The sequence below is a fragment of the Argopecten irradians genome, chromosome 8, assembly GCF_041381155.1.
Source record: "Argopecten irradians isolate NY chromosome 8, Ai_NY, whole genome shotgun sequence".
Taxonomy (NCBI): domain Eukaryota; kingdom Metazoa; phylum Mollusca; class Bivalvia; order Pectinida; family Pectinidae; genus Argopecten; species Argopecten irradians.
The window spans coordinates 24,713,813-24,857,991 of record NC_091141.1 but is presented as its reverse complement, the minus strand read 5'-3'; the positions used below and the strand labels follow the sequence as shown (position 1 = coordinate 24,857,991).

General features: G+C 36.5%; 2 protein-coding genes and 1 pseudogene across 10 annotated transcripts; all 3 read left to right on the top strand.

The window, feature by feature from the left end:
- Positions 1-52,482: 52,482 nt before the first annotated feature.
- Positions 52,483-56,158, top strand: LOC138328842 (neuropeptide S receptor-like). Its single transcript, XM_069275567.1, has one exon. The coding sequence runs from the start codon at positions 52,617-52,619 to the stop codon at positions 53,970-53,972; it is 1,356 nt and encodes a 451-aa protein (XP_069131668.1). The 5' UTR covers positions 52,483-52,616; the 3' UTR covers positions 53,973-56,158.
- Positions 56,159-67,877: 11,719 nt separating this feature from the next.
- On the top strand, positions 67,878-138,374 carry LOC138329952 (uncharacterized). Of its 9 annotated transcripts, none has more exons than XM_069277257.1 (4): positions 67,881-68,126; positions 70,577-71,184; positions 124,335-124,480; positions 129,859-132,355. In XM_069277257.1, the coding sequence occupies exons 1-3, from the start codon at positions 68,114-68,116 to the stop codon at positions 124,434-124,436; spliced, it is 723 nt and encodes a 240-aa protein (XP_069133358.1). In that variant the 5' UTR covers positions 67,881-68,113; the 3' UTR covers positions 124,437-124,480; positions 129,859-132,355. The 9 variants fall into 9 exon arrangements, 8 of the variants coding, with proteins under 8 accessions (XP_069133350.1, XP_069133352.1, XP_069133358.1 ...); XR_011209495.1 differs by lacking the exons at positions 124,335-124,480; positions 129,859-132,355 and adding exons at positions 101,678-101,871; positions 111,697-114,698 and having other exon boundaries at positions 67,886-68,126; XM_069277249.1 differs by lacking the exons at positions 124,335-124,480; positions 129,859-132,355 and adding an exon at positions 137,936-138,374 and having other exon boundaries at positions 67,878-68,126.
- LOC138329954 (uncharacterized) lies at positions 132,658-137,921 on the top strand (annotated as a pseudogene).
- Positions 138,375-144,179: the final 5,805 nt, after the last annotated feature.

The following is a 144,179-nucleotide window of genomic DNA, read 5'->3' as shown; positions in this document are numbered from 1 at the left end:
ACTTTCCACTATTGCAAAGATACAGAACACGCATCCTCGAAAACACAGATATTCAAACTTACACATTACATACAAGACACGTTTTTAAAATTACCCTGGCTATTGAAAGGACGTAAACAAAATAACCAACCAACAACTTTATTATTGAGAAACATTCAATTTCTCACTTCCACTAGCATTGTCTGCCGGGTAATGTAATATTCTAGTTCTGGTAATCCCACACAATGGTCTCGACGTCATAATGCTGCTCAATGTCTTCACATCAATCTTATTTTGTGCATGACTGAACATCACGAATAAAATCTCTATAGCAAATGCCCTATGTTTTGAACTAAAGGTTGCGTTTCAGACAATTTAGATGGAATTACGTCACAAATGCATCCATCTGATATTAAATGATTTGTCTGTTTTCGCGTTCACAACGTTTGCCGGAAGTATTGTATTTCCGCCCTCTTAGATAGGATTCTTGTTTTTTACACACAACATATACTGAACTGATATGATAGTTTCAGTGAACGCGATCAAGCGTTTAGTCTCACCACTTTAAACGGAAGGCAGTCAGTTTGTGATTTTGCCAATCGGTAAACGAATGTTTACGTCATGGAATGTTGAAGTCCAATTATTTTTGAAATGAAAAGCATTTTAAAGTGCTTTTTAACACTAAATTTTGCAAAGCGGTTGATAGAAATACCAAATATATTTAATGCATATTACAGTAAACATTGTTACATGTATAACTCTTATGTTCTTTCCTGACAGTTCATAAGACATATAGATATAATAAACCAAAGCAAACCAATCATATGTCCTTTACCTAGGACTTGTTACTACTTTAGTTGAGCGTTCGCCCCTGTGAGGAGGGCTCTGGGTTCTGTTCCCTGGTCGAGACACACCAAAGTCTATAAAAGTGGTAGTTTCTGCTCCTGCTTAGCGCTTAGCATAACGGGAGTGGGACGAGTGGTTCGCCCATTTTCTGTATAATGTGACCGGGTGGGGTGTGTTGCTTGATGTCTTCGGCGGCATGCTTCTGTGATATAACACTATAAAAAGGGCAATAGTTCCAATATAAAAGAAGACACAACATTAATATACCGCAGTCTCCCAGAACACGCACCTCGCACAACATACACACAAAGCACTGCATACATGGGAGACCGTCCTTACATGACCATAGCTGTTAATAGGACGTCTATTAATCAAACAAAGAAACAAAAATACTAGCAATATTAGCAATGGTAAAGACCAAAGGTTGTATGAGAAAAGGTAAATATTAAAATTAGAACTGTAATATTGATTAAGCATGTAAAAAATACAATATATTATCAAACACACAATGCATCTACTTACTGAAGCATCTGAATATAATGTCAAGGTAGTGTTAAAGCTAGTGATATAATTCACGTAGTAAATTTGAACGGCCCATGCACTGGAATGTATATCGATAGTGCTACTAGTTGTCCTCCGATAGTGACACTCCTTTTTAAATTTTATGATTTTAAAAAAGGCCAAATGGGCCAGAATTTTTTCATCTTAATTTTTCATTAAAATTACCTTGAAAAACATGTTAAAATGGGACAAATTTACTAAATGAAATTTGTTTTCGATTTTAGTAGATCATGTACTTTACATCTAAGCCATTTCCTTTAGATTTTTAACCGAAAAAATGTCTTTAAACACGAAAACGTAACATTTTTCTTTGTCATCTCATTTCATTATGTTCAAAAGTGTGTCCACAGTTTTACCATGCATTGAAATACATTTCTTCCCTTGGATAAGTTAGTTTCGAACAGAAATTCCGTGAAAACAGTTTTTGGGTGACTTGAGCATAGGGAGTGCAGGTAGAGGCGGATTAATATAACTATTCACTTAGCTATCCATTTTCAGACTCGATATAACATATATGTGACTGACAATTAGTGTATAACACAATGTTGAAGCTCTGAATTAAATAGTAACACTTTCAAAAATACCGATTGAAGGCTCATGACTGGTTGAAAATCAGATATTGTCAGATTTCAGTGAAAATTGATATATAGGGGTTATGAAGTATGCTGAATAACATGGGAACACTTTCAAAATGCTTGTGTGTCTATGGTAACAAAATGGCTGCTAATTGGCTTTAATTAAGACTTTTTTTAAATAAAAGTGAGAATTAGTGCATATGGGCTTTGGGGTAAGCTACATCAGATAGAAACATTTATATTGTGTAATGGTAACGAAATTAAGGCCCCTGGTTTGTGAAAATTAAGATTGTGACCATGTGCTGGTGTAATTATGTTTGGCTCTTTCATCGTTTTTAAGCCCAATTTCGTATTTACATTATAGGGAAAGAAAATCTTAATTTCATATCTTTTGAATCTGAGTTGCTGACGGAAATGTATTTCTTTTAGCCCTGGAAAAGAGATAGAGACGACACGAATATCTTGCAGAGAAAACATCGATGTCTTGCAGATACAACACGAATATGGCACAGCCGTAGCTCTAAATATATACAAATATTCACACAACACGTGGCTTACAGGGAACGCCGTCATTAAATGACCTTGGCTGCTCAAAGAACGTTACACCAACCAAGATATTTAGTCAAAATTCTTTACGGCTTCCTGTTTACATCCCACTGAAAAAATCTGTAACAAACAAAAAAAAAAAAAAAACCCGCAATCTCTACATCCAGAATCCAAAAGGATCATGAAATATGTATAAAGATCAATACTCGATATACGCAACGACTTAAACCGGTTCAATAAGTTAATGTCTGCAAAATGTACCGAAACGGCATGTTTGTGGTATACGCTAGACAATGTCAACATGATACCGTACAGAGAGGGGTTCTAGTGTAATATACCTAGCATATTGTGGGATTAGGCGTTTGATCAAATAACGCGGCCATGGAAGTTTGGCTTCCTTGGCCATTGATCACTGTCCAGTCTAAACCCTAACATAATGAACACAGGAAGATGTCTATATTGGTCGCCGTCTGGGCCCGATTTCCCCGAATCACCTGCTTTATTGATGTTTAAAGAGTAGGCAATGTCAGCCACTGCATCATACATATAGAATCGAGGAAACCTATTTTTTCATAAAGATGATATGTTATCATTTTACATTACAAGATACCTTATGTCGGATTGTTTACGACCCTGCATGTAGAAATAGCTTGAGCGCATGTACCAAATGTTTTCCACGCTTCTGCTTTACCCTCTGCATGTGCATTTGTAAATACAAAATAAAAAATTGTCATTTGTCAACTTAAGTTTATTATCAAAGGGTCCACCTTACAGATAATTGTAATAAATGTCCTCATTTTTTAAGGATGATTCAATGCTAAAATCTAAAAACGCACACGATGTGCATTAATAAAGAGTTACGAACATATACGATGATTAACTATGTTTTCTGTTGGTATTTTTATCAATACCCTTGTACAAATGGGTAGAAACGTGTCAATGTTTGTATTCGCTGCGTTGTAAAGTCATTACATAACGATTCATTGCTGATATTTCACCAGGGGATCATTAACATTGGTCTTTTCAGTTAATTGAAATGCCATGTACTTCGTATCGAAGGTTAAACCCATGAATCTCCCTAGGACATACTTCATTTTCGGTGACCTTTGAACCCCCTCAAGGTTGATGATCCAATTTTGAACCAAGTCCATTTAGCCAAATGTACTATCGATTTTCGTAACCTAGTTAGGTTTTGCATCATGAACTTTTCATGGTTCGAAAATATGTTTGCAAAAAACCTTCGGTGATGACCGGTTGTGTGACAAACACATAGGGCAGAGTCCATAAGCACACAGGAAAATTCGTTTGTTCAATTGCTATTTTCAAATAACACAGATGTGGTTACACTTAGTTTATATATAAAGTCGCCCATGGTCATTTATCGTAATTGAAAGTCAGCATGGACTGATTAAAGCATTTATTGTTAGGATGTGAGAGTCTCCTTGAAAAGTGTTGGAATACAGTAAGCAAGGTAATGAATACTTTACCAAGGACGAAGTACAGTGTAAGTATCCTTCTGTTTCACGCCCGACATACAATAAAGGTATTTTATCTCTCGTCAGTTTATGTGTAATCGATGCTTTTTTATATCTTCATCAAGGTTGTTTTACTTATCATTCTAGTGTTGTGACGATATAAGATATTAACAAATCCATGATTCCTAAACGTTTCGCACTCCGCAAGTTTTTATGTGATTGTGTGTTTTGCGGAAAAAGCTTTTTATTATATGTCTGTGTATGCAATGGGTATCAGACCGGAGCAGGCAAAGATACATTTGACAAAATATGAATCTTCATTAAGTTACTAGGCCTAATTTTTAAAAGATTATAACCATCTCTTTATAAAATCAAAATTCACAATCTGTTTTTTTGGTATTACTTGTATATGTATTATCATAATCTTTTAGATGCAATCATTATTTATTTTCTATCTGGATCTATAAAAGTAATGTTTGTAGTTTGGCCCTAAATGACCTTAGCTGTCGATGGGCCGTAAAACGCAAACAAAAACAACTTCATTTGGCCACATTTAACTTGTGGATTTTCTAATTTTCTAAAGCCTTCTAGTCTACTGCGACGTAATTGTGTTACATTTTAATTAATAACTATTAAAATTTAAGTATAATCGATAAAGATGATCTTACTGTATTTTATATACAGAAGTTCTTCCAGCTAATGAAATAACTATATTTTGTTTAATACACGATTATAAGTTATACATCTTATTAATTTAATAAATATTATAGACGCTAAAATTATTTGGTTTTATTAAATACGATATGTAACACTAAATTGTATTATAGAATAGTATTGAATTGATTCCTAACTTTAAAAGGTTTTAATGTGAAATAAGCTGCTATGTAATACAAAAACAGTAAAATCAAATAATAATTTCCTACCCTTGTGTGTCTCATGTTTCTAAATATTTTAGGGTAGAAAGCATTGTGTATGTGACTCATACACATTTTGATATTCATATTTCAAACAGTATTAAAATCATAATTGGACTAGCTATCCTTAGCAATAGTGAGATTTTTACCAGTGGATTGATCTATCCATAAAAAATTAAACAAAGATATCTTAATAAATCAATTGATCTTGATATGCATGATCACTATATCTTTTGTAAAATAAAAAAGTACGTTAAATATTGTTTTCTACTTCGTGATTTTTTTGTTGTCAAAATCAACAAATCACATCAATTGTTTACAGATTTAACCTTTTGTCATTATTTGACCGGATGGGGTGTATTGTTGCGAGATAACAATATTAAAGGGGCCAGCGTGTCACTATTGAATAAAACAGACACAATATCAACATACCGCAGCCTTCCAAAATCACACATATATATCTCAATTTAGCAACATGTTGCGTACTCGGGAGGACGTCCTTAAATGACCCTGGATGTTTATATAATTTACCCACCATAATCATTCATTAATTTTCTGTTAATCTATTTAAAGCTGACAATGCAAGTTAAAAAATATACATTTGAGTATAAAAAAAAACAATAAAGTTTTTTTTCAATATTTTTTTTTTAAATTCGGTTCTGAGACAACCCCTTGCGTTTCTAAGGACGGGCAGTCGCCATTTTGTTTTAACTCTGCTTGTATACAACACCGGGTACCGACCCCTATATAAAGCGCGTGAACCACACATACGTGCTATCAGTCGAACGCTTGCTGTTCAATGTGTAACAACTAACACCTGACCGGCTCTAGATCTACTGCACTTTATACCAAAGACGTAATGATAATAAAATGGTTACTACTTTCAATGTTTTCTCAAATAAAGTTTCTAAGAACCATATAAAGATATATACAGTTAAATTAAAAGTAATGCATGAATTCATACTTTCTTTCCACGTGCGAGATCCATTTTGACTATAACGTAAACAGACACGGAAATTCTAATAGGAGATAACATTGTCAAACTAAATATAAATACTGCACTCACCTGACAAGGTTTCATTGAGGTAATAATGTCAGCTAGATCCCAAAATATGTCAAATACGAGCAAATAAAACACTTCAACATATTAGATATTACACGCACATGTACACGTGTGTGCCTTTGGTAGTTTATATATGTAAGCGTCACTTGTTCGGGGCAGGTGGTCACGTGCAAGTGGCCAATCGAGTACATCGAGTACGATAGCATACATGGAGATATGTGGACGGATTATTATGAGGATTTTTATTCATTTGTATGGGAAGTTAAATTTGTGAAACCTCTAAATACAGCTTAGAAGAGTTGACATGTTTGCTTGCTAAAACCAGCCCTACAAATATTTACAGGTAAGGTGTTTTGTTTATGTATCAGTAGGTGATACACAGTGGACAACTGCTAGGTGTATATGTACATGACTGAGCGCACGTGTGTGATTCACGCGCTTTATATAGGGGTCGGCAGGCTCTCGTATCGAAGCTGAGTTCAAACAAAATGGCGTCTGCCCGTCCTTAGAAACGCAATGGGCTGTCTCAGAAACAAATTTTGAAAAAAGAAATTTCAATATTTTTTTTAAATCTCAAATGTACATTTTTTAACTTGCATTGTCAGCTTTAAGAAAGACGTAGTGACTTGCCATGCAGGTATTGCGTTAAAATTGTACCTGCTACCCTTATCGTATGATACTTTTTACAAGAAGACTAAACGGATCTTCTCTTTTCTAGTAAATGATCACTGGTAAATTATTGGTTACATTATCACAAGGAGACACGCATATACCATGGCCTCCCAAAACATAGACATTCACACACCGCAACATATAACACACGTAAGAGGTCGTCATTGACCCTGACTGATAATATGACGTTGATATAACAAATCAAACTATATGCATCTTTTCACAACGTCACCATCATTACTATCCAGCATAACCCACCCAAACATTAACATGAACAGCAGCGAGAAAACAATGTGATTACAAAAATATAAAAAAAAATATGGTTCCTGGTCAAACAACATATTGATTTGATCCCTATGCGCTGCACAGCGTACTAATATGTTACACACCGAGTGCCGCCTAAGGACTGCTACCAGTATTTCACTGTAGCAGTATATGTCTACGGAACAGCAACAGCAACGGTATCATAGGGATCAAACCATCTCTATAATAAAAACAAATACCAGGCATACCTATTAACACATGATCTAATAAAAGCATAATCTTTCTGGGATATCTTAAACATGTTCATGAATGTTTAAGGATGCTTTGATATAATGTAAAGTTAGGTCAGTGGCTATGGTAGCACCTGTGTGTGGCATTCTGGTTCAGTTCCTTACGAATCGTGTACATTGCAAGGCGCTGGTATAATATCTTCGTTATGTGACGGAGTATCTGATCTGATATACCTGTGCATTTTTCCAGTCTAATTTATGGAGATTAGAACGCGATTTCTGTAGCATGGAATGAATGGGATAATAACCATTTCTTGGTGTTTCGAGATGGTTGGAAACATTAATATGGATTCACAATTCTATGGAACATTTATCATTCTTTATTTAAACGTCAAGTAAAATGTGAGTATTTTAATTAACATTATGCTATAGAAAAACCATAAAAATTATGCCACAGCTATTATTCTTCTGCAATCCACAATGCTGATCATAACGCTAGAACTTAATGTGGAAACATGCAATAAGGTAATTTGACTCATTTCTGTGCTTTTAAGATGAATAAGTTAAATATCACATTTTAAAAGGACCGGTTCTAGTGTCATTCAGTTATCAATTTATTTGTTTTGTTTGATTCATTTTCATGTTATATCATCTTGCATTTTTTTTAGAATAATTTTGTTTGGAAAATATATGATTTATAATATATTCTTCAGTTTCAAAATGGAAGATATTTGTTAAGAACCTCAGCTCGGGTTTATCTAGCAACTATCAAAATTTATCTACATATTAAAAAATACATTTGTTCAAAGTATGTTGGTTGGTGAAAAATATTACATTATGAGGTCCTGGTGTGTTTTGTTTCCCTTTTTCATATACCATCTAGCGATTAAACGATTTTTAATATTATGTCAAAATTGTCAATGCATGCCGGGCACCAAATCTTATTTCGCCTTTTAAAGATGCTCCACCGCTGACAAATGGTATTTTTTCACTATCAAAAACAGAAGCAGACGATATAGTATTTTTCTTCAGTTACAAAAGTTACTTACTTTACACTATTACCACCTTTGAAAAGTTTGAGCTTCTAATTTTACTTCAAGGTAAAAATATCAAAAATAATTAATTGCATCCCGAAAAAAATCAGTGACACTATATCCTATATGGAATGAAGTACTGATTACGCATGCACCAAATGCAAAACAAATTATTTTATATTATTTTTTTGCGTTAACTAGACATATTTATACACGATTAAACACCAATTATTGTTCAAATGATGAATACCCTTTATACTCTGTCGGCGGTGGAGCATCTTTAAGTTTTTCTTCCTTTATAATTATCGACAAAGTCTTCTCAAACTCTCGTCATGGCTTTGCTGAACGAACCACCATCAGCAAAGTTTGAACTGTAGTTTTATTTCCTGTTCAGATTGACTGATTGTATCAAAAGCTTAACTGGATGACAAAATCAAACAATTATCTGTTTTTGTGCGTGGACGTTTCTGAGAATACTTCAGTTCTTTTTCGGACTGATTCTAAATACATGTTGATGCTATAATGCAGAAATACTTAAAACACAAACGAACCCATAATGAATTACTCTCTAATTGCTGTATACAAATGTAACTATACCAGGTTAGTGTCATCCAGCGTGACAATTCCCGGATATTATAACTATACCAGGTAAGTGTCATTGTACTGTTCTTTGTTAATATTAATACATACTGCTATAGACAAGACAAAGAGGATAGTCAGAGATGTGCCAAATTTGGAAGTATAATATCGCTATAACACCTAAGCTATGTCCACAGATCTGCAAACTAATACTATAATTGTAAAAGATATACGTTTTGTTTGTAGCGCCAGAAGTTCACAATATCGCTGTAATTAGGAAATTATGTGCGGAATGCATAAATGAAAGCGGTTGCTTGGATTCGCTGATCTGCGATGGCCATCATTAACTTTAACACGTCCTTTAGTTTCCACGTCAAAGATAAAAGTAGAATGGAAAACAATGACGTGGTTACAGAGAAAAAAATTAAGCAGTTATCACGGAAAATTGGAGTTATTTACCTTGATATCACAATATCCCATTTTAAAAACACTTTCCAATTATTGATGAGTATTTAGTGTAAAAAACAATCCAATGGATGTACAATATGGTTTTGATGAATTAAAGCATATCTTCATCATGTAGATATATATATATATCTTTGGTCATTTTCCTAACTTTTCACAAATGATATATAAGTGCTACGATCAGAAACGTTACCGTACTCCATATCATTGTTATTAAATTAAAAATTGACGAAATTCCATAAATTGCTAGATACAGAGTTCCTGAAGAGAAATTTATTCTCTATATTATCGGCCACGCCTGTCAGTTTTACCATGTACAATTGAATGGCATTCCACTATAGAAGACACAACACGGACTATACCGCAGTCTCCCACACACCCGCACTTTACATACACAGCACACCGCTTACAGACCGTCCTGATAATGACATGGTTCTGGATGTTAATGGGACGTTCATTAATCACACAATTGTAATCCCTTCTGTTGTGTCTGAATGCCGATGTAGGGATTTCACTCAGACCTTCTAGTCACACAGCCAAGTGAAACACACTGTTTTCCAGTGGCGGTATGTGAATGTAGCCTGACGTAACATTATTTATGCAGATTTTGCAAGTTTAAGAAGAGGGCTGAATTGAAATCGCTAAAAACGTGTTGTTATATGCTGTTATAATACATTCCATTAATCACCATTACATTTTCTTTTTCAAACTAAACCACAGACTATTGTATTATTAAGTAGAGAGGAGAGCATGTTACTTATTAATAAAATAATTATGCATCTACATAACGAGTGTTTGTGAGCGTAAACTATGTCTGTAATATACCAAAACGTCAAACAACACAATGAAGAATTATGCGATAAGTATCCAAGTCTAGTGTAGACGAGACAGGCCCCTTCGTTGATCATTTTAAGCTACATTTCTCTTAACAATCTGCAGGTAGGGCATAAGAATTGTACCTGCTGCCCCTATTGCATGATCGTAAAAGGCGACTAAATTTAGGATCTTATATTTTCTCTTCTTCCTAACTAACTTTATCCTTCCTAATGCCTCCCTTGGCACCGCCTCACTTTTGGCCTTGAGTTGAGCGTTCGCCCCTGTGAGGAAGGCTCTGGGTTCTGTCCCCTGGCCGAGACACACCAAAGTCTATAAAAGTGGTAGTTTCTGCTCCTGCTTAGCGCTCAGCATACAGGGAGTGGGACGACTGGTTCGCCCGTTGTCAGTATAATGTGACCGGGTGGGGTATGTTGCTTGGTGTCTTCGGCGGCATGCTTCAGTGATATAGCACTATAAAAAGGGCAACAGTTCCACTATACAAGAAGACACAACATGAATATACCGCAGTCTCCCAAAACACGCACCTCGCACAACATACACGCTACACACCGCATACATGGGAGGCCGTCCTTACATGACCATAGCTGTTAATAGAACGTTAATTAATCAAACAAACATCTGCAGATGTGGCATCAATGATATATTACATATAAGATCAATTGTTTGAATTATGATGACTTCAATTGATGTTGTACCACCTATTATGATTTTCTACTGGTACTAAAACATCAGATTTCTTTAACACGACTAAGCATCATACCATTAGTATCGTGTCCATCATTTTTGATACTTTTTTTTCATTTCAACCAATTTTATTGAAATAATCAATAGGATTTGGAAATAGGCTAGGCTTATATAAGCCCTTTCCTAGACAGATATTAAACAAATTTAATTATATACATATATCCAGTTGATTCAACATATTAATTAAACAAATATTGAAAGTATCAAAAAGAACATTATTAATTTGTCATGTATTAAATTCCTATAGTCATATTAATTTTTTGTAAATAATTTTGCAAGGGAGATAATTTATTATATACAAAATAATAGTATAGTAGTAAGACAGTAATGTAATAAAACAGACAAGTAAACCACTAACATTTTTTTGAGGTTTTCTCGGTTTAATTCTTTAATACGTATGTTGATGAAATGCCTAAATTTTAAATTCCTAAGCGATAGAAATCAAATAAATCCCATCCCAAATCTATCAGTCTATGACTATGGCGTCGACCTTGAGTCTGATATATCGTCAATCTTATCACATGATGATATTGCATTATAGGACGGACCCCAATGGTCAGGATGATGGCCCAACTTCCCATCAACATCTATCGGTCATACGCTTGTCATCATATCGTTCTATGCATTGCTCCCTCCGGTAACCGATTTGATAACACATTGGCCGATAACCTGAACAGCCGCCGGACGTATCGTTCCGTTTGTTTTGAAACAATATATAACCTCTAAATTTATATGCGTTTGGCACGTTATCTGTCTGCAAATCAATGACAACCTTGGTTTCCTGGAGGGCCAAGTTTCATGGCCATTCGTTCGTATCTTATCCAACTTGATTGGTATGTTTTAATGGTTCTTTTCATTTTTCTAAAATACTGTGTTAAGCAAAATATAAAATCAACATCAAATATCATTAGATGCGTTTGTTGCATGTTCAGAATTCTATAAAAAATGCAATATAATCATCACATTGATTGTCTGAAAACAAAATCGTGTGCGTTATTTCCGAAATCATAGTTGCGCAAATGTCATAGTAATAAAACGGGATCAATAAGGACTTGGCCCGATCTTCTGAATCAATCGTGATTTGTCCTCTCTCACGAGAAAAGAAATTTCTTGTAATCGAATTGTAGGAATCCTACATCCTTCGAATGATTTGCAACTTAATGATCGATGAGGTATAAATTGATTCAAGGTCAAAGGAAACGAGTCTAAACCGCAACTACATTTTTCCGGAGACGCATTAAATATTACCTTAGAAAATTAAAAGGGTATCAAATAATACGTCGAGTCCTTCGATATATAAGGTCAGGTGAAGTCTTTCGGCGGGATGTTTTCATAATTATTTTATTAATATTTCACTGGGTATCTCTTACTGATTGAATGAACCGGTCATATAATCATTGAATATTTATATTTCAAGTTAATCAGTTAATAGCTAACTAATCAAGGAAACCCCAACTAATTAGCTGACCTCGTCTAATTTGTTACAATATTCTAAATGTATTTTCTGTCGTTAGTTTTAAAACAGTTAGATAACCAATTTGGTAAATCAGTATTTTTCTCTCTCTCTTCAAAGCCTGTTTTGAAACACTGAAACAAGGAAACAAATTTAATTGACAAGTTTAAATATTGATTTTACAACAAATGAGAATAAAGAGACCAAGGAGATAAAAGAATACAAACGAACCGAACATTATGCTGTTGAGTAATACATATAACCAATACCAAACATATCCTATTGTATATTTAAGTAGTCTCAGGTGTATGCTCAAAATTGGATAGTATATTTTCATCTTTCTCAAACGTTTTGATATATGTAATTCAAATTAGCTCACTTTAGGTTTAATTTGTTGTGGAGCTAGGGCGACTCATTGCTCGGTGTCAGTATAATGTGACCGGCTGAGGAGAGCTTGTTCCGTGTCATAGACGGCATGATTCAGTGAGATAGCGCTATAAAATGGCAAACGTTCTTCTATGACATAGAAACACGACACGAATATACCACAGTCTACCAAAACATACAGACATTCATACACCACAACACATTAAACACATGAGAGGCCGTCCTTGAATGAATTTGGCCGTTGATCAATTAACAAAACCATACGCATCTCTTTACTTGTTTGTTTGTTTGATTATTTTAACGTCCTGTTAACAGCCAGGGTCATGTAAGGATGGCCTCCCAGTGTGCAGCCTGTGTGAAGTGCGAGGTGCTTGTTTTGGGAGACTGCGGTATGTTCATGTTGTGTCTGCGGTATCTGACAGAGCGCTTAATGCTTTTTAACATAGCTTATGTCAACAAATTGCTAAAGGGAGGCGTAACCTGTTCTGTATATTTGTCTATATATTTCAGTGAAGTACAACTGTAAAGTCGGCATACAGTCTTGTTTTTAAAATGAGACAAATCACTCATTCCCTAATCTGTACATATTGTCTATTCTATATGCCATTGTGTCTCACTGACCCACCCATTAATATCTTTTGGTTCCAGTATGCCAATATAACAGCCAGCGCAAAGAGATAAAGCTACGAGCGAGTTCTCTTCCCTAGCTTAGACACACCATAGACTATAAAAGTGGTAATTTCTGTTTTTGCTTAGCGCGCGAATTACCGGAGTGGGACGACTGGTTCAACCGTTGTCAGTATAATTTGACCGAATGAGGTGTACTTGTGTGATGTATTCGGCAATCTGATTAAAATACAGATCCTTATAACCACTCCGTTCAATATAGGATCTGACAATATCCTATATGGGGTCACGTTCGGATGACCTTTTACCACGTGTACTCCAGATCAATACATTTTCTACACATTTCTACGTCAATTGATAACGCTATTTCGTCCCAGTAAGCATATACATTTAGCATTGTTATGCATTTTGGGCGAGATGACTATGTGCACGAAAATAATTCGGACAGCTTTTTCAAACTAGTTTCCCAGTCAAGATTCTGGCAGTTCCAATTTGATTGGCCATTTCAAAAGGTCATCCTTACGTGACCCTTAATGGGATGTTGTCAGATCCTCATATCAAACGTAGTGATAATAAGGATCTGTATTTTAATCAGATTGATGTATTCGGCTGCATGCTTCTCTTAGATAGCACTATAACAAGTGCAAGACTTCCTCTATTACAAGAAGATACAACACAATTATACCACAGTCTCCCATAACTCGCACCTCGCACTTCACAAATGCCATACACACACACACACCGCATACATAGGAAGCCGTCCTTTAATGACACTGGCTGTCATTAAGGCGTAAAGTTAATCAACCAACAAAATGATTAATGCTACGAACTGAGATTCAAGTCAGTTTGAGAGTTTCTATGTATCCCTTGCGTGTTCCGCTCATTATTATTTAACGGCAAAGGTCGATCACAATATGCTATTATTGTTTTATTAAGTAGCTAGAGTCACTAATAATGATCAATTATGTATTGATTAAATTAATCTTTGACTGTTTTGGTGTAGCACATTTAAGTTCCCCGTTGATGTAATGTTTCAAGAAAACTTAAAGAGTTGCACCTTTCTAATTACAGAACCAGTGACGGATCAATATAATCCGGAATGGATGCCGCGAGAACAGACCTACTCCGTCAGTATGTAGAATGTGAAGTATTGGTGTAGGAGAATGCCAGTAACAATAACGAATGATTTGGAAACTTGTTTCTAATCCGGGTTTGCAGTTCACTCTGCAATCTCTTCCTCGATAATAGGCATTAAGTGGCTTATGTACTAAAATGACACGATAAAGAGACCGAAGTAGAAGATATACGAGGAATTATAATAAAATGTAATCTTTGACAAAAATAAAAAGGGAGCTGTTTTCATTAACGATATGAGAATCGTGTTGTTCAGACCAAATATTAATAACCGAGTGCTATTAGAGAAATTTGTAATAAATAGACAATATTATATGTCTTCATGTAGGATGGCATTGGACATGGAGCGAAAGATTATTGCTGACAGATAATACTTGGAGTACTTAAACAACTCTGCCTGGAATATACCAAAGGATTTGGACGTGGAATTGTACTTTTTGTCCGGTAAGTATTTTTGTCTTTGTTTTTTTGTTTTTTTGTTGTTTTTTTTTTAATCTATGATAAAAAAGTACACGCAATATAATTGAATATTCACAACAAACGTTATCGGTAGACATAACAATTTTACTTTTAAAGATTCACTTCAATGAAGATAGAACTAGTATACCTACGAATTCTGAGGCATTTTGTAACTATATTAGATTTATTCCTCATAGGAAAACATTCTGATAACAGTTAATGAATATCCCTATAACAGATACCAGGTTTTTCCGGTAATAAACCTAAGCTTCGATGATAATCTTTGAATTACAATGTTAATACGCGTACGTTTATAATTATGCTGTCAAACTATTATTTTCGGTCTTTTGCTAGCAGTAAAATTCTAGCATCCATCATGAATAATACAATGTAAAAGTTTATTCCTATAGACTTATTTATTCTTTGATTTTGACCCCCACCCCCATCTCTCTCACTCTCTGTACTGCAACCTAATTACAGCGCGAACCTTTATAGTGCATGTCAGCAGAACATTGCAAAAAATATGATCCTGCGTCCATTAACACTGAGTTAAAGCTGTACTGGGGTCTTTTTTTGTTAAATGATATTAAAATTATAATTGAGATGTCCGAGTCACTATTTTTTTTCAAAACGGCATAATGAAATTTGAAACAGATTGTCATAATCATCATTTCTTGTTTTTATCATGTAACTCAGACCCGATAATGCAATCATCAGACATTATTAATTAGAAAAAGGAAAGAAGCACAAATATGTTACTGTTAAAGATGCTCCACCGCCGACAGAGCATAAACAATTCTCATTATTTGAACAATAAGTGATGTTTAATCGTGTACATATATGTCTTATTAACACAAAAAATAATATGAAATAATTTATTTTGCTTTTGGTGCATGCGCAATCAGTACTTCATTCCAAATAGGACATAGTGGCACGGATTCTTTTCGGAATGCCATTAATTATTTTTAATGTTTTTATCTTGAAGTAAAATCAAAAGCTCAGACTTTTCAATGGTGGTAATGGTATAAAGTAGCTAAGTTTTCTAACTGAAAAAATACTAAATCGTCCGCTCCTGTTTTTGATAGAGAAAAATACAATTTGTCAGCGGCAGAGTATTTTAGGGCACTACGTCATTCTGATAATAATCCACCAGATTTATTGAGACGACAACGATAACATTATTTCATTTTGAATAGTGACATCCCTGTTTTCCCCTAAAAAGTGCAAGAGTGGGTATTATTCGAGGAGTTGTTCTTTTAACTTGGGTTTGGTTTATTTAGTTTAACAACACCCAGGGTAATTTAATAACGACTGTGTGTAATGTGTTATGGTGTGTGGATGTGGATATTTTGTGAGGCTGCGGAACATTCTTGTTGTGTCTCCACGTAATAGTTTGTTTGATTATTTTAACGTCCTATTAACATTCATGGTCATGTAAAACGGCCTCCCATGTATGCAGTGTGTAGTGTGTATGAAGCGCGATCAATCTTATTAAAATTAGACTGGTAATTCCGCTCCCACTACGATACTCTACGTTACGCTTCAATACAAGCTTTGAAGCGTAACGTAGAGTATCGTAGTGGGAGCGGAATTACAAGTCTAATTTTAATTAGATTGGAAGCGCGAGGTGCGTGTTTTGGGAGACTGCGGTATATTTGTGTCGTGTCTTGTATAGTGGAACTGTTGCCCTTTTTAGGTCATCTGACCCGAAGGGTCAGGATGACCTATAGTCATCATGTTTCGTCCGTCGTCGTCCGTCGTCCGCCGTCCGCCGTCCGCCGTGCGCCGTGCGTTAACTTTTCACATTTTGAACTTCTTCTCAAGTTCTACCAGTGCGATTTGGCTGAAACTTGCATGAAATGATCCTGACATGGTCCCGACAAAGTGTTGTTATTTTTCGGGTTGATCCGAAATCCAAGATGGCCGCCAAAGCCGCCATCTTGAAAAAACATTTTGAACTTCTTCTCAAGTTCTACCGGTGCGATTTGGCTGAAACTTGCATGAAATGATCCTGACATGGTCCCGACAAAGTGTTGTTATTTTTCGGGTCGATCCGAAAACCAAGATGGCCGCCACAGCCGCCATCTTTAAAACACATTTTGAACTTCTTCTCAAGTTCTACCGGGTTGATTTGGCTGAAACTTGTATGAAATGATCCTGACATGGTCCCGACAAAGTGTTGTTATTTTTCGGGTCGATTGGAAATCCAAGATGGCCGCCACAGCCGCCATCTTGAAAACACATTTTGAACTTCTTCTCAAGTTCTACCGGTGCGATTTGGCTGAAACTTGCATGAAATGATCCTGACATGGTCCCGACAAAGTGTTGTTATTTTTCGGGTCGATGCGAAATCCAAGATGGCCGCCAAAGCCGCCATCTTGAAAACACATTTTGAACTTCTTCTCAAGTTCTACCGGTGCGATTTGGCTGAAACTTGCATGAAATGATCCTGACATGGTCCCGACAAAGTGTTGTTATTTTTCGGGTCGATCCGAAAACCAAGATGGCCGCCACAGCCGCCATCTTTAAAACACATTTTGAACTTCTTCTCAAGTTCTACCGGGTCGATTTGGCTGAAACTTGTATGAAATGATCCTGACATGGTCCCGACAAAGTGTTGTTATTTTTCGGGTCGATTGAAAATCCAAGATGGCCGCCACAGCCGCCATCTTTAAAACACATTTTGAACTTCTTCTCAAGTTCTACCGGTGCGATTTGGCTGAAACTTGCATGAAATGATCCTGACATGGTCCCGACAAAGTGTTGTTATTTTTCGGGTCGATCCGAAAACCAAGATGGCCGCCACAGCCGCCATCTTTAAAACACATTTTGAACTTCTTCTCAAGTTCTACCGGTGCGATTTGGCTGAAACTTGCATGAAATGATCCTGACATGGTCCCGACAAAGTGTTGTTATTTTTCGGGTCGATCCGAAAACCAAGATGGCCGCCACAGCCGCCATCTTTAAAACACATTTTGAACTTCTTCTCAAGTTCTACCGGGTTGATTTGGCTGAAACTTGCATGAAATGATCCTGACATGGTCCCGACAAAGTGTTGTTATTTTTCGGGTTGATCCGAAATCCAAGATGGCCGCCAAAGCCGCCATCTTGAAAAAACATTTTGAACTTCTTCTCAAGTTCTACCGGTGCGATTTGGCTGAAACTTGCATGAAATGATCCTGACATGGTCCCGACAAAGTGTTGTTATTTTTCGGGTCGATCCGAAAACCAAGATGGCCGCCACAGCCGCCATCTTTAAAACACATTTTGAACTTCTTCTCAAGTTCTACCGGGTTGATTTGGCTGAAACTTGTATGAAATGATCCTGACATGGTCCCGACAAAGTGTTGTTATTTTTCGGGTCGATTGGAAATCCAAGATGGCCGCCACAGCCGCCATCTTGAAAACACATTTTGAACTTCTTCTCAAGTTCTACCGGTGCGATTTGGCTGAAACTTGCATGAAATGATCCTGACATGGTCCCGACAAAGTGTTGTTATTTTTCGGGTCGATCCGAAATCCAAGATGGCCGCCAAAGCCGCCATCTTGAAAACACATTTTGAACTTCTTCTCAAGTTCTACCGGTGCGATTTGGCTGAAACTTGCATGAAATGATCCTGACATGGTCCCGACAAAGTGTTGTTATTTTTCGGGTCGATCCGAAAACCAAGATGGCCGCCACAGCCGCCATCTTTAAAACACATTTTGAACTTCTTCTCAAGTTCTACCGGTGCGATTTGGCTGAAACTTGCATGAAATGATCCTGACATGGTCCCGACAAAGTGTTGTTTTTTTTCGGGTCGATCCGAAAACCAAGATGGCCGCCACAGCCGCCATCTTTAAAACACATTTTGAACTTCTTCTCAAGTTCTACCGGGTTGATTTGGCTGAAACTTGTATGAAATGATCCTGACATGGTCCCGACAAAGTGTTGTTATTTTTCGGGTCGATCCGAAATCCAAGATGGCCGCCACAGCCGCCATCTTGAAAACACATTTTGAACTTCTTCTCAAGTTCTACCGGTGCGATTTGGCTGAAACTTGCATGAAATGATCCTGACATGGTCCCGACAAAGTGTTGTTTTTTTTTCGGGTCGATCCGAAAACCAAGATGGCCGCCACAGCCGCCATCTTTAAAACACATTTTGAACTTCTTCTCAAGTTCTACCGGGTTGATTTGGCTGAAACTTGTATGAAATGATCCTGACATGGTCCCGACAAAGTGTTGTTATTTTTCGGGTCGATTGGAAATCCAAGATGGCCGCCACAGCCGCCATCTTGAAAACACATTTTGAACTCCTTCTCAAGTTCTACCGGTGCGATTTGGCTGAAACTTGCATGAAATGATCCTGACATGGTCCCGACAAAGTGTTGTTATTTTTCGGGTCGATCCGAAAACCAAGATGGCCGCCACAGCCGCCATCTTTAAAACACATTTTGAACTTCTTCTCAAGTTCTACCGGTGCGATTTGGCTGAAACTTGCATGAAATGATCCTGACATGGTCCCGACAAAGTGTTGTTATTTTTCGGGTCGATCCGAAAACCAAGATGGCCGCCACAGCCGCCATCTTTAAAACACATTTTGAACTTCTTCTCAAGTTCTACCGGTTGGATTTGGCTGAAACTTGTATGAAATGATCCTGACATGGTCCTGACAAAGTGTTGCTATTTTTCGGGTCGATGCGAAATCCAAGATGGCCGCCACAGCCGCCATCTTGAAAACACATTTTGAACTTCTTCTCAAGTTCTACCGGTGCGATTTGGCTGAAACTTGCATGAAATGATCCTGACATGGTCCCGACAAAGTATTGTTACATCTCTGGTTGATCCCAAATCGAAGATGGCTACCATGACACTATATCTAATTAATTTCCTACATGTTAAGGCCCTTTGAAATAAAATTTCTTGAAAGAAATTGAAAATGATCCTGACATGGTCCTGACAAAGTGACACCATATATAATTAATTTTACTATTGCCAAGGTAGTCAGATGACCGTTAAGGCCCTTTGGGCCTCTTGTTGCTTTTTATAGTGCTATATCACTGAAGCATGCCGCTGAAGACACCAAGCAATACGCCCGATCCGGTCACATTATACTGATAACGGGCGAACCAGTCATCCTACTCCCTGTATGCTGAACGCTAAGCAGGGGTAGAAACTACCACTTTTATAGACTTTGGTGTGTCTCGGCCAGGAGGGGACAGAACCCAGTGCTTACCTCACATGGCTGAGCGCTCAACAACAGGCCAAAAGTGAGTTGGTGTCAAGGGAGACGTTAGGAAGAACAAAGTCAGTTAGGAAGAAGAGAAAAGATAAGATCCTTACTTAATTGAATCGCCTTTTACGATCATGCAATAGGATCAGCTGGTACAATTCTAACGCCCTACCTGCTGGGTCCACGTAATAGTGGTTTACTGTTTCTCTTTTTAAAGTGCTATCTCAAGGAAGTATGACATCGAAGGCAAATAACAAACACACTCCATCCAGTCATATTATACTGACAAGTAGTCGTCCCACTTCGTTTATGCAGTAGCGTTATCACAAATAGAAATATATGTCGACGATTAACTAAAACATGTCTTCACTAGAAAACAAAAAAAAAACATTTAAATTAAACACTCAATAGAAAAAATATATATATATTTTGACTCATTTAGGATTCTGAATACATTGAGACATGCTATGCACCGCATAGATAGGAGGCCGTCCTTACATGACACTGCCTGTTAATATGACGTTGATTAATCAAACAAACAAATATTGGGAAAACATATGTTGCTGATGATGATGATGCAATAAACGTTTATTACGATACAAATATGTTGTTTTCCCGCTTTTATGTTGTTATAGTTTTACTACATTCGTGTTCATTATTTTTATAACAAAAGTTTAAAATCCAAGTTATCGAGCCTTTCGATAAAATTCATCGTTTTATTTGAAGAGGCATTGCCTTACATAAACGGCGCCAAGATCTAGCGACTGGTTACAAATTTAGTATATATGATGACCTATGACCTATGACTCACGTCTCATGAGCCTGACATTGCGTCTGTTTCAGTAGTTGCAGTTGATGACAATGCATGTGATACTTTCTGACAAGCACATTAAATGTACTTAAATAACGTATTAGTTTCATATTCCTGGAAAACCGAATCCTTGACAACAGTTTGACCTCACAGACGGAGTTTTTTGTCGAACTTGCTGCACTTGGATTTTACTGTACAATTCGTAGAAAGGAAACATTGTATATGAAAGCAAATAATGCACTTAAAGCATGAAAGGACAAAAGATTCTCATGATGGTCCATGTTAAATAGAACTTTGATTTGTTTGTTTGTTTGATTATTTCAACGTCCTATTAACAGCCAGGGTCATATAAGGACGGCCTCCCATGTATGCGGTTTGTTGCGTCTATGAAGTGCGTGGGGCGTGTCTTTTGGAGACTGCTGTGTATTATTGTATAGTGAAACTCTTGCCTTTTTATATTGCTATATCATAATAAACGTATCCTTCATTATTCGGCAGCCAAATTAATTGATGCACTGGTTTTTTTATTATTTCGACCACACTTTTCATTTTGCCAGATCTACAAATCAAGGTCTTAATTATTAAGAACGTGTGGTCCTGGATGATAACCGTCCTCTAATTCATATTATTGCCTTTAGTGACTCCGTGACTTGTAACTACTGTGATTTATTATCCGCATAAGATTAGCCTTCATACTTAAACCAATGTCTGACGCTAAAAAGTGTAAGATGTGAATTTAAACTCGATTTACACAACTTCATCTTATTTATTTTTGACGTCTTTTAAATTTTAGTAACACGTCGGACTTCGATTTAACCATGTACTGTTTAAAATCAAAATACTATTAAGTGCCCTGTTATTTTTTTTCATTTTTTAATTTGAAATTAATGCGAGTCTTAATAATACCCGCGTTGTAAATGTGTCACGAAGATAGTTTTAACGGCTGATGTGAACAAAATATTGCACGTGTTTATTATATGCACCAGTTCATGTGTATACTGTAGAACACGTTTTTAACGAACAAACTTACAAAAAAATCGTGTTTATAACTTATTACCTTTCATTCCCGGCAAAGGTTCCTGTATAAAGACTGAAATGTATATATAACGAACTATGCATATAACGAAGTGATTTTGTTGGTCTCCAGATATTCTGTATAATCGTGTCTTACTGTAATTGTATTCATAGGAAAACATGCACGTAGGTTAAGAGAATATCCTCGTCTGAAACAATTATAGTTGTTTCTCCACTTCGATACTAAATATATTTACAGAGTTTTACATTACTATCTCTTGTCTAACACTTTTTACTGTACAGCGTAAAAAAACGATGTTTTCGTAAAATTAAAATTAAATCAACTTGTTATATAAAAAAAGAGTCGGAAAACAACTAGTTGAATAAATATCTTATGCATTATTCCCTGGCTCCAGATATACTTATTGAATTATATTTTAGTTGTTCTTACATTAACCCCTTTTGTTTATATTGATACTGTAACGCTTAAACTGTATTCATCATCATCTTTATTAGAAATCGAAACCGTCGTCTGTCACATTTGGTTGTGATTACGCTTTCATTGTGGTCAATAAAATGTTTGTTTCAAATTGCCAGGATAATAAATAGCGTTTGGTTACGTAAACGATAACGTTATCTTAAAATAGCCATGCTATATATAATTTCCATCAAATATATTCTGCTGTTTTTGGAATAATTAGTTGGTTTTGTTTTTGATTGATTAATACATGGCATTTTGACCAAAAAAACATAATATTACATCTACGATATTTTTTTTAATTGATTGATATAACTATGTATCAATATCATCAAAATGTTACATTTGTATAGTAGATCTTTCTGAACAAAATACTCTAAAAACAATTGATAATATGTTTAAGATATTGTTAATCAGTTTCTATAATATCCAACTGAAATATGTATAGCTTAACGCAGACCAAAATTGGCCTTGTACATGTAGTCAGTCTGTGAAAAAAAACATACCTTTAAATACAAAATACCGCTAGACTACTCTGAATACCGAATATAATTTTCGACCGAAACTCCCTACAGTATGCAAATATGCGATATAAAACATACATACAATGGGTGATCTAAACTAAGATGGAGATGGAGGCGCCATTCAGAAAATCTGCTTTTATCGTTGTCTACACCTTTCATCTGCCTAATAGAAAATGATGGAGAAATGCGCACGCAACTATCTTATGATATGTTACTTTCATCTCTCACATCTATTTGATCGAAATACTTGTACGCTTTCAAAACGAAACTGTCTGGTATCGGTAGTTTTCATTTGTTAAACCGGAAGTCATATCCACTTGTGTCACGTGACTTATTTGAAGGTATGGAGACGTCTGCATGAAGCTGTCTTGTATAAGCGAGCTTACTTAGTCTTCATCCGGAAATTATGACTACCATATACGACTGCTGTGAAACAACAGCTTCCCTTTGATGTATTTTTCCAACCTTCAAACGAAGCTTGGTAGAATTGCATTCGTCCATGCAGGATCTGTTTTATTCAAAGCTTTGGAAAAAGGTCCATGTCACGTGACCTTCATGTAAATCACATTCACCAACATTGACTTTAATAAAAGTCTGCAACTATCTAACTTATGGAGGTTTTCACGTCAAAACGAATTTGTATATTTACATTAATTTGTTACATTATTCCATAGTCATAAAATAAGACCCTATTTTATGTTTCCATTCATTGGTTAATTTCATCTACAGATGGTAGCTATTACTTGTGTCTCGAGTTGTCTGAGCTTTAGAATGTTTGTGTAATGGAGACTACTTATGTTTTATAGTTGTCATATTGTGAAAGTGCTGACGCATTGAGGTATATTGTTAACGATAAGGAGTAGAATACCTAAACTGGAAACATTATACTAACAATAGTGGACTATTGATTGGCCCAAGAGGAATAAAATCAAAAGGGTCCAGAGACGTTTTACTGCAAGCTTGAAGCACAGTGATATCACCACGGAGCTTTCAGCCGGGCCATCAAAAGTTGTTTTTATAAGTTGTATAACTTTCGCAATCGATGTTAAATAAATGAAGTTTACATATTAAGTTATCGGTCCTTGTTGTTAGAAATTGATTGTTAGGTCATATTTTTTGAGCGCAATGTCTAATTTTGCAGTGAAAACAACATAAATTTTACTCACAAAATAATGACGTCATAATGCGATAGCTACCCTCATGGAATGACATCTGTATAATCTGCAGACGGTGAAGACAATATGCATTTATCGACATATTCAAATCAGAGCTGAATTATGCTAGTGTTCAAAGGATCTGGGTTCGAACTGGTCGCTATATTATCCCTCTTTTTTACATTAACTGATACATGACAGAAAAAGGCTGAAATACTTTTTATTGTATAGTTTATTTAAATGGTCATGTAGTCAATTCAAAGTATTTTGTACATCTGCAATGAAATCAGTGAAAAGTGTAAGAGGTAATCGACCGTTGCTACGATACAGCACTGGCTTTTTTCCAATGGGATCAATGTTCGATTGTTAAGGATTGCCAATCCTGCATCCCTAAACTACTTATTATTTGTTCTGTAGATATTTAGTGTTTCCTCAATCGTGTTCTTAATTGACATAACTCACTAATGCCGACATGACACTGTTACAGATCGCGTAAACATGACCGACCAGATCTAAATAAGGAACTAAAATTGTCTGCGCACAAGGTTTGTATCCTCTTGATTGGTCTGGAAGCAGCATGGTACTACCGAGTGTTTGATGCTCGAATTTCACCGTTAGACAGCATTAATTAAGGGAGTATATTATTCAGTATGACTCTACTACAATAAAATAACAAACAACGTTCGTTATATACATATTTCAGATACAAAATGTACCTTATACCATCATTGCCGGGGACTGAAAATTAATACGTTATAACCATGAATCCAATGTAAGCATGTTATAATGTAATTGGAAGGTAGATAATTCGTTGAGTTTTGTATATGTTCATATTTCTCACAAAACAACAGCCAACAATACCTATAACTTACAGTTATCCTACATTAGACCCCAATCTCACATCTTAGAGGCACGTGACTAGAAGATAATGCCAGATTATTATACAGCTGACCAACACTTTTGACATGTAGCATTGACTAGGCATCGAACAGAACGCCCGTTGTCGTCCCATAATCAAGAGAGCAAGGCTATTGTGGTTTGATTGTATGACTGTTTACCACAGACTGATGCCGTTTAGGTCACGAATTCAAAACAAACGTCGTTAAAGAGCGTTCGTTGAATCCATCTAAACATGACACGTACTTACATGTGTATGTCGCCATTGCATGATATGCGACAGGGAAAACAAAAGATCTGCATATTTTGATAAGGTTATTTTTTAGTTAACATTACCACACCTTAATTTTTCCTTTCAGTAAGGACACTAACCTCAAATGGATTTTCGTAATCACACAGGAGGGGTTCTATTGCCTTATTGATTTTTGATGATATAGAATCGGTGATCTGTGATCAAGTTCATGTTACCCTAAGGGTGGCTTTATGGATGGTGCACAAACATGTTTACGTCGAGAGAAACATTCCTATGTCTAGGTTATTGTATGACAAAACAAAATTGATTTATCAATCCTGGCGTCTGAAAACTTCTGTAACTGTCCGGTTTAATATGCATCTGGAGTTGTCGTTTTTTGATATTACTTTCACAATCGCTAACGTTGTTGGATCAGTCAATATCTAACAATCAGTCTATACATGTATCTAACAAAAGGCGCTATATGGGATTTTGGAATGGTAGTGATGTCTGGCTGATCGTGTCGAACATTTTTTTAAATTTATTATTACTTTTAAGCATTTTGTACAACATAACATAAGCAATAACTAAATGAGAACGATACACATCATATTATTACACAATACAATCACATATATATATGGCTCATCAGACCATTGAAGTTAGCCAGTGATTTAATAAATTTGATTTTTTAATATTATTCTTATTTTAGTTTTAGCCGTTTTGACCCCTTTTTTGGTCCCGCCCCTTTGCACTTAGGATTCAGCCGGAACCAATATGGTTATGATGTCAAAATGCTATCTCAGGCTAATATTTCTATCCAAGTTTGACGTATTCCCTATGAAAATTGAGCAAATAATGCTCATAAGTCTGTTTTTCCTCTATAAACTATAATAAACTAGACCCCTCTTCAGGAGGAAACGTGAGACCCCAGGGTTATATGATTCACAATTTTTGTAAAGGACCTTAAGGCCTTTCTATCTATGATGAGCTTTGATATTTCCATTTACAGAATTTCAGATGATTTATTGAAATTTTAGATTATTTGACCCTTTTGGCTCCGCCCCTAAGGCCCCGGGGGTCAGTGATGGAAAAGTCGTTAATAGGATTTAATGGATATTTCATACTCATAATTCTGTCAACATTTGACTCATTTCTTATTTCAACTGACCAATTAATGCTCAAATATGTTTTCCCTTTATAATCTATATTAAACTTAACCCTCTCCCCAGGAGATAACGTGAGACCCCAGGGCAATATAATTCACAATTTTTGAAACGGACCTTAAGACGTTTCCATCTATGAATAGTATTTGATTGTACCATTTTCAGAATTACAGCAGAAGATTTTTTTAAACTTAAACCATTTTGACCCCCTTTAGCACCTCCCCTTTGGCCCCTGGGGTTCGATCATGACCATAATGGATATGATATTAAAATGTTCTTTCAGGCTAATAAAGTTTGTCGTAATTCCTATGCAGGAACGTAAGACCTTTCTATCTAAGAAGAGTATTTGGTTCTACCACATCTGTGAGTAAGTTTTTTTTTAAATTTAAGTCAATTTTACCCCATTGGCCCCTCCCACAGCCTCCTGGTGGCTGAGAACCAGATATAATTCACAATATTGGTTCAGAATGTTGTGCAAAGTTTCATTGAAATTGCTTCAGCAGTTTCGAAAAAGTAAATTGTTTACCGACATATCGCGGACAACGGACGACGACAGACAAAAGACGATTAGAAAATGTTGCTTGAGACTTCGTCTCAGGTGACCAAAAACATAAAGGTTGAAGACCATGCAGTATTGATGCAGTAATGAGTCATGAAAAAATGCAGCAAAGAATCCGAAACGTGAAGCAATGCGTCGTCTGTGATGTTTACAAAAAAAATGGGTATCACAAATTCAATCCCTTAGGGAACAAAGCAATGTAATATCATCAAAATCACATGTCATTGCCACCTTATCTTTTTGACATTTAATTAAATATCATTATTTCATTTTACGGCATGTAATTACTTCCCGTTCTATATTATCAAAAGGTTGGGATGCTATATTCGACATGCTTTAATCAATTCATATTTCAGAGACTGCTTTGCCGTAATTCCTGTTCGATAGCTTCTATAATGAGCAACTAACTTAATAATTTTACACAGACCACAGTGTTAAACTTTGTTGAAGTTTTGTACTGTATTATTAAAACAAAGGAATATTAGTTTGCTATTGTGTTCTATGATTAAAGTCTAGGTTCTCATATAACACTAAATAGAAAAAAAAAATTGGGTCCATCTGCTCAAACTCCAACCAGGGTAGCTTTTTTGAAATCAGGCGCATTTTGCACCAAAAAATCCTGAAATTCTAATGCTTTTACCTCATCATTATCGAAGTTGATGTTTTGAACCTAAATCTCAATATGAATTTCCAAATTCATATCATGGTTATCTAGGAATAATTACCTGTCAGAAAACATTTTTACTTTTGAAATTCATAATTAGCCAGCCAATCAGCGGCCGGGTTAAAATTCTATCCTGGGCTCAATCTTGTATACACAGGGGCCATTTCGAAGGTATTTTTTTATTTAGTTGATTGATCCCTCTATAGCTGTATTTGTAATGCCTTTTAAGAGAATGAAAACAACGTTCTGAATATTCTATGTTAGCAATCCATATAGATTTCTACAGTTATTTCTTAAAGACACTCTCCGCCGACAGAGCATAAATGATATTTTTTCATTTGAGCAATAATTGGGATTTATTGTGTGTATATATGCCTAATAAACAAAAAAAATAATATATGATCATTTCTTTTGCTTTTTGTGCATGTGCAATAAGTTCTTCATTCCATATAGGAAATTGCTCCACGAATGAAATTAATTTTATTCATTTTGTTTTCATCTTGAAGTAAATCGTGAAGCTCAAATTTTCAGTAGTGGCAATGTTGTAAGGTAAGTACCTTTTGCAATTAGATAAAAATACTAATTCGTCTGCTCGTGTTTTTGACAGAGAAAAAATACCATTCATCAGCGGTAGAGCATCTTGAAGCAAGTATGGACTGAAAGTTTTCCACCATTAAGTATCCAAACTCTACCCAGAGCATTTTCCAGATACATGTTTGTTTGTTTTAATTAATTAATGCCTTAGTAATAGTCCAGTTAGGAAAGTGGGTTGTGTGTGTGAAGTTGCAATTGTCTCTGCCTTTAAGCTGAGAGCTTAGCAGAAGTAGAAACTCTATAGTGTGCTTCAGCTAGGAAATAGAAACAAGAGCTATATAAATTGGAAATTCGATGGCAATTAAAATCGTTGGAAATACCTTTATGGATAGTTTTTATTCATTTTTTTTAATTTCCATAAGAAACGTAAAACACATTTTTGCTTTGTGCTAAAAAACGTTTAATTATATAATTTATAGACAGTAATTTTAATAAATAAATTTAATGCATGACATACTATTTCATAAATGTTATGAGAAATTTAAAACACGAATTTTAATTCTCTCCATATATATTGTTATTTATTTGGCGCCAAATCCCGTGATGTAATGAAATGACGCCTGCCCGATAACTCCTCATAAATGTATCCCCATCAGTAAGTAAATGTATATCATACTTGAACAAGACAAGCAGTGTTCATTACAAAACCGCGTTTTTAACAAAATGGCAAGCCATCATGAGTTTACGGAATAGATAATGAATATCCAATTTTTAAATTAGTTTTTCAATCGCATGGTACCATTTTTTTCATGTTACGTATTCAAGTGGTGATGGTATTCAGTCTATGGTCGTCTCATCTTGACGTCATTGGACCTAGCCAGTTATATAGTTAGGCGTCATCTTTCGTTTCATCATCGCATTTGCATTCACTGTGCAGTAGAATGGATTACGATTTATTGAAGGGAGAAAGAGAAATGTTTATAGTTTCTCACTCATAAAGTGTACAAAGTTACGAGTTTATACAATGTCAATGAGCCCTTTGACCCTATGTCCTGTTCTTTTTATGTAACTCTGAAAGGAGGCGCTCTGTCTCTGCGTATATTCAAATAGCACCGAGTGTCATCTTAAACTCGTGATATTGTAGAATTTGGCGGGCACCATGTGTGGAGAGAAATACCATTTTGTCTTGAACGACTTTAAAATTTTCTCTGTCGCCTTGTTTTATTTTGTTGTATTGAAATTACAGTCTTGCACACTGACAATTATATTTTATTCGTCGTTCATCTGGATTCTACGCAGGTGCTCTGACTCTCCCTTGAGAGGAGCCTAGGGTGAAAAGTGGTTTATGATTGCGCTTTTTCCTTTGTTGTAATACGCTTTGTTCAGAAATTTAAGACATCGCATGATGAATGGGAATGATGACGTTATAAATGTTGCTTTGTTCAGTGGAGTATCGAATAAAGAGAATAAAACACAGAAAAGTCCCTTGTATCTAAATAACTAAAATACAAAGTATTGAAATAAACGGGTTTGTGGTTTATTAGTTTAACTTCCTATTACCAGACAGGTTTATGGTAGAGGAAAGCCGGAGTACCCGGAAAATATCGGTCAGCACCTGACAACTGCCTCACATGGAATTGAAACTCGCGATCCAGAGGTGGAAGGTTTATGGTAATATTTCAAGGCTATTAACCTGAAACAAACTTGTACTCAGGTAATATTTAGTCATAACATTGAAAAAAATAGTAAAATGTGACCGGGTGAGGTGTGTAGTTTTGTGTCTTCGGCAGCATGCTACAGTGAAATAGCAATATAAAAAGGTCAGGAGTTCTACTATACAAGAAAACACAAAAATACGAATATACCGCCGTCTCTCAAAATAAGCACTCCGCACTACATACACGCTGTGCACCGCTTATATGGGTGGCCGTTTTTTTAAATGACCATGGCTGTTATTAGGACGTTAATCAATCAAACAAATAAACGATAATTGGCATTTCAGTAAGCACCACGAGTGCATGTTCTGATATTGAGATTTTTTTTTAGATAACAAAATAAGTTGTTTTAGTCTTTCGCATATTGCCGCGTTGATAGATTTTTTCCAGCCTTATAAGATGGGATTTTAAATTAACCCGGATCGACTTTCTTCAGACCGAGTAATTGGTACACACATAGCATGTTTTTGACAGAGGCGCCTGGAATAGATAACCATAGAATTTTCACCAATTAAGTCTACGACCGCCAAGGGAAATCTGAGACCTTCGATTTGGAAATTACAAGTAAAGCATTACCCTCTCTCACAATGTCTATCCAATCAGATTGACTTGGAAGTCGTCCGCAAACAAGCTTTTTCAGTCCTCGGGAATTGTATAAGGTTTTATCTGCGGCCATGGATCCGTACAAATTGTACTAAATTGACATAGACAGCACCTTCGAATTTGGAGCACGTCCATAATGGCGTCACCAATGTGAATGTCACGCTTTGAATATAAAATGATATGAAACAATATAAAAAACATACATAAGTTATACATGCCGTAATTTTCATACTCAAGAATCCTTATGAACTTTTAATATGTTATTCGTCGTTAAAAATATCAATATTTTGAGAATTACAGTACTTAAATGACAAAGGCTTTAATTTTGTAGAGACAAAATGCGAGTTCAAAATGAGTTTTTGCAGTACAAGTTTTTTGTCCTAAAGGTCGTTCTGGTTACTGTTCATGCAGAACTGTCTGACTAGTAGTGATTTAAAGGATTTATTACTGTTTGCCCATATAGCATCCCGCATCACCTACCCCAAGGGGGTCAGAAGCACGATTTATATCGCCTCTGTTGTTTTTACCGTTCCTGCCCAAATTTGGTTACAATCCATGCGTAACTCTATGACTAGTAGCGATTTAAAGGAAAGCCGCGCTATGACAAAAGCTCATCGGTCCCTTAGGCTAGTTATAGTTATCTTTAAAACGATTAAGTTGCAAACAAGACAAAATTTAAAGTGACTTCACAACCAAATTCGAAATAACCGAAGACGTGTAAAAATTGGATTATCAACTGGTTCATAAAGTCACAGCTCCAGGCGGAGCTATGCACTAAATAAAGACATATTTCTCTGTGGTAGCTATAATAACCTTTCATTGGAGATAATTGGAGATAATGCAATCATCTTTCCGCTAGCTAAAGCTATAAGGCAAAATGATTTCCCTCATACACTTCCGGTTTTGTAAACAACATTTTCTCCCCTGTATATAGCGACGCATTGGTACAGCGTGATACATGATCTTACTAACAAAGATAATTGAATGAAAAAAAATATCAAAGTCAGACCATTTAGTGATGCTGCCTTAATTAGTGTGCCGATCTTTAGGACTAATTGTTGTTGTCGTGAATCATGCCTATGTATCGCATTCACAGATACGTCGACGCTGCATTCATCATTACCATTCTACATTTTACCTATTGTCGCTAATGAAGGAAAGGCATCAATGACACGAGCCATATTTGAATTGCTTATTGAGTGTATAGATGCTCCACAGCCGAGTCTAAACAATATTTGTCATTTGGACAATCATTGATGTGTTAAACCGAACATATGTATGTCTAAATGATAAAAATAATAAAATCATTAGTTTTGATATCTATGCTATCAATACATTATTCCAAAAATGACATATTGTCATGGATACATTTTGGGATACAATTGATTATTTTAAATATCCTTAGAAAAATAATAGTAGTCTCAAGTGTAAAGTAAGTAAGTTTTGTTACTGAAAAGAAAATAATGAATATTCTGCTCATGTTTTACCATTCGTTGGCGTTGTACTACCTTTTATTCAATTTAATTAAAAGAAAAAAACTTTTAAGATTAAAGTTTTCACTAATCAGAAAATGTCGGGCTTGTAAGACCCTCAAAATATAGAAGACATTTCTTGTTTCTTGATGAATACCAGTTATATTTTATTGAGTAAGGTGGAAACTTTGATATTGGTATAAAAATATCAAATTTACCACCCTACGAATATCACTTGTATCCATCATGAAACAAGAAATATTATATTTATGACATTTATTTTCTTGCTTCCATTTACAAAAGACCATCACTACTAGTTCCGACAAAGGTTTTTTTTTTGACATTGTATTGAACAGAGCTATTTGTTCTTGCAATTTTAACGTCGAGTTTTTGTAAGTATAGCGAGATATTTCTATATAAAACACGACGTCGTTTTTGCGCAAATTCGCGTTACAATAAAATGTTCACTGTCAATGCTGCATTCCAATTAGTAAAAGGCAAGTGAATTACATATTTTAGTAACGATACAGAATTTATGAAATGTAAAATTAATGTGCTTATTGCTTCTATATGTTTAGACCTGATCAGCTGCTTAAGTCGTTTTACAGTTATTAATTAAATTAAATAATACTATACAAATGTGAACCACAACTTGGCTTTATGGTCTGACCGTATGTATACCAAAGCACTCAGCATACAGGGAGTAGGACGACTGGTTCGCCCGTTATCAGTATAATGTGACCGGATGAGGTGTGTTGCTTTGTTTATCGGCAGCATGCTTCAGTGATATATCACTATAAAAGGGCAAGAGTTCCATTATACAAAAGACACAACATTAATATAACAAAGTCTCCCGAAACACGTATCTCGCACTACACACACGCTACACACCGCATACATGGGAGGCTGTATTTCAATGCAATGTATATGCAATTGTTATTATTTTCAATGTGTACTTGTTAATGTAACTGTCAAAATATTGAGAACTTTTGGTGGTGAATTGAGTCATACCTTTCGAAAAATACGGCACATATAACTTCATTTGTAGTATTTGTTTTATCAAAGCTGTTGTATTTCAGTGGCTAACTATTTTCTTTCGTAGTAAATTCCTTGAAGAATTGCACCGGCCCTAAGATACTTTTTTACTCTTTACAAATAATAACAATATTCAATACACATGCGTACAATCTTGTTCAGGTTAATTCCATGAGGTGAATTGAGTTGCTCTTGTACAAAATTCAACATGATATGCTTCTGCGTTGCGGTTCATTCAATTTGTTTCAAGAGCAACTCGCGTCATACCGACAAAGGGCAAAGCCGTTGCCTAGTATACATATGTTAAGGGGTAAACGGGTGTAGAAACTACCACTTTTATAAAATATAGCGTGTCTCCGTGTCAGTAGAAACTACCACTTTTATAAAATATAGCGTGTCTCAGTGTCAGTAGAAACTACCACTTTTATAAAATATAGCGTGTCTCAGTGTCAGTAGAAACTACCAATTTTATAAAATATAGCGTGTCTCCGTGTCAGTAGAAACTACCACTTTTATAAAATATAGCGTGTCTCAGTGTCAGTAGAAACTACCACTTTTATAAAATATAGCGTGTCTCCGTGTCAGTAGAAACTATCACTTTTATAAAATATAGCGTGTCTCAGTGTCAGTAAAAACTACCACTTTTATAAAATATAGCGTGTCTCAGTGTCAGTAAAAACTACCACTTTTATAAAATATAGCGTGTCTCAATGTCAGTAGAAACTACCAATTTTATAAAATATAGCGTGTCTCCGTGTCAGTAGAAACTACCATTTTTATAAAATATAGCGTGTCTCAGTGTCAGTAGAGACTACCACTTTTATAAAATACAGCGTGTCTCAGTGTCAGTAGAAACTACCACTTTTATAAACTATGGCGTATCTCAGTGTCAGTAGAAACTACCACTTTTATAAAATATAGCGTGTCTCAGTGTCAGTAAAAACTACCACTTTTATAAAATATAGCGTGCCTCGGTGTCAGTAAAAACTACCACTTTTATAAAATATAGCGTGTCTCAGTGTCAGTAGAAACTACCACTTTTATAAAATATAGCGTGTCTCAATGTCAGTAGAGACTACCACCTTTATAAAATATAGCGTGTCTCAGTGTCAGTAGAAACTACCACTTTTATAAAATATAGCGTGTCTCAGTGTCAGTAGAAACTACCACTTTTATAAAATATAGCGTGTCTCAGTGTCAGTAGAAACTACCACTTTTATAAAATATAGCGTGTCTCCGTCTCAGAAATAACTACCATAATAACCAGAGCCTTCCGTAGAGCCGTCTCGGTCACAAACGAGGGTTCAACTGAAAGCAAAAAGCGTGCGGTGTCAACTAAACGGGGTTCAGAAAAAAATTTGATACAAAATTAAGTCATATTTTACGATCATCTTTGACGCTCTACCTGCATAATATTGACAGAAATGTATTGAAACAGAACATCGGATGACAAATGGATTTTAAAGTCTGGCATTGCTGGTTCCTGTTCTCCTACTTTCACCTCAGACTTCATTTACCTTCAACATTTAGATCCGTTTCATGTATTGTAATTGTGAAATAGAAATATGTTCTCCTAAGTGTATTGAAGAAATACATTGAATGAACAAATGTATGTGATGCTATTCTTTCTCACTGAAACGTTAGGTTTTCAGGAAATTGGACAACCTGCATGGGCTTACGCACCTAAGTCATGAATAATGCATAAAATCTACATAAAGTAACTTTTAGTGACATAAATTCTTCCAAGCTAATCCTTACATATATATAATCGAACCGAATTTTGATCATCTATTTTCTTTAAAAAAGTTTTATTGGTTTATTTTTCCACCAATCGCATTAGGTGTCCAGAATTAAGAATTTTTTTACATTTTCTTTTTTGCGACGTACGCTCTTAAATGTCATTGCTGTATCGGTTTTTAATTAAAATTCCGTTTTTAAAGGCTGCTTTCACTGTACATTTTTCAAATAATACTACCATTCTGGTTGTAACACAACACATTAGTAGTCCGCAGTTACCCATGGGACATCCTGAACAAAGACATACTGTGACGTATTTCTCTCCCAGCAGCATGTCAGCAATTCATACAGTATAGTATTGTCCATTCTACATACTTTTTAGAAATTAAAACATACACCCAGTGGAAGTTCTGCACAGCTAGCAAAATTGTATATCGATTTTCACGGCAATGGAACTTGGTAACGGACTTAAAAATTGTGACAATGTTCGACACTTCAAGCACAGAAATGTCGACATTTTGATTACAATATTGGTGATTTAATTTTTGCAACTTAAGCTTAATCATATTATAAAACCACTCGTTAGGTATCGGAAATGAAACTGTATTTTATTGGTAGCTCTCACAAAAATGATACTGACAATTAATTGTAGATTTTACACGTACTGGCACACTGCAAAGGATAGGGATATTGAAGTCGTGAATCTAACAGTGTGCACTGAAGAAGGGGATGTGAGGTAGATTACATTCGGATTATTATTTCTAAATAACTGAACGGAAAACTGCTACTTTTTAAAGTATTCTACGATGTGTTCACGATGTACAGATATATGTACGATATGCGGTTTGTGCGGTAGGAACGGTGTGTGGCCGATATTTATCGTGGTTGATATAAATTTAAGAATTTAATTTTATTGAGTAAACATGCGAAACGATGATGGGGTTTTATTGCTACTGTATTGAAGTATTGTAAACCTAAACGTAAAATATAAAGGTAACCAATTAAATAATAATAAGTATTTTGTTTTGTTTTGTTCACTTGACAATTTACGTACTTGAGGCTGCCAAATAGTCTACTGTACCGCTAATTAGACTTTTACGATGTTTTTTAACGTATTTAATAAAAAATAAATATCCAAGCTTTGTTTTTTTCTATCGTTAACTTGAACAATATTTCAGTTGTAAAATTTAATTGTATATAAATAACTAAAACTAATCATATGAATATTTCAAAGTAAGACAGCTTTACTAATTAAAACTATTTTCATGTGATCCCATTAAGAAATTACAATTAGATATTCAAACTTCACTATACGCAAAATCGTTTGAAAGATACAGTTTACATGTGCATATAGCTACATTTATTCCAGCTAGATATAGGTTAATACCTGGTTTACGTACCTTTATTCAAGTATTCACACCTTTTCTATACTAGATATGTTGGTCTAGTATGTATACCTGAGACAGGATGGTAGTTAATTTGAAGGTATAACAATTCATGACCAGAGGGCAGAATTAGTGTCAGAGCGGCTAAATACACTAACAATAGTTAAATATATATACTGTAGGTAGGTTTGCGTGGGGTATAAGGGGTATTGTCTCGAAGCATGTTTTGAATACACATATATACATGTACATGCTCATGTAGTATAAATTAACTATTAATAACCCCTCTCCCTCTCCTCGAAAAAGATAAAATACAAGAAGAGACGCTCTCACGAGAATTTACTTACGATCAAACCCCAGATTATCTTACTTCCTTCTACTGTTCAAGATAATGTTGGATATCAATTGAGAAATGTAAATGATTATAGAATTCCATATTATAGATTATCGTCAACTTCATCTTCATTTTTACGTCAACACTTCGTTGTTGGAACTTCCTAGTCAATTTTGTCAGATTGTCAGCTTCTATTAGCATTTTCAAAAATTCTCTGAAACCTATTAACCATATCTCTCCCCCTCCTTTCTTTGGCGTCGGCGACCGCAAATTTAATAGTATTCATACTGAGCTCAGGCACCATTGTAATGATGATTAATTTCGAGTGAACCTTGCAATAACTCCGAGCTGTTTGTGTGGACATTTGATGTGAGAAAGCTTCTTATATATATTTTTTTTTTATGCGTGCGTCCGTTTTGATATCGAAAGAAACATTTTAGTTCAGAAATCAAATAATTTAAATTTGAAAATTCCCTTATATATAGACTTACTGCTATTGGTAAGTAAGAACTATCTTCAAATACTATGCAACAGTTTTGAGAAATCAATATTGTCCCTATTGTGACTTGAAATAGAATATTTACCTAGCTCATTACTTGTTTGTATACCATTGTTGCTTTTATCATTTAGCAAATTATATATATCTATTTCATCCCATCCATAATGAAAATGTAATGCTCTCTCTCTCCCTCTCCTCTCACTCATTTAAAAAAATGTATGTATATATTCATAATATAACTTTTATATGTATTTAAAACAATTTGTAATTATTTATTATCCCCCGCCCAACGAAGTTGGCGGGGATATACAAATGGGTTCCGTCTGTCCGTCCGTACGAATGGTTTCCGGAGAATAACTCTAAAACCAGTAGAGATATTTCCACGAAACTTCATACACACATTGGTCTTATGGTCTAGTAGTGCCTTTTGCTATTTTTAGGTTTTCATTTTTTGCATTTTTTCCGTAACCATGGAAACATTGCTGAATATATCATATGTTTGTACCAGGTTCGTTACCGGAGCATAACTCTAAAACCAGAAGAGATATTTCCACGAAACTTCATAGACACATTGGTCTTATGGTCTAGTAGTGCCTTTTGCTATTTTCAGGTTTTCATTTTTGGTACTTTTTTCTGTAACCATCTTTCCTAATGCCTTCCTTGGCACCGCCTCACTTTTGGCCTAGCGTTGAGCGTTCGCCCCTGTGAGGAAGGCTCTGGGTTCTGTCCCCTGGCCGAGACACACCAAAGTCTATAAAAGTGGTAGTTTCTGCTCCTGCTTAGCGCTCGGCAAACGGGGAGTGGGACGACTGGTTCGCCCGTTGTCAGTATAATGTGACCGGGTGAGGTGTGTTGCTTGGTGTCTTCGGCGGCATGCTTCAGTGATATAGCACTATAAAAAGGGCAATAGTTCCACTATACAAGAAGACATAACATGAATTTACCGCAGCCTCCCAAAACACGCACCTCGCACAACATACACGCAACACACCGCATACATGGGAGGCCGTCCTTACATGACCATAGCTGTTAATAGGACGTTAATTAATCAAACAAACTAACAAACAAACAAACATCTGTAACCATGGAAACATTGCTGAAAATGGCAGATTTTTGTGTAAGAATCGTTTCCGGAGCACAACTCTAAAACCAGCAGAGATATTTCCATGAAACTTCATAGACACATTGTTCTTATGGTCTAGTAGTGCCTTTTGCTATTTTTAGGTTTTCATTTTTTGCACTTTTTCCGTAACCATGGAAACATTGCTGAAAATATCATATTTTTGTACCAGGTTCGTTTCTGCAGCATAACTGGAAAACCGGTTGAGATACATACACGGAACTCCATAGGCACATTTGTCTTATGGTCTAGTAGTGCCTTTCGCTATTTTAAGGTTTTCACTTTTTGTAATATTTCTGTAACCATGGAAACATTGCTGAAAATGGCAGATTATTGTGTAAGAATCGTTTCCGGAGCACAACTCTAAAACCAGCAGAGATATTTCCATGACACTTCATAGACACATTGTTCTTATGGTCTAGTAGTGCCTTTTGCTATTTTTAGGTTTTCACTTTTTGTGCTTTTTTCTGTAACCATAGAAACATTGCTGAAAATATCATATTTTTGTAGCAGGTTCATTTCCGGAGCATAACTCTAAAACCAGCAGAGATATTTCCACTTCATAGACACATTCATTTTATGGTCTAGTAGTACCTTTTGCTATTTTTTGCACTTTTTCCTGTTTTTTTTCATACACATAAGTCTCCACAATCACACTTACTTCAGCTTTGATATCTCCATTGGCGGGGGATCTGAATGACTATGTCCTTGTATGTTATTGTTGTTGGGAGAGGACTTCAATAAGTTTTGATGACTTGTGCCCAATCCTTTTGAAATTGTTTTTTTTTTTTTTGCAATAAAAGACATTTGAACTCAATATATAAGTATATATTACACTGTATAACACTATTTGCATACAGAACATTCCGCTTTTTTTATTATGTGAACCGTTGGAGGGCGTCAAACAAAATAGCAATCAAAGTAAAGCTAAATTATTGCAGACAGAAATTTGACCTACAATCTAGAAGTAATGAATTTTCCTCTTTGTTCGATAACTATAAAGCCAATCTGTGTACATAAACGACTTTCAAAGTAGGTGGGGAATAGATTGGATTTAGTGGCAACACCATCCTTTTTATCATGTGATTTCGATACTTGACAATGGTAACACGAAGTTTGATCATGGCGTGACGAATCCTTGGGCTCCTATTAGATTACTCTTTGTTAAACGTTCCATGGGAGAATATATCATAGGAATGATTTGACACAAATTGGAATTAGTAACTGTCTGATTGATTGATAAGAGTATGTTACAAGATTACCCTCAAATATCCAATGAATGTACAATGTACTGTCTTCATGACCTTATGACCCTGGCTGTTACCACGGTGTTTAGCCTAATACAACAAACCTCTCCTCAATATTAATTTTGGAGATTGAATATAATTGGCATCATAAAATGAAACAAGAATTCGAAGCAGTCAAATCAAATTACATAAAGACACAAAAAGCATAAAGTAATATGTGCCGGAATTTTCATACTGACGATTAGAAAGAGTTTTTATAATCTCATATTCGTTTATACAATGCAGTGAAATGAAAACACAGGTCAACTCAAGAAGAGTGCTCTACAATTTCATATTCATTACTAAATGTTATCAACATTTTAAGAATTACAATGCTTGCAAAGCACAGGTTTTAATTTCCAAAGTCAAATAAAAGCGGGAAATGAATTTCTAATAACAATTACAACATCAGAATATATACATGTATATATACGTGTGTTAATAATGAAGGTTCGCTTCGCTTTTTCCCCCGAGTCAACAACTGCACGGTGTGTATAAAGTGAAGCCGGGGAATTTAAGACATTAATGGGATTTAGCAGGTTATGAATTTCTTTGATAATGTCGATGAAATGATGATAACTAAAATATCATAAGTAAACTAACAACTTTTTTTACTTCTACAAAATAATAAAACTCGTTTATATTAACATTTTTAACAAAACAAAACGATTCAGGTATGTAAATTGAATTTTGTGTGCACTTTCCCTTTTTATTACGGTAATTTGTATTTTATACTATTATAAAAAGGTAAAAAAAACAACATGCAAAGTATAACATAAAAGAACCAAATTAATGATTAAAAAGCGTTTTAAAACATTAATTTGTTAGAATATACACTTTGTGATCAAATCAAAAGATATTTGCACGAAGCCAAATTTGTCTAGACAACATTTGCGTGACAATGGTACAGATGAGGGGCATTAACTCTGAGTGGTAATAGTTCTGGGCCTTGACTTGCCCAGCCTGATAATCGCGATACATTTAACAGATATCTGCGTTTCTCCGCAAGTGTCTAGACAATAAAATCAGAAGTTGACACAATGGCAACATAGCCCTAATAGTGAATAACTGACACTAACCTAATTTAGTTGTTACGCCACTGTTTTTCATTACCTTGATTCTTTGTGGTCTGTATACCGGAGATATTAAACGCTCAGAAGGTATTAGACCAAACAAGTAATTAGCGACAGGATCTGTTTTTATAGGTCACGGTCTGTGTCACGTGGCTGTCGACAGGTAATTAGTTCTGCAGACACAATGTCTGACTATTAAAACAGAATAAATTGATCTGGATATATATGAAAGTTATCAAAGTAATGGAAAGGAATCTTATCCTCGGTACACGTTCACTACATGACCGTTCCTGTTAACAAAGAGATGCTTTGTAAGAACCAAATACAATGTATCATCTTTGTAGCAATCAAAATTAATTAACATCGTCATTTTGTTGACAATTATTTTGTAAGAACCTGATACAATGCATCATCATTTCTGAAATTAAAGATAATTATAATTAATATTGTCATTTTATGGTCAACTATTAATCTGTAAAAAACAAATACATTGTATTATTATTTGTGCTATAAAGACTATTGACAGTACTTCCAAACACAAAATCATGTTGTAAGAACCAAATACATTATTTATTTTTATTTTTATTGCTGCAATTAAAGATAATTTAAAATCACATTCCACAATATAAGCCATCGGGTAGAAAAGTTCACACGTATTTCTGACATGAATATGTGGTAATAACCACACCATTTGAATTGTGAAAAAGTAATTTATAAACTTATATATACAAACACCATACGCAATCTTTGTTCAAAGTGCAAATACAGCTATAAACAAAATGAATATTACTTTAGTACGAAACTTAAAATTCAGGACATCTCGTGGCTATTTAATGAGAATCATATAAAACTACTAGATGACGTATCGTGTATATATCTTTGTTCGTGGACTGTATTAGGAATATCTCTACTATTCGATTAAATGATGTCGTCGACCTTGAAACACCTTCACATTCTTCTTGCACCTGCATATATTGGAACCTGTCTATTCAATTACAAAATCATGATCATTAAGCTAGCTCTGGACTTTTAAATTTAAGTGAATTCGCAGCATCTGTAATCACTAAGTCAACTGTCATTTCAAAACTTAACGAGCTCATTTAATATATCTAGTGATTCCTGATAGTGAGGCTAGATGAAGTAAATAAGTTAACCGGAAAGTCAGTCTAAAGCGAAGTTCGGATGTCTGCATTATTTATTGTTTTATATACATGAGATAAATACATGTTACAAGTTAAGAGACTGATTTCAGTATACCAGAGGAACTGTAGCGTGCTACCTACGTTCAACACTATCTGAGTCATATATGTTTGCATCATTGTCTGCTTGCGTGATGCTGGTCCTAGAAAACACAACTGATCATTATCCTGAAGACAAAGATCATTGAGGCGAGATTCCGAGTCTATTTTGTGATGATACAATGATAAAAAATGGTGTTTTCTATGTAGATTTGTTTGGGTGTTTTCGTTGTCCCATTGAACCTTAATTTGCTAACGAGGTCAACGGTTCAGAGGAGATTAAGCGAACAGGAAATAGGACTCCAGTTGACGAGGAGAAAAACAATTTTGTTAAATGGAGCGCAGATTCCCATCTGCTTCTTTGGTTAGATTAGATTAGGGATTTATCACTCAGTGCAGTACTGAAAACATATATCTTGTGATTATGATACTATCAGAAATATATAGCGAAGTGGCGAACTCACCAGTTTGGTTAGGATTATTAGATTAACGGCGTGGGAAAAACATGAAAGCGATGAGTGTCCCTATGAAAGGACAATTGATGTCAAAAGTTAACATATTAAATGATTTATTAAATAAACATTTTATGTGTCAGAACCGTCTATCACCTATCTAACAACCAAGAAATGTGCTGTTCTATATTCGTAGTGTGTCTCCTTGTGATACTGGAAATTTTGTCCATTTTATACTTCTACCCACTTAAGCATACCGCCGAAAAAAAACAGCCAAGCCTTCTCACATCATACTGACAACGATTTTATAAACTGACGTGTCTCGGACAGGGCACAGAGCACAGAGGAAAAAATAAGACTCTAAATTAATTTGCCGTTTACGGTTAACAAATTTACATCTTGAACATGTGTAAGAACTTTTTAGGTCATCTGACCTGAAGAGTCAGGATGACCTATTGTCATCATGCATCGTCCGTCGTCGTGCGCCGTCCGCCGTGCGCCGTCCGCCGTGCGTAAACTTTTCATTCAAACGACTTCTTCTCAATAACCGGAAGGCCCAGGGTACTCATATTTGGCCTGTAGGTTGTTGGGAAGGAGGGCTACCAATTTTGTTCAAATGAATGACCTTGACCTTCATTCAAGGTCACAGGGTCAAAAAGGCTAAAATCTTTAAACAACTTCTTCTCAAGAACCAGAAGGCCCAGGGTACTGATTTTGGGCCTGTGACATGCTGGGATGAAGGGCTACCAAACTTGTTCAAATAAATGACCTTAACCTTCATTCAAGGTCACAGGGGTCAAATAGGCCAAAATCCTTTAAACAACTTCTTGTGAATAACTAAGAGTCCTAGAGACCTGATATTAGGCCTGTGGTATGCTTGGATAAAGGGCTACCAAGTTTGTTCAAATAAATGACCTTGACCTTCATTCAAGGTCACGAGGGTCAAATAGGCTAAATATTTAAACGACTTCTTCACAAGAACCAGAAGGCCCAGGGTACTGATTTTGGGCCTGTGACATGCTGGGATGAAGGGCTACCAAACTTGTTCAAATAAATGACCTTAACCTTCATTCAAGGTCACAGGGGTCAAATAGGCCAAAATCCTTTAAACAACTTCTTGTGAATAACTATGAGGCCTAGAGACCTGATATTAGACCTGTGGCATGCTGGGATGAAGGGCTACCAAGTTTATTCAAATGAATGTCCTTGATCTTCATTCAAGGTCACATGGGTCAAATAGGCTAAAATCTTTAAATGACTTCTTCTCTAGAACCAGAAGGCCCAGGGTACTGATATTGGGCATGTAGCATGCTGGTATGAAGGGCTACCAAGTTTGTTCAAATGAATGACCTTGACCTTTATTCAAGGTCACATGGGTCAAAAAGGCTAAATTCTTTAAACAACTTCTTCTCAAGAACCAGAAGGCCCAGGGTACTGATATTTGGCCTGTAGGATGCTGGGATGAAGGGCTACCAAGTTTGTTCAAATAAATGACCTTGACCTTCATTCAAGGTCACAGGGGTCAAATAGGCCAAAATCCTTTAAACAACTTCTTGTGAATAACTAAGAGGCCTAGAGACCTGATATTAGGCCTGTGGTATGCTTGGATAAAGGGCTACCAAGTTTGTTCAAATAAATGACCTTGACCTTCATTCAAGGTCACGAGGGTCAAATAGGCTAAAATATTTAAACGACTTCTTCACAAGAACCAGAAGGCCCAGGGTACTGATTTTGGGCCTGTGACATGCTGGGATGAAGGGCTACCAAGTTTGTTCAAATGAATGACCTTGACCTTTATTTAAGGTCACATGGGTCAAAAAGGCTAAATTCTTTAAACAACTTCTTCTCAAGAACCAGAAGGCCCAGTGTACTGATATTTGGCCTGTAGGATGCTGGGATGAAGGGCTACCAAGTTTGTTCAAATAAATGACCTTGACCTTCATTCAAGGTCACAGGGGTCAAATAGGCTAAAATCCTTTAAACAACTTCTTGTGAATAACTAAAAGGCCTAGAGACCTGATATTAGACCTGTGGCATGCTGGGATGAAGGGCTACCAAGTTTATTCAAATGAATGTCCTTGATCTTCATTCAAGGTCACATGGGTCAAATAGGCTAAAATCTTTAAATGACTTCTTCTCTAGAACCAGAAGGCCCAGGGTACTGATATTGGGCATGTAGCATGCTGGTATGAAGGGCTACCAAGTTTGTTCAAATGAATGACCTTGACCTTTATTCAAGGTCACATGGGTCAAAAAGGCTAAATTCTTTAAACAACTTCTTCTCAAGAACCAGAAGGCCCAGGGTACTGATATTTGGCCTGTAGGATGCTGGGATGAAGGGCTACCAAGTTTGTTCAAATAAATGACATTGACCTTCATTCAAGGTCACAGGGGTCAAATAGGCTAAAATCCTTTAAACAACTTATTGTGAATAACTAAAAGGCCTAGAGACCTGATATTAGACCTGTGGCATGCTGGGATAATGTCCTTGATCTTCATTCAAGGTCACATGGGTCAAATAGGCTAAAATCTTTAAATGACTTCTTCTCTAGAACCAGAAGGCCCAGGGTACTGATATTGGGCATGTAGCATGTTGGGATGAAGGGCTACCAAGTTTGTTCAAATGAATGACCTTGACCTTTATTCAAGGTCACATGGGTCAAAAAGGCTAAATTCTTTAAATGACTTCTTCTCAAGAACCAGAAGGCCCAGGGTACTGATATTGGGCATGTAGCATGCTGGTATGAAGGGCTACCAAGTTTGTTCAAATGAATGACCTTAACCTTCATTTAAGGTCACAGGGGTCAAAAAGGCTAAAATCTTTAAATGACTTTCTCTCAAGAACCAGATGGCCTAGGGTACTGATATTGGGCCCATAGGATGCTGAGATGAAAGGCTACCAAGTTTGTTTAAATAAATAACATTGACCTTCATTCAAGGTCACAGGGACAAATAGGCTTTAACCATTTAAACAACATCTTGTGAATAATGAAGAGGTTTAGAGACCTGATATTGGGCCTGTGGCATGTTGGGATAAAGGGCTACCAAGTTTGTTCCAATGAATGACCTTGATCTTCATTCAAGGTCGCATGGGTCAAAAAGGCTAAATTCTTTAAACAACTTCTTCTCAAGAACCAGAAGGCCCAGGGTACTGATATTTGGCCTGTAGGATGCTGGGATGAAGGGCTACCAAGTTTGTTCAAATAAATGACCTTGACCTTCATTCAAGGTCACAGGGACAAATAGGCTTTAACCATTTAAACAACATCTTGTGAATAATGAAGAGGTTTAGAGACCTGATATTGGGCCTGTGGCATGTTGGGATGAAGGGCTACCAAGTTTGTTCCAATGAATGACCTTGATCTTCATTCAAGGTCGCATGGGTCAAAAAGGCTAAATTCTTTAAACAACTTCTTCTCAAGAACCAGAAGGCCCAGGGTACTGATATTTGGCCTGTAGGATGCTGGGATGAAGGGCTACCAAGTTTGTTCAAATAAATGACCTTGACCTTCATTCAAGGTCACGAGGGTCAAATAGGCTAAAATATTTAAACGACTTCTTCTCAAGAACCAGAAGGCCCAGGGTACTGATATTGAGCATGTAGCATGCTGGGATGAATGGCTACCAAGTTTGTTCAAATGAATTACTTTGACCTTCAATCAAGGTCACAGAGGTCAAATAGGCTAAAATCTTTAAACGACTATGTTGTATTGTACTAATAGTCAGATGACCGTGGGCCTCTTGTTTTCATATATTGAGTCAAAACGTTTTTATTATCTCTCAGTATTTGGGACATAACCTTACGCGATACTATACATTATACATGAACATATGGATACAATTTTGACACAAAAAATGCTACAGAATACCATAAATAAATCATCTGTTCACTTTTTTGTAGAAATAAGGTATGGAATCAGAACAAAAAAGCCGGAAAAGCAACGCTCGCTCATGTGTGAAAGTCCATTCACATTTTTCAAAGTTAAAATCACCGGTTCATTGGTTAGTGTATGCACGTCATATGACCTAACACAAGTGTTTGGTACGCATGGTACTGTCTACTTCCTGTATGGCGTTGCAGTGTTTTACTAATTAACCCGTAGTGCAAATGTAGTAGTGCACTACGATGTAATGGTTAGCTTACACTCAACTGTAGATTGTGTGTTTTCTAAAATTAAATGTGTAAAGAGTAGCCCCGATGGCTTCAATCTCGACGCATATCACAGAATATGTGAGCTATGAAAATAAAACATTCACTTAATCATTGTCGGTGGATTAATTCATTTGCGTCCTAAACACAGCATCATTGAACAAATTACAAACAAGTGTGAATGTATATCAATTAGTATTTATGTGCGTAGTTTTCATGATTTCAACAAATCTCTATCTCTCTTTGACCTGCCATCGGAAATCTTATACATCATGTGATTGGCGTTTGTCTTGCTCTGACAACCTGTCGCGATGTGATACGTCGATGGTAGGATAATTATAGACGCCTTATCCTTTTTGCACTAAATCCTTTAAATGATGGAAAGCTACCCCATCACGTTGGTCGATATTGTGATGAGGTCAAGATTGAATGACCCAGATATCTATTGCCCTACGTTTGATTCAAAAGCGTAACATTGACTTTCTGCCACATTTTCGGTCAAATATAGAGTAGCGTGGAATGAAACATTTTTTTATTTGTTGTTTACTCTCACGTGAGTTCTTTGTGGTAAATGAAGCCCTTCAAAATCCGAGTTTTAAAAATATGAATAGTAATAGCGACGACCTATTTTAAGTGGTGAAAAACTGCTACAAGCGTGTTATTTAAGCAATACTATTAACCCGTGTAGCCACATTATAGTAACATCCTTTAAACGATATTTTTAATGCATAAATACTAGCAAAGATGCTCCACCGCCGACAGACCAAAAATTGTACTCATCATTAGAACAACTATTGGTGTTTAATCGTGTATATATATGTCAAATTAACACAAAAATAATATAAGGTAATTCCTTTGCTTTTTGGTACATTCACAGTCAGAACTTTATATAGAACATAGTGCCACGGATTTTTTCGGGATGCAATAAATTATTTCTAATATTTTTATATTGAAGTAAAATTAGAAGCTCAAACTTTTCAATGGTTGTAACGGTGTAAAGTAAGTAACTTTTGTTATACTAAATCGCCTGATCCTGTTTTTGATAGTGAAAAAATACCATTTGTCAGCGGTGGAGCATCTTACCTATCAAGGTACTTTTAAGGCGTTCACCTATGTGTGAAAATTGTTGCTGTGTTTGAATATCTGTATAGTTTGAGAGGCTGCATTATATTCATGTTGTGTCTCCTGTTAACATATGTAGCATAATAGAACATTTCGGTATCGTGTAAAATTTTTCTTTCAGTCCAATAGTTCCCCGTATGAAAGGTTATTAACAAACAGTAGCAAACGAATCCTGTCGAAAGCCTTTGAAATAGTGATAAAAGGATTGCAAAACTATATCAATTGTCATTGTTTCACAGTGTGTCAGAATTTCAGTGTTTACTAATCAAATAACTGCGTAGACTAATTAAAATAGTTCAATTCTTGATACCACGTGACATCGTTTTAACCAATTGAAGATTTATCTTGCCTTTAACAGAACAAGAGGCCCAGAGGGCCTGTTTCGCTCACCTGGTTTGTAATGCAAAGTAATGTTCTAAATCCAGTTTCATTGTTTCTTTTCTGAAGGAATTGGAATATTTACCTCATATTCCCCTATTGGGCCCCGCCCATCCAGCCCCCAGGGGGTCAGAGCCAAAATTTATACAAGTTCTGTTCCCCTTCCCCATGGATGTTTGTGGCCAAATTTGGTTGCAATCAATGCAGAACTCTAGGACAAGTAGCGATTTATAGGATTTGCCTTAAATTCCCCTATTGGGCCCCGCCCCTCCTGCCCCCGGGGGACCAGAGCCAAAATTTACACAAATTTTGTTCCTCTTCCCCTAAGGTTGTTTTTTGCCAAATTTGGTTATAATCCATGCATAATTCTAGGACAAGTAACGATTTATAGAATTTACCTCAAATTCCTCTATTGGGCCCTGCCCCTCCTGCCCCTGGGGGTCAGAGCCAAAATTGATACAAGTTCTGTTCCTCTTCCCCAATGGATGTTTGTGGCCAAATTTGGTTACAATCCATGCAGAACTCTATGACTAGTAGCGATTTAAAGTAAATGTTGACGGACGGACGGACGGACGACGGACGCCGCGCCATGACATAAGCTCAGAAGTTTAGAAGTGTTATTGCAATTCCTAACCCGATATCAAAGAAATAAAGTGATTGATAGTTTGATTCTATGATCTGATTTGAAAGCACGAGTAGAAAATAAATCGAATTTAAAAAGCAATCTTAGGGAAACAGTAAATGAAATGCTTCTTACTCTAAGTAAACAACGAACCAACGAATGGCATTATGTAACATGACTGTATTTTACTAAGCAACTGTAGAAATGTCATGCCTGAAAGTTAAAAATGCAAAAGTCAAATATCTTCTTCTCTATCAGAAATCCACTGTAAGGATTCTATATCATGCATCCTTAGCATCGCATGATCTGCGCATAAAAGTTACAAATTGATTTTTGTTTCCTAATGCCCTATTTTGAGAAATATCAATCTGAAGACTTCAAATGCGGAAGTAAATACAGTGATGTTTGGAGTTGTTGATTGAACTGTGATTTAAGTTTCACAGTGCTAAAAATTGGGCATGACAACGAAATTTGAAAACACAAATTTAATTTCTGTGATACTGTGTGCACTAATGAAAATCAGCATGCAAAAGTGTGTTTAAAAGGAATTGAACGAATTCTCACTTCTGTAACCAGGAAGCACCATTGATTTCTAAATATTTTTGTTCACAAGCATAGATTATATTATAAGCAGTAGCACAAAGTAATAAGATAACAACAAAATATCTAATAAAGATCAGCCTTTTTATTTTTATCCTTAAAATCTTGCTAGGTATAGATGTCCAATAGTTATAGTTACCTAACAATTTGCACATACGTGGAGACGACATTTTGTGGTCGCTAATACGATGCCAACACGGCGAAATAGTCAGGAAGTGTCCGTAGGTCTGTGATTTGTTCACGGAACCTCATACTTTCCTCCATTACAAATCAAAGTACTCAAGGTACTAAAAGGTGCAATCTGATTAAAATACAGATCCTTATTATCACTACGTTACTATGCTGAACGGAGTGGTTATAAGGATCTGTATTTTAATCAGATTGTAAAAGGTGGAGACTTCATTAAAAGTTTTGGTGAAATTAAAGGGATGTGGATCAAAGATGTTTAAAACGTAAACCGAAGAAGTTTTCGAAAAAAGGACACATGATGTAGAATAAATGAAGCAATATATATTATATAGCATTCCATAGGAACATGAAAAACATAATTCAATATTTTTCAAGCATATACACATTATACCAATCTACCTATATCTCTTGTTGACTGGTAGGACATATATATTATCTTATGTCCATCCAAGCTATTCTGTATTGCAGCTATCAATGTCAGTTACTTAAACTTTGCATTTCAAGTGTAAAAACTCAGATTTTACACTTCAGTTGTATTAGTACATAATGGAAGTAGGCTTTCATTGGAGTGGCTCAATATAAGGTAAACGAAAATTAGGGATTTGATACGAATTGTTACTCATCTTCAATAATATCAGGTCTTATATGTAAATTTTGGTTTCCCTACATAAAGGGCAGTACATAGTTTGTGAGTTTATATACTTAATCCTGTTATAACTAGGTATAGATCCCATTTATGTTTATATCCAATAAACCGTAAATTGTATTGACTTTTTAGCCTCTGTCATTTATTTCCTGTATAAAGCTGACTTAGTAAATCAACCCTAACAGAAAGTTTACTACAGTAAAGCTAGAAATTAGAATGTATTCATACTTGCCACACATGTTTCTGACCAATTAATCTCAATACTGAGGTAAATATTCCATCACAATTTATGTGTACAAAGGCACTTCATAAAAACAATTTCATACCTGCTTTGTATTTTGACATATCATTTCCGGTATTTTTTAGCTTAGAAACACGCAGGACTACATTCTGTCGAGCATGTTCACATTTCGGGAGTAGATGCTATCCCAAGAGGTGGAGGCTAGAGACATAGTCTCCACCAAAAACGATAGGTCTTTATTTCATCTTCAATGATCTCACTACGCGTCATAAAGCTTTTGACGATATCATATTAATAGTCACGTGCTCATCACTCTTCAAAATATTTATCACGTTTCACTTTTCCTACCTAAGGAAAAATCAACTATATTTCATTGAAGTAATGATTAAAATCTTCTCATATTTCATAAAAAAGATATTTCTATCATTTTCTTCTGTTAAATCTTTAGTCGCCATCTATCTCAATTGGTGATTGAGCTGCGGATTTATCGGAGGTACGACTTGTTCGAACGTTGTCAATTTAATGTTAAATGTTCCCATTTATATATATACATTTAGCTGTTAATAGGAAGTTATTCTAATCAACTGTAGTAATTTCGTGTTTTGTCAACTTACCATAAAATACGATGGCTGAGTACGTTTTTGTTTCAGTGTATTAAGTGTATATTGACAAGGCGTATATAGGCCATCGTAATAAAGGCTATATATTATTTAAAGAAAGTTTGACTGAAAAGCGCCGCCACAAATGTGGTAAATTAATAAAAATCGATTTAAAAATATGATACTTTAACAATATGTGATAAATGCAGTTTGCTCATTTATATTATATAGAAAATACTGTGTAAATGATAGCATTTCTTTAATATTTAGACGTATTTCATATGAATCAACACATAACAAACAAACACATTTGTATTGATCAATATATTAACGCTTGTGTGCCCGGAAATGAGGAACAAGTCATTTTCGCATGAATGGCTCTTTGACAGTTCGCTGTTGGAATACTATTTTTTAATTTTCCGTGTTCAGATGTGGAACGGCTTTACCCAATGTGACGACAAAAAATCAGCAATTAGGTGTCAAATCACCATTCCAACTAGGACTGCCTTAATGATAAAAGCAAATGGGCAGAACGCAATAGTGGTGTTTGTTTAGTGTCTTCGTTAGTATGCTTCAGTGAAATGGCACTATGAAATGGGCAAGAGTTGCACTATTGCATTACAAGGTGACACAACGCGAATGTGTCACAGCCTCCCATTATACATACAGACATTCAAACACCGCAACACGTTGTCCACATTGGAGGCTGTCCTTATTATGACCCTGGATGATAATAAGTTGTTAATATATCAAATCAATCCAACATAAAACCAATTATTGGATCGATTCAAAAATGTTCTATTTAGGCAATACGAGTTTAATACCACATGCTTATTTCCATCAGTGTTAACATGCAATTAGCACTTCGAGTTTCTTTTGTAAAATAAAATTCATGCACTGGTTTTAAATCGATCATGGAAACAGAATAAACATGCACGGCAAAAACAATAACGGGAATGTTAGAAAATTTTAGTATTGTTATGCTCACGTCAAACATTAATAATCTTTTTGCTTCTTTATTTATTTTCGGGTGTGTAGACCATAAGAAACATTATAGTTAGACATTGAAGACGCCAATCTCAGACCAGTCACATTATCGTATTAGTTATGACGTTATTCCAGATAGGCATTCCGTCGCTATATTGGTCGAGATATGCAATATAAGAGACAAGAAGATACTTTACTCGGTGTACAGACAACACACAGCTTTATGATGAACTCCTTTATCCGCCAATACAAAGCAAAACAAATTGCATTCATACAAAAACGGCCATGTTTTTTGTCGGGGCTGGTTATTTTTTGTAATTGAAGAGGAAATTTTATTGCTTTTTTTCTCTTTTCAAGAACAATTTTGCAAATCTGACCAAAAAGACCAGCACTACAAAAACAATCGTATTTTACTGATGGTTATACTAAATAACAAGACATATAACGTCCGTACCGTACAAATGGATGCAGTAAAAGTAATTTGTTCTGTATTCTCCTTTAAGAAAAACACTTTGACAAAGACATCTGCATTGTATTTGTACAGTATTTTAGAAATCGATGTGTGTGTTTACAGCACGCTTACTGGTCATGAGTTATTCGAATTTATTTCCATCTTTATTGGTCTTTTTAATTGTTATTAAATTTGTTATTTTCTGCAAGACCCTTTATAATACCAAAGACATGGAAAAGGATAAGCGACGTGCTATGTAAGAAAGTTTTTATTGCGCCACTTTAACAATAACCAAATTGGTATAAAAGAGCCCTTTTTATATGTAACAAATAAGCGAAGTGGTGTAAAAGGGTATTTTATAACGACTTTATGTAGCAATAGCCCAAGCGGTATAAAGAGCGTTTCCCTATAGTATTCTTTATGTCATAAACTTCTTTTCTACTTTCAGATCGAACAGAGAAAAGACGATTAAATCTTAAGGTGGCGTACCAGATACTCATTTTTTCCTCAAACAACAAAAATATATTTAACCGTCAAGTGGATTTAGGATATGCTACGCTTTAAGCATATGCATACGGTTTGATGAAGCAATGGAAGAGTGGGATGAAAATATAGTGGAGATATATTGTGTCCACAATGCGTCACGTACAATTTGTCATAAAAATCTATCAGAGATAGAAAATGTGAAAGGCGATATCGAAATTTGGACACCTGACGTCATCCAGCGCGTGGCGTCCATTGTTGTCATCATGATGTTGACGCTAGTTGGCAATATCGTCATAATAATCATATTGACGTGCAGCAGGTACAGAAAAAGGAATAGCCGTGTCAATATATTTATCATAAATCTAGCCGTAGGTGATCTGACGGTTTGTGTGGTAACCATGACAACAGAAATTTTGTTTGTGGCGTTTGGAGAATGGGTCCTCGGAGCTGCTGCATGTAAAATTCTAACATACGTCCAGGTAGTGACATTAGCTAGCACAACGTTCATTTTAACATCGATGGGATTCGACCGATACATGGCGATTTGTCGTCCATTAAAGTTCAGGAGTTCACATACAAGAGCCCGAAAGATGATCATAATCTCATGGACGCTTGCATTTATATTCGCGATTCCACAACTTCTGATATTTGTGCAAACCGTCGATGAGATTCTTCCAAATGGAGACGTTCAATATGGCTGCCGCAGCCAAGGTTATACAGCTATGTGGCAACGAAAGATTTATTTCATGTTTATGACAATGTATATTTTAATAGTTCCTGCCATTTTATTATCGTATTGTTATGTGAATGTTGTAATAGTAGTTTGGAGACAAGGGAAACTAATTAACGGAACCAACACTTGTTCTTTGCGGAAATCTATCGTGAATACTAGCGCAATTCCTAGAGCAAAAATCAAGACTGTAAAAATGACGTTTTGCATAATAATCAGTTTCATTGCATGCTGGACTCCATACTTCGTAACAACACTCATTAGGATATACAGCAATTACACCTACAAGTTCACGCCATCAGTCATGGCTTTTGCTGAAACGTCTACTCTTTTACAAAGTGCTTTGAATCCGCTTATATATGGCTTTTTTAATATACAGATCAAGCGAGGGCTAATGGAGGTATTTTGTCCGGGAAGGATTAATGCCGGAGAACGTGAGGAAATTTACAACCATGGATCGGACTGTCTCACAGTGTCCGGTGAATTAAAGTGTACTAACCGTGGGATGCTCAAACTTAAGGAAGCTAATTCTTCGTCCAGTAGTGGATCGTTTGATAGAGGGCGCTCTTCTCACGGCTGTATAATCGCGGAAGCAAACACCAATGGATTTAAGTTACGTGTACGATTTCTATCTAAGGAGAAACTATATATTCACGACCGTGTGAGCTACTCTCGATGTTCCGCCAAGGAGAATGACAATGACCATATTACTTGTGATAGCGTCATGTGAGTAATGTATGACATGTCATGAAGTGCATACCAAACCGACGTGGATGAAGTACGATTTACCGACCCAACTACGGGTGATCGTAAGCCTAATTCTATGAAATTTTGTGATGTCACAATTATATAGCACTATAAAAATAGTTCCACTACACAAGAAGACACAACATGAATATACCACTGTCTCCCAAAAAACACTCGTATTTACTACAAGCAACACACAGTATACATGGGATGCCGTCCTTATATGACCCCGGCTGTTAATACGACGTTAATCTAATCAAACAAAAGAAGACGTCATAATCATCAAGTGGGATTGTTGTAAATCGTGATTTATCCACGTCGTTTTAGTATCTAAAACCGACTTTATTTATTTTAAAGATGCTCCACCGCTGAAGAAAGCTATTTTTTCTCTATTAAAAACAGGAGTAGACGAATTAGCATTTTTCTTCTGTTGCAAAAGTTACTTACTTTACACAATTAACAACATTGAAAAGTTTGAGCTTGAAATTTTACTTCAAGATAAAAATATTAAATAATTAATTGCATCGGGGCAAAAATAAAAAATGGAATGAAGTAATTATTGCGCATGTACAAAAGCAAAATAAAATTATCTTATATTTATATTTGTGTTAATTAGACACATACATTCACGATTGAACATCAGGTATTGTTCAAATGATATTTTCATGCTCTGTTGGCGGTGGAGTATATTTAAAATGAACAGATGTTTATCGGTTAGCCGTGAAAGAAACAACGATAATAATAGAACGAAATAACCAAACTAGATAATGAAAGGAATGCATATGTTGGAGAAAAATATACATCTATTACAAAACGGCACGTGGAGTCATTGTGGCCGCTAGAAGATTTAATGTCATTAAAATCGACAGCTGTTCAAATTTTTTACATCATTTTGATCGATGACATCACATTGCCGTCAAATGTACAAACGAGTTATTAATGGTGCTAATTCTATGTTGATAAGAACATTAATTAATGATGTTTCCGATAAAAGGATGATAAGCATGTGCTTTTTAGTAATTAAATCATTAGATGATTTAATTACTAAAAAGATCGTCCAATGCGACGATATAGGAAAGTAAATTATACATTAAGCATGTAACAAATATATTATTTGTAAATGAGCGCATAAATACAGCAACAATACATTCCATTATTAATTTAAATGTTCAGAATATTTTGCTTTATACCGGTTAATTTGATTTTGATAAACACAAACACGATATGAACGGCATGAAAAAACCACGGATTGGGTTTTGATTTAATTTCCGTGCAAACACAAGCCATGTCCGAACATCAATAACAAATGCAAACATCTATCAGTTATGGATATGTTGAGGATTATATTATTTTTTATTCTATCAAGGCGACATAACACCATATGTACCGAATCTAAGGTCCTTAATTCTTATATCAGATATGCTGATCCTTTAAACGATCCAATTTATTTATTAATTACAAGAACGATGGTCATAAGACGTCACCCTTACGAACTAAACGTTTGGCTAATGACGTCACAGAACAGAAAGTTGGAAACACCGAGGCGGTGTGCGATTTACATAATATATATATAGCTATGTATAAAGATCAATTTTACTATAGTTTCACATCGCACAAAGTTTTAATGCTAACATGTGGGGAATATTGAATTTTTTTGTAGTTTGGTTTGTTTGTGTTCAGCAAAGGAATTTTAAGTTTGTGTTAAAAGAAAATCAGAATTCTCCAGAAAAATCACCTAACCACTGTACAAAAGCAATATTCTTAAAAAGGTGACTCCATTTATATGGAAACGGTTTCTGTTTCCCAAACCCGGCAATATTGAAATATGCTCCATTTCTTTTGATTGAATGTTATTAGTCTAAACATACAAAAGAAAGAGAAAATATCTTTAATTTATTTTATTGGTTTTGAAGCAAAACAAACACGATGTCCTTTTACGGCAAACTCTATAACTTAATTCTAAATTGTGACGAGAAGCTTTAAAAGTTTTGCGATCATATCGAACACTCTTTATTATCCTTAACACCCTGAATGATGTAACTGACATCGATAAGACATGTACGAATCGATTGCACTATGTACCACTGAATTCAGACTGATGTTACGTTTCAACAAAGGTAAGAAAGCATTTGGGACGGAAAAATATTTGCTCATATTGTTACTAAGTAATTAATGTTTTCCTATGTACTCCAATATCTGAGAATAAAGACAAATTCTCGTTGTTTGTAGTTGTTATTGATAATTCAAGAGTTTTTATACTTTTAACATGATTTTTTTAATATGTCAACATTACGAAAATCTTTCTTGTACAACATTCTCACGAATATCAACTTTCATTAACAAAAGTTCTTTTACAAGGAATATATGGTATCATGGCAAATCAGCCTATTACTTTGGGGAATATATTCTTTACTTCATACACGCAGCACACCGCATGTACACTATATGGGAGGCCGTCCTTACATGACCCTGGATGTTAATAGGACGTGAATTGAATCAAACAAGCAAACAAATTATTCATCAACTATTGTGAGGCGTAGCATGAGGAATATCTCCTGTCTTCCGGATCATTCTGAAAACAACCATGGACTTGTTCCTATGAGTTCCTACGAGGTATATGTAGAGCACGCCGGATGATATCCCATCACGAAACTCTCCAGTATCTCTACAGAAGACATTTATATGGTTGTCACTAAGACCGGGCATTAATTTCATTTATGAAGCACATTAAGGCGTTAATAGTACAAGCGCACTGGCAAATAATTGTTCGATTGTGGTGTCGAGGTTGTGTTTGGTTATCAATAATCAAGATTAATAAATAGGGTTTTTTTTCTACCAAAAAGATAATGGCAAATCCTAATGGCGAAGCCTCAACAATTTTCCCAATCCATGTCTTAAATACCCCAAATTTACCCTATACTTAAAATATTCCAAAAATATTTACATGTAGTTACATTTTGGCCTTATGGTGAAAATCTGATGTCCATCATGTCATAATATTTCAAATAAAAAAAAACTAAAAAAAACAACAGGAAATTAGATTTCCAGTCACAAAAATCGATTAGTTTTGCGCCGGTTCGTGTTCCTTTATTAATTGAGGTCACCCCTCCACCCTTTATACATCTTTTATGTATATGTAAAAGTGCGTATGTTTTGGGATACGGCAATATGTCTATGTTGTGTCACTGTGATTACATAATGTTTATTCATAATTAGTGCAATCTCACTAAAGCATACTGGCAAAGACATCGAACATTACTTGTTTGTTTGATTAATTAACGTCCTATGAACAGCTATGGTCATGTAAGGACGGCCTCCCATGTATGCGGTGTGTTGCGTGTATCTTGTGCGAGGTGCGTGTTTTGGGAGACTGCGGTATATTCATGCTGTGTCTTCTTGTATAGTGGAACTCTTGCCTTTTTTTATAGTGGTATATCACTGAAGCATGCCGCCGAAGACACCAAGCAACACACCCCACCCGGTCATATTATACTGACAACGGGCGAACCAGTCGTCCCACTCCCTGTGTGCTGAGCGGTAGGCAGGAGCAGAAACTATATTTATAGACTTTAGTGTGTCTCGACCAGGGGTTCCTCACAGGAGCGAACGCTCAACTCAAGGCCAAAAGTGAGGCGGTGCCAAGGGAGGCATAAGGGAAAATAAAGTCAGGTAGGAAGAAGAGAAAAAATGAAAACACCCCGTAAGGCACAGCCAGTCGTCAAACTATATATATAAACATAAGCAGGAGCAGAAATTACCAAATCTTTCTTTCATATCTACAAGTGAATCACTGGTTCTCCCCATGCAATAACTCATGTCGATCAATTGGTACTGTGCAACATGGATACTATACACTTGCAATGCAACCTCGAGACATTACTGGGTCAACAAAGTATTGTCTCTATGAATTTAAACGTTATTTTCATATAGGGATTGGATTTCGTTTTTATGTTAACCATGCTTGTATGGAGCAATATTGAATATATTCTTAGAGGAATTGCTCCATACAAGCATGGTTAACATAAAAACGAAATCCAATCCCTATATTTACACTCACACGACTTTTTATTTATATTTTATGCAATAAAATCGTCATTTGAAAGTGACGTAATTATTCAATAAAAGTCGGTCAAAAGTGGGAGGAGCTTACTCAATTGAACAGCGAATGAGACGCTTCACGTAAGGTAGAATTATTCATCCGCAACGACAAAAAAGTTCAATATCTTAGTGTAAAATAAACATGACAAACAAAGTAAATTTCAGAGATAATTTTATTTAATCAGATCAGAACTTTAAATATATATTCAATTTTGCTAAAAGTTAATATATAGCGTAATTACATAAAGAATTTGTACACGGCCACATGTGTGAACTCGGTGACCGTTATTGTGCAGCGAGGCGAAGCTGACGCACGCTTACACACTTTAGTTTGCCGAAGTTGTCAAAACACCGATTTTCAAGTAGCTCAATGTGTTTGAGATGTCGTCTGACTTGACGATATTACATCCTTGGGAGCCATGTGATTATATAATCTACGCTTAGATCCATATCGCCATCGATAGATGAAACAAATTCACTTTAAGTGTTCGATGGATACAATGTATTTGTGGTGACGCGGAACTGTCAACACGTGGATTATTAGCGGTGCATGTTTTATAATACACATGATTAAATGTGACAAAGACAAGAGGATATGTTTATAACTGACCTCTATCAGAGGGTCTCACACCCGTCCACCCCAAAGGCTCGATCGTAGGACGAACATAGGCACAGAGGTAATGTTTACATTTGACACCCATCATTTTTAACAAAAATGAAAGCACGTCGCCCCGGTCGGGATATTTTTTCCGTTTCTTTACACAATTGTTAATTTAAAAATTGCTTGAATCATGTATAAAATTAAAACATGTATATATTGTTTACATTTTTCCAAAATTCTATGAAAAACAACAATATACACGTAATGTTGCGTCAAAATGTAAACAAAGCCATGTGTTTCTTTTTAAAAAAAAGAAGTCCTTTTACGTTGCACAGAACATTTCCTTACGCAAGTTCAAAGTTCAATGTTAACATGCAGTTATGGTAAACAAAATCGGCTAGTATTAGCGTATAGTGACCAAGCCTAGCAAGTGTAAATATAAACTGATAAAGCTGGCTTTACTTCCGTCTTTATATATTACAGACTACCTCCCTTGCGGGTATGTATTCATTTTGATGTTTTATTATGTGGTGTAGAAAACTCACGCCGTTTTCTCTGAAAAATGTGACTTTACACTCGAAATTCAATAACGTCACAATATTTACCCGTTTGCATTTAACTCTGCAAAATGCAAATACAAAATACAGAACACGAACAGCTGGATTTGTGCTATTCGAGATATCGTAATTGTAAAATTGTAATAAATGTCGAGGTATAATAGAAAGATACTCTCTCATATGCGGCAAGCCTCGAAATTTACAAAATAGACGACCTATCAACCCAAAGCCAAAAGTTAGTTGCTGCCACGACACCGAAATGAATCAAGATATAAAAGTTCCAAATTTTCCAAATTTAATGCATGTACACTACTGCATACTTAGGTAGACACTACATTTTCATTAAAGTAATGTTTCCATTGCTGGTCTGATTTACCACTGAACAATAATTGTATAACCTTGAGCTTTCTTTTTTGATACACAACGTTTGAGTTGTAAAATAATTATTCCATGACCAAAGGTGTTCGGTATTAACTTTGTTTTACAAAACAAACACAATACCATGGCGAGACAATTGCCAATACAAAGAAGCGTAATCGCGTTTCATCCTTTGATTAAAGCAATATAATTACTGCACTTCTGACCTAAATTGGTATCAGATTAAAAAAAATCCCGTCATAAAGCTATATAGCCTCTAGCTTCACTCATTTAGCTCTAGCTATCACTAACAAATCTTCACTGTTTAAATCTCGTACTGGCGTAAACAAGATAAATTGTCAATATTCTCCCGGGAATCGCTGAAAGAACTCGCAGAGGTCGACGATAGACCCCATCCGTGATCATTTGCTGTCCTCTGTATACCAATAAAATATATTGGCCTCCAATGTCTCATCCGTAAATGTCACATCATCCGCTTCAGAGTTTATTTAAATCGAACTGCGAAGAAGTAAAGCACGCGACATGTATTTTGCATGTCGATATCACATGGAATTACACTACGTGGTGTTAAACATTGAGTACAGTATGAAATACATTGAACATATATTCCGTTCAAATAATTGATTACGAAGTGGGAGTTCATTTAGAGGTCAGACTGAAGACCGTAGTAGCATGATTGAAACAAGAGCATGGTTTTGTGTTTGTTTAGTTTGTTTTCTTATGTTCAATGTCCTTTTAACAGCCAGGCTCATTTAAGGACGACGCATATTGCTTGTAAAACTTGATCAGATAATTGTTTGCGTAAGTACGAATTAGATAATGTAATCATTGTATATAACATATGCCTACTTCGTATGGAATAAAGAAATTATCATTTAAAGGTATTTTTTCTTTGTTGTAACGTGAAACAAAACAAAAAATCTCCAAACCTTGTCTAACCTCCAAACTTTTTTCAATGAAGACAGAGTATTCATCGGACAACAATTAAGGCACCTTTTTAAATCATACAAGTATAATAGAACCTGTTACCGATAAGTAAAGGTAATTTAGTGGAACGCCGGTTCGGTTCCGGCACCTGTCGTAATTTAGTAAAATTCCGGTTTCGTCCCGGTACCCGATCGGTGATTAGTAGCGCCGCGGAGTAGTGACGTGTGCAATATTATGGGATGGTTGGCATAGCGAAAAAGGAAAACAACGCAGAGAAGAGTAAAGATGGATTTTGATAAGCTTCCTAACTATGGGTCATAATCGTTGGTGCACAGGTTATTTGTACCTATAAGACACAAACTGTTGATAACGTCTAGTAATGAAGTAACACAGGTAGGATCGTTGAATTTGAATATTGACGTCGGTATTGGCCAAGCATTGTTGGCAACCTGCGGTATGTACTACCTGGAATGTGAATTTGTTACGGCGAACTGTACAATAAATGTATGCTTTTAGCGTTACATACCTTGTGCGTTATAAATATGTCTATGCTGTATAACCACAGAACCATGTTTCAAAGGAGTAAGCGTCGTCTGGTTTACCAATGACAACCGGCATTAGATAAAACCCGTTAAACATTATCACAGTCTGGTAGGTTTTAGCGGAACAGCGTGGCAAATCAAGGCACTTAGGATATGATGGACACGAATATATAATTCTATTATTAAAAACAAAATTTTGAAATATCGTAATTTTCTGGAATTTATGTTGTACCGTATATAAGTAATCAAAAATTTGTTCCAGGAAATCTGATGAAAATATGAGAAATCCTTTAAATCATCCCGTTTTACAGGAAATCCGACAACATCTCGTAAGGGACAAAAGTGAGACGGTGCCAAGCGAGACCTTAGGATGTCAGTTAGGAAGTAGAGAAAGAAAATCAGCATTCATTTATTAAATGCAAATCACTAACACATTCTCAACAAAGGATATGGGAAATGAATGAATTTTTCCAGAATTTGGTCGCGTGTTGAAGACAAGAAATCGATATTGAACTTCAACTTCACGCAGGAATTTTACGAAAAATGTATTGTACAGAAATATAGTTCGAACCTCGGTGGTGATAATTCATTGTAGAATTATGACACCTCAACTGTTCATTTATGGCTACTGTGGTTGGTGTTGTGTTTTTACATATATTTCTGGTTCATAATTAGGTTGGGTATGTTGCTTGGTGTCTTCGGCAGCATGCTTCAGTGATATAGCACTATCAAACGGGCAACAGTTCCACTTTACAACAAGACACAACACGAATATACCCAAAACACACATTGCACTCTACATACATGGGAGGCCGTTCTTGCATGACCCCAACTGTTGATAGGACGTTAATTATTAATGTTTGTTTGTATAATTACTAAACGTCCTAATAACAACCATGGTATTGTAAGAACGGCCTCCCATGCATGCAGTGTGCAGCGGGTATGCAGTGTTCGGTGCGGGTTTTAGGAGAATGTGGTATATTCGTGTTTTATGTTCTTGTATAGAAGAATTCTTGCCCTTTTTATAGTGCTATATCACTGAACCATGACACCAGGAAACACATCCCAACAGGTTACAATAAAGATAACGGGCGAACCGGTCAACTTACTCCGCGTATGCTGAGCGCTTAGCAGGAGCAGAAACTGCAATTTAAATAGACTTATTAGCAAAAACATAGTTAGTTAGGAAGAAGAGCAAAGATAATATCCTAAATTTAGCCGCCTTTTACGATTATGCAATACGGACAGCATGTACGATTCTTACGCTCTACCTGCAGGGCAGTTAATTTAACAAACAAATGAAAGGTTGCTACTTTGAACACATTAAATAGATGTCACAATCGTTATTTTTTTCTATGATGTACTACATTTTTCTCGAATAAATTCACTGTTTAATATAAAACAACTTTTCAATAACCATGATTTTAAGTCAGAGAAGAATTTAAAAAAAAACTGCCTTATTAATCCATACAGTTACATCCGAACGAACCTGTCTTGTTATCGAGGAAACATTAACCTCATGAAAATTCAAAAGTTTTCCTGTATGTCTTAATTGAATATCATTTTAGAGACAGCTATATATACATTTAGTTATAAACAAACGGGCTAAGACTTTTGCTGTTCAAGATTGTAAAACCCCGGAATTTTATGTACAATGGAACTTGATTAATACAAACTCGTAAAACTCAACAAACAGGTTGTGTTTATGTAGTACTCGGTACTACAAAAGCTCCTTCAAATTAAGCGTTGAGAAAATTGGAGTCTAATTTCATGATAATAGATTGATTTTACTATATCGTGCATTGAACTGGTAGAGGGGAGGCAACTCTTATTCAAAATGGTTACAGTGTGTTTTAGCTATTTGAATATACTATAGGCATGCGCTACACTGTTGGTTTTTAGTAATTTAACTTATTGATCAAAAGAATTCCACGTGAATGTATTTTTGCAGTTATCAACATTAATACTTTATTACATGAATATATTTACATATTTTAACATTCCTGCTAAGACGTTTCCCATTTATCGTTTAAGTCAAGTATCTCGAAAAAAATACCAACCCAAAATTGAACGAAATTTCATTGTGATTGTGCAACCATGGGTAGCACATTTTTATTATACAGTTGTACTGAATCAGATGAAATCTTTGTGGAATATCTTTTTCATTTCATTTATTTCTTTTTGTTACGTCATATTTAAGAGTTGTATTGTATTTATATAGATGTACAATAGTAAAATTACCAATTGTATAAAAATGAAAATAATAACAAACTTATGAAAACCGAGTGAGCGTATGAGCCACTCCCTTTCGGAACATAAAATGATTTGAATGATCTCTGTTAAACACAAATATCGTGATTAACACATAACGTCTGTGACCTTGCTTGTAAGGCGTAAGAATTGTAACTCCTGATCGTAATAGACGACTTAATTCAGAATATTACATACTTTCTTCTGCCTATTAGGTCTACCTTGACACCACCTTACTTTTGGCCTATGGTTGAGCGCCCGCCCCTATGAGGAAGAATCTTGGTTCTGTCCCCTGGGAAAGACACACCATTTATGTTGTAGTTTTTGTTACAGCTTAGCGACTGGTTCGCCCTTTGTCAATATAATGTGACCGCATGGGTTTTTTTGCATGGTGTCTTATATAAGTGATATAACAATATAAATAGGACAAGAGTTCCACTAAACAAAAATGCACAACACGAAAAACCATTGTCTCCCAAAACACACATGTTAATTTAATCACACAAACAAATATAACATTTAATGAGAAACACTTTAAAATATTATATATGATTATAGTTAGCATTTAGCTCATCGGTGTTTATGGCTATCAAAAACTTCGAAACTTACATAACTTTAAATCAATAGCATGGCTGTTTATGTTTATTATTGGAAATATATAGAGCTTCCACTTTCTGTCCAATATTTTTAATGTTTATTTTGGTTTCAGTAACTAGAAATGAAAACGAAGTCATGAAGTTTTATCCACAAATAATTTTGAAATACTTTCAATGTTATCAAATATGCAATTAAATATCAAAGAAACACAATTTAATGTGGAAGTGGCGCAGTGGTAGAAGGCGCAGATATGTTTGGCTAGGCGATTGGGTGCCGTAGATCGTGAGTTCGAGGCCCAGATAGGGCACGAGTCAAAAAATTGTCGTCTTTGTTAAATTGTGTTTCTTTGATATCAAATATGCCATTTAAATACACGTATACTGAATAAATAGTACTGGGGCTAAAACTGACCTTTACGGAACGCATGCATTTGTTCTTAGAACGGGATATCTACTATTTCCTCTAAAAGCTTGCCATTGCCGATTACGGCCAATTCTTGTATCCGATTTTTAAGTTTTCCCACTCTACTATAGTTTGCTATTTTAACATTCAGTCCCCTGTGTCACACATGATCAAATGCTTTATCAATATCAATGAAAACAATACAAGTCGACAGCATTATTTTGACCCGGCTGGAAACCAGATGTAAAGAGGAGAAAACAATGACAAAGACAAGCACAATCCAGTGTGAATAAAGCTTGAAATGTAAACGAAAATGGTAATGCAAATTGAAAAGAAAACACACCACATCAGTTTGTAAACCAATTCTTTGTTGTGTGATTAATAAGGAAGAAAAATATAATAGAACATACAATTGCCTTTTCTGGTCATGCTATAAAAGACTGTTCTGGTTATAATTATACTACGTGTGTGTAGTCGACTGTATACATGATTATATACGTCGATGACGATATCGATATGTATAGGGATAAACAACATGTAGAAATCCCGGTAGGAGATGAACTGTATATCAGATATACTCATATGGTACATCATTGTATATTGTGGAATTAAAGCTCGTTCGCTGGATTATTTTAACATCCTATTAACAGCCAGAGTCATGTAAGGGTAACCTTCCATGTATGCAGTGTGTGAAGTGCAAGGTGTGTGTTTTGGGAGACTACGGTATGTTCGTGTTGTCTTCTTGTATAGTGGAACTGTTGCTCTTTTTATGGTGCTATATCACTGAAGTATGCCGCCGAAGACACCAAACAACACACCCCAACCGGTCACATTATACTGACAACGGGCGAACCAGTCGCCCCACTCCCTTTTTGCTGAGCGCTAAGCAGGAGCAGAAACTACCACTTTTATAGACTTTGGTGTGTCTCGGCCAGGGAACAGAACCCTGAGCCTTCCTCCAATGTATTTAAAATAAAATAAACGATATAATACATCATCAACAGAGCAATCTTAAAGAGGCAATTCACTCAGGCAAATTCTTTTACATAACCAATAAGCAAACTATAGCATAAATGTATTGTTCTACATTTCTTATGAAACATATAACGTAAAACATTGACAAAGTTCACAACATTGTTAAGTATTTTAATTAATATCGTTGAAATATCAAATCGTTGATCAATACGATTAAGCAGGTACAATATTAACTCTGTACCCATACCCGAGCCAAAGTCACGCACGTTAAGCAAATGAACTACATAAGCACTGAGAAGGTGATAAAATGATTTTTAGGCAAGACAATTCACCTAATAAGGTAAACACACTACTGTCAGAGCGATTTGAGCAGTTCTAGCCAAAAGTTGCATTACTTTACGAGCAAGAGACAGGGTTCGGCATACAAGAAGTTCGATCACAGTGTGTAATGGCGGACAGCGAGCAAGTTTGAATATTTCTTACACGTGTCACCACCATAGGCGTTTCAGGCATATCACAGTAAAACTGACTTATGTAATTTCCATTAGAACTTGTTTTATCTGATATATATACAAATTTTAATGTTCTCTTAGACTGAATTGTCCCTTTAATGTGCCAAATATATAAAACCACTTTCCATTAAAATGTTAAATTCTGATAGGAGCACATGGATATATTTAAAATAAAAATATTTTGCACGATCGATAAAATTATATATTTCAATCGACTGAGTAATCTTTAATGTTTAATTCAAACTCTGACCAGTGCGGAAAGTACCTAAGTGGAAACATAGTTATATTGGCCTGCAAACGACTGTCTGACTTTGTGTTAAATGTGTAAGAGTCTTCGATGTAGAGGGGGAAGAGGAAAAGGGGGATTAGATAAATATGAAGAATTGTTCGCCCACAAACAAATCCTTGACATTTCGCAATAGTTTCGACTCTGCAAACTGTTAGATTTACTGCGTGTTTTATTTAAATGTGGATTATCACGTTCAACGAGGTGTCATCAGAAACAAATCCAATATAGATTTGCATATATTAAATATATTAAACCTTGAACATGTTAAACTCCGTATCAAAAGTAGCAGGAGTGAATCATCAAGTAAGTTAATCTAAAATCATGTCTGAAGTACAATATTCACCTTTGCTTGTAATGATCATTGGTTTAACAATTTACTTTATCTGCCGATAAAGGAAGAAATGGTGTCGCCGTTTAATTGCAACGTCAACTCGGATTGGCTGACATAACAGCATAATGATTTCAAAGAAAAAATATACCTAAAATGAATTAGCGTTTTTTTTTTTTATTATTTATTTGTGTTTTACTTCCCATCGACAACTAAGTACAATTTAGGGTCAAACTACAAGTCGTGCGGTAGTTTAAAGGGCATAACACGAATAATGATTGTATCTGAAAGTTTAGGATAAGACAAAGCCAAGTAAGAACTAAAAAACACAGATTGTAAATTTAAATTTTACAAAAAGATGTATGGGATAAATAGTTTTGGCTAAAACACACGAGAAAACTCATGCAATTTTGATGAAACAACAAAATGTTTGGTCGATGTGATAAGATGGGAAAACGTTCATATTTTGTTAATTGAAAATACGATTATGTCTCATGACATGGAACAAAGGGTACATGTCGGAGACATTGTAATACTTGTCTCGTATGTGTTTAAAAATCAACACAGCGCACTAAAATATGCTCAACTGTGAGGTTTTGTATTATTCAAACTAATATATTATCATCTATGGCATGTTAAACGTTACATTTTTCAATAACTAAATATTTATGTCCATTATGGTTTCATTTACACTGTAAACATTTCATTTATATTAGATAATTCTAAATTTGTATTTTACATGTATATGATTTTAATTTATATTCAATATTTCCCATTTGTACTGTAAAACATATTTTACATTCGGATCACTGTCGACTCCGGCGAAGTTGTACATCATGGCATTATTGATTAATAATAATTAAAACTTGCATATTCTGAAAACCTGGCTATATCGGCCAAATATACTGGTCCTGGTTCAGGTGAGACAAGTTACACGGTATATTAAAATCATGACTTTACTACTTTTGCTTGATTGCTTAATCATTTTTACTAATATTATCCAAGGCCAACTACCTTTCCGAAACGGCTTTTATTTCTTAAAATGGGAATGTAAAACGAGATTGATGATTTTGTAGAGTCGCAAAAGTTATTAGCTTATCGTTAATACTGCTCTTACATCATCTTCTATACATTTTAATTAATATAATTAAATGTTACTTTTCACAACGCGGGTCGCTTTATATTTCATGCAGTCGTCCTATTTACCGCCCATTAGTTGGCTATCATTGCACCTTCATTGTTAACATAGACTAAATAGGGAATATTGCATTTATTTGGTGTTGTAACCTCTTCCATCAATATACATTTTCTTATGTTATTGTTGTTTCTTAGAAACTTTATTTTTTTGTATCGGAAAGGTAGTAGGCCTTTAAACCATAATGTATAGTATTCAGCGATAAAAATCGATGTTACCGACCTATATCCACGTTCTGCGCTAGTGCTTGTATACAGCTAACATGCATGCGATGATCGATCTTTTTTCTGTTAGAGTTCTCTCCCCCGTTCCATCGTCAACAGAAGCATCAGCAGCAAGGTTGAATAGATTACCGCGATCAGAAGACGATTCGACCACTATGAACACTCACAAAACAGCTTTACTTGTGGGTCACATGGCTGTGGTATACATCTAAACTTAAGGTGTCATAACTACCTGTGGTTGTTATAAACATGGACTCTCAAGGTTTGTATAGACGCCGAAGCATAATGTTAAATGTATCGTCTGTACACATGTAGCACACATGCTAATGTCGACTTGGTAAAGACTTGATTATAGCTGCAGCACATTGGGAGTGGCGTCGCTGTACTAAACACACCAGCCCGTCCTTATGTTTCTAAACATAACATGTCTGCGTGCGGGATACAATATTAATTCTTCATACTTAATCTACACACAAACAGTGTATAGTAAACTCACAATGCATATTGACTTTTGGTTCTTGTCGGGAGCTATGCGCATATCTCTTCCGACATATTGGTCTACTGAAATGTACCGAAAAGTCTTATTCTAAGGAAGGGGATACTATTGATGTAACTGTGTCTTTTGTGTTATCTGCTCTTTGCTATTGTTATTATGATTTTGTCGATATATTTTTTTAAAAATGATGGCGTTACGCTTAAAAACTTATTTAATCATGGCCTAAATCATACTTACCATACAGATGTGCATATAATCATTAGCATATTATACTGTATATGTGTCTTTATCAGAAGTTATTACAGAAACCTACATGTACGTTACACATGTATCTCATCTCCTATATTATATGTTTCTGGTCCTATATCAAAGGTAGATAATCCACGACACGCCAGCCATCCCATTTGATCGGTCGGGGAGGTACACTGATATCCTATTATGGTAACTTCGGGGAGGTACACTGATATCCTATTATGGTAACTATTAATATGTTTAATTAAAAATTGTACCATACTCCGGATTTGTTTGGAGATTGCTAATATAGGCATTGGCTGATCGCCAAATCAATTTGCTTTTTGCATCAAAATTGTTGAAATTGAAATATATCATACATTTAGATTAAGAACACACTTTCTTTGCTGTTACGTTATGTATACTGTCATACAAAATAAATAATAAAAGTAACAATGTTGTGGATATTTTCCATACCATGACAGAGGTGAATAGTATATATCTGGTTAACACGTTTTTATTGAAAATAATAACAATAGGACAGTTTAACTCTCAAAGCGATTACCTGTTCAAACGGTCACCTTTCCAAAAGGATAAGATTCCGTTAACAGTATCTTTAAGTGTATATTTAAACAAATGTTTATCTCCAAACAGTTTTTAAACTCCAAATTGTAGCTTATCTGTCCATCTTAACATATAAATTGTACAGTTGACTCACTTAACGGTAAACAAACCCTTTAGTATGCCTATTAGAAATTTTTATTGAATATTAAGAACAGCATTTTATGCCTATCAAATATAAAATAGAAATACCCATATTTTCTTTAATATTGTATACGCGCCTATTAATCCTATGTATAACGACGATTGAACCTTTGAACTACCCCTTTGATACACGTGCATCTCTGGTATTTGTCAGATAATTATCATCAAATTAGGAAAGAATGGAATACAAATAACTCACACAGAGGCAGTAGTAATATCAATTATTTTTTTATTCATCAATTCATTCATATTCATGCATTCATTTATCCATTTATTTATTCGTCCATTCATTCATTGATTCACATTCATTCATCAAAATCATTTATTTAATCATCCATTCAAAAGAAATAATGACAGAAAGATGTCAAAGTAAAATACTAAAAATTCAAACAATTCTCACAAAAAAATGTTTAAATGTATATATCGTGTAGGTGGTGTATAAAAACATAATAATTCTAAAATATCGTACAGTCATTTATAGGCGTATAATTAATTTTTTCTTCGTTTCTGGCTTTCTGATTGGCCTATTCATTTTTTTTTCATTTCACGATGGAAAAAAAATCCGAGAATGGCGCGGAAACCCGACGTTATCGTGACGTCACAATAAAAACATTGACGTTGCGTATCGATTTGGAAAAAATAATCCCTTGGAAAAAATCAATGGAATCGTACGTGTAAACGTATTTCATTTTATAAAGTAGTCTGGAAAATTAATTATAAGCATTGAAGTCACTATTTTTTAATTTCATCGGGGTATGAAAGAAATTTTGTTTGCAAACTTTTGTGAGAATCCGCTACGCGGATTCACACACTTTGTAAACAAAATTTCTTTCATACCCCGATGAAATTAAAAAAATAGTGACTTCAATGCTTAATTAAAATGTTGTGAATGGTAAATTGGTCTTCAGTTAAAACAATCGTATGACAAAAATGGGCAATACGATAAAAACGATTATGTTACAAGATACTAAGATTCATAGCTTGTTATAGAAAGGGGGTTGGGTACACGTCTTGAAACAGCGTGTTCACTATATTGTAAGAGATGAATCATATGCATGGCAGGTCCGTGGCCAGAATCAATGACCACATGATCAGTAACAGTTCTGAATCAAAGGTACTACTATAAGGCAATTATCGATATCACGAGAGAAAACTGATAATTTCCGATTATAAATATATTTTGTAAATTTTGTTAATGTTAACATATTTCTACTGTTCAGGTCCTCTTCCTCCCCCACCGTCCTACGAGGAAGCACAAGGGCTTCAAATCACAACGCCTAGCGCTCCTGCAGATGAAAATGAGGAAACACCACCATCAATGCCATTACTTGCTTCAAACATCGGGACTGCTCCTACACCAGATCCACAAAACCAACATTTTGGGCAATTTGGAGCATTTCCAGCAAGTACTGTTGCAGTATCCTCAAACAGCGGCACAACATCGTATTCAAACGTCACTTCCGGTAGTCGACCCGGAAGTGCAAATGTGATAGACACAAATGAACCAACATCTATACCAATCCCTCCGGGCCACGTACCCGTCATAACATGTCACAGCTGCGGTGCAAAGCAGCAAATTGGACAATACTCGTTTTTACCAAAGACTCAAGTGATTGGTATGCAGTTGGGTGGCATGAACTATTACGCTCCCCAACCAACAAGGGTGGAGGGACCGACATATACAATAACAGCAGGCCAGCAGCCCGGGTACCCCCCGTCTGTACCGGTAACTGGGGTGGGACAACAACAGTGTAATGTAGCTGTCCATTATAATGCCAATCAAGGAACAGTTCAATCTCAACCAACCAGCGGTCAGAGCAGCTCTGAGGTAGGTCACACGTCACATCCAGTACACATGCGCAGGCCAGCCACTTAGGTTGTGATAATAGTGAACATTTCATTTGTTATGGTGTAACAAAGAAACTATTTTTATTTAATCTAGTGTTTTGGTGAAGTGATATCTTGAAAGAAAAGATGTAGGGAAAATGTAACGCAAAATTCCGGTTGCCATTATTCTGCTAGAACATTTGTGACAGTGTTTGTTCAAATTGCTAATCCATGCCCTAATATGGCATACTATGGATACATAGAACATGACCATGTCAATCGCTGATTATGTTCAAGGAAAAAACTTTCAAAGACGATATATTAAATCACCCTTACGACGGATCGATTCACGCAACATGTTCACATAAATAACATAACCAGAGTGGCTTACCTGTTTCCAGAACTCATCCCGGCCTACCAAACAGTCACGTGATCACAACTACTTCAAAGTTTTTCATAAATTCAATGTACATATGTATTTGTCGTCTTTATTTTGACGAGGAATAGTAATACGGGAGATAACTCTATATTCAAAAATATCTGTTGATTTTGATCGATCCTTATCATTCGATCGGGAAGAGTTCTTGGATGTTTATTTCAAGTATGTCAGCAATTTAAGTACACTTTGATAAACAATCAAACAGAAGAACTTCTCTAAGTACGGCAATGTTTCTTCATTCCTTTGTTCTCTCGTACATCATTTAGATTTATTATAGCCACGGACAACGTTGCATCTCTATTCCTTTTTGCATATTACAGAGTTAGCTCCCTTGCGGGTAGGTATAGATTGTTACGTCCTTTTTGTGAGCGCAAATAACTTTTTTTCTCCGAAATATATGACATTACGCTCGCAAATACAAGACGTCACAATAAATACCTACCCGCAAGGGTAGATAACTCTGTAATATGCAAATACAGAATATATTGATATGTCTATGTGGATATGTTCTAAGTATGTAGAATTTCGAACATGTGATACAGCAAATCATCTGGGTATCTGCTTTACTCATGCTATCCATTTTACGAAACATCTTAGATAGTTTTTCGTTGAATGATAATCACCAAACTGGTTAAATACAAATTCTTATTTTCACTCCGTTTCATAGAGGATCTGATAGCACTCCATTCGGAGTCAAATCCTTTGAAATTGACCAAACAAAATGTTACTCAAACGTCTTTGATGGGGACAAAATAGAGCTGTTAGAACGAACAATGTCCCTGTACGAAATAATATCACCCATAGATCAAAATATATATTATATATATATTCGTATGTACATACAAATGTATGCATGACGTATGAAATACTGCTTTTGGATGATTATATTACCTTGGTGGTAAAAAAAGTATTTGAAATAACTTACAGGGCCCAGTTTCACGAATATTCCTTAAATTTAAGAAATTATTAAAATGTCCAATAGGAAAGCTTTACAGATGTTAATGAAGGTTCCATCACTGTGATGTCTGTAATAGGGGATGTTCTCTGTTTGGAATTTAAATTGAGGTTATTCCTTAAAGTGAATAGTCGGGCAAAGGAAACCAGTCTAAATGCGTTCTTTGGCCTTCCAAAAGTCATTGTATACCATAATGATGGTCAAGTTCTGCTTACGGTGTCCAGTTTTGACCATTGAAATTTTGGGGAAGCCCCGTGTAAATTTAGCACAGTTCTAAATATAAATTCGCCAAACTCTTTGAAAACGAGGCTGCGTGGAAATGTCAACATGGACATGTGTTTCTCAGTCGTGTCGGTTTCGTTTCGTGTGATAAACCACTAATGCGGTGATGCAAATGAAGTATTCTTACATTAATGACAATGCTTTGTAATAATTTTTCGATAAAAGCATCTTGTACATGGAAATCGACACAAATATTCGGCCGATGCAGAGATGGGGCCCCGGCAAGGGGCAATTATTGCAGCATCGCATTCGTCGTATTTTACATCAACCGAATCATGAAGGTTAAGTACAAATAATCGTAACATAATTTCCCATTTAAAACCACACGAAAACGTTCCATAGAACGTCCATGCATGTAGCTGTCAAAGATGTGAAAATAAATTAGCTCATACATAGATATTTTACAAGTACAATATATGTGTTCAATTATTCGTGTAGTTTTTTGCAGAGATTTAATTAAATTATCTATGTCTCTGTTTTTTTTTTTTTTTTTTTTTGTAAACAATATTTGAGTTCTGGAGAGAGATGACATGAATGTCCAGCTGGAAGGAAAGAAACTTTTATGATGTATATGTATCGTACAATGTATATATGTAAACGTACATTCCATGTAGCTGCTATAGAATTACAACTAGGAAATTCTCTCAAACATTGATAATATTTAATTCTTCACATTCATGTAGGCCTATGCTGGTGAGAATTAACACATCATATATATATTTCCAGAAAACATAGGCCTACATGTATGTTACTTTCCTTTTCTGTTGTTTCCTGTTCTTTTTTGTGCTCTGGAGAAAAAGATGATTGAGTTGAAGAAAAGTAATTAATTAAGAGAAATGTGTACCACAGTACTTTGTCTGTAGCCGAGGGGTTCTATACTGTTTTAATAGTCCAGTAATTAATAATTAAATTGGAAATTTCAAAATTAAGATGAAATTGTAAATTCCATTTTTGAATGAAGTGGTTCCCCTCCTTTGAGAGTACACTGTGTGTATACCCTTTTTGGTTTTTAGGAATAATACCTGAATAGGAACCTGAAATAACATGACAATCAATCAGGTATGTGTGTGTTGGGGGGTGGGGGTGGGGGGGGGGGGGGGGCTAAAAGACAGAAGAATCATGAGGTTGGGAAGTTGTAACTTGAGTGGGGGGTTGAAATATAGAAGAAATAGCTACAGATAACTGGAAGTGGAAGGGTGCTTTATCATTGATCTAGTCATTGCATATTTGGGGTTTACATGGCTTTTTTTTGGTTATTTAGTCTCATTGATTTTGGAGCAACTTTGAATCCATATGGTACTGTATATCTTTCTTTTTTCCATGTGTAGCTATTTCTTCTGTATTTCACCCTCCGCCCAAGTCACAACTTCCAAATAGGTACCACTTTTTTGTTTAGAACTCAAATCAAAGACAGATGTACATAGTACTACATACTACATTTTAGTCTATGTGTTTGTAATCACTGTTACTACAGTATTAATACATAAATGGTCTATGTACAATTTACATATAGACAATAAATGTGAAATTTGGTTCAGACAAAAAGATTTTTAACATTTCAGATAACTTGCTAGTTTTATGGTTTTATTTATATGTTGAGTCTACTCTCTTGTAAAGTAGAATTTAGAAATGCTAAGACAATGGTATCTATATTGCTATATGTAAAAAAAAATCCTTATATTTTAAAAGTAATTGAAAAGCTATCTCACAAGCCCTGACAAACAAATGGGCCGGCATATGGATGCAAGAATTATAATCACTGGATCTAGAGGACTAATATAAACAAATATTTCTACAAAGTTAAACAATGAAAAAGTATTGCATCATAATTTTATTTAATGATTACAGTTGAAAGGAACATTTAATAAATTAATACTGTTTAAATGTTCTGTTCATGATCTTATAGGTCCATATTGGAAAAGTTTACTTTCAAGAGCACTCATATCAACATTCTTCAGTCTTCATATGATGCTAATTGTATGTATATGTATACATACACTTGTATACAGGTCCAAGGGATGAACTTTCTGTATTCATGTCACTATGCATGCATGGTGCCTGAAAAAAAGAACCAACAATTTTTTATATCTGTTGAATATGACAAAAATTGAAATGATCAATTTCAAATATATATAAATGAATAAATGTAGGTTCATTCTACAGGTTTTTTTTTTTATTTTAGAGAAAACATTTTATAAGTTGTGAATGTGTCACTGATGCATTTGATAGAATCAAATATTGTTTCAAAAAAAGATACAAAATTCATTATCTATAGTTCCAACAAAAATTCAGAATAATTATAAATGATACATGGCTGCAGTACATTTCAACTCTGTAAAGTTTGTCATATACACATGAACCAGGTACAGTTGTAATAAATATACAAACACTATTTATTATTATGACCAGAAATAATACTGTATGTGTCCTCCAAATAAATCTAAAGAACAAGCTAAAACCTACATGTACATATGTATATGTGTATATCAGAACATATACAATACAATTTTACCAATTAACCTACAATGTAAATCCTATATACAATGTATGTGTATAACACTACCAGAACATGTACAGAACAAAAATTTACAAATTAAAAATCTATAAATATATACATCAGAACTGTATGAATTAACCGGTAGCATAATATTATAGATTAATTGAAACAAATCTTAGCTTGATAATGCACTAGCGGTTACATTCTAACTGTACATGCATTACAACGGTACATTTTATAAATATAAGGGCATTCATTACCCCTAAAGAGGCCCCACGAAAGAACCGCTATTTACCCCAGGATTACGTTTTACGCGATTGGGGAACAGGTATGAAACATGTGACCATATGTGACCACTCATTTATGAAAAAATACTGCTAGGGACTATTTACATAATGATCAAAATACGAAAACTCACTCACTATCAGCTGAGCAGGGAGTACCGGGTAGTAGGCCTAGGTACGTACAGTAGCGGTCCGGAGCCGCGTGCTCGTTTGAACTGTTCTCTTCACTATAACAAGTTGTATTAACACTCTCCATGCGTCGTAATGTTTACCGAGTCAGTTGTTGGGATTGTCGCTGCTCCATTGCCTTTCCTTTCGCATTTTAGGTGAGTCAGTTGGTTGTTTTGGTGGAAACCTTTTGGTTCAAAACTACGGTAGCCATGTTTTGTTTACTACGGAGAGTGGTGGATGTTGCGCATGCGTTAAAATTGAACTGCACTGATAGCCGGTCGGGAGGACGCATTAGGATTCCCATAATATATATTAATTTCTTCGCATACAGAGCGATTTTGATGGGAGATTTTATTTTTCTATTTCATAAGAAATTAAACTGGATATATTAACACCATTTTACCGATTTTAGCCCTTCTTTGCCCGACTATTCGCTTTAAGGAATGTTTGTTAAACTGTTATACTATGCCCAGGACGCACAAAGGTCATCAGAACATATACGATTAAAATAATTATTTATCGAAATACTGTATTGGTCCTCGCTGAGATATGAGAATTGAGAGGATAGGTTTACAGTTAAACTATACCTGAAAATGACCAGAGAATCAGTAGAACAGGCAGTAACTAAATGGCAGTAAAGATGATATGCTGAATTATCGTATAACGTTGTATTTATAACTACATGTGTGTGCTAAACACTTATGTATTATTTTTTTTTATTCCAAATGGACTTAACAAGAGTGACTAACCCGATAAACTGTATTATTATATAATAAGATTTTATCTTTGTTGGACATTCTTGTCAGGTCCTGTGTTTGTTTTTTTCCTGCTTGTACTGCTATTTTCATTTATTTGTTGTTTCTGATTTTACTTCAAATATATACTTATTTATTAGTCTTTTCTTGAGATTTTATCGATTTCATATTTTGTTTGACACAGGTAAGATTGCTAATATGCATTCAGTAAAATCTAAAATTTGGATTCTAACTATCAAGTATTAAGCTAAATTAATATATATAACTCAAACACGCCACAGCTTTTATCAACTGACATCTTTTATCTGAAATGATGACTTCAATCAAAACTAATTAACTTAAAGATGCATTACATATTCTTAGTTCATAAGTCACGTCCGTTCTGTTTCAGCGATAAAATATTATATGGCCTATTAAGTCATTTTGTCGGAATGACGTGATTGTCTCAGACGACTAGTTCCATTTTAATTTCAACAGTCTATTTTCTTCGGACGTAAAAATGCAAATGCTTATTGCCCGAAATTTATTTTATGTAGTATTTATATATGTGTATGTGTGTAGAACATACGCTTTGAGAAAATGGTGTTTTGAAGTACATAACTGAAAGTTGATGTGTGCCGGTCAGATTGGCATGGAAAACAGATACTGTGTATGGACACAATATCATTGTAGTCGCCTTATTTAGTATGACTTATTCAGATAAACGTCGATCTATCAACAAATGCCAATGCAGAAAACAACCCATACAGATAAAACAACCCATACAGAGGTATTGACGAGATAATTTAACACAATAGACTCTGTATTGTGTGAAATTAAGGTCATAGTGCTTAGCTTCAGTATGTTTGTTTGTACTCTCCACTAAAATGACTAATATGGTATACTCACCGGCGAAATGATACAAAATGGACGCCTTTCCACCAAACACAGATAGATGAAGATGTGTACATTTGAACAAGTTTATGAGCAATCTGCTCTATGCTACTTTATATTACATGCACATGCAAAATAGAATGTTCAGTTGGTACACACAAATACCTCAAGAGGATGCAACATATTCGGTATGATGAATGTGTTTTAATGAAAAAACTGTTTGCCAAACACCGACCAAAATGATAAAAGCCGAGAATACACAAGTTTGTATATTTCATTTTTAAAATAACAATTTCAAGTTTGAGGTGACAATTTATATAACTTATAAATATGATTATAAATCAAAAATTGATTAATATAGGATAAACTTTATAGATTTTCAGTTTCACTTCTAAAAATGTTCCTAAAATATTAGAATAAGAGGCTTTCTTGTTTGTTTATAGTTTACATTATCCTATATTACAGAACAGTATTCATGATTATTACACATGGTTTTTCTCTATTTGACGTTTCTTATATACAGTGTACCGTACAGATAATTCCAAATAGGACCGGAAGATGAGATGCTATGCTAATGGAAAAATATATAGTGTATGATAGACAGGCCATTTGCTATAATTATTGCGCTGTTTCAAATGAGAATCGTTTTGCAATGAAAACGATACATCAATATCGAAGAACCAGACAGACATCGTTGAAAAGTGTGCATTTTCATCTGAAATACTAACGGAATAATCTCTCCAGATTCTGAACGTGCTTCCAATTGTTGATTACAATGTATACATTAACGGTGACTTAATGTTTACGGTACAAGTTTTAAATAAAGTGGTTATGTGTTTTGTTCACAATGAGAAAAAAAACCCGAACATTGAACTTTATCACACCATGTAAAAACGAACATGACAAAATATATATCACCATGGCTCTAAAACAGTGCTGAGGGGTGTACATGTGTATTAGTGTATGAAACACATCCACCACATCAGCAAGTTCTGTGAAGCATTTCAAAATTGCTTGGTTGTCAATTTGAGATGTTTACTGTATTTTCGTCAATGGTACTGAAGATTCTGATTGCGTAACACATTCCATCAAATCAACCTATTTTTTTTAGTTTTTGATACAATGCTATATTACTTTGACGTTGCGAGTATTAAATATGTCAACTGAAAGCTAATGTATTATTCACTAGAATTTGAACAAATTATGACAGTATACCTGACTGCAAAACTACCCTTTTCAATAGCAATACATGAAAAAGATAGTTTAGGTCACCCGAGACAAAATCTCCAGTGACCTATTCTAATCGCCTTTGTCCGACATTGTGCGTCGTATGTCCGTAAACAATTTACGTTTTTGACTTCTCAAAATTTGCTGAAGCAATTTTAATATAATTTTGCACAAACCTTAGGCACAAGGCCTACCGCTTAAAGGGGTAAAATTGACAAGAATTTTATAAATGTTCTTCTCCAATCACAGATGTGGTAGAATCAAATTCTCTTCATAGATTGAAAGATCTTAAGGTCTGTTACAAAAATGTGAATTATATGACCCTGGGGTCTCACGTTACCCCCTGGGAAGGGAGTTTATTTCACTTTAGCTTATATAGGGAAAACACATATTTGAGCATTATTGGTCAGTTGCAATAGGAAATGAGTCAAAAGTTGTCAGAATTATCAGTATGAGATGCCCATTGTATCATATTAACAATTTTTCCGTAACCGACCTCCGGGCCTTAGGGTCGGAACCAAAAGGGTCAAATAGGCAAAAACGAGGACTATGATGATTATGATTATGACAATGATGACGATGTTGATGAATGGTTAAGATGATGATGAGGATGATGATAATGATAGTGATGAATTATGATGATGATGATGATAATGATATTTCATGTTATTGATGAATGATGATGACGAGGATCAATGACGATGAATGTTGACGATGATTATGAAGATGAAGATGATGGTGATGATGATGATGATGACATTATTATATGAACATGACTTTTTGAAAAAAAAAAAATTTTAAAAAAATTGGCAAAAATTTCAAAAATCTTCCTATGAAATTTTTGGAAATGATAGAAACAAATACTCTTCATAGATGGAAAGGTCTTAATGTCCTTTACAAAAATTGTGAATAATATGACCCTTTGATGTCACGTATCCCCCTGGGGAGGGGGTCAAGTTTACTATAGTTTATAAAGGAAAAATTATTTATGAGCATTGATTGCCCAATTTTCATAGGAAAAGAGTCAAACTTGGTTATAATTATTAGCCTCAGATAGCATTTTAACATCATATCCATATCGGTCCTGGCAAAACCCTAGGGGCAAAGGGGCAGGGCCAAAAGGGGTCAAAATTGCTAAAATATTTCCATTCAGATTTGATGGAACCAAATACTCTTCATACATTGAAAAGTCAAATTTATAAAACCACTGGCTAACTTCATGGACCTGATGAGCCAATATATACTGTTATATGTCTTTGTTTCATTCTGTGTTCTGTATCCGAACTCAGGTGACCGTTAAGGCCCATGGACTTCTTGTTATGTTCGTTATGATATTTCTTCTACATCAATTTCCTCTACAGTTTATCAGTTTAACACTGCATACACGGCTTTAAATAGATCAGTTAGCAGTTTAACTACTATGCATTTCAGAGTGTTATTCCTGGCTGGTAAACATATTTTATCCCTAAAGCAATACTGTTATCTTTGTTTGCGCCATGGATTGGCAAAATACCAGGGATTACCGAAGATCAGATTTGCAGTACAGAACACCAGCAGTATGCGTGCTGAATAGTATATCCTATTAGATGATATGTTGCACAATGACACAATAGTTATGTGTGTGTTGCCGTTAGATGGAAATTAAATGGTATAGATCTATCTGTTTTTGGTACATTTAACATAAATTATGGAAGCTTTACCGCGGAATGTCTTTATGACCTTCGTGAGATATATTTGCATCTGAAATTTAAAACATAATATATATTCATATACAAATAAAATACATTTTGTTCATTGCACACGTAATATAAAAACTAAAAAAAAGTATATATATGCATTGTGATTGGTTTATCCATGATGAATTGTATTCCTGTGCATTGGAAGAGATTTTACTACGAAACAAAAACAGCATTGTACCAAAAGTTGAACTATCAAAAACGAACCGCAAAACAATACAATAATAAATATCTCATTGAAATAAGGTTCCGAAGAAATGTTTTATAGCATTATACTCTACGTTCAATACGAAAAAAATTCTCTTCACCTGTAATATTTCAAAAACAAATGTGAAATAGATAAAATCAACTGAGAAACCTCCAAACAGGAAGAAATGAAGACAATTATAAGTCAAATGATAAATATAATCTATCTATAACCAGTGTATACACTGTGTATGAACGGAAGTGTATAGTTACTCATAAGTTGTTTTTTGTATCGTAACTTGTGAGTATCGAAGCGGGATGAATGAAAACAGGCATGGTATACTGGTCGGTAAGACACCAAATAACGGCTTTATTCGTAACTACAAATATGTTAAACGTTATAGACGTCCGCATAACAAGTATATTAACAAATTAATGAACATGGTTTTGAAAATAATGTTAGCAATAGATAAGAATCGAAGTGTTTTCACTAAATTACGATCAAAACTGCGATTTGTTCTCGGGGAAAATTGCGTTTTCCCCCCGTTTTTCCTGAAATATATGTTAAAATTGTAACTTATATCAGAAATTTGATTATTTATTTATTTACAGTTTCTTTATTCTACATCATTCGTTATTAGAAAGCGGCTAAAACATATCTTAAAATATGCATAAACAAAATAGTTTTGTATAGTCGCTTGTTACTTTACTGTATAGTCGCTTGTTTTAATTAAAAAAATACTATAGTCACTTGCGCAAAAATATCATTACCAATCGCTTATATTTCTAATTTTCAGCAATTTTTAAGCAAAAGGAACTTATGATGCCGTTATGATATCGTTTAGGCCACAGGATGTGTTCAGCATTTAGAAACATATAAACAAAAAGTGGAAATTTGCGTAAATCTAGTTTGTTATGATTTAATTCATGGAAAGCTCACTTTTTAATCACGTGATTCCAGGGCGACAACGATATTAAATATGTACATACCGATCGATACAGATGCACAAGGGTAGATTAGATGTTCATCACTATCATTACTAATATTAATCAGCCTGTATGTGTTATTATTAAAAAACATATATTGGAGTTTGTGTGCATTTTGACCACGACGCCATTAACAGGATTTTTTTTTTGTATCTTGATAATGCGACCGATCGCCTCGAAAATTTGACATTAGTTTTCTCTATACTAATGGAATTATTCTTTTCCTTATAAGGTATATTTGAACCCAACATATATTTACGGGCACGATTAGATTGTACTTATTTCGCTGGTGATAAGAAATTGTGAAAATCAATCGCCAAAACAATGGCATTACAGTAAAAACAAAAGTTTAGCTCGTCAAATTGAATCCCCGTGGAATAACGTTAGACACGAACATATGAAAATAATTTTGCAAGTGAACAGCCATTTCGCAATTTTCGTTTATGATTCTAGAAGGATTTGTTTTCTCCGTTAATTCTGGCATTTTTAAAGTAATGACTGGTCCATGGAAATCCAAGTTATACATGAAGTATAAATGTGGTGCATTCTATTGCATTTTTGTTGCATTTACTCCATTTAATGACTATATATGATCTGTGCAACAAAGTTGACTAAACGGTTAAATTGATAGTGTAATTAATAACTCTGCAAGACTGATTTGTTTCATTTGTTAGCTTCAGAGTCTTTTATCACTGAATATATTTCCTCTTTATAACAAGCGACCACACAAGTGTCCCCACAAGCAACTATACATCGCAAGTTTCAAAACAATGCAAGTGACTATACAATTTTAACTGATCATATTACAACTTCAAAATACGATGAAGTAAAATATATTGTTTCCATTAATATGTATTTGGTATTGTTGGATTCATTTATAAACTTGGGATGGTGTTTGAAATAATGAAAGCCAGACAGAATACCTCAAAATATTGCAAACTATTAGGCGGGTGTCTCAATTCTTCGATGATGAACAGCAGATCAACTCACGGAAAGTGTCTGAAATGTTAATGCTGGTTAACCCTCAACATTTCATTAGTCACCGGTAGTTAAAATTGCTATCCATGACGCCGTTTATAACTGAAGATTACAACAAAAACGTGTAGAATAAATAGAATTGGCAAAAATTATCCACTATCCATTGTTTCGTTTGTCTTAACAAGTGATCGAGTACCGCTATACAGACTCGCAACTACGAAATTTAAACAAGAGGCCCAGAGGGCCTGTATCGCTCACCTGTTTTTTTGTTAGTAATTATCACAAGACTCTGACAATTAGAAAAATAAGCAAAATTGACTCCCAAAGTTTAATTTTGAATCACAACCATACAATGATGCTATTGATACCATACAAATATGCTATCCAATACATAGGTTCAGAGACAAAGTAATTTATATGAAAGTAGTAGCCTAATTGACCTTTTTGACCTCGCATCTATTGCCGTCTAAGGCCCCGGGGGTCAGCCCTATCATTTGTACAATTTCAAATCCAAACCCTATAAGGATGCTACCATTGCATTATAAGTGCTCTTCCATTCTTAGTTGCAGAGAAGAAGTCATTTATATGGAAATAGCTAAATTAACCCCTTTTGACCCCACCCTTCAGCCCCCCGGGGGGTCAGCCCAATCATTTGCAAAATTTTGAATCCAAACCCTATATGGATGTAACCATTGCATTATGAGCGTAATCCCATGTAAAATTGCAGAGAAAAAGTCATTTATATGGAAATTGACCACTTTTGACCCCGCCCCTCAGGCCCCCGGGGGTCAGCCCTATCATTTGCACAATTTGGAATCCCCACCCTATAAGGTTGCTACCATTGCATTATGGGTGCTATACCATGCTTAGTTGCAGAGATATGGAAATAGCCAAATTGACCCCTTTTGACCCCGCCCCTCAAGCCCCCGGGGGGTCAGCCCTATCATTTGCACAATTTTTAATCCCCACACTATAAGGATGCTACCATTGCATTATGGGTGCTATACCATGCTTAGTTTCAGAGAAGAAGTCGTTTATATGAAAATAGCCAAATTGGCCCCTTTTGACCCCGCCCCTCAGGCCCCCGGGGGGTCAGCCCCATCATTTGCACAATTTGGAATCCCCACCCTATAAGGATGCTACCATTGCATTATGGGTGCTATACCACGCTTAGTTGCAGAGAAGAAGTCATTTATATGGAAAAAGCCAAATTGACCCCTTTTGACCCCGCCCCTCAAGCCCCCGGGGGGTCAGCCCCATCATTTGTACAATTTTGAATCCCCACCCTTTAAGGATGCTACCATTGCATTATGAGTGCTATCCCATGCTTAGTTTCAGAGAAGAAGTCGTTTATATGGAAAAGCCAAATTGACCGCTTTTGACCCCGCCCCTCAGGCCCCCGCGGGGTCAGCCCCATCATTTGTACAATTTTGAATCCCCACCCTATAAGGATGCTACCATTGCATTATGGTTGCTATCCCATGCTTGGTTTCAGAGAAGAAGTCGTTTATATGGAAATAGCCAAATTGACCCCTTTTGGCCCCGCCCCTCAGGCCCCCGGGGAATCAGCCCCATCATTTGTACAATTTTCAGTTAGTAGCCAATAAGGATGCTATCAGTCAAATTTTGTTGAAATTCGACCAGCGGTTATGGAGAAGAAGTCGATTGTTGACGGACGATGGACGCCGGACGCTATCCCATAAGCTCACCTCGGTCCTTCGGACCAGGTGAGCTAAAAATACTATACACTTTCGTGCATACACCATGGTATAAGGACCATCTAAGTCACAAAGACAACACGTGATTTTATTCAGCAGGTGGGTGCTTTGTTTATTTAAATCGATATCCTGTTAACAGCCGTGGCCATGTAAATACGGCCTCTCATGTATGCAATTTGTTGCGTGTACGATTGCGAGATGAGTGATTTGGGAAACTGTGATATTTCATGTTGTGTATTCTTGTATAGTGGGACTCTTATTCTTTTCTATAGTGCTTTATCACTGAAGCATTCCGCTAAAGACACCAGGTGATTACTCAGACAGACGTTACTGTATATGTTACACGACATAATGATGTTGGAATCGACACGAACACTTTCTCTGTTGCTATCAAGATATGCTGATTGGTACAAAACGAGTGTTTTAAAGGATATATGTTAAGATAGATAACTGATATAAAGTTACAAATATAGTACCGAACAAAATATAGATAACATGTTCTAGCTTTGGTGATACTAGTTTGATTAAAGTTTGGATGTTTAGATTCAAGAATTTTTTAAAAGCCTGGGTCATTTAACGACGACCTCCGGTATGGAGGGTGTTTTTGCTTCTGAAACGTGCGCGCGTGATTTGGGAGACTAAATTATATTCCTGTTTTGTCTCTTTGTAATAGTGGAACTTTTGTCCCCTTCATAGTGCTATCTTACTGAAGTATGCCACCAGAGACGCCTGTACAGAGAACAAACACTCGGGACTTATTATGACAACGGCAAAACCAGTCGTCCCACTCCCTCTATTCCAATGTTGGATAGATACGACCACAGAATGACTGCGAAAGCGTTTGAACAGATATTTTCTGTATTCAAATTCTATATTACTTGAGCATATTATATTACACCTTGAATTAAAAAACCCATTAATCTGGTTAAATATCTACTTATGTCTAATTAATGTTCATATGTAAATGTCTTACATATGTAGTAGATGGATTGACCTGGTGCAAGCAGCTCGTTGGTCCTTACGGCAAAGTGGATTGTCAAATTGTCAAGGCAGGTTGAAGATAAGATCGATACATTCTATAAATTTGCTTTCCAATCCCAGCAGTAAATGCAGATCATTTTAGAATAGAACTCCTTTAGTCATCATGCTTTATTGAAAACACATTTTGAACTTTTTTATTTCTAATAGAACGATTTAGATAAATATAGCCGGGAATTAATCTGACATAGTCCCATTTATGTGTTAATACATGTATTTTCAGGTCGATTTGTATTCAAGATGGCTGCTAGAGACCATCTTGAAAACGCATTTTAAAGATCTTCAATTATTATGTTGCTGAAACTCTATATGAATGTGTTACCCAAATCACCATTGCCCCAAAATCGAAGATAAATGGCAATGTCACCATTTGGAAAAACATTTTCAATTTCTATCCAATTTAAAATGAATATTCGGCCAAAGAAAACCAGTTCAAATGCGTCCAATGGCCTTCCAAAACTTCTTACATGTCAAAACGACAGTCCAGTTCTGCTTACGTTCGCCAGTTTTGACAATTAAAATTATGGAAAGTCCTGTGTAAATTTAGCTTATTTCTAAATATAACTCTTTGAAAGCGAGACTGCGCGAAAATTTCAATACGGACATAGCCAGCCGGCAGGATATGTTAGGATCCCTATAATATGAATTAACTTTTTCGCATACAGATCAATTTTGATAGGATTGTTATTTTTCTATTTCATAAGAAATTATACTAAATATATTAACACCATATCGACTTTAGCCTTCCTTTCCCCGACTATTCACTTTAACTATTGCCAATGTTGTCAAATGGCCGTTAATAGACTATGAGCCTCTTGAATTTGTTTACAGATATTGGTTTTTTTTAAATTGTCACCTCTTGACACCATTAATATTTGCATTTGTTTTGAGCATGGAAGTTTATATACGTTCTTACATCTGAAATGATTTCACAACATAATCCAAACTGCTAACTCTGTTATAACTTTTACTGTTTACTTTTTATGCATATACCTACACTGGGACGGCTTTTGATTTCTTAAAATGTGAATGTAAAAGGAGTGATATGGTTTTGTAGCGTCCCATAAGTTATTAGACACTTGTCCTTACTTCCAGAACAATTTCAAATAGATTTTTTCAAAACCTTTTTTTTCATATTTACTGCCGCCATCCATTTCTTTGCGCCCTTTAATTGATAATCACTACGCCGAGCGGCAAAGCAGCTAAACGAACTTAGTTGTCAACATAGATTTACACAGAGAATATCATATTTATTTGCTGTTGTGTTATTGATAAACTGATAACTTTTTTGTCGGAAACACAGTCCGCCTTTACGTATTAGCCTATGGATAATCAGGCTGCTGGGTAACCTTGAATATACCGGTTATTTCTTGTTTTCATTACAGAATCCAACGTCAAGCACTGCGACTTACGAATCCAACAGCGGATGTTTTCGTGTTTGCTGCTGTACATGTATCGGAATTATAGTATTTATAGCAGTTGCCCTTATCATTGCAATGGCAGTTGCGTGACCGCACGGCGTTACACGATGTCGTGCGGTGTGTGCACGCTGTTTTTGGTACGGTGTGCGGTCATACATGAAGTTTTCGATATATTTTACTCGACGTGTACTTTTTCTCGTCTACCTACAATCAATACTATTTCCCATTTACTTGACTGCACTGAAGACTGCCAAACATTAAAACAGCTACATTTATAATGCATGCAGTATTCCAAAATATGTTTACGAACATGTGAAAGCTATTTGTGTGGTTTATGGAGTGTATCGTTGGATGACAAACAAGCTTGTATTCGTTGAAGATGATAATCATATAACCTTGACTAATTAACTGATCAGAAACTTTCGAACTGTACGACTGGTATTGAGAATACATACATAATGCGGCATTCATGCATGAGTGAGTGCTACTTATTGTAAGGTTGAGTCAGTTTTTATTAGATTTACAGGGGTTACAGAATACGTTCAGCAAACATGGAACTTTGATATTTGGATATTTTATCATTTAGATTTAATGTGTTGTTGATCTCCAGACAAAGTTGTTCTCGGCGTGTTCTATAAAAAGATGGAAGTTGTTGAATTGCCACTCCCATGAAAAGGTTTTTTTGTTAACAAAAATTAAAATTATTATCGGTAAAAACATTTTCATGATGCAGTTCTAATGACGTACTGCTTTATGATATCGGATACCACATTCAGTACAGACTTCTGGATGTTAGATATTGATGAATACTTATTTATTGTAGATAATTTCATTTTGTTTTAAATAGCTCATATGACATATGTCAATATTTCTCCTGACAAAACCTTTAAAATGATAACTGTACATCAATCTATCTGTTAATTATCACTGTGAAAATTGAACTGCTTGTCTAATGTTTCTGTCATGTTAAGTCATATTAATCTGAAAATGTAATGATGATACGCGATGGTCGACTAGTTAAAGTGAACAGTCGGGCAAGGATGGCTAAAGTCGGTAAAAATGGTGTGAATGTATCCAGTATAATTTCTTATGGAATAGAAAAATGAACTTTCTTGTCAAAATGTCTGCGTACGTAGAAATTAATTTAAAGTATACGAATGCTAAAACGTCCTCCCGGCTGACTATGTCCGTGGTTACATTTCCACGCAGCCTCGCTTTCAAGGCTTTCAACTTTTCTTTATTTTAATGGTCAGAACTGGGAAACGGAAGCAGAAGTTGACCGTTGTATTAATATGTGAGAACTTTTGGAAGGCCAATGAACGCATTTAGACAGGTTTTCTTTGCCCGACTATTCACTTTAAGATGCCCTAACATATTATCACAATTCTCAACCTCTGGCTGTTAGTTTGAATCTCATTAGGAATAGTTACCAAGTACTGACCGCTGATCGGTGGTTTTTCTACTGGTATTCAGGCTTTCATCCACCAAAAAATCTGGCACGTCCTTAAATGACCTTGACTGTTAAGGATGTTTAACTGATTAAACAATTTCGAACACAATTATCATTTTATAAAGACAATCTATGTAACAAAGGGTTTATGCTATTTTTATCTGTACTTTTCGTAATTTATACAAGCAAAATATACACTGATGATGTAAAAGTAATAGTTGCTTTCTGAATTTGACGCCTTAATATTCGATGTTTTATGTGACTTCACATAAATACTGTAAAACAACTCTTGCACGGCTCCCTATTTTCGTTGTTTTTACGTTAAACCAAGCTTGATAAGATTAACTTTAGCGAATTTGTGAAATTAAATATTAATATGTATGAATACAAGCGGGGTCTATATGTATTCGCGAAGATCAATATTTGTGAATTTATTGTGATCGCTTGATTCGCAAATTTAAATAGCACTCTGTTCACTATATGCTGTTCAATGTAAAATAAAATATTGTTATTTTACACTAGGCTACTCATAATAATCAATGCTAATCTATGTCTAATTTAACTTACTTTTCGTAGTTCCAGTTTTATATAGAAAATTAAAGAAGATGAGCTTTTCAATTTATAATTTACTCAAGGATTGATTGTCAATTTTGATGCTTGCGTTGACTGATGAAGAAAGTTAATCTCGTGCAAATGAATTGAACTGCGAAGCAGTTCATGTAACATTTGCACGAGATTAACTTTCTTCATCAGGCAATGCAAGCAACAAAATTGATAATCCTTATATTTACGTTAACCCATTCAAAAATACTGCTGTTGAAAAAAGTCAAATTTTACGAATTCGGTATCAGATTGTTATACAAATTTGCAACATTGTACCAGTTATCGTACATGTATGTACAGCTACGGAACATCCGCCAGTCAGTTCTTCTCGTCACCAAGGCAACACAAAATGTAGTTACGAAAATAATTCATTCGTTGTGCGTTATTACGATTAAAAACGGCGATTTTGAATATGGATGTTTTTAATGTACAATAATTCATGGCTTAAATTTTATGATAAAAATATCATTAGCTTCAAATACAGAAATTGTTGCGCAGTATTAGCAGTGCAGTCAATGTGTAATCCGGTTGCTCGATTTAGCAGGGGTCCGGTGTTGAAGAAAATGAAGATTTTGGTGAAAATGCTGAATAGTTGGTATCTAAACATAATCAAACCTTTTAAAAACTCAATTGCAATTTTTGTCGAATATAACTGAATGTTGTATTTCCATCCGGTAATTATTTGAAGCTGACATTTAAATGTTTATTAAATAAACATGTTCTGAAATCAAACCCTTGTGTCTGTGGTATGCGATACAATCCAATAACCATGCTGTCATGGCTCAATAAAACGTTTTGAAATGTCGGATTTAGTCGCAGATCACTTGAAGGCTTCTGTGATATTCTTGAAATGTAATAACTTCTCTGTCAACTGGAGTTTTGGGATTAAAATTCTGTATAAAGTAAGTTGAGAAACATCGATTTGAAATGTTGGCGGATTCCATCGACCCTCTAGTGCCGTGGGATAGATCTATCGTTTCTAAGCATGTCACCGTTTCACTTATATTATACACATTAACGTAACTATTTGCGTTCGCTTATACCTACTTGCGATGAGTGGTGAACCTCACTGCATCAGTGGCCTATGTTCAGCCTTTTCCGGGGCTTGGACCTAAGTCAGCGTTTTATCAAAATACGTGTATAATATTTGTATTATATTACATTATTGACATTTTCTATGTCACTTTATCAAGCAAATCTGACTGTTTTTAAATGTACAACGATAGGTCATATCGCAGACACTTCATGCAAAAATGAAGCTGCATAAAATTAGGTCAAAATGTGAACAATGTCAAAATGTATTTTCTCACGCCAGTTAGAGGTCAACGCGTGACCAAGCATCTTCATTGGGAAATGAAGTGATCACAGTTTACTAGTTGCATTGAGGCGGAGCGAAGTGAAAATGCAAATATAATGATATAAAATGTAAAAGATTCCTTTGGAGAATGTCAATAATTTTTTCTTATATTCATTTGACCTACAAATGAAATCTGATGCATGCCTGCATATGATGTTGTAAGATATTTCAAATCCAATATCATTATTTTTTACTACATAATGACATTGATTGACAGAAGAACTAGCGACATTCATTAGATAGAATAAAAGATATTTTTATCAACTTAGTGTGTTGTATTAAAAATGAAAAGAAACTCGGGTAATTAGTTGTTTCAGATGTCACTTTAGACACACTACCTGATAACAAAAGAACACATACATTGAAGTTACAAGAATACATGTGATGATTCCTTCATAGTTTAGTTAATGATTTACTGCCACTTAGAATGCTATAGACTGACAAGACGTTATTATTCTGTTTGTTTTGTTACAGACACCTGCCCATGATGACAACACTTGTTCATCCAAAAAGATTGTTGTTTTCTGCTGTGTTTCGATCATTGGTGTTGTGCTAATCGTAATCATCTTTATCTATGGCTTGCAATAGGACAAATAAATATTTAGGTCATGCTGTGGAATTTATTATCAATTAGGCATAGAACAGTGTAGTTTGTCCTTGACTTTTAAGTTGTGTGACTTTGGTATCTTTAAATGTCCAAATGTCCTGAGTGAGTTCCTTTCGAATTGTGATGAAGGAGTCAATAACGAAATGGCAATTCCGTCTATTTCCAAATCGAGATGGGAAAGACCTGATATAAATGCGATATACTCACTATAAAAGTGAATTATAGTCTACAAAACAGTCGCATATAATTACTATTTGGAATCCTTCTGGAATGGCTAATTGAATATCCGTCCTGCAAATACAGTTGCTTATGTATTGTCAAACATGTTCACTATTTAAAATCCTTCCGTAATAACCGCCCATGTCGACCAGCAATGGCAGACGTGTGTAAAGGTATTACTCTTTATAAATAAAAACAAAAAAATTATTGTAGATTTGTGTATGAGTTTCTGGTGGACGTTAAGGATGTGTTTGTAGTATTGTAATCTATGCCCAGTAGATACTCTTATTCTACTTTCAAATATTTAGTATATATATATATATAATAATATATCGTATTTAAGCCATTTATTATGTTTGGTTGGTCTTAACATCCTTTTAACAGCCATCCTGATTTAAGGGCATTTCAGGTTTAGGAAATAAAGGAAAACCGGAAGTCCCGTAGAAAAAAAAACACCGTTTTTTTCCGATGAAATATTAAAGAGACAATTCACTCAGGCAAATTCTTTTACATAACCAATAACCAAAATATAGCATAAATGTATTGTTCTACATTTCTTATGAAACATATAACGTTAAGCATTGACAAATTCCACGACCTTGTTAAGTATTTTAATTAATATCGTTGAAATATCAAATCGTTGATCAATACGATTAAGCAGGTACAATATTAACTCTGTACCCATACCCGAGCCAAAGTCACGCACGTTAAACAAATGAACTACATAACCACTGAGAAGGTGATAAAAATGATTTTTAGGCAAGACAATTCACCTAATAAGGTAAACACACTACTGTCAGAGCGATTTGAGCAGTTCTAGCTAAAAGTTGCATTACTTTACGAGCAAGGGACAGGGTTTGGCATACAAGAAGTTCGACCACAGTGTATAATGGCGGACAGCGAGCAAGTTTGAATATTTCACACACGTGTCACTACCATAGGCGTTTCAGGCATATCACAGTAAAACTGACTGATCTAATTTCCATTAGAACTTGTTTTATCTGATATATATACAAATTTTAATGTTCTCTTAGACTGAATTGTCCCTTTAAGAAATCCAGTGAAACATATAATTACAATAGTTAAGTGTAATTCACAATTTACATGAACCTCGAAACTTTAACCTCTGCAAATATATTCCATAAAGGAAACCCGAAATATTGACTCCGCGAACTTATTAGTATGCCTTATATTGTATATGGAGTCATATTAACCAAGGTCAAGCTTAAAAATAGCATTTTCGATAGAATATAAACCATTGTAATAACAGCATATACAATGTCCCTAAACGCAGTAAGTAGTAAAATATATTCTTAGGTTAAGAACGAAAACCAATATTCATGGTATTCACAAATGTGTTCGATAACATAAACATCATTATTTTCCGAGTATAATGACAGTAGAATGATTGCATTCGTCGCCATGTTTGCATTGGTGATGACAATTGGAGCACATCGCGGGATATTCAACAAATATGGGTTGCATGACAGACTATGTATGCTTTCCTCCTGTCCAAATGTTTGGTATAAACCAAGGATGTTGTTTTTTGTGTAAAATTTTATTGAGTAACTTATATGTCGTCTGCTGGACTCATGAATTGTACCTGCTGCTCCTATTGCATGATCGTAAGAGGCGACTAAATTTAGGATCTTATCTTTTATCTTCTTCCTAACTGACTTTATCTGTCCTAATGCCTCCCTTGGCACCGCCTCAATTTTGGCCTTGAGTTGAGCGTTCGCCCCTGTGAGGAAGACTCTGGGTTCTGTCCCCTGGCCGAGACACACAAAAAAAGTCTATAAAACTGGTAGATTCTGCTCCTGCTTAGCGCTCAGCATACAGAGAGTGGGACGACTGGTTCGCCCGTTGTCAGTATAATGTGACCGGGTGGGGTGTGTTGCTTGGTGTCTTAGGCGGCATGCTTCAGTGATATAGCACTATAACAAGAGGCCCATGGGCCTTAACGGTCATCTGACTATTAGTACAATACAACATAGTCGTTTAAAGATTTTAGCCTATTTGACCTCTGTGACCTTGATTGAAGGTCAAGGTAATTCATTTGAACAAACTTGGTAGCCCTTCATCCCAGCATGCTACCAGCATGCCACATGCTCAATATCAGTACCCTGGGCCTTCTGGTTCTTGAGAAGACGTCATTTAAAGATTTTAGTCTATTTGCCGCCCGTGACCTTAAATGAAGATCAAGGTCATTCATTTGAATAAACTTGATAGCCCTTCATCCAAGCATGCTACATGCCCAATATCAGTACCCTGGGCCTTCTGGTTCTTAAGAAGAAGTCATTTAAAGATTTTAGCCTATTTGACCCCTGTGACCTTGAATGAAGATCAAGGTCATTCATTGGAACAAACTTGGTAGCCCTTCATCCCAGCATGCCACAGGCCTAATATCAGGTCTCTAGGCCTCTTCGTTATTCACAAGAATTTGTTTAAATGATTTTAGCCTATTTGACCCCTGTGACCTTGAATGAAGGTCAAGGTCATTTATTTGAACAAACTTGGTAGCCCTTCATCCCAGCATCCTACAGGCCAAATATCAGTACCCTGGGCCTTCTGGTTCTTGAGAAGAAGTCATTTAAATATTTTAGCCTTTTTGACCCCCGTGACCTTGAATGAAGGTTAAGGTCATTCATTTGAACAAACTTGGTAGCCCTTCATCCCAGCATGTCACAGGCCAAATATCAGTACCTTGGGCCTTCTGGTTCTTGAGAAGAAGTTGTTTAAAGATTTTAGCCTATTTGACCCTCGTGACCTTGAATGAAGGTCAAGGTCATTTATTTGAACAAACTTGGTAGCCCTTCATCCCAGCATGCCACAGGCCTAATATCAGGTCTCTAGGCCTCTTAGTTATTCACAAGAAGTTGTTTAAAGGATTTTAGCCTATTTGACCCCTGTGACCTTGAATGAAGGTCAAGGTCATTTATTTGAACAAACTTGGTAGCCCTTCATCCCAGCATCCAACAGGCCAAATATCAGTACCCTGGGCCTTCTGCTTCTTGAGAAGAAGTTATTTAAATATTTTAGCCTTTTTGACCCTCGTGACCTTGAATGAAGGTCAAGGTCATTTATTTGAACAAACTTGGTAGCCCTTCATCCCAGCATGCCACAGGCCTAATATCAGGTCTCTAGGCCTCTTAGTTATTCACAAGAAGTTGTTTAAAGGATTTTAGCCTATTTGACCCCTGTGACCTTGAATGAAGGTCAAGGTCATTTATTTGAACAAACTTGGTAGCCCTTCATCCAGCATCCTACAGGCCAAATATCAGTACCCTGGGCCTTCTGGTTCTTGAGAAGAAGTTGTTTAAAGATTTTAGCCTTTTTGACCCTCGTGACCTTGAATGAAGGTCAAGGTCATTTATTTGAACAAACTTGGTAGCCCTTCATCCCAGCATGCCACAGGCCTAATATCAGGTCTCTAGGCCTCTTAGTTATTCACAAGAAGTTGTTTAAAGGATTTTAGCCTATTTGACCCCTGTGACCTTGAATGAAGGTCAAGGTCATTTATTTGAACAAACTTGGTAGCCCTTCATCCAAGCATCCTACAGGCCAAATATCAGTACCCTGGGCCTTCTGGTTCTTGAGAAGAAGTTGTTTAAAGATTTTAGCCTTTTTGACCCTCGTGACCTTGAATGAAGGTCAAGGTCATTTATTTGAACAAACTTGGTAGCCCTTCATCCCAGCATGCCACAGGCCTAATATCAGGTCTCTAGGTCTCTTAGTTATTCACAAGAAGTTGTTTAAAGGATTTTAGCCTATTTGACCCCGTGACCTTGAATGAAGGTCAAGGTCATTTATTTGAACAAACTTGGTAGCCCTTCATCCCAGCATCCTACAGGCCAAATATCAGGTCTCTAGGCCTCTTAGTTATTCACAAGAAGTTGTTTAAAGGATTTTAGCCTATTTGACCCCTGTGACCTTGAATGAAGGTCAAGGTCATTTATTTGAACAAACTTGGTAGCCCTTCATCCAAGCATCCTACAGGCCAAATATCAGTACCCTGGGCCTTCTGGTTCTTGAGAAGAAGTTGTTTAAAGATTTTAGCCTTTTTGACCCTCGTGACCTTGAATGAAGGTCAAGGTCATTTATTTGAACAAACTTGGTAGCCCTTCATCCCAGCATGCCACAGGCCTAATATCAGGTCTCTAGGCCTCTTAGTTATTCACAAGAAGGTGTTTAAAGGATTTTAGCCTATTTGACCCCTGTGACCTTGAATGAAGGTCAAGGTCATTCATTTGAACAAACTTGGTAGCCCTTCATCCCAGCATACTACAGGCCAAATATCAGTACCCTGGGCCTTCTGGTTCTTGAGAAGAAGTTGTTTAAAGATTTTAGTCTTTTTGACCCCTGTGACCTTGAATGAAGGTCAAGGTCATTCATTTGAACAAACTTGGTAGCCCTTCATCCCAGCATCCTACAGGCCAAATATCAGTACCCTGGGCCTTCTGGTTCTTGAGAAGAAGTTGTTTAAAGATTTTAGCATTTTTGACCCTCGTGACCTTGAATGAAGGTCAAGGTCATTTATTTGAACAAACTTGGTAGCCCTTCATCCCAGCATGCCACAGGCCTAATATCAGGTCTCTAGGCCTCTTAAGTTATTCACAAGAAGTTGTTTAAAGGATTTTAGCCTATTTGACCCCTGTGACCTTGAATGAAGGTCAAGGTCATTTATTTGAACAAACTTGGTAGCCCTTCATCCCAGCATCCTACAGGCCAAATATCAGGTCTCTAGGTCCTCTTAGTTATTCACAAGAAGTTGTTTAAAGGATTTTAGCCTATTTGACCCCTGTGACCTTGAATGAAGGTCAAGGTCATTTATTTGAACAAACTTGGTAGCCCTTCATCCCAGCATCCTACAGGCCAAATATCAGTACCCTGGCCTTCTGGTTCTTGAGAAGAAGTCATTTAAATATTTTAGCCTTTTTGACCCCCGTGACCTTGAATGAAGGTCAAGGTCATTTATTTGAACAAACTTGGTAGCCCTTCATCCCAGCATGCCACAGGCCTAATATCAGGTCTCTAGGCCTCTTAGTTATTCACAAGAAGTTGTTTAAAGATTTTAGCCTATTTGACCCTCGTGACCTTGAATGAAGGTCAAGGTCATTTATTTGAACAAACTTGGTAGCCCTTCATCCCAGCATGCCACAGGCCTAATATCAGGTCTCAAGGCCTCTTAGTTATTCACAAGAAGTTGTTTAAAGGATTTTAGCCTATTTGACCCCTGTGACCTTGAATGAAGGTCAAGGTCATTTATTTGAACAAACTTGGTAGCCCTTCATCCCAGCATGCTACAGGCCAAATATCAGGTCTCTAGGCCTCTTAGTTATTCACAAGAAGTTGTTTAAAGGATTTTAGCCTATTTGACCCCTGTGACCTTGAATGAAGGTCAAGGTCATTTATTTGAACAAACTTGGTAGCCCTTCATCCCAGCATCCTACAGGCCAAATATCAGTACCCTGGGCCTTCTGGTTCTTGAGAAGAAGTTGTTTAAAGATTTTAGCCTTTTTGACCCCTGTGACCTTGAATGAAGGTCAAGGTCATTTATTTGAACAAACTTGGTAGCCCTTCATCCCAGCATCCTACAGGCCAAATATCAGTACCCTGGGCCTTCTGGTTCTTGAGAAGAAGTTGTTTAAAGATTTTAGCCTTTTTGACCCTCGTGACCTTGAATGAAGGTCAAGGTCATTTATTTGAACAAACTTGGTAGCCCTTCATCCCAGCATGCCACAGGCCTAATATCAGGTCTCTAGGTCTCTTAGTTATTCAAAAGAAGTTGTTTAAAGGATTTTAGCCTATTTGACCCCTGTGACCTTGAATGAAGGTCAAGGTCATTTATTTGAACAAACTTGGTAGCCCTTCATCCCAGCATCCTACAGGCCAAATATCAGGTCTCTAGGTCCTCTTAGTTATTCACAAGAAGTTGTTTAAAGGATTTTAGCCTATTTGACCCCTGTGACCTTGAATGAAGGTCAAGGTCATTCATTTGAACAAACTTGGTAGCCCTTCATCCCAGCATGCTACATGCTAAATATCAGTACCCTGTGCCTTCTGGTTCTTGAGAAGAAGTCATTTAAAGATTTTAGTCTTTTTGACCCCTGTGACCTTGAATGAAGGTTAAGGTCATTCATTTGAACAAACTTGGTAGCCCTTCATCCAAGCATGTCACAGGCCAAATATCAGTACCCTGGGCCTTCTGGTTCTTGAGAAGAAGTCGTTTAAAGATTTTAGCCTATTTGACCCTCGTGACCTTGAATGAAGGTCAAGGTCATTTATTTGAACAAACTTGGTAGCCCTTCATCCCAGCATGCCACAGGCCTAATATCAGGTCTCTAGGCCTCTTAGTTATTCACAAGAAGTTGTTTAAAGGATTTTAGCCTATTTGACCCCTGTGACCTTGAATGAAGGTCAAGGTCATTTATTTGAACAAACTTGGTAGCCCTTCATCCCAGCATCCAACAGGCCAAATATCAGTACACTGGGCCTTCTGGTTCTTGAGAAGAAGTTGTTTAAAGATTTTAGCCTTTTTGACCCTCGTGACCTTGAATGAAGGTCAAGGTCATTTATTTGAACAAACTTGGTAGCCCTTCATCCCAGCATGCCACAGGCCTAATATCAGGTCTCTAGGCCTCTTAGTTATTCACAAGAAGTTGTTTAAAGGATTTTAGCCTATTTGACCCCTGTGACCTTGAATGAAGGTCAAGGTCATTTATTTGAACAAACTTGGTAGCCCTTCATCCCAGCATCCTACAGGCCAAATATCAGTACCCTGGGCCTTCTGGTTCTTGAGAAGAAGTTGTTTAAAGATTTTAGCCTTTTTGACCCTCGTGACCTTGAATGAAGGTCAAGGTCATTTATTTGAACAAACTTGGTAGCCCTTCATCCCAGCATGCCACAGGCCTAATATCAGGTCTCTAGGCCTCTTAGTTATTCACAAGAAGTTGTTTAAAGGATTTTAGCCTATTTGACCCCTGTGACCTTGAATGAAGGTCAAGGTCATTTATTTGAACAAACTTGGTAGCCCTTCATCCAAGCATCCTACAGGCCAAATATCAGTACCCTGGGCCTTCTGGTTCTTGAGAAGAAGTTGTTTAAAGATTTTAGCCTTTTTGACCCTCGTGACCTTGAATGAAGGTCAAGGTCATTTATTTGAACAAACTTGGTAGCCCTTCATCCCAGCATGCCACAGGCCTAATATCAGGTCTCTAGGTCTCTTAGTTATTCACAAGAAGTTGTTTAAAGGATTTTAGCCTATTTGACCCCTGTGACCTTGAATGAAGGTCAAGGTCATTTATTTGAACAAACTTGGTAGCCCTTCATCCCAGCATCCTACAGGCCAAATATCAGGTCTCTAGGCCTCTTAGTTATTCACAAGAAGTTGTTTAAAGGATTTTAGCCTATTTGACCCCTGTGACCTTGAATGAAGGTCAAGGTCATTTATTTGAACAAACTTGGTAGCCCTTCATCCCAGCATCCTACAGGCCAAATATCAGTACCCTGTGCCTTCTGGTTCTTGAGAAGAAGTCATTTAAATATTTTAGCCTTTTTGACCCCCGTGACCTTGAATGAAGGTCAAGGTCATTTATTTGAACAAACTTGGTAGCCCTTCATCCCAGCATGCCACAGGCCTAATATCAGGTCTCTAGGCCTCTTATTTATTCACAAGAAGTTGTTTAAAGAATTTTAGCCTATTTGACCCCTGTGACCTTAAATGAAGGTCAAGGTCATTTATTTGAACAAACTTGGTAGCCCTTCATCCCAGCATGCCACAGGCCTAATATCAGGTCTCTAGGCCTCTTAGTTATTCACAAGAAGTTGTTTAAAGGATTTTAGCCTATTTGACCCCTGTGACCTTGAATGAAGGTCAAGGTCATTTATTTGAACAAACTTGGTAGCCCTTCATCCCAGCATCCTACAGGCCAAATATCAGGTCTCTAGGTCTCTTAGTTATTCACAAGAAGTTGTTTAAAGGATTTTAGCCTATTTGACCCCTGTGACCTTGAATGAAGGTCAAGGTCATTTATTTGAACAAACTTGGTAGCCCTTCATCCCAGCATCCTACAGGCCAAATATCAGTACCCTGGGCCTTCTGGTTCTTGAGAAGAAGTTGTTTAAAGATTTTAGCCTTTTTGACTCTCGTGACCTTGAATGAAGGTCAAGGTCATTTATTTGAACAAACTTTGTAGCCCATCATCCCAGCATGCCACAGGCCTAATATCAGGTCTCTAGGCCTCTTAGTTATTCACAAGAAGTTGTTTAAAGGATTTTAGCCTATTTGACCCCTGTGACCTTGAATGAAGGTCAAGGTCATTTATTTGAACAAACTTGGTAGCCCTTCATCCCAGCATCCTACAGGGCAAATATCAGTACCCTGGGCCTTCTGGTTCTTGAGAAGAAGTTGTTTAAAGATTTTAGTCTTTTTGACCCCTGTGACCTTGAATGAAGGTCAAGGTCATTCATTTGAACAAACTTGGTAGCCCTTCATCCCAGCATCCTACAGGCCAAATATCAGTACCCTGGGCCTTCTGGTTCTTGAGAAGAAGTTGTTTAAAGATTTTAGCCTTTTTGACCCTCGTGACCTTGAATGAAGGTCAAGGTCATTTATTTGAACAAACTTGGTAGCCCTTCATCCCAGCATGCCACAGGCCTAATATCAGGTCTCTAGGTCTCTTAGTTATTCACAAGAAGTTGTTTAAAGGATTTTAGCCTATTTGACCCCTGTGACCTTGAATGAAGGTCAAGGTCATTTATTTGAACAAACTTGGTAGCCCTTCATCCCAGCATCCTACAGGCCAAATATCAGGTCTCTAGGTCTCTTAGTTATTCACAAGAAGTTGTTTAAAGGATTTTAGCCTATTTGACCCCTGTGACCTTGAATGAAGGTCAAGGTCATTTATTTGAACAAACTTTGTAGCCCTTCATCCCAGCATCCTACAGGCCAAATATCAGTACCCTGTGCCTTCTGGTTCTTGAGAAGAAGTCATTTAAATATTTTAGCCTTTTTGACCCCCGTGACCTTGAATGAAGGTCAAGGTCATTTATTTGAACAAACTTGGTAGCCCTTCATCCCAGCATGCCACAGGCCTAATATCAGGTCTCTAGGCCTCTTAGTTATTCACAAGAAGTCGTTTAAAAGATTTTAGCCTATTTGACCCTCGTGACCTTGAATGAAGGTCAAGGTCATTTATTTGAACAAACTTGGTAGCCCTTCATCCCAGCATGCCACAGGCCTAATATAAGGTCTCTAGGCCTCTTAGTTATTCACAAGAAGTTGTTTAAAGGATTTTAGCCTATTTGACCCCTGTGACCTTGAATGAAGGTCAAGATCATTTATTTGAATAAACTTGGTAGCCCTTCATCCCAACATCCAACAGGCCAAATATCAGTACCCTGGGCCTTCTGCTTCTTGAGAAGAAGTTATTTAAATTTTTTTAGCCTTTTTGACCCTCGTGACCTTGAATGAAGGTCAAGGTCATTTATTTGAACAAACTTGGTAGCCCTTCAACCCAGCATGCCACAGGCCTAATATCAGGTCTCTAGGCCTCTTAGTTATTCACAAGAAGTTGTTTAAAGGATTTTAGCCTATTTGACCCCTGTGACCTTGAATGAAGGTCAAGGTCATTTATTTGAACAAACTTGGTAGCCCTTCATCCCAGCATCTTACAGGCCAAATATCAGTACCCTGGGCCTTCTGGTTCTTGAGAAGAAGTTGTTTAAAGATTTTAGCCTTTTTGACCCTCGTGACCTTGAATGAAGGTCAAGGTCATTTATTTGAACAAACTTGGTAGCCCTTCATCCCAGCATGCCACAGGCCAAATATCAGGTCTCTAGGCCTCTTAGTTATTCACAAGAAGTTGTTTAAAGGATTTTAGCCTATTTGACCCCTGTGACCTTGAATGAAAGGTCATATTTTATTTGAACAAACTTGGTAGCCCTTCATCCCAGCATCCTTCAGGGCAAATATCAGTACCCTGGGCCTTCTGGTTCTTGAGAAGAAGTTGTTTAAAGATTTTAGTCTTTTTGACCCCTGTGACCTTGAATGAAGGTCAAGGTCATTCATTTGAACAAACTTGGTAGCCCTCCATCCCAGCAACCTACAGGCCAAATATGAGTACCCTGGGCCTTCCGGTTATTGAGAAGAAGTCGTTTGAATAAAAAGTTTACGCACGGCGCACGGCGGACGGCGGACGGCGCACGGCGCACGACGACGGACGGTGCATGATGACAATAGGTCATCCTGACCCTTCGGGTCAGATGACCTAAAAAGGGCAACAGTTCCACTATACAAGACACCACATCAATATACCGCAGTCTCCCTAAACACTCACCTTGCACAACATACACGCGACACACCACATACACGGGAGGCCGTCCTTACACGACCATTGCTGTTAATAGAACGTAAATCAAACAAACACACAATTTGCTGGACTCAACTAATCATACATCAGGCAATGCCAAGTATCTTGTCTCTATACGAAAACGGTGATGAGACGGCATATTAAGTATATGCTGATTTAGGCTTCAATTATTTTTCATGACCCTAGCTGTTAATAGGACGTTAAACTAATCAAACAAACAAACAAACAAATCATTAACCAAATTCATTATTCTGTAATCAATCATTGACAGTTTATACTTATCTCATTTCTTCCAAAAACTTTTTCAATCGTTCTATAAAACTTTCTTATTTTTGTTGCAGGCTCCTGTCCCGCGAAACAGTTCTTGCTCGGCTCAAAAGATTTGTGTAGTTTTCTGTGTCTCCCTCATTGGAGTAGTGCTTACTATCGTTATCTTAACAATGGCAGGAGATGGTAACACTAATTATTGAGATCAGTGTTTACGAAACTGTCCTATACTGTTATTAGGCGATCAGAGACTTAAACTTTACCTAAGGTAAAAGTCTAATCACCTTTAGCATAAAAAGGTCATATCTCAAAGTAATTGCAACAATTAAAGTGTTAAGTGACATTTGTACTTGAACATATATGATAATATATATTATCAGATCACGGGAAATGCGATTTTAATGTTAAAATCTTTTGTATTTAAAACAGAAACTCAATGAACATCCATATTATTAATATATGATCAAAATACTATTAACTGATGTTATATTTCCCATTGAAAGTGTTAAGTAAAATTAATTCACGAATGTTCGTGAATTCGATGTTAGTTTTGCTCCTTTCAATAGATCACTTACTTGGAGATCGCTTGAAATCCCTGTGTATGCAATTGTATTTTAGAGGCGATATTTTCTGCGCCCCCGTGACTAAACTCATATTTATTAAAGTTTGATTAATTAACGTCCTATTAACAACCTTGGTCATATAAGGACGGCCTCCCACGTATGCGGTGTGTTGCGTGTATGTTGTGCGAGCTGCATGTTTCGGGAGACTACGGTATATTCATGTTGTGTCTTCTTGTATAGTGGAACTGTTGCCCTTTTTATAGTGCTATATCACTGAAGCATGCCGCCGAAGACACCAAGCAACACAAGCCACCCGGTCACATTATACTGACAACGGGCGAACCATGTACATTTAAAATAAATTTCTGAGTCGTAGACATTGAAAGCTTTGCTTTTTTGAATTTTTTAATATCCTATTAACAGCCAGGGTCATGTAAGGACGGCCTCCCATGTATGCAGTGTGTAGCGTGTATGAAGTGCGAGGTGCGTGTTTTGGGAGACTGCGGTATGTTCGTATTGTGTCTTGTATAGTGGAAACGTTGCCCTTTTTATAGTGCTTTATTACTGAGGCATGCCGCCGAAGACACCAAGCAACACACCCCACTCGGTCACATTATACTATTAACGGGCGAACCAGTCGTCCCTCCCCTGTTTGCTGTGCGCTAAGCAGGAGCAGAAAATACCACTTTTATAGACTTACGTGTGTCTCGGCCAGGGAACAGAACCTAGAGCCTTCCTCACAGGGGCGAACGCTCAACTCAAGGCCAAAAGTGAGGCGGTGCCAAGAGAGGCACTAGGAAAGATAAAGTTATAGGGAAGAAGAGGAAAGATAAGATCCTAAATTAAGTCGCCTTTTACGACCATGCAATAGGGGCAGCAGGTACAATTCTAACGGACTACCTGCAGGGCCGTATTTATTAGAGTAAGTTATTAATACATCATTTATATGTCGTGCAAATGATAACATGCGTACTATGTCTTCCTGGAAGAGAAGTTTAATGACACATGCGAGTTATATCGTGTAAAATGTGTGAAAAGCACCAATATCATGGTCGACAACAGAACTTTTCAAAATGATGAAAAATATATGAAAACTTCTTTGATTCATTGAGGACGATACCGATAAATATTATATTTATACAAATAAATATTATATTTGTACAATGTATAATGTATTTAATCGACTCTGAATTCTGATGGAACATCCTGTTGGATCATATTTATTTTTTGTTAATTATAGATAAAAAATAATACCCAGGGTGGTGTAATAAATTTAATGAGGTCCAAGTAGCTAAATTAAAAAATATCGGCTCTTACTGAATTTCTGGTTAAAGCACAGCCATTTGGCTGTATATATAATGAATGCTCTCTATATATGTAATACTGTGTCAAGGTCTATGGCTCGGCCGGCGATATAACAATACACAATTCCTGAAAAAAGAGATTATTAATAAGCATTATAAGATCTGACCTTAGAAATACTCTCAACCGACAGCCAGATAATTTATCTTTAATTCGGTATATGATACAATATATATCAGGTCGTATAAATGTCACTAGGTATCAAGGAACATCGGAAAACAGCCAGATTTCAACTGGTCGGACACTGATGTCCTGCCATAAACCCACCAAAGCTCTAATCGGTGGCTCAAAAACCACTACATTGCAACACTTCAGCTTCATATGACTGAAAGTTAGGTAGAAAGCAAACGTACCGGAATGTTAGTATATATCTATATACCATCCATTTGCTCAACACAGCCCTTTGAATTTCTCATTGGAAAAACGTGTCTCTAGCCGCCAGGTTAGTATGTGTGTAGAACACTTGTTTTCTCGGCGTTAATTGGCTCTCGAAAATTAATTTACCGACTTATAGACCTAACACCTAGTCATCTCACCCAGTGCACATCAAAGCTTAATGGATATGTCTTATGGGAAGAAATGGCGTTTTCAATTGATGTAAAGGTGTAGAAAACTGCATTCGATCTAAAGTACAGATGGTATAAAGGTCATCCGAAATTGACCCCTTATTGGATGTTGTGAGATCGTCTGTAGAACAGAGTGGTTATAAGAAAAAAATCACTTAGGAATAAAAGGATAAAATCCTAGTCGCCTTTGTGTTCTCATAAATGAAACCAGAGTGTGAGGAGGAGGAGGAGTGATAGAGGAGTTACAAACATTTGCTTATTTTGCTACTTTTAAATAATTTTACGGTTCAGTATATTTATCAAAGTTCGGTATGCTGTATCTTTAAAGAAATCTTTCTAAAAGCAAGAGGCCCATGGGCCTTAACGGTCACCTGAGTTAGAATATATAATTAAACAAATAATAAAAAAAAGACATATAAACACTATATGCTGGGCCTTGAAGTTTGTCAGTGATTTATAAATTTGACTTTTTAGACTATGAAGAGTATTTGCTTCCATCAAACCTGTGAATTTAGAGGTATTTTTTGAAATTTTAATCATTTTGACCCTGTTTGGTCATGCCCCTCTGGTCCCCCAGGGGGTCATCGAGGACGGATATGGATGTTAAAATGCCATATCTTAGGCTAATAATTCTAATTAAGTATGACTCATTTCCTACAAAAATTGGGCAAATAATGTTCACAAATATGTTTTTCCTATATAAACTAAAGTAAACTTGACCCCTCCCCAGGGGGTAAAGTGAGACCCCAAGGTCATATAATTCACAATTTTTATAAAACATCTTAAGACCTTTCCATCTATAATTATTTGATTCTACTATATCCAGAATTTTAGAAGATTTTTGAAGTTTTAGCCTATTTGACCCTTTTTTAGCCCCGCCTCTCTGCCCCCAGGGGGTCGGCCTTGACCAATGAGGATATGATATTTAAATGCTATCTCAGGCTAATAATTCTAACCAAGTTTGACTCGTTTCAAATTAAAATTGAGCAAAACATGCTCATAATGTGTTTTTCCTATATAAACTATAGTAAACTTGACCCCTTCCCCAAGGGGAAACAGGAGACCCCAGGGTCATATAATTTACAATTTTTATAAACAAACTTTAAGACCTTTTCATCTATAAAGTGTACTTGTTATACCATTTCCAGAATTTTAAAAGAATATTTTTGAAGTTTTAGCCTATTTGACCTTTTTTGGCCCCGCCCCTCTGCCCCCAAGGGGTCGGCCTGGACCAATATGGATATGATATTAAAATGCTATCTCAGGCTAATAATTCTAACCAAGTTTGACTCATTTCCAATGAAAATTGAGCAAAACATGCTCATAAATGTGTTTTCCCAATGTAAACTATAGTAAACTTGACCCCCTCCCCAGAGGGAAACGTGAGAACCCAGGGTCATATAATTCACAATTTTTGTAAAGGACCTTAAGACCTTTCTATTTATGAAAAGTATTTGATTCTACCATTTCAAGAACTTCAGAAGAAGATTTTTGAAGTTTAAGCCTATTTGACCCCTTTTGACCCCGCCCCTAAGGCCCCTGGGGGTCAGTCATAGAAAATTTGTTAATAGGATTAAATGGCCATCTCATACTGATAATTCTGACAACACTTGACTCATTGACCAAATAATGCGCAAAAATGTGTTTTCCCAATATAAACTATAGTAAACTTAACCCCCTCCCCAGGGGGAAACTAGAGACCCCAGGGTCATATAATTCACAATTTTTGTAAAGGACCTTAAGACCTTTCTATCTATGAAGAGTATTTGATTCTACCACATCTGTGAGTAGAGAAGAAGATTTTTGAAATTTTACTCAATTTTACCCCTTTTGGCCCCTCCCACACCCCCCTGGGGGGTGGGGATCATATCATTCACAATTTTGATTGGCCTTATGCCTTAGAAGCTTTGTGCAAAATATCATTGAAATTGCTTCAGCAGTTATGGAGAAGAAGTCGAAAATGTAAATTGTTTACGGACATACGACGCACGACGACGGACAAAAGGCGATTAGAATAGGTCACTTGAGACTTCGTCTCAGGTGACCTAATAACAAGAGATCCCAGAGGGATCTTGGCGCCCACCAAAGAATGATCTATATCTGACAAAGAAAAGATGGATTTTTCTCTACATTTTTAGCCAACCATCATTAGATGGTGGGCTATTCAAATCGCTTTTTGTCCGTGGTCCGTCGTCCGTCCTTCCGTCCGTTAACATTTCTTGTTACCGCTATTTTTCGGAAAGGGCTGAAGGGATCTTTCTCAAATTTCATATGTAGGTTCCCCTAGGGCCCTAGTTGTGCATATTGCATTTTAGGACCGATCGGTTAACAAGATGGCCGCCAGGCCGCCATCTTGGATTTTGATAGTTAAAGTTTGTTACCGCTATTTCTCAGAAAGTACTGAAGGGATCTCTCTCAAATTTCACATGTAGGTTGCCCTAGGACCCTAGTTGTGCATATTGCATTTTGGGACGGATCGGTTAACAAGATGGCCGCCAGGCCGCCATCTTAGGTTTTGGTAGTTAAAGTTTGTTACCGCTATTTCTCAGAAAGTACTGAAGGGATCTCTCTCAAATTTCACATGTAGGTTGCCCTAGGGCCCTAGTTGTGCATATTGCATTTTGGGACGGATCGGTTAACAAGATGGCCGCCAGGCCGCCATCTTGGATTTTGGTAGTTAAAGTTTGTTACTGCTATTTCTCAGAAAGTACTGAAGGGATTCTTTCAAATTTCACATGTAAGGGCCCTAGTTGTGCATATTGCATTTTGGGACGGATCGGTTAAGATGGCCACCAGGCCGCCATCTTGGATTTTGGTAGTTAAAGTGTGTTACCGCTATTTCTCAGAAAGTACAAATCTCTCTCAAATTTCATGTAGGTTTCCCTAGGGCCCTAGTTGTGCATATTGCATTTTGGGACCGAACGATCAACAAGATGGCCGCCAGGCCGCCATCTTAGATTTTGATATTTAAAGTTTGTTACCGCTATTTCTCAGAAAGTACTGAAGGGATCTTTCTCAAATTTCATATGTAGGTTCCCCTAGGGCCCTAGTTGTGCATATTGCATTTTAGGACCGATCGGTTAACAAGATGGCCGCCAGGCCGCCATCTTGGATTTTGATAGTTAAAGTTTGTTACCGCTATTTCTCAGAAAGTACTGAAGGGATCTCTCTCAAATTTCACATGTAGGTTCCCCTAGGGCCCTAGTAGTGCATATTGCATTTTGGGACGGATCGGTTAACAAGATGGCCGCCAGGCCGCCATCTTGGATTTTGGTAGTTAAAGTTTGTTACCGCTATTTCTCAGAAAGTACTGAAGGGATCTCTCTCAAATTTCACATGTAGGTTGCCCTAGGGCCCTAGTTGTGCATATTGCATTTTGGGACGGATCGGTTAACAAGATGGCCGCCAGGCCGCCATCTTGGATTTTGGTAGTTAAAGTTTGTTACCGCTATTTCTCAGAAAGTACTGAAGGGATCTCTCTCAAATTTCACATGTAGGTTCCCTAGGGCCCTAGTTGTGCATATTGCATTTTGGGACCGATCGATCAACAAGATGGCCGCCAGGCCGCCATCTTGGATTTTGATAGTTAAAGTTTGTTACCGCTATTTCTCAGAAAGTACTGAAGGGATCTTTCTCAAATTTCATATGTAGGTTCCCTAGGGCCCTAGTTGTGCATATTGCATTTAAGGCGATCGGTTAACAAGATGGCCGCCAGGCCGCCATCTTGGATTTTGATAGTTAAGTTTGTTACCGCTATTTATCAGAAAGTACTGAAGGGATCTCTCTCAAATTTCACATGTAGGTTCCCCTAGTGCCCTAGTAGTGCATATTGCATTTTAGGACGGATCGGTTAACAAGATGGCCGCCATCTTGGATTTTGGTAGTTAAAGTTTGTTACCGCTATTTCTCAGAAAGTACTGAAGGGATCTCTCTCAAATTTCACATGTAGGTTGCCCTAGGACCCTAGTTGTGCATATTGCATTTTGGGACGGATCGGTTAACAAGATGGCCGCCAGGCCGCCATCTTGGATTTTGGTAGTTAAAGTTTGTTACTGCTATTTCTCAGAAAGTACTGAAGGGATCTCTCTCAAATTTCACATGTAGGTTCCCCTAGGGCCCTAGGTGTGCATATTGCATTTTGGGATGGATCGGTTAACAAGATGGCCACCAGGCCGCCATCTTGGATTTTGGTAGTTAAAGTGTGTTACCGCTATTTCTCAGAAAGTACTGAAGGGATCTCTCTCAAATTTCACATGTATGTTTCCCTAGGGCCCTAGTTGTGCATATTGCATTTTGGGACCGAACGATCAACAAGATGGCCGCCATCTTGGATTTTGATATTTAAAGTTTGTTACCGCTATTTCTCAGAAAGTACTGAAGGGATCTTTCTCAAATTTCACATGTAGTTTCCCCTAGGGCCCTAATAGTGCATATTGCATTTTAACACGGATCGGTTAACAAGATGGCCGCCAGGCCGCCATCTTGGATTTTGGTAGTTAAAGTTTGTTACCGCTATTTCTCAGAAAGTACTGAAGGGATCTCTCTCAAATTTCACATGTAGGTTGCCCTAGGACCCTTGTTGTGCATATTGCATTTTGGGATGGATCGGTTAACAAGATGGCCGCCAGGCCGCCATCTTGGATTTTGGTAGTTAAAGTTTGTTACCGCTATTTCTCAGAAAGTACTGAAGGGATCTCTCTCAAATTTCACATGTAGGTTCCCCTAGGGCCCTAGGTGTGCATATTGCATTTTGGGACGGATCGGTTAACAAGATGGCCACCAGGCCGCCATCTTGGATTTTGGTAGTTAAAGTGTGTTACCGCTATTTCTCAGAAAGTACTGAAGGGATCTCTCTCAAATTTCACATGTAGGTTTCCCTAGGGCCCTAGTTGTGCATATTGCATTTTGGGACCGAACGATCAACAAGATGGCCGCCAGGCCGCCATCTTGGATTTTGATATTTAAAGTTTGTTACCGCTATTTCTCAGAAAGTACTGAAGGGATCTCTCTCAAATTTCACATGTAGATTCCCCTAGGGCCCTAGTTGTGCATATTGCATTTTGGGACGGATCGGTCAACAAGATGGCCACCAGGCCGCCATCTTGGATTTTGATAGTGTAAGTTTGTTACCGCTATTTCTCAGAAAATACTGAAGGGATATGTTTCAAATTTCATGTGCAGGTTCCCTTTGGTCCCTAGTTATGCATGTTACATTTTGGGACCGATCGGTCAACAAGATGGCCGACAGGCCACCATTTTGAATTTTGATAATTGAAGTTTGTTAACGCTATTTCTCAGAAAGTACTAAAGTGATCTGTCTCAAATTTTATATGTAGGTTCTCCTAGGACCTGCATATTGCATTTTGGGACCGATCGGTCAACAAGATGGCCAACAGGTTTTTGACAATTGAAGTTTGTTAGTGTTATATATCTCAGAAAGTACTGAAAAGATCTTTCTCAAATTTCATATGTAGTAATATGTAGTAAAAATTTGAAAGCAGAGAAAAGATCCCTCTTTCTATTGTCAGACGTAGATCATTCTTTGGTGGGCGCCAAGATCCCTCTGGGATCTCTTGTTAAATTTTTTCAAACATACTACATATAAAATTTGAGACACTTCAGTACCTTTTGAGAAATAGCGGTAACAAACTTCAACTATCAAAATCCAAGATGACTCCTTGGCGGCCATCTTGTTGATCAATCGGTCCCAAATCACAATATGCACAATTAGGGCCCTAGGGGAACCTACATGTGAAATTTGAGAAAGATCCATTCAATACTTTCTGAGAAATAGCGATAACAAACTTTGAATATAAAAATCCAATATGGCTGCCTTGCAGCAATTTTGTTGACCGATCGGTCCCAAATCACAATATGCACAATATGCACAACTAGGGCCCTAGGGGAACCTACATATGAATTTTGAGACAGATCCCTTCAGTACTTTCTGAGAAATAGCGTTAACAAACTTTGAATAACAAAATCCAAGATGGCTGCCTGGCGGTCATCTTGTTAACCGATCAGTCCCAAAATGCAATATGCACAACTAGGTCCCTAGGGGAACCTACATATCAAATTTGAGACAGATCCCTTCAGTACTATCTGAGAAATAGCCATAACAAACTTTGACTATCGAAATCCAAGATGGTGGCCTGGCGGTCATCTTGTTCACCGATTGGTCCAAAAATGCAATTTGCACATCAAGGGCCCTAGGGGAACCTACATATTATATTTGAGAAAGATCCCTTCAGCACTTTTTGAGAAATGGGGATATCAAACCTTAACTATCAAAATCCAAGATGGCCGCCTGGCGGCCATCTTGTTTTTCCTATCAGCCTCAAAATCTGAATGACACAAATAGGGACCAAGGGTAACCTCCATGTGAAGTTTAAACAAAATTCCTTCAGTAGTTCACTTTTTGAGAAATGAGGATATCAAACCTTAACTATCAAAATCCTTGTTTTTTCTATCAGCCTCAAAATCTGAATGGCACAAATAGGGACTAAGGGTAACCTCCATGTGAAGTTTAAACAAAATTCCTTCAGTAGTTCTCAAGAAATATCGATAACAAACTTCAACTGCCAAAATCAAAGATGGCTGCCTTGCGGCCATCTTGTTTTTCCGATCAGCCGCAAAATCTGTATGGCACAACTAGGGACCAAGGGTACCTTCCATGTGAAGTTTGAACAAAATCCCTTCAGTAGTTCTCTAGAAATATCAATAACAAACTTCAACTGCCAAAATCAAAGATGGCTGCCTGGCGGTCATCTTGTTTTTCTGATCAGCCTCAAAATCTGTATGGCACAACTAGGGACCAAGGGTAACCTTCATGTGAAGTTCGAACAAAATCCCTTCAGTAGTTCTCAAGAAATATCGATAACAAACTTCAACTGCCAAAATCAAAGATGGCTGCCTGGCGGCCATCTTGTTTTTTCGATCAGCCGAAAAATCTGTATGGCACAAATATGGATCAAGGGGACCCTCCATGTGAAGTTTGAACAAAATCCCTGCAGCAGTTTTTAAGAAATAGTGATAACAAGAATTGTTTACGGACGGACCATGGACGCAGGGCGATTTGGATAGCCCACCATCTGATGATGGTGGGCTAAAAAGACAATGATCGAAACTCACCGATTCAGTTGTACTCAATTCTTTGTGAATGTATTGAAAATGCATAGGGTGCGTGATTGTCATTTTGATAAGACTTTATATAATCAAACCATCTTATGAAACTACTTCAATCTGTTGAGTTGCATAATAGGTTTTCGTTAGGTTTTTTTATGTATGTTATTTATTTCACACTCGTTTTTAAAGTACAAAGCACATCGTAAGCATACAGGGGAGACAGCCCTTATAAGATGCATATTATCACGTTGCATACCATGAGTTTTTTGTCGTTTGTTCTTTTTTTCAAAAGTTTTAGTTTCCATTATAAGTCACGATGAATGATGAACAGAACTTAATTGGAATAAAATTGTATGTTGTTTTGGACGAAAATTGTCAACAAACCGTAATCTAGACTTTTCTATAAAAGGGTTGCGTAGCAATATGGTTAGGTTCCTTGCCCAGACGTAAAATCATGAAATCCTGTTGTTGTTGCAGACACCTGGGAATGAAGAGAGGAATGGTCAAACGACTTCTAAAATTTGCTGTGTGTCTTTCCTTGTGATGATGGTAATTACGGTTGTATTAGTTATAATTGGCAACGGACTTAGTTATTGACATCTAGTCTTTTCGCACTACTCGGTACTTAACAGCGCTTTTCGTGGAGTGATACATATGTAACAACTATTCCTACGGAGTGCATAAACAATATATGTAGATACAATGACTAACATTAAACCTGTTTAAACTGACACAACAACATAACGTTGTTAAAGAAGTGGAGTATAAAAACCAACTGAAGTTAGCTACAACACTATTGGAACCTTTGTCATATTAAAATCAGTTGTCATGATTGTTAAGATACGAAAAAGGATGGCTGTACTCTGTGTAGATGTTTGTGTCGATGTACTAAATGTGCTTGTAGTCAGGTTAAGAAACTGCAGTTGAACCAGTGTACAGGGAATGTAATGGCCACCCGAACATGACCATAGTGTGACATTTTCTGGCAAACTATGAACCGGAGTGATGGTAACGATATACCTTGCAATACAATTACAAATTTGCGACTCTGGATACGGTGATATTGAATATTGGAAGTCTGAATCTTTGTTGCTGTTGCCGATGCTATTTCGTCATTGGGTGTAGACTGAAGTTGTTCCATAGTATTCAACTGAAATTGAATGCCAAAACATCATTAAGTTATCATTCGTATTTAGGTACAGACTATACATGTAACTGTTTTTGCTAATTATGTAATGAGATACAATGTTTTAGGGTATCATTTTAAGTAGTAAACTATTATATATTACTGATAATATTTACTTCGATGTGTGTTTTAAAAATTGTTACATTCTATATATGTTGATATAGTTAATATATGTTTGTTTGTTTGATTAAATTAACGTCATATTAAAAGCCAGTATGTATGTGGTGTGTAGTGGATGTGTGTTTTGACTTTTGACTGCGGCATATTCGTGTTGTGTCTTCTAGTATATTGGAAATCTTGCCCTTTTATAGAGCTTTATCACATAAGCATGCCGCCGAAGACACCAAGCAACACACCCCACTTGGTCACATTACACTACAGGCGTAGAAATCTCAACTGAAGTTATTACAAATACCAATAAGGAGTTAACATACATTGTTGTCAAGATTTTCAAAACATTTGCATATGCTTAATTAAAAAATGGAATCTTGTATGCACATTAAAAAAAAACTCTTTCTCATATTAACTGATTTAGACATAAATATTTCAGTCTTGATTATTGTAACAAGCATTTTTATAGCTATGTTTTCATCTCTGGCAAGAATAGCCGTTTCTCATTAGCTGATAAGAAAGTTTCCGTTAAGCTATTTGATTTAATTTCATTATATCAGTTTTTTCTACAGACAAAATGAAGTGGAGATATTATCTATATCTTTATCAGATTACACAAAGTGTACTTTTGTAATCGTAACCCTCATGCTTCAAGGTTTATCAAGCAATCTGATTAAAATACAAAACCTTATAAACACTCAATAAAGGTCTGACAACATCCTATAAGGAGTCATGTTCGGATGACCTTTTACCACGTGTAATTCAGATCAAACACATTTTTACACAGTGATACGTCAATTGATAACGTCATTTCGTCACAGTATACATATACATTTAGCTTTGTTGTGCACTTTAGGCGAAATGACTACATACACGAAAATAATTCGGACAGCTTTTTCAACCTATTTCGTCCCCAGTGAAGTTTCTGGTAGTGCCAATTTGATTGGCCATTTCCAAAGGTCATCTTGACGTGACCGCTATTGAAATGTTGTCAGATCCTTTTATCAAACGTAGTGATAATAAGGATCTGTATTTTAATCAGATTGTTTATCCAGGTTTTTAGGTTTGTGTTTAGCTTCATAGCATAAATATGTAGTCATGCTAATCTTCAAATACCTAACGCTTTCAAATCAAGTGTTCAGTTCTTAATTATTCATTGAAAGACGTTATTCAATATTTAACATTAAACTTCTTGTTAGTACCCCAATACAGTGTATACAGACAAATTTTTGATTATGAATATAACTTATTTGATACCCCTATGTGCATGCGCAACGCGTGAACATTCCAAACATCCGATCGAAGGAAATCTCATCTGTCTAATGGACATATCTGCTATCGACTGAAAACACAAATTTATCGACTACAGGTTCCTGATTACTGTGTTAATCTAATAAACGTTGAAACGTATGCAAAAGTTTTGTGAAGAGTTTCTAAGTGTAAATAATTCTATACTGTACAGGTTTTTGTAGCCATAAAGAAGGGTTTTCATTATATTATACGGTTTTATACTTGCTTCTACCATTATTTTATTTTCATTTGTCATGATATTATGTACTTTTCCGCTAAACCTACCAATATTATTAGGCTTTTAAAAAAATGGCCTAATATATAGACTTTATAATAAGGAAAAAATGGGGAAAACTAATAATATAGGCATGTTTAGCGGACTAAGTAAGTACGTGTATTTCTTTTATCATTATATCAATATTTGACATTCCGTATACATTGTTTATCCTTAGTTATAATGTCTATCCGTCTAATGGGCATTCCCTATATATCTCTAGTTATAGTCTTTATCCGTCTAATGGACATTCCTTACATAGCCCTAGCTATAATGTATATCCGTCTAATGGAAAGTCTCTATATATCCTTAGTTATAGTGTCTATCCGTCAAATGGACATTTCCTATATATACCTAGTTATAGTCTCTATCTGTCTAATGGACATTCCCCTACATGTCACTAGTTAAATTACTTTTTTCCATCTGATTTACTTAAAACAATCAGCCTAACTATATATCTAAATTTTATGTGTACTTTTATGTATTCAAAGCAAAAATATACCTTACATTGTAGACCTATGTATATGTTTGCTTAATAATGTACATTTACACCTGTATTCATGTATAATATATACATAATTAACGGGTGAAAATACCTCTCACTTCTTGTCATATTTTCATCAAATACTCTAAAGCTTCACAGAACTATGTTGTTTTACTTGGCAATGTAGATGCAGGGGCGTGGGAAGCAGGGGTGTTTGTGGAAGGTGGGGGTCGAGGTTACAGGGGGTCAGGGGGGGGGGGTGGCAATTGCCTCCCCGTTTCCCAGGACGGGGGCAAACATGTCTTTTTGACATTTTCGTACTTTAGTTTAGGCAATTTCTGCGTGGCGCATTTCCTTAAACGTTCATGTATGCATATTATGTTGAAACGTTTAACAGTAAAAATTCAATACACATGAACTAGACTAAAAATGTCAATCAAGGGATTCTACGTACTATTTTGAAAAATGTATCTTAAAAGATTCATTTTTTATATGACATAGTAAGACACTTAATTCATTATTATTTTGAGTTAAACAACAATGTGCCGATGGTGTGAAGCCGGTATGTTCAGATCGAGCAGAGTTGCATAATGATATGATGGCATTCACAATTATCATTTCTAAATGCAGGTAACTTTAAATAAAAAAAAGTATCATGTTAAGAACGCTTTAAAATCATTAATATACATCGTAAAACTCATCACAGCCATTCTAAATCGTAATATTTTTACCCGGGGGAGACCCCCGGACCCCCTCAAACACCAAAATCTCGCGCGTTCGAGCGCTCCCAAATTCATCAAAATGCATCGTAAAATTCTAAATCGTAATATTTTTTCCCGGGGGAGACCCACGGACCCCTCAAACACCAAATTCTCGCGTATTCGGCGCTCGCAAATTCATCAAAATGCATCGTTAAACTCATCTTAGCCATTCTAAATCGTAATATTTTTTCTCGTAGGAGACTCTCGGCCCCCCAAACACCAAAATATCGCACCTTCGGCGCTCGCATTGCAATTTGCGTATTCATTAATTTCCTTTTATCGACGCCACTGTCTATAAATGTATACACGTATTAGCTTCCCAAAAAGCTAAGAAGGCTACCATACAGCATTATTTACTAGGAAGCAATAATAGGAAAGCTTGACGAATTGTTCTGTTCACAGTTAGCTGTCATAGTTCTTATGACAATTCATTTTTGAAGAATGATAATTTAAAGTGAACAGTCGGGCAAGGATGGCTAAAATCGGTAAAAATGGTGTGAATGTATCCAGTATAATTTCTTATGGAATAGAAAAATAAACTTTCTCGTCAAAATCTGTCGGCGTACGTAGAAATTAATTTAAAGTACAGGAATCCTAAAACGTCCTCCCGGCTGACTATGTCCCTGGTTACATTTCCACGCAGCCTCGCTTTCAATGCTTTCAACTTTTCTTTATTTCAATTTTTGTTTGTTTGTTTGTTAGAGTTTTACGGCCCATCGACAACTAAGGTCATTTAGGGCCAAACTACAAGTCATGCATTAATATCAGGATAAAAGTTCAGGGTAAGAAAAATCAAGTAAGGACTAAAACACAGATTGTAAACGTTAATTTGATAAAAAAAGGTTTGCATGGGATAAAATAAATTTGGCTAAAACACATGAGAAAACTCATGCACAATGTTGATGAAACGATGAAATGTTGAGTTGATACGATGTATGATGAGAAAACGTTCATATTTTGCTTAAAATACCGATCTCTTTGAGATAATTAAAAATACGATTATGTCTCACGGCATGAAACAAAGTGTACATGTCGGAGACATCGTAGTATTTATCTCGTATGTGTTTAAAATCAATACAATGCAATAAAATATGCTCCACTGTGAGAGGAGAATCACATGCATGGCATGTTGGAGGATCCTCCCCTCTCAATAGATAGGAATGTGTAAAATATGTGTGTCCAGTTCGGAGCCGAGAGAGAACAACTTCCTCTCTGCGGTCTCTCCGACTAGACAGTTTAGGATTAAGTGTAGGTTGAATTTTAAACAGTTTATTGTTTGTTTCGGTAGACCACCTTGTTTCAATGGTCAGAACTGGGAAACGTAGGCAGAACTTGACCGTCGTATTAATATGTGAGAACTTTTGGAAGGCCAATGAACGCATTGAGACTGGTTTTCTTTGCCCGACTATTCACTTTAAATGCTTTCACATTCAATGTAAAAAATAATCAACTTCATGATAATCGTGTCAGGGCCACTAGGCTACCTTCCCGAAACAAAAAATAAAAGTATCTTTAAAACAATTATAACATAGTAAAATTGATAATGATGGCCAAAGATGAGGTTACAACACTAACGAAGTTGAAGTTTTACCGCCTGGCGCAGAAATATTCAACTCGCACGACGTCGGGAAACATAATACGACCTGCGTTATGAAACTTAACGTCTTGTCTATTTTAATAAAGTTGTTCAGAAGGTGTAGTGGGCCTTTTCCTAATGCTACCAAGTACGTTTTCCTTCTAATATACACTGCACTGATATACATATACAATGTACATGTACTTGGACAAGTTGGTGAAATACTTAAATACGCATTGAAACAAGCATAACATTTCGTTTAAACTGTACTTTACTTTAGCGCATACAGTTCCACATATATCCCCTAAGTAAAGCTTAACTTTGTTTTAACGGACAGTTTTTACAAGTAGGTAATGATAATCTAGCTAACAGTACTAGTTAGACTATATAAGATCCTCCACGCGCTTCTGAAAAGATTCAATTCAGTACGTGTAGCGCCGCCTTGTGTATTTTCTGAGAATAATGTCCGACAAAAAAAAAAAAAAAAAAAAACCATTCGGACTTCTCTGGGTTTATATAATGATAATTTGTTTGCAATAATTTCCCCACTAGTACACCTTACACACATTAAATCTACAACAATAAGTAACCAATCAACACACGTAAATCGTTTGGCCAGCCAATCAAAGTAAACAGATCATTCATAACCATGTGAAATCCCAACAACATGGCAGGCAAAGCGACCGATTCTAATAGCTACCATCCTGGGATGATAGCAACAACGATATATGAAAAATGTTTATAAAAGTATATATGGTTGTGTGTTGAATTAAAGAATTAATCTCCTCATATGGGTGCGGGGCGAGGAGGGGGTGGGGTCCAAATATTGAGGACATTGCCCTCCCCCCTACCCTCAATTACGTTTCATCTTCCACGCCACTGAGATACGCTGTAAATGCACAGGTGTTCGTTTCTAATATAAGTATAAGTATAATACTAGAAACGAACACCTGTGCTAAATGTGTCGGCTATTACGCTTAATCAGGCCAATGTAACCGATAAAATATATAAGTTGCCTCTTAGTGTTGTTATTACATCTATAACTACTAGGCGGATGAGATTTTCAGCGACCTCGATTTCGAACTCAAATTTGCACTCGGTTCTTTCCGTTGTAAACAGTCAATGCCGACAGATACAATTTCTTGTTGTGTTTGGCGATATTTTAACGTTGATAAACATTGCAAATAGTTCAAATTGAATGTTGTAATTTTGAAAACTTTCTAATTTCAGGTATAAGAACGTTTGTAGGAAGTCAAAAACCCTAATAAATCTATGTAAATCTAATGATTTAGTAACTTTAATTAACATCGCTGTGATGTTTACGCTATGAATAGTATTCTTAAAAACTGACATTTACTGACAAGTATAGCAGAGAAAGTATCTGAGGTCACGAACTTACTTTTTGGTCTTTAATTGAGCGCTCGCCCCTGTGAGGAAGGCTCTGGGGTCTGTTTCCTAGCCGTGACACACCGGTACCAAAGTTTTAAAACGGGTAGTCTCTGTTCATGCTTAGCGCTCGACATACCGGGAGTGGGGCGATCAGTTGACCCCTTGTCAGTATAATGTGACCGTGTCGGGTGTGTTGCTTGGTGTCTACACTACGGCTGTATGCTTCGGTGACATAGCACTAGGATCAATTTTACTAGCATTTTTATTTGCTTGAAAGGGTTCTTTTCATTACATAAAGTTAAAAATTACGTCGCCGTTTGTAACGTCGCTTATTATTTGCTAATGTTACGGCGTAATGATTTCATAGACAAAAGTGTCCTCAAAAGAATTTTGAAGATATTATCTTTAGTGAATTGAATTATAAGGATTAATTTGAATAATTTTGTATGTTAGGGAGATATAACACAAACATCTGAGTGTACTTTTTATCATTTAGAGTACCCTAATGTATGTATGATATCTCCATAACATAAGTTAATCCGTGAATAATATGTGTGTTAATGTTGCCCAACATTCAGAGCTCACTTTGCAAAAGATACATTGTTGTAAGATGAAGTGACAGTGTTAACATATCCCGCGTTGTATTGGTACCGATTCCAATGATGCTGATACACATGATTTCAATGGTCTACATGGCTATATAACACTTTACTTTGTCCGCCGATTGATTTAAAAAAAAAACATTCAACAATATTATGTATGATATAGAAATGATAACAAGAGGCCCATGGGCCTAAACGGTCACCTGACATCCAATAGTAATTTGTCATTTAAGGGCCAACATAATGGCTATGAGGGACTTTAACACATGGTGTGTTAATTTTTTCCCTCCTGTATTCAACACAGAAGCTGAAGTAAATATGAACTGATGTTGATAAAACTCTGTATGCAATGAGGTCTTGGATGAATTTGCATACTGGAACAATTTATCATAACTGACATATGGTTATTTTTCTTTCTAATTTTATCATCCTATGGTCAGGTGACCTAAAAATTTAAGCCATTTGGACCCCACTGGGCTCCACCCCTCAGCCTTTGGGGATGAGACAGGGTCAAAATGACATAATAGCAAAATGTCCTCTTGTGGTGAATGTGAATCAAAAGTTTGAACAATTTCCAGTAGAAAATAAACGAAATATACCCAAGAAGTATTCAATATAATCTATAGCAAACTTAGACTCCTCCCTAGGGGCAAACAAAGAGGCCAAGGATTATAAAATTCACAAATCTGATAAAGCACCACAATATCTTAAGAACACAAGGTCCAATAATAGCATTATTACAAAGGACATGAATTCTATAATATAGTTACCGTCAAAAAAATCCCTTTTTCAAACTCATCCTAGATCTTGTTGATATAAGGCTACATACAGAGTTTCATCAAAATCAGTTCACATTTTCCAAAGTTATCTTGTTCACAAGCACAATGATAAAATTAAAACAAGAGGCCCATGGGCCTTAACGGTCATCTGACTCATGGCACAAAATAACAAAGTCACAGTATAAATTATTGGTTAACGATATATATAAACAATACAAGGAACTCCTTAGTTGAATAAGTAAGTTTCTGAAATAGGTTAATGTCATTTGTTGAACAAACTTGGTAGCCCTTCATCCATATATGGTTGTAACCCATTCAATGATTAATATAAGGAGGAGTCAGATTTTAAAGCCAAATTTCAGCAAAGCTCCCATTTTGGACCTCCACCGTACTATCCCCATGGGTCTTAGCTCGGTCCTTTATAAAATATGATTGTCCTCACCTAAAGTTCCCCCTTCTGAATCAATTAAAACCCCTATAGACCAATTCCCTTTGAGATCGGAGACTGAACCCGAAAAAAACAGGAAGTGGGCCAGCGGCCATCTTGGAATACCAAAATCTTTACGAAAATGTTTGTATGTTGTTCGGCATCAATTAAAACCCCTATAGACCAATTTTCATTGAGATCGGAGACTGAAACCTTAAAACAGGAAGTGGGCCAGCGGCCATCTTGGAATACCAAAATCTTTACAAAAACGTTTGCATGTTGTTCGGCATCAATTAAAACTAAAATTAAGAAAATTAGCCCTTTAGGGGCCCCAGTCCTCAGCCCCTTGGGGTCGGACCAGACTCATTTATATAAAATATGATTGACCTTCCCCAATGATGTTTCACACCAAATATGGATGAAATTCATCCAAGGATGAAGGAGGAGTATGATTTTAAATTAAATTTAAAAAAATTTGCCCATTTGGGGCCCCACCCCTCAGCCCCTAAAGGTCGGACCAGTGTCATTTATATAAAATATGATTGCCCTTCCCCAATGATGTTTCACACCAAACATGGATGAATTCCATCCAAGGATGAAGGAGGAGTAGGATTTTAAAGCTAAAATTAAGAAAATTTGCACTTTTGGGGCCCCACCGCTCAGCCCCTAGGGGTCGGACCAAGCTCATTTATATAAGAAATGATTGTCTTTCCCAAATGATGTTTCATACAAAATATGGATGAAATCCATCCAAGGATGAAGGAGGAGTAGGATTTTAAAGCTTAAATTAAGAAAATTTGCCCTTTTGTCGCCCCAACCTAAAGCCCCTAGGGTCGGACCTATCTCATTTATGTAAAAAAATAATTGTCCTTCCCCAATGATGTTTCACACCAAATATGGATGAAATCAACCCAAGGATGAAGGAGGAGTAGAATTTTAAAGCTAAAATAAGAAAATTTGCCCTTTTGGGGCCCCACCCCTCAGCCCATAGGGGTCGGACCAGGCTCATTTATATAAAATATGATTGCCCTTCCCCAATAATGTTTCACAACAAAAATATGTATGAAATCCATCTAAGGATGAAGGAGGAGTAGGATTTTAAAGCTAAAATTAAGAGAATTTGCCTTTTTGGGGCCCCGCCCCTCTGACCCTTGGGGTCGGACCAGGCTCATTTATATAATATATGATTGTCCTTCCCTAATGAAGTTTCACACCAAATATGGATGAAATCAACTCAAGGATGAAGGAGGAGTAGGATTTTAAAGCTTAGATTAAGAAAATTTGCCCTTTTGGGGCCCCACCCCTCAGTCCCTAGGGGTCGAACCAGGCTCATTTATATTAAATATGATTGTCCTTCCCCAATGATGTTTCACACCAAATATGGATGTAATCCATCCAAGGGTGAAGGAGGAGTAGGATTTTAAAGCTTTAATTAAGAAAATTTGCCCTTTTGGGGCCCCACCCCTCAGCCCCTAGGGGTCGAACCAGGCTCATTTATATAAAATATGATTGTCCTTCCCCAATGATGTTTCAAACCAAAATATGGATGAAATCCATCCAGGTGTGAAGGAGGAGTAGACTTTTGTATAAATAGTCTTACGCACGACGACGGACAAAACAACACGATGTCAATAGATGACCGAGGTCATCCTGACCTTTGGTCAGATGACCTAAAAATTACGAATGAAAATGAAAAATATGAAATAATATCTAAAATTCTGGGGATATTATCTGTCAAATACTTCGCAAAAGCTTCGTGTTTGATAACTTACCTTACGAGTTGCATTTCCTGTTAAACCTTGACCAGAAAGTTTCGGATTGACAAGCCAAAAGCTTTCAATTGATTTGAGATATCCCGAAAATTTATATGGCCGCTTGGCGAACTGGAAAAAATATCATACCGTTTTGAGAAAAACATGGTGACATGTAAAGTATGTAAGAAAGAAACTGATAATTTAACGGTTCATTTTCTAGTCCAGCGTCTGGCACTATTTAAAAGTCGAGATATACTGTTAGAATTTTTGTGAACGTATAAGACATTTTCTAGTCCAGCGTCTGGCACTATTTAAAAGTCGAGATATACTGTTAGAATTTTTGTGAACGTATAAGACGTATTGGATTACGCTAAATTCGGCCATTTACCAGATGAAAGACATTGTAACTTTATACTTGGAAGATCAAAGGACATATACTTTGACCATGAAAAGTGGATTTTTTTTGGTGATGGTGATTATTGCTGATCTAGTGCCTGTAATGATGTCAGAGATGACACTTTTCTATGATTTTGTATATACTTTGTTGTTTTGGTTTGATGTAAACAAAATACATGATGGATGTAAATCTCTAACTAGGGGAAATAACTTAGAAAATATATCTATCTATCCCTGTCCACTAAGTAGGCCGTTTAAGATTCTATTAACGCCCATTTCTTTACTTGCAAAATCAGCAAGGTGGCTGCAAATTACAAGACTGGTGTATTTGTTTTTCCAGCCTTTTTTTCGTCGTGTGTGTTCTCATCATTATTCTCAACGTTGTATAGCTTTAAGTGTTGCTCGGTATTAAAGCACAAATTACAAGTACCGCCATTAGAAATGATTGACAGCATTCATCATTGGATTACGATTCACGGATCATCAGAAAATCACCTAGAAATTCTAATATAGCTGTGATATTTTGTTATTCTGGCTTATTTCCCGGGATTATGGAAGTTTTCCAGTTGGTGCAAAATACATCTCTGTTACGGATTTATAATCAAATTCATTCCTTAAAGGACGCTGAGCACCGGTTCTTCTATAATAGTTAATATTTGATAGTTACCATATCAGCTCATGTCATTACCAATGATATCTGTCTAAAAGGTATCAGATGAAATAAATAAATGGAATACAGAACCACAAAGTGGCGCCATAAATTTTTAAATATCATATTACCGAAACAACAGATATACGCAAAGTATAGTATAACCTACCTTATCGGCCACCATTGTTTAACGACTACTGCTTACAATGTTTTGCCCCTGTGAGGAAGGCTCTGGGTTCTGTCCCCTGGCTGAGACACACCAAAGTCTGTAAAAGTGGTAGTTTCTGCTCCTGCTTAGCGATCAGCAAACAGGGATAGGAACGACTGTTTCGCCCGTTAATAGTATAATGTGACCGAGTGGGGTGTGTTGCTTGGCATCTTCCGCGGCATGCCTCAGTGATAAAGCACTATAAAAAGGGCAACGTTTCCACTATACAAGACCCAATACGAACATACCGCAGTCTCCCAAAACACGCACCTCGCACTTCACACACGCTACACACTGCATACATGGGAGGCCGTTCTTACATGACCCTGGCTGTTAATAGGACATTAATAAATTCAAACAAGCAAAGCTTACAATGTCTACGACTCAAAAATTTATTTTAAATGTACATGTAGATTGATCATATTATATCAAGAATGTCAGTTTGGTTTTTTTATTGATAAGGCCTTTCGATATCTAAGATCAGCTATGGCCGAAGTTTTATCGTTAACGCTAAAGAAACAAAGAAGTCGTGTTTCCGGTTCAAAGGTATTTATGATAAAATAAAAGTATAATAACAGTTGTCCCGAATTTTCTTATTATGTGCAAAACATTTAGTTTAGGTGGTAACCGCATTGAATGTTTTTTTATTTATGTTTTCATTACATTTTACTGTAACTGTTGTCAGTTTTCCTAATTTTCCTGATGTAACATTGACTGCTGGTGAAAATCTTTCCAATGGCAAGCTTATTATGTTTTTATTATTTTACAGTAGTAGTTTTTTTGTTCTCATTTAGATTTATGAAACCCTTAGTTTGGGGGAGGGGACTTAAAGATGCTCCACCGCCGACAAATAATATTTTTTCACTATCAAAAACAGGAGCAGACGATTTAGTATTTTTCTTCAGTTACAAAAACTACTTAATTTACACCATTACCACCATTGAAAAGTTTGAGCTTCTAATTCTACGTCAAGTTAAAAATATGGAAAATAATTAATTGCATCCCGAAAAAATTTCGACGCACGATATCCTATATGGAATGAAGTACTGCATGCGCATGCACAAAAGGCAAAATGAAAATATATATATTATTTTTGTGTTAATTAGACATACATACACACGATTGAACACCAATTATTGTTCAAATAATGAATATCATTTATGCTCTGTCGGCGATGGAGCATCTTAAAGTTCATTAATGATAGTATGAATAATTTCATTGTTTTTCAGGATCGATCGCGCCGACGGACATCAGTTTCCATGTTCTGTACCTTCGTGTTGATATGTTCGTTGGTGATTGTCTTCGCAACGTTCCTTTCTGGTGGAATATAACGAGGATTCCAATTGGTTGATTTCTTATTCCATGAAGAATAAAGGTCAGCGTTATTTATTTCGGCTATTGCGAAAAAAACCAGAAGTCATCCCTTGTCTTCCGTCACGTCACGTTAGATAGGCGAACACTTATAAAAGATAACGATCACTTAGTTCTTACATGTACAAACTGACGCAGTTATTCATTCAAGGTCCATGTTTGATTAATAAACATCCTATTTACAGCCAATGCCATGAAAGGACGGCCTCCAGCATATCCGGTGTGAAGTATGTATTGCGTTGCGTGTGTTTTGGGGAGATTGTGGTGTATCTTTTTGTATAGTGGAAGTCTTGCGCCCTTTTTATAGTGCTATGTCACTGAAACATGTTGATTACAATGTAAAATGCTATTTCGATCGGAGATAATTCCAGTTTTTAGGTCATCTGACCCGAAGGGTCAGGATGACCTATAGTCGTCATGTTTCGTCCGTCGTCGTCCGCCGTGCGTTAACTTTTCACATTTTGAACTTCTTCTCAAGTTCTACCAGTGCGATTTAAATGAACCTTACACCAAATGATCCTGACATGGTCCCAACAAAGTGTTGTTATTTTTCGAGTCGATCCGAAATCCAAGATGGCCGCCACAGCCGCCATCTTAAAAACACATTTTGAACTTCTTCTCAAGTTCTACCAGTGCGATTTAGCTTAAACTTGCATGAAATGATCCTGACATAGTCCCGACAAAGTGTTGTTATTTTTCAGGTCGATCCGAAATCCAAGATGGCCGCCACAGCCGCCATCTTAAAAACACATTTTGAACTTCTTCTCAAGTTCTACCGGTGCGATTTGGCTGAAACTTGCATGAAATGATCCTGACATAGTCCCAACAAAGTGTTGTTATTTTTCGGGTCGATCCGAAATCCAAGATGGCCGCCACAGCCGCCATCTTGAAAACACATTTTGAACTTCTTCTCAAGTTCTACCGGTGCGATTTGGCTGAAACTTGCATGAAATAATCCTGACATGGTCCCAACAAAGTATTGTTACATCTTTGGTTGATCCTAAATCGAAGATAGCTACCATGACACTATCTAATTAATGTCCTATATGTTAAGGCCCTTGGGCCTCTTGTTTGAAATAAAATTTGTTGAAAGAAATTGAAAATGATCCTGACATGGTCCTGACAAAGTGACACCATATATAATTGATTTTACTATTGCCAAGGTAGCATGATGACCGTTAAGGCCCTTTGGGCCTCTTGTTTAGAGACATAAAACGGAAAACACAAAAAATAATATATATACCTAAACCACTCGTATCATATTACCCTGCATTGTTAACCTCATCAAATAACTCAAATGGCACATTTTTGCTAAATAATTCTTGCCATAGTTTTCGTAATTTACCACCAAAATGATAACCACCATTTTGATAATCACAATACCTTAAATGCATATGTTAGATTTTACAAAATCAGTTAAGAGTATTGCCAAAAATCATTTTAACGTTTGAAGTGCAGTAAAATGCGAACAAACGGTAAAATCAAGAAGCCAAGTTGTGGTCTACCATTTTAACTCACATTTTGACGCTGATATTCGTAATATTAAGGTGACGTCTTTGATATGTATTAGTACAGCACCTGACAGAATACCGGATTCTGATTGGCTACACACATGGATACAATTTGCATGTGTCCAGGGAACCAGGGACGTCATTATAACGTTGCGCTTCGGCCAAGACGGCAAGGTGGCGTACAGGCTGTTGTGTGCGGGGATGGAAGCAAAATGCTGTTTTTCTACAGAAGACAGTTCACTCATGTTCTATATTGATCTACTTTAAATCTTCATGAAGCTCAATCTCGTTTGATGGAAACACAGATATCTGCAACACAATATGGCCTGGGTGAAGGTACTATCCATCCCTCGACAATACTATGAGGCAAAAGTGTCCTCTTAACCAGGCCATAAGATAAATATTTTTTATCTAACCATAAAATAAGCATAAAAACAATCCGTTTTCCAGTGCATACATTATGTGTTGTTGCAAATGTTTATAAAACATCATAAATATTTGTCCATGTCCTTGAATAATTTTCAGTTTAATTCATGAAAACTTACTCATGGATTACTGAAAAATAGCATGTCAAAATATTCGCCTAGTTACGGCACATAAAACATTTAAAATAATAGAAATATAAGATTCCTCTTGGAGGAGGAATAATATGTCATATAGATTTGTCAAGTAACCCAGTTTATGTATCAAATATATAATCAAAGATACTTGCAGTATGCTTATTTACATTTTGATATTACAACTCGGTGAAAACAAAGCATGTGTTTATGATCCCTGTTCTGACGTCAGTATCAACTACATGTACATCAGTTTAACGATATTTATGACATACTTAACTTGTTCGCACGTATTCACAGTAAAGTTTGTATTTAGGTCACCTGAGACGAAGTCTCAAGTGAGACCTATTCTGATCGTCTTTTATCCGTCGCCGTAAACAACTACCATTTTCGACTTCTCTAAAAGTGCAGAAGTATTTTAGATTGTTTGATTAATTAACGTCCTATTAACAGCTATGGTCATGTCAGGACGGCCTCCCATATATGCTATGTGTTGTGTGTATGTTGTGCGAGGTGTGTGTCTTGGGAGACTGCGGTATATATTCATGTTGTGCCTTCTTGTATAGTTGAACTGTTGCCCTTTTTATAGTGCTATATCACTGAAGCATGCCGCTGAAGATACCAACCCGGTCACATTATACTGACAACGGGCAAGCCAGTAGCCCCTTTCCCTGTATGCTGAGCGCTAAGCAGGAGCAGAAACTACCACTTTGATAGACTTGGGTGTGTCTCGGCCAGGGGACAGAACCTAGAGCCTTCCTCACAGGGGCGAACGCTCAACTCAAGGCCAAAAGTGAGGCGGTGCCAAGGGAGGCATTAGGAAAGATAAAGTCAGTTAGGAAGAAAAGAAAAGATAAGATCCTAAATTTAGTCGCCTTTTACGATCATGCAATAGGGGCAGCAGGTACAATCTAATGCCATACCTGCAGGGCGGCTGCAGAAGCAATTTCAATGAAATTTTGCACAAAACTTCTAAGGCTTAAGGCCAATCAAAATTGTGTATGAAATGGTCCCCATCCCCAGGGAGCTATGGAAGCGGCCAAAAAATTGACTAAAATTTCAAATATTTCTTCACCACTTACAGATGTGGTAGAATCAAATACTCTTCATGGATAGGATGGCCTTAAGGTCCTTTCCGAAAATGTGAATTATAGTACCCTGGGATCTCGTTTGCCCTTGGGGAAGGGATTAAGTTTACTGTAGTTTATATAGGGAAAGCACATTTTTAGGCATTTGTAATAGGAAATGAGTCAAATGTCAGAATTATCAGTATGAGATTGCCATTTTTTTCATGACTGACCCCAAGGGCCTTAGGGACGGGGTCAAATAGGCTAATACTTATAAAAAAAATCTTCTGAAATTCTGGAAATGGTCATAGATAGAAAGGTCTTAAGGTCCTTAACAAAAATTGTGATTTGTTTGTTTGTTTGTTTGATTTATTAACGTCCTATTAACAGCTATGGTCATTTAAGGACGGCAACCCATGTATGCGGTGTGTTGCGTGTATGTTGTGCGAGGTGCTTTTTTTGGGAGACTGCGGTATGTTAGTGTTGTGTCTTCTTGTATAGTGGAACTGTTGCCCTTTTTATAGTGCTATATCACTGAAGCATGCCGCCGAAGACACCAAGCAACACACCCCACCCGGTCACATTATACTGACAACGGGCGAACCAGTCGTCCCACTCCCTGTATGCTGACCGCTAAGCAGGAGCAGAAACTACCACTTTTATAGACTTTGGTGAGTCTCGACCAGGGGACAGAACCCAGAGCCTTCCTCACAGGGGCGAACGCTCAACTCAAGGCCAAAAGTGAGGCGGTGCCAAGGGAGGCATTAGGAAAGATAAAGTCAGTTAGGAAGAAGAGAAAAGATAAGATCCTAAATTTAGTCGCCTTTTACGATCATGCAATAGGGGCAGCAGGTACAATTCTAACGCCCTACCTGCAGGGCCAACAAAAATTGTAAATTGTGAATTAAATGACCCTGGATCTGCCGTTTCCCTTGGTGAGGGGTGTCAATTTTCATAGGAAATGAGTCAAACTTGGTTAGAAATTTAAGTCTAAGATAGTATTTCAACACCATATCCCTATTGGCTATGGAAGGTTTCTGCAAAATTTCAACAAATTTGGTTCAGTAGTTTTGGCGAAGAAATCGAAAGGTAAATTGTTTATCGTCATACGACGGACGACGCACGATGACGGACAAAATGCGATTAGAATAGGTCACTTGAGACTTCATTCCAGGTGACCTAAAAACCCATTATCTAATAACGGCCGTTTACATAAGGGAAAATACCATAAAGGCATAAAACAATATAGATTAAATAATTTGTTTTTGTTTGATTGATTAATTAACGTCCTATTAACAGCAATGGTCATGTAAGGACGGCCTCCCATGTTTGTTTGTTTGATTAATTAACGTCCTATTAACAGCTATGGTCATGTAAGGACGGCCTCCCATGTATGCGGTGTGTTGCGTGTATGTTGTATTTTGGGAGACTGCGGTAAATTCATGTTATGTCTTCTTGTATAGTGGAACTATTGCCCTTTTTATAGTGCTATATCACCGAAGCATGCCGCCGAAGACACCAAGCAACACACCCCACCCGGTCACATTATACTGACAACGGGCGAACCAGTCGTCCCACTCCCCGTTTGCTGAGCGCTAAGCAGGAGCAGAAACTACCACTTTTATAGACTTTGGTGTGTCTCGGCCAGGGGACAGAACCCAGAGCCTTCCTCACAAGGGCGAACGCTCAACGCAAGGCCAAAAGTGAGGCGGTGCCAAGGAAGGCATTAGCAAAGATAAAGTCAGTTAAGAAGAAAAGAAAAGATAAGATCCTAAATTTAGTCGCCTTTTACGATCATGCAATAGGGGCAACAGGTACAATTCTAACGCCCTACCTGCAGGGCTCAGATTAAATAAACTACTTTATACTTTGTACATTTACGCTCTTAAATTTAGATTAAATAAAATTAAGAGCGTAAATGTACAAAGTAGATGGTATCGATGTTGGCAATATATCATAAACCTTATTTTTTTTTAAATAATAAAGCAACACTTTATTTGTGCGCATTTTACAACACATTTATAATACATAGCACAAATTCATAATTTAAGAGAACAGATAAGCTCATGTCGCAAAAAAAATCAGTTGTGCTTTTTTATTATGATTTTTTCTCGCATTGTACTTGCATGTTGTCTTGTTTAATTATTAGTTATATAACATAACGTACATGTACATGGTTGTTACATCACTCGAAAATGCCATACAATTGCCTTTTTTACAACATGTTCCTAATTACTATGTTGACAGGATGAAAACAACAAGAGCTCAACCACGGCCACATCGTGCTGCGTTTCCTGTATCCTTATCTTCATCGTCATTTTCGTCGTTTTTATCATCGCAATCTTCTAAAATGACCTGGACCGTTAATAATCATTCTGCCTTAAACGTCATGAGAGGTCCTTACTGACAAATGGTTGAGCATTTCAAGAACGGTTTTGATTGGCACTGGAATAGAAACAGTGAATTTTAAAATTATAACGATTGTTTCCATTAGTTTAGGTTTTATATGACTTATTTCCATGCTGAAGAAGTCATTTCTGCAGATATATTTTCATCAATACATACATAAAGCATAAAAAAGAACTTATACAGTGCATACATTCTGTGTTGTATCTAATGTTTGTAAGGCATATCATATATGCTTGTCTGTCCATTTGAATTATTTTCACAGCTTTAGTCATCAAACCGTATGGATTTCAATAAATTACTTGTCACCCTTTTCTCTCTGTAATGACATATGTAATTTTACATGTTTTTGTGTATTGTAAATGTGGAATCGTGAATTGTTTATTATCGAAGACGTCATTTAGTGGAACAATTATTGTTATAACAGATGATTGTAAGGGACAACTTCATTAGCTGAATTATAGTTATTTATCATGATATATTGGGCATTGACTGAACCTTGCATTAGCTTCCAATTTTCCAGCAAAACATCAAGGCAAATTAAGACAACGTAGTAGAAAATTATGTATAGAGAGCAAATTGCATTAAATTATATCTAAGAACTATATAAAAATATCATGTAGATATGATGTTTATAATTGCATAGTTCTTTCACAACATTAACACATTTGGATCAATCTGAATATTTTTCTTTTATTTTTGATGTATTGAATTCTTTCATAACTGAAATTTTTTACCTAATAATTAGTTTAAAGCTAACCCAATACCGTATAATTGGACTTAGATAGTCTTGGTATTATATTTAAGCAAAAACTGATTTTCTGTGGAACCTATGGTCTAAACACATGTCATAGATCTTTGTAAGGCGTTAGAATTGTACCTGCTGCCCCTATTGCATGATCGCAAAAGGCGACTAAACTTAGGATCTTATCTTTTCTTTTCTTCCTAACTGACTTTATCTTTCCTAATGCCTTCCGTGGCACCGCCTCACTTTTGGCCTTGCGTTGAGCATTCGCCCCTGTGAGGAAGGCTCTGGGTTCTATCCCCTGGCCGAGACACACCAAAGTCTATAAAAGGGGTAGTTTCTGCTCCTGCTTAGCGCTCAGCAAACGGGGAGTGGGACGACTGATTCGCCCGTTGTCAGTATAATGTGACCGGGTGGGGTGTGTAGCTTGGTAGCTATAAAAAGGGCAATAGTTCCACTATACAAGAAGACACAAAATAAATTTACCGCAGTCTCCCAAACCACGCACCTTGCACAACATACACGCAACACACCGCATACATGGGAGACCGTACTTACATGACTATAGCTGTTAATAGGACGTTAATTAATCAAACAAACAAAAAGGACGTTAATTAATCAAACAAACAAATAAATCATAATGCGCTAGCTTGCATTATGAGTAATTGTCTGTAATGCTCTGGCATCTAAATAGACCATAGGTGCAACATGAAGATATTTTTATAATTATATTTATATTACAAACTCATTTTGAGGTCTCTGTCTTAACATTTGTAAGGTATGGAAAACCTTTATCGACGACGATTTAAATCAACAATATGGGATAGCCAATGTGACAATGATCAGTTGACGTAACAAAGTCAACTTTTGTGACTTAATAATGGTTACGTTTTGGGGGTCAGGATGCAAGATCTTTCATTATTCTTGTATATATAATAATTTTGTATGTAGTCATTTCGACCAAAGAGCACAACAAGGCAACATTAACACCCAGGGTCATTTAATGAAGGTTTCCCTTGTTGAAATGTGAGGATGTCTAGTATTTGGAGGCTGCGGTATATCCTCGGTATCTCCTGGTAATAGCGGATTTATTGCCTTTATTTATAGTTATCTCTCTGAATATGGGATGGAGGAAGAAAATGCATTAGCACTGAAGTACCTGGAGTATAAAGGTCTTTGAACTTTTGAATTGTTTTGTATCTCTGTATACATATGTGTAATGTATTTTGTAATTCATTTAATACCTAGTTCTTTTCATTTCATAATATGATGATCCAATACAAAATGCATTTTGTTTCGTTAGTTTTCGATTGAGGGTTTTGTAGTTACCGTGAGAGATACGCACGGGCGATACATGCATAGGTTCATCGACGACTTCGTATTACGTATTTGCTCTACACTGTATGTCCATTAATATGAGCGATGTGAATTCCTGCCATGATAATACTCCTCAAATGCCTACCTAAATTGTCAGCGAGGACTCCTCGGTCAATCTTAAGACAGTCGATGCTCTGTCCCTGTTCTCGTCACGTTTAGAGTCTGCTCTCAACAGTCACAGGTCCTATATACTGGAGGACATTGAAAACAGATTTGACACACGCGAGGCTATAGTACAGTCGAATAAGGCGACATTCGACTTTAAGTTTAGCGGTAACAAGCGGCAGTACGATTTTAATTCCTCGAGACTTTCTGAAATTCAAAAAGCCATTTTTATGGTGAAAGAACGCAAACTTTCTCAAGCGCTGGCCATTTTAGAGGGTTGTTGTTCTGCCGTCAACGAGAGAAACAAGATAGTGAAAATTGCCGACCGGCATGGTTGGGATACTGTGGCTGAGTATGAGGATGATCCTACTTGTGAATGTGCTGATGACTCAAATAAATAAGCCAGGGCTATCAGAAAACGAAAATTCAAGAGTTCCTCTCCAGGGAAACCTTATGCTCGTGACTCAGGTCATAGGTCACAAGGAGCTCCAGATTTTCCCGCCAAGATTTCGACGCTGGGAACCTTTTTCGAGGCCATCATCAGTCCTATCAACAGCTGGGAGGCGGATATTCATACCCACCGTTTCAAGCAGGAACGTACCCCGGAGGTCACCTCTGGCCTCATCCGTACTACACAGGACAGCCTACGTCCGGCAAGGCCAGCTCTGTCTGCTTCTACTGTAACGGTTCCGGACATTGGGCCAGCAACTATCCAAGACAGACCAAGTCGGTCCCTTCATTCACGCAGCCTGCCCCAGTCCCGAAGCAGTAGTGAGGAACAGATTAGTTCGGTAAGCATCATTTCCGATGACGGTACGGTGGTTTCCAATTGAATAACTTTACTTCACAGACTTCTATCAGGGGTAAATTGAGGTCACATTCGCAGTTTTGGAGAAAAGATATCAAGGCCAGTGATTATATATGTAATGTCATTGAATTTGGTTATCTAATACCTTCCTTAGAGGAACCTGAGTCCTCTTTTTAATCAAACAATCAATCCGCGTAAAACATGCAGTTTTTGTTCAAAAGGCTATTTCGCAACTTATAGATTCTGGTGTTTTAGAGTGCTCTGAGATTCCATTCGTAGTAAGTCCCTTATCAGTTTCTGTTAATTCTAAAGGGAAAGAGCGTGTTTGATTTTAAATTTAAGATTGGTGAACTCTTATGTAGACAAGAAAAAAAAATAAAATGGATGGTGTGAAAGAAGCTTTGACATATGTCGATCATGGTAATTACATGTTTAAGTTCAACCTAAAGTCCGGGTGTCATCATGTCGATATACACCCAGACCACACAATTTTTTGGGGGTTTTCATGGGAAGTAGAAGATTTTTACTAAGTTTTACGTCTTTACATGCTTGCCGTTCGGCCTATCTTCGGCTCCCCACATTTTTACTGAATGGTAGTTTACTGAGACGATGTTTTTTTGTCAATAACAGTTTTCAGTCCACCTTAGCTATGTCTCGGTCCATTCAATCCGATCTTCTCGGAGCAGGTTTTTTGCCCAGTTATGAAAAAAGTATTTGATTACCTCAGCAGGATGTAGAATGGTTAGGTTTTGTGTGGAATCTAGACAAGGGCGTATTGGATATAAGGACTGAGAAAAGTTCGCAAATACAATATCTAGCTAATGGTTTGATGGAAAACATGCATTCAGTTACGGCTTGGAAACTGGCTCAATTTACAGGCAAAGTTATATCTATTTCCAAGAGTTTGGGTAATATCTGTAGGTTTAGAACCAGGTGTTTACACGCATCTATCTCCGGTAGGAAATCGTGGGACGCTCACTGTTTACTTGACGACAAAGTCTTAGCTGAGCTTAAGTTTTGGGCGAGTAACGTAACACATTTGCCACCCCGTCGTTTATCTGAGGACAGTTGTGATCATGATCTACACATTTTTACAGACGCTAGTACTTATGCGTGCGCTGGTTACTGTGTGGAATTCCTGGGTAGTTTAGTTCATACCATGTGGCCTGACGTCGGAACTAGTTCTGCTCATAGAGAACTCAAGGCAATCGAGAATACATTGCTTAATTTTTGTCAGCATCTAAGCTGTAAGATTGTTTTAATCCATACTGACAATCAGAGTGTCACACGTGTGTTGGAGGTCGACAGTTTGCATTCTGACCTGCATGATAAAGCTTATCGTATTTGTGATCTTGCGCAAAGTTTTAATTTCTTCATTTATCTTTAGTGGATCCCTAGAGCGTGTAATTCTCTCGCAGATCAATTTAGCAAAATCTTTGATTTTATGATTGGACAGTATTTTTCGACTGTTCGACAACAGGTGGGGTCCACACATGTGTGATATATTTGCGGACAATAACAACAAACACGTGTCAAAATTCTTCTCAAAGTACGAATTCCCGGGATCTGCTGGTGTGAATGTCTTCGCGTTTGATTGGTCAGTGGACACGTGCTGGGCGGTGCCACCTGTTCATCTGATAGGCAAAGCTATGAATCATTTTGTGTCGTGCAAAGGTCAAGGCACTCTGGTCGTGCCCCATTGGAGTTCAGCAGTGTTTTGGTCCCTTGTTGATATCACAGAGCGACGTGCAGTTTAGGGGTTTCGTAGTGGAGTATGTTGAATTTAAGAGACCTCGCAATTTCTTTAGAGGGGGTGCGCATATAAACAGTGTATCTGCACAAACACCTTTCAACGCTAATGTGTTGGTGCTTAGGGTTAATTGTAAAAAGATATAATGAATATTCAAGTCTACTTTGCTAAATTAGTGACTTTGTCATCTGCGTTACACGCATAACAAGGACCGATGTTGGTCGTATTTTATATTAATGGATAGAAATGGCTGAAGTTTATGGACTGGTGATGGTCTATTAATTGTAAGGCGACTTCTATATTTTTTTGTACGAGACCGGTGTTGGTCCGACTTATTCAAGTGATCGGTGTTGATCATAATTTTTCTTGTTTTATGCATACGCCTGAGTGGTCAGTATTGATGGTAACGATGTTGACCCATGACAAGTGTACGGATAACGGTTTTTTCTGTGCCGGTGTTGGCTCAGTATTCATACGCATATCCTGTCTGTACAAAGATGTATATAAATAATTTTTATTTTTTCGCATTGAGGCTAGTTTTTTAATTCAAGGCGGAGTCGTTTTGGCCTGAAATTCAGAACATGAGTGCCCATCCCTTATTATCGGGAGCTGCGGATAAAGTCCAGTCTTTAATGGTGGCAAGCCAGGCTAAATCTACAGCGAGGACACGATACTCTTATTTGTCCAAATTTAAATTTTGGTGCAATTCGGCTGGTTTAAGTTATCTCCCGGCAAATGTCAGTACAGTAGCAGTGTACATATCTTACTTAATGCAACAATCGGTGTCTGTTTCCGTGTTACAGTCTCATTTTTATAGTATTAAATGACAGCACGATTTTTATGCTTTAGGTAATCCGTGCAACGCTAAAATCATTGTTATAGCTTTGGAGGGAGCTAAGCTTTTGCTAGCCAAGCCTGTAGTTAGAAATCACCTCTTACCGCCCTCCATATTGAACAGATTTTTGATAGATTCGGTATTTCGAACAAATTGTCTGATTTACGGATTTGTACTATCTGCTTGCTCGGATATGCTGGCTTTTTTTTAGATTTAGCGAACTCGTTGTCAGTATAATGTGACCGGGTGGGGTGTGTTGCTTGGTGTCTTCGGCGGCATGCTTCAGTGATATAGCACTATAAAAAGGGCAACAGTTCCACTATACAAGAAGACACAACATGAATATACCGCAGTCTCCCAAAACACGCACCTCCCACAACATACACGCAACACACCGCATACATGGGAGGCCGTCCTTACATGACCATAGCTGTTAATAGGACGTTAATTAATCAAACAAACAAACTTGTGAATATCAAAATGTCGGATCTGGTTTTCAAACAAAGTCATGTTGAGATTAAAATACCCAATAGTAAGACCGATGTATACAGGCTCGGGGACACAACTTTTATTGCTAGAACAGGGAAGAGAACTTGCCGCGTTAAATGTTTAGAGCGGTATGTTAATGTCGTAGGATTAACACCAGACTCAGATTTTACTCGTTCAGAGCGCTGTCTTGTTTTAAGTCATCTGAATCATACAAGCTCTGTAATTCCAATAAACCACTGTCTTATACCAGAGTAAGAGAATTTTCCTAGACGCCGTGGTTAAAATAGGCCTGAGCAGGACATTGTTCGGATTACAGTTTCCGTAGTGGCGGGGCGACTCAGGCTGCTAAAAGTGGGGTACCTGACAGACTGTTTAAAGCTCACGGTAGATGGAGATCCGAGAAGACTAAAGACGGTTATATTTTGGACGATATTGCTAGGAAATTATCAGTGTCAATTAATTTGGGACTTTAATTAATATACCATATTTTCTCCTTTGTTAAATCGACATATACTGTTGTACACGAAACGTCTTAGCTAATTATAGTCGATGAAACTATTTATGTGTCTTTGTTGTTTTTCCACACTATAGATATGAAATTATTTATGTTCGGATGAAGAACAAAGGAGAACATAAATGCACTTCGTTTCATTAGTTTTCGATTGAGGGTTTTGTAGTTACCGTGAGAGATACGTTAAAAGGCATAGAGGACTCTGGGTGTTACAGCTTGTGTGTTTACGAACATTCCAAATTCTTGGTTATTTACCCGTTATGCAGTGTCTGGTAGCATGCATATGGCAGCGGTCTAAATTGGTTTGTTTGTTTGTTTGTTTGATTAATTAACGTCCTATTAACAGCTATGGTCATGTAAGGACGGCCTCCCATGTATAAGGTGTGTTGCGTGTATGTTGTGCGCGGTGCGTGTTTTGGGAGACTGCGGTATATTCATGTTGTGTCTTCATGTATAGTGGAACTGTTGCCCTTTTTAGAGTGCTATATCACTGAAGCATGCCGCCGAAGACACCAAGCAACACACCCCACCCGGTCACATTATACTGACAACGGGCGAACCAGTCGTCCCACTCCCTGTATGCTGAGCGCTAAGCAAGAGCAGAAACTACCACTTTAACAGACTTTGGTGTGTCTCGGCCGGGGGACAGAACCCAGAGCCTTCCTCACTATGGTTTTACATTCACTATGTGCCGACATATACTGTTTTACACGATACGTTTTAGCTAATTATAGTCGATGATGTTTGTTTGTTTGTTTGATTTATTAACGTCCTATTAACAGCTATGGTCATGTAAGGACGGCCTCCCATGTATGCGGTGTGTTGCGTGTATGTTGTGCGAGGTAAGTGCACTGGGAGACTGCGGTATGTTCGTGTTGTGTCTTCTTGTATAGTGGAACTGTTGACCTTTTTATAGTGCTATATCACTGAAGCATGCCGCCGAAGACACCAAGCTACACACCCCACCCGGTCACATTATCCTGACAACGGGCGAACCAGTCGTCCCACTCCCTGTATGCTGAGCGCTAAGCAGGAGCAGAAACTACCACTTTTATAGACTTTGGTTTGTCTCGGCCAGGGGACAGAACCCAGAGCCTTCCTCACAGGGGCGAACGCTCAACTCAAGGCAAAAAGTTTTAAAACTGTTTTTTTAATATTTCCTCAACCCAGAGACTTGTAAGCACATTTGAAGTCATTATGTGATTAATCTAAATACTTTCTAAAATTTTAGTTTTAAAAATACAACATCATGTTTTAATTAAAAATATTATGAAACTAAAAGTTATATTTTCTATCAGATTGGGGACTTGCCCTGGGTGACATTTTTCGTAAAGGGTAGGGGTAGCCTGTGGATACCAGGAAACATCCGCCACACCATTCGACCAGAGGATGTGTCCCACATGATGCCCACACCTGAGCTGAGAATGGTTGGCTCAAGGTTATATTATCAGTTGTTTTTTTTCTAATTGAAATAAGAAATACAAAAAATATGTACACAGGCTCCAAATTTCATTTTTTCTAAATTGGAAGCTTGTGGAAATAATAATGATCTAATATTACTCTTGAAGAACTTGTGGTTTTCATTTCATTGGAATTGAATATAATATATAATAAGTACTAGTAAAGTGCAAGTTTCTGTTTAAAATGATATACACTATAGTATGCAAGTCGTCTATCAATTTCGTTCTGTTCTTTCCCAGTGAAGATATGTAACGGAATATATTCTCCCTTAAACACTTATTAAAAATTGAATATAATACATTTTGTGTTTGTCATTTCTTTATGGGAACCAATAGAGTCTGTGTGTAAATGTCACTCCCGGCACTGGATACTCAAGGTTCCACTATAAATTTGGTAAGGCCCATCTTTCAATGTGCAGCCTCAGGTACATAACAGCTTCAGGTAACTGATAACATACATTTAACTTACTTTGGCTTGGAAAAGTGTATAATTTAAAAAATAAAAGAATGTTGAATTATTGTAAAATAGTCATGATGATTTACAGGAATGCATTTCAATTCGCCTTCTGATAAAATCTGGAGTAGAGTAAAAATATATGTGGAAAACAGAGATGTCGGCTGAGGTACAGGGAATCAAAAAGAAAGGTAGGTATCTCACAGAAGCTAAAATACAGAGAATGAAACTTCAAAACATATTTTAGACTTTTGAGACTTGTACTGAAATTAAAATGACTTGTAAACCTGAAATGTTCACAATTATACTTTATGAAGTTTTCCTAAAATGTTTTAAAAATTATAGATACTGTTTCCACTCAATGGTTGATGAATTGCAAAATGCTATGTTTCAAATGTGTTATAACAGAAGCATTTATGCAAATTTTGTAAAAATATGTTGCAGAGAAATTCCGAATAAATGGGTATATGACTGTAGCGTCCATCACGGTGACAATTGTGCTTAATTAATGTATGTAAACTTGGAGTTCATGACGGCCTCCCATGAATGTAGTGTGTGTGAAGTGTGAAGTGCGTGTTCTGGGACACTGCGGTATGCATTCGTCCCACTCCGTTTGCTTAACGCTAAGCAGGAGCAGAAAAACAACCGTTCTTATAGACTTTGGTGTATCTCGGCCAAGGGACAGAACACAGAACATTCCTCACAGGGTTGAACTCTCAACTCAAGAACAAAAGTAAGGAGGTGCCAAGGGACGCAATATGAAAGATAAAGTCAGTTAGGAAGAAGATTAAAGACAAGATCCTAAATTTAGTCGACTAAATTATTAAATATTGAATTACAATATCATCTGTTCCGAATACACAAGTACTACTGGTTGGGTAGTTAGTCACAAAATGCGTGTTGCCACGGATTTTCAAACGTTTGATTGTTTGTTTAATTAAATAAACATTCTTATAACAGCTAAGGTCATGTAAGTACGGCCTCCCACAGCATCCTCCGTTGCATCATGCCTAGAAAACCATGTTGCCAAAATGACCCATGTGATTCTCCTCTCACAGTGGAGCATATTTTAGTGCACTGTATTGATTTTAAGCATATACGAGATAAGTACTACGATGTCTCCGACATGTACACTTTGTTCAATGTCGTGAGACATAATCGTATTTTTAAATATCTCAAAGAAATCGGTATTTTAGATAAAATATGAACGTTTTCTCATCATATCAACTCAACATTTCATCGTTTCATCAACATTGTGCATGAGTTTTCTCATGTGTTTTAGCCAAAACTATTTTATCCCATGCAAACCCTTTTATTATCAAATAAACGTTTACAATCTGTGTTTTAATCCTTACTTGCCTTTTCTTACCCTGATCTTTTATCCTGATATTAATGCCTGACTTGTAGTTTGGCCCTAAATGACCATAGTTGTCGATGGGCCGTAAAACTCAAAACAAACAAACAAAAAATGACCCAGTGCTGATCTACCAAAATGACCCAGTGCTGATCATGCCATGGATACACCTGCGTATTTCTACCACGTAACAGGGAAAAAGAGGAATTTATATTACAGAGCGGAAGTCTGATACCACAAACGCACAAAACTCCCAAGTACTCGATGTGACTGGTACCTAAAGGTGTTTGGTTCTGTGCCACCCATTATAACGGAGAACTACAAGACAGATCACAGTACGGTGAAATGCGAGTAAGGAATCCTTTTGTTTACAACTCTGAGGGATACAGAACGTACAACTGTATTTGGGGTACCTAATCAAATGATCAATAGTACCAACTATGTGAAGTTGATGCTCGTAAAACAACGAAACAATTTTAGAATATCCATTCAGCCTTTGGTGGATGTCGTTAGCACCCCTGGATACATATGGGTGGAAATCTACATACCCTATCTAATCCACATTACTGGCTGTCGCTTTGTTTGTTTGATTTACTACCGCGCTTTTAACAGCTATGGTCATGTAAGGATAGCCTAGCATGTATGCAGTGTAGTGTGCATGATGTGAAAGGTGCGTGTTTTGGGAGGCTGCGTTAATTTAGTGTTGTGCATTCTTTTATGGTGGTTTGTTTGATTTACTAACGCCCTATAAACAGCCACGGTCATGTAAGGACTGTCTCTAATGTATGCATTGTGTAGCGTGTGTGAAGTGCGAGGTGCATGTTTGGGGAGACTGCGGTATGTTTGTGTTGTGTCTTGTATGGTGGAACTGTTGCCCTTGCTATATCACTGAAATATGCCGCCGAAGACACCAAGCAACACACCCCATCCGGTCACATTATACTAATAATGGGCCAACCAGTCCTCCCAGTCAAGAAATGCTGAGCGTTAAGCAAGAGCAGAAACTACCACTTATAGACTTTATTGTGTCTCAATTTCAACAAACTTTATTTTATAAAAAATGTGAAAAGAGATTGAACAAAAGGCTAAGCCTATACACGTTCTCTCCCAGATAACACAGTGCATTCAATATCATATACATGTATTTTACACAATATACTCTTTAAAATATAATTTTAAAGTATCTGAACAACTTGTATATGACGATTTAGATAAATTAATCAAAGTTTGTAAATTAGACAATGCATAACTTTATTTGTTTTTAGTTGAAAATTGTGTGTGTGAACATTACTCCTTCCACTCATGGGATACAGACCAAAAAGTCCATTCGCAAGCAGCGATCACAATTCATCCACCCATGAGTTTCAGGAGTCAAACATATTAACAAGATTCAATGTATTAACTATTTGTGATTTATATGCCAAATAATTCAATTTAATGTATATGTTTTTTGCAGAAGATTAACAATGAATACAACTGACATTAGAATAGACGCAGTATACTATACACCGCATTATATATAATTAAACTTTGATTGTTTGTTTGTTTGATTATGTTAATGTCCTAAACACAATCAGGGTCATGTAAGGACGGCCTCCCATGCATGCAGTGTGTGTAAAGTGCGTGGTTTGTGTAGTGGAACTGTTGCCCTTTTTATAATGCTATATCACTAATGCATGCCGCCGAAGACACCAAGCAACACTATCTGAAAGATGGCCCTGCAGGTAGGGCGTTAGAATTGTACCTGCTGCCCCTATTGCATGATCGTAAAAGGCGACTAAATTTAGGATCTTATCTTTTCTCTTCTTCCTAACTGAGTTTATCTTTCCTAATGCCTCCCTTGGCACCCCCTCACTTTTGGCCTTGAGTTGAGCGTTCGCCCCTGTGAGGAAGGCTCTGGGTTCTGTCCCCTGACCGAGACACACCAAAGTCTATAAAAGTGGTAGTTTCTGCTCCTGCTTAGCGCTCAGCATACAGGGAGGGGGACGACTGGTTCGACCTCTGTCTGTATAATGTGACCGGGTGGGGTGTGTTGCTTGTTTGTTTGATTAATTAACGTCCTATTAACAGCTATGGTCATGTAAGGACGGCCTCCCATGCATGCGGTGTGTTGCGTGTATGTTGTGCGAGGTGCGTTTTTGGGAGACTGCGGTATATTTATGTTGTGTCTTCTTGTAAAGTGGAACTGTTGCCCTTTTTATAGTGCTATATCACTGAAGCATGAAAACAATTTATAAAAGTAGTTCACGACCGAAAGGTGGGGTAGAGTGGGTTTCGGCTTTGGGATTGCCATTTTACATCTACAAACTAATATACAAAAATAAATTAAAACCGATTTGTAGCTCTGATGTATTCAACAGTGGCATGAAAAATATACATTTTGACTTTGTCATTACACTCGTTACAGCCATACATAATGGTTGTGGTGTGAATCATGTAGTTTTGTTTTTAACACGATGCGACTCTCGGTGTAATTAGGACATTCAATGAATTAATGTTGTGATGATTCTTGAGTATTGCCACAAGAACATAAAGGCGATTCAGATAAACGGCCCTTGAAAAGATGATGATTAAGATTACTTGAGCAGTTTCGAATTTGACAGAGAATAATGTTCATATTTAGAACACCAGCATTTATATACACATTGCTTCTAGAATAACCAATTGGGTAATCGCTCAAAATTTCATTTCAACTAGCTTAAATTGGTATAAGGAACTGACAGTGGTTAGGTTTATTCTTGCTGCAAGTTTATTGAAGTCATAAAGTGTTGTAGGAAAAACTTTTTGCATAAATGTTTGTTTGACACAATGGAATATGTCTCTGCTAGGGGACAGAACGCAGAGTCTACCTCACAGGGGCGAGCGCTCAACAAAAGGCCAAAAGTAAGGTACAGCGAAATGGAACGCATGGTGGTTTCAGGATAATGGTTTAATAGCTATTCTGTGTATAACATAATTATAACAATACATTATTGACCTTCTTTACAAATAAAGTAATCATCTTTTGTAATGCATGGGTAGCCAAGGGAGTGTCTGGAATTGGATGCGACAAGCGTAATACTTATTTTCCATGAGAAATTGCATTAGAGACTTGCATATTGCGAACGTCGCATCACTTATATACTCCGGGAATTTGTAAATTAGCTTAACACGAACAAAAACTGCATCCGCCATCATGCTGTACATTAAAGAAATACTCCAGATTTTATTGAAAGTGGTTTTTGTCGTTGGTGACGTGTTCTTAACCGGATTTGCGACAAATGGTGACGCCAATGTCTCCCCGCAGACTGCTCCTGATGATTTGGTTACTGGAAATGTCTCCGTTAGCGCCTGCTTGTTGCTCTGTGCAGGGAACACCCAGTGTATGTCCATTTTCAACCGTGCAGGACAGTGTCATCTTTTCTTTAAAAGCTTCGTAGACAGTAGCAGTCTTTTACCTGATCCAGGATGGGTATTTTATAATGTCTAAACTGGTAAGAATTTATTATTCAACAGTATCTTTTTTTCTTTTAACGTATTCGTTTTGATATCTTTTATCTGATTTTTTTTATAAATGTACACTTTATACTATTTTTGAACCGAATGCTTTCCGTAGAAACTAATGTTAACGTTTACAGAAGTTCATGTAATTTTGTTTGTTTGATTAATTAAAGTCCTATTAACAGCCAGAAACATGCGAGGACGGCCTCCTGTCTATGCTTTGTGTAGTGTGTGTGTTGAGAGACTGCTGTATGTACGTGTTAGGTCTTCATGTATAGTGGACCTCTTGCCCTTTTATAGAGCTACAGTAACGCGCCAAAAGTCTTCGTAATTTTTAATTTTTCCCTTTATATTCTATGTATTTTTACAATTAAAAAAAAAACCTGATCTCATCTATTGGTGGATTTAAACCAAATCTGGCGTACTTGTAGAAATTATCTACACTTTCAGCTCATAATATTTGCATAATTTTCCGATGTTTCGTTTTCAAAATATCATAATTTTTGTGCACCACTTAAACTTTATGACGTTATTTCCTTCAATGTACTTACCAAAATGGCAACGAAAAAGTTTTGCATGATAATATGAAAACCAGTTTTCCCAAAAAGTACATAAAGGAAAATTGTGTTAATATTATGAGCTGAAATTGTAGATAGTTTTCTACAAGTATGGCAAATTTGGTTCAAATCCGGAAATACACGAGATCAGGAAAAATCAAAGGGAAAATGTAAAATTACATAGAATATATAGCGAAAAATAAAAATTACGAAGACTTTTTGACCATAGCCTACCTC

Bases quoted from the DNA above. Each gene is read 5' to 3' on its own strand.
- LOC138328842 (XM_069275567.1), top strand. From the start codon at position 52,617: ATGGAAGAGTGGGATGAAAATATAGTGGAGATATATTGTGTCCACAAT.
- LOC138329952 (XM_069277249.1), top strand. The intron at 71,185-137,935 runs GTAGGTCACACG...ATTTTCTATCAG, and splicing joins GCGGTCAGAGCAGCTCTGAG to ATTGGGGACTTGCCCTGGGT.